Source organism: Chelon labrosus, assembly GCF_963514085.1.
Source record: "Chelon labrosus genome assembly, chromosome: 15".
NCBI lineage: Eukaryota > Metazoa > Chordata > Actinopteri > Mugiliformes > Mugilidae > Chelon > Chelon labrosus.
The window spans coordinates 7,697,409-7,810,242 of NC_140348.1; the positions used below are offsets into that span (position 1 = coordinate 7,697,409).

General features: G+C 41.5%; 2 protein-coding genes across 2 annotated transcripts; one reads left to right on the forward strand and one right to left on the reverse strand.

The window, feature by feature from the left end:
- Positions 1-2,822: 2,822 nt before the first annotated feature.
- Positions 2,823-8,680, reverse strand: cnrip1b (cannabinoid receptor interacting protein 1b; the record flags this gene model as incomplete). Its single annotated transcript, XM_084561511.1, has 3 exons — positions 2,823-3,272; positions 7,239-7,383; positions 8,502-8,680. 3 exons carry the CDS (start codon positions 8,678-8,680, stop codon positions 3,108-3,110), a joined length of 489 nt encoding a protein of 162 aa, XP_084417637.1. The 3' UTR covers positions 2,823-3,107.
- A 2,304-nt stretch (positions 8,681-10,984) lies between these two features.
- On the forward strand, positions 10,985-110,785 carry kcnq5a (potassium voltage-gated channel, KQT-like subfamily, member 5a; the record flags this gene model as incomplete). The annotated part of the gene is made up of 17 exons (XM_084561743.1): positions 10,985-11,337; positions 81,590-81,680; positions 84,147-84,273; positions 84,904-85,079; positions 86,922-87,047; positions 88,558-88,668; positions 88,804-88,899; positions 93,153-93,247; positions 94,845-94,871; positions 97,070-97,123; positions 99,242-99,483; positions 101,942-102,050; positions 106,099-106,230; positions 106,578-106,694; positions 108,086-108,199; positions 109,297-109,423; positions 109,703-110,785. The coding sequence occupies 17 exons, from the start codon at positions 10,985-10,987 to the stop codon at positions 110,783-110,785; spliced, it is 3,180 nt and encodes a 1,059-aa protein (XP_084417869.1).
- Positions 110,786-112,834: the final 2,049 nt, after the last annotated feature.

A 112,834-nucleotide genomic window follows, 5' to 3' on the forward strand; every position in this document is an offset into this window, starting at 1 on the left:
ACAGCATGCACAGAAGTAGTAATTAGTCGTTGCAAAGAAAAACTTGTAGTTGCAGATTTATTATATATACATTGTTTTAAATAGTAGACATAATAGTATATATTAAAATATACACCAGGTCTAGCAACCTCTGAATTGGCATTTGTCTGTAGATCTGTAGCTCAAACGCATCAAGGCGTTCAAGTGTGCAAATAAAGATTCCTTAACCCCACCTTAGTTTTGCTTTCCACTGGAACAATCACATTCTGCAGCATGAAGCGTGAACAGGATACAAATCTCCACCATGTTTGTTCCTGCTTCTTTCTGATCTTCGTTTGCAGTCAAACAGGTCACAGTGTGAAACAGCAGATTGGTGAGCAGCAGGTTTCTGTTAGGAGTGTCAACTCAAATCCTCATTTTTTGTAAACAGCAGCCTGGAGTCTTGTTCCTAAGATGCCGTGTTTAGTGTTTTGTCAACGACTTCCTCTCTACACCATCATGTATTCATGAATTATTGAATTGGAAACTCATCGGTGAAATGGTGATTGCTCGCACTCTCATAGGCTCATAATTTGAGTATGAACTTTAATCTACATTATTTCATTTTAAAGCTGATATAATGACGACTTTGCTGAAGCTGTCACAAAAAACTAATAAATAATAGTTAATAGTTTACAGTATGTTTGGAATACTTGCATTAAATGAAGGCATTTGACACACAAAACTTTTTTTTTCATTTTAATATTAATAACATTGTAAACAACACATTCACAAAAAGTTGTAAATATAATGTAAATTTCACCACTGTATTGCACCATTTCCTTTTCCGTTTCGTTGCTCTGGTTTCTTGCATAGGTAACCTTTATTTTTAGCTTTTCTTCCATTGAAATACACACAGGGATATGAAAACATTTCAAATGGTACACTGTACAAAAATACTATTTATTTTTAAATATTAAGATTTACCACAAGAAATAGAAAAAAAAAATCATTTTAAGATATACGTCATGAAGATTTGATGTTCTGCATATTCCAAATGATCATTGTTCAACACAAATATCCATGGCTAAGTCCTTTGGAAGAGGTAGAGAGATCGAACACACAGTAGACAGGGGCACAACTTCACCCAGATACGAAAGTTTCTACTTCCAAAACTGCATTACACTTCACACCAAAAAATATTATAAACATCCACACAGCTACACACGGAAGGTTTCATTCCAAAATCATGGCTATTTTGTTTTAATTTATCAAGGTGTAGACAGTGGCACAAGTTAATTTAAGTGTCAGTTTCAGGTAATGTTATGAAACACTGATGCGGCTGAAATACTGAGTGGCGCAGTGGTTAGCACTGACGCCTCACAGCAAGAAGACTCTCCTGTGTACACTGTCCTTAAACTGTATGCTGCTGCAACGCTGAAAATATCCCCACTGTGGGATAAATAAAGGATTATCTTATCTTCTGGCTTCTAACCTGCTGGCTGGCTGGTCCGCATGTTCTCCCTGTGCCTCTGTGACTTTTCTCCACGTTCTCTGACAATCCTAACACATGCTCGTGAGATTACCTGGCCATAGATGTGAGTGTTTTTGTGTGTGGGTGTCTGTCTCTGTGTGTTAGCCCTGTGACTGTGACTGGCCTGTCCAGGGTGTACCCCGCCTCTCGCCCAGTGACAGCTGGGATAGGCTCCAGCCCCCTGCTGCAGGATAAGCGGTTACAGATAATTAATGAAAGAAGCATTCTTTCTCGGATACTAAAAGAAATTTGAAGATGACCTGACCGTACTGCACTAGTTAGTGGCTGAATTAGTTACTGGCTCTCTACTTAAGAGCCAGTAACTAACTCAGGGTGCAGTGCACAATTTGGTTCATTAAATTTAATAAAAGTCCAAATTAAAGAATAAATTAATCAATCTATGCATTTTCCATAACTGTCAACCTGCACCGGGGCTGGGGCGATCACATGGCTAAAAAGAAGGCTTTAACCATTCACTAACATACAAAACTAAGGCCAATTTAGAATCATTAATTGACCTAACATGCATGTTATTGGACTGTGGGAGGAATCTGAACCACCCAGAGAAAACCCACACAAGCACAGGGAGAACATGCAAACTCTGCACAGAAAGAATGCCCTCAGCAGCTTCAAACCCAGGACGATGAGGTGACAGTGCTAACCACTGCACCTCCATGTCACCAATTGAAGAGCGATGGTTTTTAGATCTCCTCAGTGATGCAGTTGAATGTTTCTCACAACTTAAGGGGGTAGCAAATCAGACTGAAAATAGCACTGTTGACGTAGCCGATAGAAAATACCTGCAAATATTTACTGTAGAAGAAAAGATTGTCTTTGGCCGCCGCGCCGTGCTCCGTTGCCTAAACCATACCACACATTTTTACAATTAGACACTGCACATGTCATGGAAAGTTCCCATACAACGACAGATGGAAAATATTTTGCTCGGAGCCAATGAAAGCAAAAATGTCACTAATGCAAGGACACGCGGCTCGGCTGAGATGGACGTGCTCAATTCTGAAAGGTAATAACATTTATTTTTTGGTAAATGTCAACATTTGCCGGCAACAGTTTTTAAAGGAATGGACATGGTATTTCTGGAAAGGTTGGATTTTGGAAGGAAAAGTACACAAACACAGATAAACACATCTGTACGAGCACCATCTGGAAAACAAAACGCGCGCACGCTGCGGCTACACACTCACACGTTCACAGCACTGTACGCACACACAGAAATCTTCTCACACATGACAGATACCAGATGCCACAGCCGTGAAAAAATATTTATCTCAAAACGTCATATCCTATCTTAATACATTATTAAAATACAAATAACAAGTTAACCTTGATAAATATGCCACGCGTATTTTAACACATTTGTATTGTCACTATAAACAAACCACTGTGAAAAGACACATTTTATACTGTACGTCCTGCCATGGGAAGCGAGATGGAGGGAGATCAGATGCATAAAGGAGAGAAAAGGTTTTCTTTTCAAACTGCTTCACATTTGCTGATACTGGCAGGTGGTGGAGAGAGTGAAAAAAAGCCACAGATATGGCTTCTTTTGATCATGACGTAGTGTTATCTTACACACCAAATCATCATCAGGCCGTCAGAGAAACATCTCCTTGTTGACCCACATGAGCGTGCGCGTGTCGTTGGGCTTGCATTCGTACTCGATGCTGTTGAAGCTGTTGCCCCACTGGCAGTGGTCCCTCTTGTTGTAGTTGTAGTACTTGACCTGCCACACCGTCTCAAACGATCCCGCCTCTGTGAACTGAAGCAGAAGACACGTGCACACGACAGCGGTTTCAGCATCTTTGTAGGCGTGCGTTGAACTGACGGCGATGAAAAAGCACGGTGCGGACAGATGAACACACGCACACACTTCTCTGAGAAGACACGAAACTCATGTCCTCACATGTGAAGTCACGTGAAGGTGAAGAGGGAGGCGTACTGACTGGACAGATGGATCCATGCACACATGCAAATACATACACATCACATCAGACGCCCCAGGGTGAGAACTGAACAGATGGGTCACACACACACACACAAACAATCTTTTTAAGATTTTAACATGCATGCATGTTGTTGTTTTCTTTTGTGAAGATTTTAGCTCAGGTTCCAAGTAAAAAAAAAGAAGACATTTACATCAGATGTTGATGTTTTCCTTTCCACATGAGGAACTATATCAGCTGCTTCTTCCAAGAAAATATGCAGATTTTGCCTCTGTACCTCTGGGAACTCATTTGTGTAGGAAATGCTAACAGTCTACAGCGATTAGTTAGGTTGGGTTAATAACCAAATATATTAACCACATAATGCTAACTTGGCTCCAGCCTGTCAAATGTTTATGTCATAGTACATATAGATATATTTGGTTTTATGAACTTTTGGTCATACAAAAAGTTAGGAGGACAAGTTTTAGAAGACCCTAATTTTTCCAATTATTTATTGCAATTCAAGTCGTGCAAGTCCAATGAATAGCTTGAAATGGTACAAAGGTAAGTACTGAACAGCCAGAGGTTAAAAAAAAAGGTTTGGTTACCCAAAACTGAAAAATAATGTACATTTCAAAATTATACAAAAAGGCCTCTTTCAGGGAACACGAAGTGGGTTAACAATTTAAAGCTGTTCTGCAGCAATAAAGGTTGAATCAGCCTTGAAAGCTGGTGCTTCTAATTCCTACAGGTGTTCCAACTTTTCGTGGTTACTTACAACCCCCTCTGTCTGGATAAAAGCAGTGTTGGAACACACTATGGTACCAGACCCTCATGAGCATCAGGTGAACAGTATTGTACTGCAGAAAGTACTGTGTTGTTACAAAAATGGCGAGAAAAAGGCAATTAACAATGGAAGAGAGACAGACCATCATAACACTTAAAAATGCAGGTCTTTCCTACAGGGGAAACTGCAAAGAAAGTCAAGGTGTCAGTGAGTACAGTTTTCTTCACCATCAAAAGGCACTCAGAAACTAGGGGAAACTCTGACAGGAAGAGGTCTAGCAGACCCAAAGCCACAACTGAATCAGAGGACAAGTTTCTGAGAATTAACAGCTTGCGTGATAGGCCGCTCACAGGACAGCAGCTTCAAGCACAACTTAATAGTGGTCGTAGTAAGCAAGTCTCAGTTTCAACTGTGAAGAGAAGACTTCGTGCTGCAGGTTTGACAGGACGAGTTGCAGCAAGAAAGCCATTGCTAAGATGTCAGACTAAGACAAAGAGGCTCGCCTGGGTCATGAAACACCGCCATTGGACTACTGAAGACTGGAAGAAGGTATTACGGACTGATGAATCAAAATTTCAAATCTTCAGTTCATCACGCAGGATCTTTGTACGCCGTCGAGTAGGCGAGAGGATGGTTCCACAGTGTGTGACATCAACTGTCAGACATGGAGCTGCTGACCATCTTCTACACAGCTATAGTCCAGTCTGTCCTGACCACATCCATCACTGTCTGGTTTGGATCCGCCACCAGGCAAGACAGGGACAGACTGCAGAGAACAGTCAGGTCTGCAGAGAGGATCATTGGTACTGATCTTCCCTCCATTCAGGACCTGTACCGGTCCAGGGTCAGGAAGCGGGCCAGAAAAATCACCACAGACCCCTCACACCCTGGCCACAATCTGTTCAGACTCCTCCCCTCAGGTCGGCGTTGCAGAGCGGTGTACGCCAAAACCACCCGACACAAGGACAGTTTCTTCCCCTGGGCTGTCGCTCTGTTGAACTCTGAGTAGTCACAGAGTGTGAGTCCATACACATGATCAATAAACTATTTTTGTATATACTCACTGTACAATAACCCCAGTTTGGTGTATATATTATCCTGTTTTTATGTGTACAATTTGAAGATTTATTTTATTTTTATCTTATTTTTTAATTTTTTTTTATTTTTATCTTATTTATGATGCTTGAGTACTAGAGAGGAAGGTGCCGGAGTCAAATTCCTTGTATGTGTCATACTTGGCCAATAAAGCTGATTCTGATTCTGATTCTGATTCTGGAGGAGGAAGTGTGATGGTCTGGGGCTGTTTTGCTGGATCCAGGGTCGGTGACTTGTACAGAGTGAGAGGCACCCTGAACCAAAACGGCTACCATAGCATTCTGCAGCGCCATGCAGTACCCTCTGGTATGCACCTAGTTGGTCAGAGGTTCATCCTACAGCAAGATAATGACCCAAAACACAAGTCCAAGCTATGCCAGAACTACCTCAGGAAAAAAGAACAAGATGGTAAGCTTGAAAACATGGAGTGGCCAGCACAGTCTCCAGGCTTAAACCCCATCGAGCTGGTTTGGGATGAACTGGACAGAAGACTGAAAGCAAAGCAACCTACAAGTGCCACACATTTATGGGAACTTCTGCAACAGACTTGGGAGAACTGTCTGAAGAATATTTGATATCTATTGTAGAAAGAATGCCACGAGTCTGATCAGCTGTTATATCTGCCAAAGGTGGCTACTTTGATGAGTCAAAAGTTTAGAATACATTTCGGTGGTGTTCTAAAACTTTTGACCGGTAGTATATTTACAAGCTTTGTCTCACCTGATGCTGTACATCCATCATCTACCTACTTTAGCAAAACGGTAACCTTGGAAACACAGGCAGAACCATAGCAACATGTAAACAGACCGTCATTCGGCCTTTAAGCCTTCTCTTATCTGAGCATGATGAGAAACAGTGGAAGGAGAGGCGGAGGATTTGGAGACGGACACGGTCGACTGGATCAAAAAGACAAGATACTTTTTGTACACTGTCGTCAGCAAAGTAAAGGAACGAAGTTATAACAGGATATTCTGTCCAAAACTTTTACACTTCCTCGTCCTCTTTGTGCCCCGTGTGCTCCCACTAAATGTCTAAATCTGTAAAAATGTAAAGGGCTAAATCAATTTCCTAAACATTGCAGTTTTTCATAGAAAAACAAAAACTGAAATGATCACATTCTCCGCATGTTGAATTGTGGGAGATATATAGTAACTGTATGTTGTGCCATTGATTAAAGTTGGTAATCTGAAGTATTTCCTCATGCCAGTGTTGATGGGGTGAAAAGGGAAATGCAAAGAACTTCCAATCCCAGTTGGGAATGATCAGAATAAGGAAAAGGCCACACAGTTAACTGCACAAGAAACAAGCAAGGTTTCTTCACCAACTAAGCTGGTATCAAAACAGATCCAGGACACCTCCTGGCTTCAAAACCATTTCTAAATATCGGACCTCTGCTCTGTGCACAGTGAATTCAGGTATATTGGGACATGAGGTAAATTAGGGCACCATTGTACTTAGGCCCTGGAAAGTGATGTTTGTGGATCCTACAGGATCCTTTATCACTCTGTTTAATCCATAGTTTAGGTCCTATCCATGACATTTATAAGGCCTGTTACAGAATGACACCCAGGAAACAGTAACACAGATCGAGGGCGAGAGTAGAAAAACAGTTAAGAGTGTTGACCTTATAATCTCCTGGGCCATCATAACCCCTCCTAATGGGCTTACACATAATATTAAATAAATGTAAACATTCATGGAATGCTCAGAAAGACAAGAAATCTGTTTAAAATACTGTGAAATGTTTTATCAATCACACTAACAAGACTGTGGCCCAAATTACCAAAAATATCAGTGAAAGAGTATCATACACTCTTATTTTTTCACATTAAGAAAGTAGACATCTGGAGGAGTTCAGAAATGTATCATACTGTGTGTTGGGTTATTGTTTTTAACTGATGAAAAGAGTGCACACTACCTGTATGTTGATTTGAACCGGCTGCCTCTCTCCACTCTTGGTGTGTGCCACCCCCTCTGTGTCATACAGGCCAGTGTAGACCACTGACTGTGGATCTTTAGACTGCTGCTCCAGGGGGAATGTCACCCCACCCAAAGTCATTGACCTGCAGCCAGAAACACAACGAAACAGATTCATCACAAAACAATGAACGGGTCAGGCTGACATTTGGATTCATTTTTATTTTGGCTAAAAACACTTGACGAGTCCATATGTGTTTTGATGTATCAACTGGCTTGATAGGTCTCATGTGCTCCATGCGCATGCCCCAAACTCAACACCTCCTGCGCGTCACGGCATGTGCGACCTATTTTTTTTTTTACGGAGCTCGTTCACAGCCTGATAGTGAAGATATCCAACACTAATCCCTATTTGGAGATTGAAGTACAACGACACTCATTGCATAAACATGAATTGTAGGCGAATCACAAGAGGGCGGCGACACAAAACCCAAACGCCGGACTCCTAATCTGTGCTGGATTTGACGTTCTGCCAATTGGGGTTTATGCTGCCTTCGCGTGCTTTACGTGAAATCCTACATCCGAGCGTTAAGCTTGGAAATAGTGTTCTTGACCTCGTACAGGACCTCGGGGAGAAACAATAACACGACATTTCTTACTTGCTAATGACATATAACAAAATATGTAAAAGCGTGGCTGGATTTAAGAGATGTCATGTTTTCCTCTCCCGACTGTACCCGAATGCAGCCTTAAAATCTGTGCTCGCCTGCTCCTCAGTAAACCTGTTAAAATGCGAGTAATCAGCCTCATCTTTGGTCCTTTAATTAACCGTCAGGACGTTGATCTTTCTTGTTAATGCAGAGAAACTCCTCCCAATTCATTTTGCAGGGGCATTTTGCCAAATCAACCACAACTAAACTAGTATCTTACAATTACGGTACATGAATAACATAACCACGATCCCAATATATTAATATACAATATATTAATATACAATATATTAATATTTAGTAAAGGGACATTGAATCTGGTTGGCTGCCACATTTAAATAACAGATATTTGGCTCCTACCATGTCTCCTTTTGTTTTAGAGTCATGTCCAAGTCATAATGAACGTGTGTCTTTGTCCTCATCAGTTTGGGAATATTGATTGAATTGGAATAAAGTTGTATGAATATGATGACCTGCTCCTGATATTTGCCTCCCAGAGTGAATACCACAGCAGTTTGTTAATGCCCAGGTCAGGATGGAGAGGAGCTACCTACGTGGCCTCGACTGCTCCAGGCTTAACGACCACCTCGATCTTATATTTAGACCCGGTCAGCAGCTTGATGGTCCGCGTCTGTCCGAACCGTGCTCCGTCGGACTTGAAGTACACCGCGCTGTTGTTGGGAAGCATCTTCAGTGAAATCCCAATTTTGACGACCTGGGGAACGTCGGCCATGTTTCCATATAGATACTATGTCTCCAGAACCAGCGGGGGACGTGCCTCAGGTGTCGATCTGTGCAGGCAGGCGGTAAAATGCCGTGCGGAGAAGACCAGAGAATAACGCACAGCACAGAGAGCTGCGCTTCGCTGCGTAATCCCGAGCAGCCTGCACTACAGGCCTAATCCCATCCAATGCTATCTCTCTTTGAAAATCTGTCACTCCCTCACACCACACTCCACCCACCCTCTCTGTCACACACCTTCCACTTCATTCAGTCTCTTGGGTTCTTGCTCTACAGTCAATTGTAAAATATGTTTCTGGCTTTAATGTACTTCTGTCAATCCTCCAAGGACCAATCGAAGATCTACATTCAGACTGGAAAACGGTGACAAATAGCCAAAGGAGTACAAAACTTATCACAGGAAGTATAAAAACGTGAATGGAGACATTATTTCCAGGGTGTAGCAAATATTAAATCTCAACAGCCAGACGGAGTATGAAGTTAAATTAGTTAAATCAACGAAAATCAAATAATAGAATACACTATTGCACAGTCAACCCTCATGGCATTGCGGCCCCAATAAAATACAAACTCACTACATTTAGGAAATAAACTAATCCAAGATTAAATAGAGGTATTTCAAAACTATCATGTTATCTGGATTATTTTTGTAATTCCAGCGTTTGGCCACTAGATGTCAGGATTGGATCACAACACGAAAAAAACACTCGAAAAACGACAAGGACGTATAAAAAAATGTGATGATGTCACTACTACTAGTGCTTCTACTTGTAAATATAATAATTATAAAAATTATAAAAGTACAATGCTATAATAATAGGCCTACTATACATCCGACATTGTTTAAGTGCGATCAGACACAAAAGCAGAAAATAACTTTTCAGACTGAACAAGACTCACTGTGGCTAACAGTCAGCCTGTTTCTGCATCTGTCTTTCTTTGTGTCTGTTGTTTATTTCCCCAGAAAGAAAGAAAGAAAGAAAGAAAGAAAGAAAGAAAGAAACAAAGAAATAAAGAAATAAATAAAATCGTGCTTGAAGTTCAGCAACGTTATATTATTTTATTTTATTTTGGCTAATGACTAAACCGTTATTTTATTTCATTTTATTTTGGCTAATGGCTAAAACGTTATTTTATTTTATTTTATTTTGGCTAATGGCTAAAACGTTATTTTATTTTATTTTGTGTAAATACTAAACAATTAACACAATTAACCTTTGGTTAAAGTCTAATAAAAAAATAAAAATAAATATGTGTCACGTGGTTGGTCAGTAGGGAGGCGAGTGACGCAGCTGTTAACCAACATAACCAGAAAACGTGTTCGGTTCCGGGCAGAAATAGTTTGAGACTGAGACGGAACTGAGTCTCTGCTGCTTACCGCAAACTCTGCTTTTCTGAAAATGATTTAAAACCATAGCACATAAGCGCTGTTCAGTCTTCAGCCATCTGAGTGATCAGGTTTAAGTCTGGCAGATGTGAGGGGATACTAAAATATTGGCTAATTATATTAGGCTACTGTGTTTACTTTTCAGTCACGCTCCGTGTCCCTACTAAAGTCTGACTTTAAACACAAGAAGAGACTTTCCTTCTGTTCTAGGCATTTTTTTTTTTTTTTTTTTCAGAGCGGATAAAAGGGGGGTCAGATCCATTTGGCCATTTGATTTATTTTCTCAAATAAACAGAGCAAAACGATCACGCTGGCTGTTGGGACATTGGGTGATTTCCTCGCCTGCGTAAAACCTGCGTCATCGGTGCATTGGTGTCTTTTGACGCTACTACAGTTAACATTCATCAGTCAAATTGAAAATCGTAGATAAAACCAAAGATGAGTTTGCCCATTTTGAGATAGCCTACTAATCAAGGGGTGCTGCGCCCTTCTCTGTCCGCTGCGTAAAAAAAGTGGACCACGGGCTGGAGGAGCACCCGCAGGCTCCACACACTTTGACAGAAAGAAGCAAGGCGGCGAGTGAGAGTGAGTTGGGGAAGAAGGAGAGTGTGGGAGGGTGGGAGAGCCCTCCCCCTGCCAAATGTCTCGATGGATCCTCTCCCTTCATAACCCAACTCTTCTCCAGCCTTGCTCAGATGGCCAAACTGTCCAAACTGGACTGTGTATCTGCTCAAACGGCCACAGAATGACGAGATGAGAGTAGATATCTGATTCTTAACCCTCTGCTTTGTTGTATTTAGTTAAAAGTGAAAGTCAAACTAGCCAAACACCCTCGGGCACAAGAGTACTTGGCTACATGTGAATGTCTGCCGGTCTCCCAGCGCACTCCACGCTTGCGCTGGTGATGCCATGCCGCGAAGTCACACCGGCGACGAGAGCGGCGGCGGCGGCGGCGGCACCGGGCTCTGGCTGAAGACCTCAACGGGACGCCGGGCGCAGGACTACCCACTGAAAGATGTGGAGTCTGGACGGAGGACAATGAATAACGCGGTGCGGGTCGGGGACGGTCTCCTGTCTCCTACAGCGGCAGGTGCGGTGGGAGCGGAGAGGAAGCAGGGCGCCCGCCTCAGTCTGCTGGGGAAGCCGCTGACCTACAGCGCACAGAGCGGCCGCAGGAACGCGCGGTACCGGCGCCTCCAGAATTACCTCTACAACGTGTTGGAGAGACCAAGGGAATGGGCTTTCGTCTACCACGCTTTTGTGTGAGTACTTGCACTTCTGTTGCAGACACCAAGACAGAACAAGTCACTTCGAATCTTATTAGATGGCGACTCTTCTCAAATGAATAACAGTTCCCCCACTTTTGAAAGAAGTTAAATAATTGCAAGCAGTAAAAATATAAATATTTAATTTATGCAAGAATAAAGTGAAAACAACTGATTATCAATTATCTGACATATTTTTGTTGATCTTGTCTGATCACCTGATGATTCTGACCAGCTGGGGTCATGGTGCACACACACAGGCTGCACTACCAGCTGATATGATGATGTGGATTCATCTTCTCTCATATATGTTGATCATTTGATCAGCCTGCATCCACCATGCACTCATCAACACACCACGCACAGGCGGAATTACAATTTATAAATTGCTTTCTCCTTCTCTTTTCCAAAATGTGTTCTGTCCACGTCGAGATGTTGCAGCTTTTACTGGCCTGATTACATTTCGACTGATTTATCGCCTCATCACTGTACACTATGTCCTTCAAATGCAGTCACCTGTTGCTTGAGAAAACGCCGGGGACACAGAACCCGAAGCAGTGAAACTTACACTGCCCACTTACACTGTACACAACATTGTAATCGCAAAGCCTGCGCGTGCAGCCATAATATTTCACTGTCCCTCTCCCCCTCATCTTTGCGTAACACTGGAAGCTCCAACAGATTTGGGGCTCTTAAAGAAGGTAAGCGCGCTGTCAGCTGAAAAAAGGGGGAATGTTATATCAGCTACTGCTCCCTTGCGTGACCGTGAGTCTTTCATCACTGGCTTGGATGGAGAGTGGCTCTGGGGGAAAAAAGAAAAAAAAAAAAAGTACTGGAGGGACAGTTTCAAAGCTTAAATTCAAACCAGCCGTCCACTGACCACAGTTTTTTTCCTTTGGCTTTTTCATACGCAAAATTTAAGAAAAAAAAAACAAAACAAACAAACAGACAAGAAAAACTTTCCTTTCTCTTCATGCAGTTTCGATGAACCATTTTGCAAAATATTAGTAATATTCAGGTTTGTCAAAATCTAGTTAGGATGTGTTGTTTTATTGCTTGATGCTGTTTGTGATCCAAGGATGCCTGTCAGCCTGACTCTAACTTAATGTGAGCCGTGTTCATCCACAATAAAGAGCTTTATAGATAGTTGCTTGATCATAGGTTTACACTTGCAACCTGAAATACCCTTTTCTCTGCATCCAAGAATATGTGGTGCTTAGAGTTGACTAAGATTCTATTAGTGGTGCTCTTTTCTCTCTTTGCATGCACCATATTTAGTGTGGCTGAGTATAATGCAGACGCAAAAGCTTACTTTTTTTTGCATTAATTACCTTTTACTCATACGAACGTCTGTCAATTTATCACTCAGGCACTTGGTGTTGCACAGAGAAGCAGTCTCTGCTTTAACACAGCTGCGGTCAATGGAAAAAAAAACCTATGTATTCAGCTGTGTATATACAAAGCAGGCTTTATATTACATATACATGAATCTATGCACCTCTTTCACGCTCTGTCCGCCGATGTATGGTTACGGCACATCCCTCCTGTCTCCAGCCGCGTCCCGCTGGAAGAGGAGTGCTGTGAGAAGGAAGTGGAGCTGTCAGAGGAGGGGCTGCAGAGCCGGATGCTGACGTTTTATTTGCTCAGGCGGGACAGCTGAGGTCGCACGGGTTAAGTCGTTACATCTGCTCACGACCGCGGCCTCCCACACTTGGTAGTTAGGATCAGCTTTGCGTACGAAATGATATAAAAGACTCAAATGATTTGCTTAAATGAGATAAAGATAGTTATGGAAAAACAGGCTGTGGGGAAGCTGACAGACGGAACGCATGAATGAAGAGTTAAATGCAACTCAAACGGGTCCAAAAAGGAATGCAGAGAGAATCTTTCGATTGTTTTCCCACACACAATGAATGTATAGAATCTTGATTATAAGTGTTAGGACAGTTTGTTTTGTTGCAGCCATCTTGACCCCGACTCAGTGATTTGGAGATAATGGAGGCACTTTTATACGAGTGCAAAATTGCGGTGCTGATCACGGAACAGTTTGCATACTTTCCAGTGATTTACTAATTTTTCTTGGAGGCTTTTATGTGTATTCCTGTGCGTTTGCAACAAACTATTGGACAACGGTGCTATTTCAGTCTGAAGTGGGCGGTTGCAATAGTGTACGAGTAGTTTACATTAATGTTCATAGTGTACATTTAGCAGAAAAGGTTTGACCTCGGTTAAAAACAAGGAGGTGCTCTGTGCTTCAAGAGCAAAATTCAATTTGATGAAAGTTTAACTTCAGCTCCTCTTTGGATTTTATTGTACAGTAGCTCACATCAGAATACTGTATTCGTTTGCCTGAAGTCATTAACTTGTTGCTGCATTTGGCAGCTCATCTCTAAGTTTAAGCCACTGATAATAATAGTAATAGATTCAGCTGAATCACTTCAACAATTGTCATGCAAAACTCAAAAACTTGAAGTTTGATTGTAAGTGAATATACACATCTGATTCCAGTAACTTTGAAATCTGGATTTAAAGCAAAATCTATCTGTAAATGCAGCATTTGCCTGCTGCCTCTCCACAGTGAATGTACTGTATAACTTACGTTTGCCATTATATCAGCTGTTGCGCCAGTGAATGGACTGATGCAAACCTCATGTTTTGTATTCATCTACAGTTATTTCAGTGTGTCAGATGACATTTGACTAAATTGATTTCTTCAGCGGTTACTCCCCCAGCCGGGGAGACATTACGCAGACATGCAGCATGCACAAATGTAGATGCTTTTACGATCACGTGCAAAAAAAAAGAAAAGAAACGCTGTTTAGGCACGCATTAAAAAGACATACTGCGTACACCGGCAAACCAAATACACAAACATAATTTTTCTTGTACACATACGCACATATACACAACTTAACCATGCACACACTTTATTAATACATGGCCTGACACGTGTTACCCACAAACACATTCACAAGTGGAGAGCGATGAACAAACACAAACAGCACAAAGCACATGATTTATAAAAGCCAACTTCTCTTTGATCGTTTAATTAGACAGCAGTTGTGTTGAAGCAGATGCTGCATGTGTTTAGTAAATCCACACTGTACAAACATGTCAGAAAGCAGTTTGAAGGTGTGCGTAGGTATTTGATTTCTATGTAAGTGCGCAGCACTCTCCATAGGAATCCCCCGGTGTGCCGTGGATATCTGCACAGATAAGCATCTGGGCTTGCTCCTTGCCAAATAATGCTCCCATACTGAAACACTGCTGGCATTAAGAATCAATCTCTTAATGAGATGGCGTGTGTTGGGCTAATCACATTTGCTGAAATGGGTTCCAGGAGAGGCAGCAGAATGCACTGTGTGCTACACTGACAAGAGGAGGACCTCTCAGTATCTGTGTGTGTGTGGGATTCATTTTTGCTTGTGTGTAAATTTGATATGTGTAACTTCGTCTCTGTGTCATAAAAAAAAAAAGTGCATTCACCGCTAACGCTGCTGTCTGCACAAGCTTATGAATCCACCTGTTTGTTTTTGTGTCTGTGAATAAGTTACTGAGATGCTTCGGTGTTCTTGTGCGTTTACGTGAGATTGATCGGGTCACACGCCGGCTGAGGACACCAGGCATCGGTCCCAGGGCCATTCTGTTCCACTGATGTAACACATCAACCAAGTCTGATGGTTTGTCACGAGCTGGATACACACCTAGTTGTAATGATCAACCTCAGTTCATCTTATCTGTTAACCACTAAGACTTGTGCAGCATCTGTTATGCATTAACTGTCAGATACTTTAAAGGGTCTTTAAAGGATATTTTTAATCCCACAATGATGCACATGCTTTCTATCCTGGGAGCTGTGGACAGGTGATCAAATAAGTAGACTCAAATGCCTTTTAGATTTTTAATTATTGCAGAAATACCCATTAAAAAAGCTAGGGTTAGGGTTAGGGTTAGGGTTAGTGAAGGCGCATCACATGAAAACGTAACATCCTTGCAGTGACCTATAAGAGGTTTGGTGATCAGAATTGGCCAGTAAGCTGTTTAGTACATTGGAAATAAAGCATACTCTGCTTGGGGTACTTTCTAATGTGAGTGATAGGTTACAAATACAGTGGGCTTATAGGTTCCACAGTTACCTAAGAACATTAGGCTATATCTCGGTGATAATAGGTCCTACATTGTTTAAATGTGATCATGTCAGTTTTTGTTTGTGGCATAGTGGGCTGTACCTCCTCTTCCTCTCTCATCTCCATCATCATCTTTCGTTTTTGTTGTCTCCTCATTTCTTCCCTATCCTTTAAGTTTGTGCTTTGATAGACGTAGTTATTTTATTTTCCTTTGTGGCAGTAACAAAAGTAGCCTGACGTAGCCTGGCAACACGCCATTTGGATTTCACTATGGGGTGTGTTTCATCCGATACGAAGAAAAAAAAGATCTCTGCTCGTAATTGGGTAGTCTTACAATAAATCAAAGCCATTTTGTTGTAAACAAAACAGTGTATGACTACGTCGCTGTTACTCTTCTGTCCGTCTCTGTCTAAACTGATTGACTGGGCCAGCAAATCTTTGCTAGAACAGTGGTGGGGTTGCAGACCAACCAGGGGGAAGGTCGTTGGGCTTCCAGGCTATAAAGAAAGTAACCAAAGGGTTAATTGATATTTATATAAAAACGTTACTGGCTTCTGCTGAGATAATTTTTTAATGAAAATAAAAATATATGGGTTAACATGTGTAAGCGTCACGATGAACGATGAAGTCAGTGTTTAACAAGACCGCACATGCAGGAGCTACTTGTTAGATGTTGTTCAGGGATGAATAACATTAAACCAGAAGCAGAAGTAAAATTCTTTAGTTACTTGTATCTCTCTCTGGATTCAGCTGCATGTCCAGTCAAGAAACACAGTGCTGAGATTTTGTCACAACGTGATCATTCACTATGCATACCGAGATAAAAATTCTGTCTTGGCTTTATATAATATGTTTGTGGCCTCAAATTAAAGCTTTTGACTCATTATATACAGCTCAGATAAAATACAGAGGTCCAGACCTCCGCGACCTCCTGAGGCCTGTTCTATCCAGAAGTTATTCCATCTTAGAGTGTGTAAAGTGCACTCAACATCAAAGGCGTACTGAAGAGACTGCACTTTGTTTCCTGAGAACGCGGCGACATTTGAGACACCTGAGCACATAAAAGAGTCTGTGTTTAGGTTCGGAGTTACTTCCAGGTAGCAAGACTTGTTGTTGGCTGGCACCCAATGGAAAATGCTGGAAAACGCTAAGGACCCACTAGATTGGATGAATAGTAAAAGGGATGTGGGTGCGTATAAATACTGTCATGTCGTGTTCCGGTGTTTGCATGAATGGGTACAGAGTTGGTACCTTATTAAAAATAGCACACACGTCTGCGTGTGTATTTTATGTTTCTCACTGGACACTGTAACACAGCACAGACACAGTGGGGATTTGTGTGTCCATGTCGTCAGTTGGCACCCGCCATCCATGGCACAACAGAAAGGAAAATGAAGAGGAAGCAAGAGAAGATGAAAACAAGACAGATTGAACAAAGAGATAAAGAGGAGAACGCAGAGACTCAAGGTTTTCTATGCAGGAACATGCTGAGTTTGCTGTTCAGTGTGTTCTGGAAGAAAAATAACATCTGGTTGAGTATTCATTTGAAATGCGGAAATAAACGTTGTGTCCAGACAGAAGTAGATGACAGACAGGTCTGCAAAAAATAAATAACATGTTGAGCTGCAAATCCTCACCTGTAGAAATTACTGTCCCATCTACATCTGTATCTCTTAAATTGAGATTCTAACTTGCCTCTTGTGTGTCTCCGTTATATTACAAATAGATAACACACCACCTCTGGCACTTTTGTGTAACCTGGAAATGGATTTAAGCTTTTTTAAATAACATGTGACATAGGGTTAGAGTTGGGGCTAAGCACAGGGGTAGGCGGTCTTGCATTGAGAGTTTACACACCATGAAAACGTTCCAAAATCACAAAAAGTGTACCGATAGCATGTGTCATAATTAGACGATACCAGGCTGAAACAATGCACATTTTCTGCTCTGTTTGTCCCCCTTACAGAAAAGCAGTGCTTCACTGCTCAGAAGGTCAGAGCTTCATCGCTTTTCAGTAACGTTTGGAAATGTTAAACATTTTAAAGGCTGTGCAAAACTCAACACCTTGGCCAAATAGGGCCTGACAGTGAGCTGGTTCACAATGTTGTACAGTGTAAAAGCACAAATCTTTATCTAGAATTTGTGCTATAAAGAAACGATTACCAAGAACAGTATTTAAACATCATGGATATTTTGATACAGGCAATTTCAACTTTGCATCTGTCATTTCTGATATTTGAAGGTATGCTGAATAACAGACACCTTACTATATACGACAAAGTACATTCTCCTATATACCGTTTAACTGAACAATCCCCACAAAACTTAAAACCTTCATAAAGATTGGATATATTTTCTATTACTTTTACCTAGGCGTACTGGCAACTATTATTTGGAGTCTATTCAGATCATGTTACCAGGGCTAACTCCCATCTCAGTGTTGGACTCTGGAGTCTACCTTTACACATGGACAAATAATCCTGTGTCACTTTCTGTATATTTAGGCAACTCTTATCAAAAGTATTGCACATGATATTGATTGTAATCCTTTTCAGTCAAAATAAAATTTTCCTATAGTACTGAGAATCTACCCCTAAAGCCAGATGAACTTCCCTGCCTACAATTTGTTTTGTAGTGAAAGGTTGGTCTGGGGTTAGTCTGTTGGGAACCGATTGTGCATCTCAGCATCTCAGTTCTTTTTCTTGCAGTCCAATTGTTTGTCTGTCTCTGAAGTGATGGACAAAAGATGAACAGCGGCATAGTCATACACATCCTCTGAACACTGTTGAGTTGAATTTGCTTACAACAAAATGGCTTTGGCTGGTTGCAGGACTGTCCCATTGCATGCGGAGGTGCAGATCGATCAGAGAATACATTTAGTTGTATTATTATGTGGTCATTAAGTTTAAGCAGGAACTTCTATGTTGCTTTCAAGGACATTTCTGTAGTAGTCATTTGGCAGACTCAGCTTCCAAACTTTCAAAGAACAATTTCCCAACTACACAACTAATAGCTGAATAGTTAATGTCGTACTATCTGATTTTTCAATAGCACCCGGAAGTCCTATTACTAAATTCCTACTTCTAATACTTGAATATCAGCCTATCAGTAGTGAGCAGCAAGAACATTCATCATTTATCATTCAAATGGATGATTAATATATGAAGCATTACTCTTAAGGCACAGTGGATCATTAGAAAAATACCCTTTCTCCCCCTGAACTAAACAGAATTTGTCTGAAGTTGTAACCCTCAGCATCTCAGTTCTTTCCGTTGCAATGCTTATGCAATGGTGCCCCATAAGCATTCGGTTTCATCACATATTCTCCTCAGTCTTCCAGCGTTAAGTACACTTGCGAATGTGCAAAGTGAGCTAATTAGCCTGCGTCAGAGTGGTGAAATATGAAGAGCGATCAGACTTTGATGCTGGCTCTAATGGGGAACAAGTCGTCTAGAGTGGGTGCAAGATCGGATGGGACTGCAGCGACAAATATACTGTGACAGGTCACACAGGAAGTGTGTAGGCTGTAGGTGTGTGTGGACATGTATTGAACTGGTCGAGGGGAAAAGAGCAAGTGTGAGGAAGAGATTGTGTTTCTATAAGAGCTCGTGCTTGCATTTCTATGAGTGTGTGCCTGAGAAACTGAAAAGAATATAAGTGATAGGGGGAATCGATGAGTGTGCTTAGGTCTAGTCTATTTCTCTCTCTCTCTCTCAAATACACAAATTGACATATTGCAGTCCCTTACACTTACCTTTTCAATTCAGTGCCTAACCCTAACCTAACTTTGACTTTGACCCCACAACAAGGTCTTAACAGGTTTTATTACTCCAAAAATTATGGGGCCAACATGGCCCCATGATGTTGCTTTTTACATGGGTCCTCAGAAAGATAGCCAAACAAGAACACACACACTGTAAGTACTATTGCACAGGTTTTCCTGCCAGTATACAATGGTAAGACAATGCAGGATTACACAAGGTATCTGTTGCTCTGTCTCACTGTGTGTGTGTCTGTGTGTGTGTGTCCACAACAGTGTGTATCTGCTTGTTAGTCACCCGGCAGCCCTCTCATACATCAGTGGAAGTGCCACTTTGCTGAGCAGACTGCAGCTCTGATGGATGGAGACAGGCTGAGCTCGTCGGTCCTCCTGCCCACACAGAGTCCACTGTGACTGGGTGCGCAATCACACCAGCCTTCCTGCCCCACCTCGGACGTTGCCCTGTCAGCTCCCTTAACGAGAACTTGCCTCAAATGCTCTCTCGCAGATGAGCAGATACACACCCACGCATATCAACACACACACACAACTTGCACTTGTTTTACTCGGTTGTACACCATCACTCAAAATTCATAGTATTCATAGTATTTTCAGCAAAATGTATATGCAAGTCGCGTTCCACATGTGTAGGAGTAAAAACTAACAGTGCAATGCATACAGAATGTTTGAGTAACAGAAGAGCAACACTGGCTACATTTACATATTTCTCCAGTCTTATTAAAATCTCTAAGATTCCAACTTAACTGTTTACATGGACACTAAAAAAAAAAGATCGGCGTTAACATGCCCTAAACTTTAATCACAATAGAACCTTTTGCACAGAGTGGCTCTCTGTGGAATGTCAAGTTCGCTGGAAATATAACGATGATTTATTCCACCCCATATTTTATCGATTTTATATAATTAATGCAGTATCGTGCCTCTCTGTTCTAAAAGATGTGGGAATTGTTATTCTGACTGGGCAATCGTGTATTAGCGCCCAAGAAAATAACTAGGCCATGCACACAATGAACTCTTGCCCAAGTTATTTTTGTAGTGACTTTTTTGACACATTCTGTTTAATACCCCCAAAAGAAACGACGTCTCTTCATTTGTTGGCTACTGAGGCGCTGGTAGGAGGATATTTGAACTGTTGGAGGAAGCCAGCCTGGCTGTTTCTCCCTGCTTCCTGTCTGAACTAAGTTAATTGCCTCCTGACTTGCTCCATATTCACAGACATGACAGTGGTGTCAACTTCAAGATAGTTTATTAATCCTTTAGATAGGAAATTTTAGTGTTACAGCAGCAGTACTTCACATCATCACCACAGTAAAAACAACACGCAGTCCATACAACATTTCATACATAAGAATAAATTAATAAGTAGAAGTAAATAAACATATAAATACATCATTAGGGATAAAAACAATTGCACACCTGGGGTAAAACCTACTGATCGTTAAAAAGCCTTATGGCTGCAGGTAAAAAAGACTTGCACTTTGGAGGGATGAGCCTCTTCATCTGCGAGTTCTTCCTGAAAACCTCTAAGGTGTGGAGTGGGTGACTTTCATTACTTGTGATGGCCTTCATTTTCCTTAGCATCCTTACTCCTGTCACCTGCTCCACTCCTTCCTGGGTGACACCAATGATGCTGCCAGCTTTTTTAAACAGCTTATTCAGCCTGTTCCTGTCAGTTACCCGAGCACCCTCCCCCTGACACACCACACCAAAAAACACAGCACTGGCCACAACAGAGTTAAAAAAGGAGCACAGTCATGGATCGCAGATGTTAAAAGAACGTAGCCGTCTTAAAAAGTAGAGTCTGCTGTGGCCCTTTTTGGAAACAGCCTACATATGTTTACTCTTTCTGAAGTCCAAGACCATTTCCTTGGTCTTGGTAACATTCTGCAGGAGATGGTTATGTTGACTCCAGTCCACGAATTCACTGATTGTGTGCCTGTTTTCCTCATCACCTCTGCCTCTAATACAGCCCACAACAGCCGAGTTGTCCGCAAATTTCTGCAGGAGTCTGAGTTGTGTTGGATGTCTGATGTATAGAGAAAACCAAAATGGTGATAGGACAGTACCTTGAGGGGTTCCAGTACTGCTAAAAACAGTCTTAGAGACACAATTACTGAACTGCACATACTGTGGTCAGGCAGTTAAGTAGTCTGTGATCCATGAAACAAGCTCTGACTCCACCTGCATCCTTCCCAACTTCCAACTCCCAACTAGAAAAGTCAAAAAACTTAATCCTTACAGCTGCATCAGAGGTGTCAAGATGGACATAGAGTCTTTGTAGCATGTAGGCAATAGCATCACCTACACCAATTTTGGGCTGATATTTGGGAATTGGAATCAGGCAATATGTCTTCCACAAGTTTGGATTTTCTGCAGCCACAGGCTCAGAGTAAACAGGTGAGTAAAGATTTCACACAGTTGGCCTGAGCAGAGTTTAGGGCTGATTCCATCAGGCCCAGCTGCCTTGCTGGGCTTTAGCCTGTCAGGTTCCCTTCTGACCTGGAATGAGTGGAGCATTAAGGGTGAAGCCGATGGAGTGATAGGAGAGGGGATGGTAGCAGGGCAAGGCGAGGCATTATGAGAGTCGAATCTGTTAAAAAAAAAAAAAAAACAGATTCAAATCATCCGCAAAGCCCTGGTCACCATCTAGCCGTGGCCTTCCTTTCCTCTCCAAACCAGTAATCTTTCGCATACCGGACCACGCCTGTCTTGCCCTGTCATGCTGCAGTTCATGTTCCAGCTTCTGCCTGTATGTGTACTTTCCCCTCCTTAATTTTGATTTTCAGCTCCCGTTGTATTTCTGTTACTTTGAACTTGTCACCAAACAAAACTCTGAACAAAACTTTATATAGTCAGTGGTGCATTCAGTGAGACCGTTGATGTCGTCACCCTAGGACTCACAGAAGACATTCCAGTCAGTTTGTCTGAGGCAACTTTGCAGAGATACAATAGATTCCACATATTCACAGTCTTGGTGGTGGCAGGAAACCTCTTAACAGCAGGGATGTAAGTAGGGGAGAGGTGAACAAGACAGTGGTCAGATCTCCCCAGGGGTGGCAGAGCAGAGCATTTATAGGCAGCTTTCACATTTGAATCGAAAAGATCAAGTCACCTGTCTTCCCACGTATTGCAACTCACAAATTGTTTAAAGGTAGGCAGTGTTCTGGAAAGAGGGACATGGTTAAAATCACCAGAGATAAAGATGAGTCCTTGCAGTCTCGCGACAGTAGAGTGCACCACGTCACAGGCAGTCTCCGCATGGGCAGTTGGAGGAATGTAAACAACAATGGCGACTACGACAGAGAACTCCCTGGGTAGATAATACGGTCTTAAACTAACCGCTAGGAGTTCGACGTCCTTGTTGCATGCTTGTTCCTTTATGGTAACATGTTGAGGGTTACACCATTGTTTATAAACATGGCGATCCCACTGCCTTTTCATTTACCAGTTGCTGCGGTGCTCCTATCCGCCCGGACAGTCCAAAAGCGTCAGGCATACAGTCCTTACGCCACGTCTCACAGGGGCACATCAGGCTGCTTTCCCAGTACTCTCTCTGGGTGCTGCTCAGACACTCCAGTTCCTCCACCTTACTGTTTAAGGAGCATACATTACCCATCACAATGGACGGGAGGGCTGGTCAGAAAGCTTCCCTCCATGTTTTCTCTCTCCGTGGTCTGCTTCTTTTAGTCCCAGCTCTGGTACCACGGCGTCTCCTCCTCAGTATTTCTGTCGGAATACTGTGCTTAGATCCGGTCAGTCTGGAAAACGGCATAAGAGGCAGCACTTCTTGTCAAGAGTAAGTAGTTACTGGCTGTTTAACGTTGCTCTGCGGCTCCGCCAGGAGTTGTCCCAAGAGTAAAAAAAAAGTCCAAAGCCGTCCCAATATTGTCCACCTCATGATTCCGAAGTTTTAAAAACAACACGTTCAACCAACCGAACACACTGTGCTGCCTGTAACCGACAGCTGCACCCCCACCGTCACTGGACCACTCCAATGACAATATTCTTTTAACTCTTAGCAATGTACAGCAACTATAGAGGAGTTCTAACATTTCCATACACACACAAGGTAACATTATACTGTTCTCTCACCCTAAACACAGTGTTCACTTTCTCCCATCACACAAAAACAGCAGTGCCCTGAGTCACTGTGCTCTCTCTGCTCCTGAAATCCTCAGATACAACAAGAATTATGAGGTGTTGTGCGTGTGTGTGTACTCAGTATGTACGTACATGGTGGTGTAGCTTAACCTCTGGGCTTGGGGGTGTGAATGTTTCAGGAGGTGGTGTATACGGGTCTGTCAGCTCAGTCTGCTCTTTATGAATTCAAACATATGGCAGAAAACAGACAAACGGGCTCAACCCAGCACATGCTGTGAATAATTTATCTGGGTAGTCATGAACATTTCCCCTGGTGACACACTGATTCACGCAGCAGCTCACCCACGCCCGCGAGTTTTTTGGACGGAGCGAAAGAGAATGCTGTACGGTACAGGTGCTCGCTTCATTTGGCATGTTCGCCGTCGCGAAAGGATCTGGTGAGAACATTTGTCACGCCAGTCGTGTAATTGGAATTGTGGTAGTGCTGGGGATAGCTGGAGATGGAGGTATGCAGGTGAAAAGAAATAGAACGAGGAGATGCGTGACAGAGGTTAATTGCTTGAGATTCACTCCCCTTTATACATTCGTTCTTTGTACATACACACTTATTTTTCTTGGATGTTTTTGGGGTATGGTACTGCTGGCCAAACAAAACAAATTGATGGTGCTTGCATTTTACTTGACTGAAAGGATGATTAATGGAACACAAAACTTAAATGTAAATCGTGGTCACACATGTAGTCCACAAATAAAGTTATTTTAATGAGGATTGGGAAATCGTTGACTAATCCAATCTAACTCCTCCATTTGGTTTCATGTATTCTAACACGTATATATACGTTTACATGCCCCAAGACATCAATCATGATAGAACTTTTCTGGTTTGGAGAGTTGAATCTGCTGGAAATATAACAGAAGAAAAAGCTTTTTTTTTTTTTTTTTTTTTTTACCCAGCTTGATTGACAACGTTTAATTCATTCAATAGAAGAAGATGACCAAGACTGACTCACGTTTTCATTGGTGCTGTCCACATCCATTCCAGCTTTGTTGATCTTTTCACCCACTGTTTCAACAACTCGTTGCTTTTGAGGTGTTCAATAATCAGTCATTTAAAATCTCCAGCAACAAAAAAAGCTGTATTGCCGCTTACCAGTTCTGTATTAGATTAAAAAATCCCTCCTTGTCAGGCCAGTCTGTTGTGATTGGACTAGTATTCTAATTATAGTTGAAGACAGGAAAATACACTCTTGTTCTCGTCCGTACTTGTAACCTTCTGAACAGATTTGGTGCAAAAATGCTAACATCGGAAGCTGCTTAAATGGTATGCAGCCCCTTTCAATATGCTGCCAGAGATTCCTGTTATACCTGATATGAATTTTTGTCCTTATTCTACACATCTTGTAACATCAGGATTTCATCAGTCTGCCAACATTGATGATTTAGTCACATCATGTAACAGCAAATGTGTTGACATTTTGACAGAAATAGCATGACATTTCACAGCGAGGACAAGCACAAGCCCATTTTAATATGTATGACATTCATTCTCAAGATTCCAGTAAGTACCACCATCCTTAACAGTGCCTCGGGCATCAAAAGTATAAATGCATTCTAAAGCTTTTATGCAAATTAGACCAATTTAGTGTGCTCTGGCCTCGGCATCAATATCCAACCTGCCAGAGACGACAGAGAAGAAGATAAAGGGAAGAGAAAATAGGGTTCAGAAGACAAGAGGCTTGTAACTGAATAGCAGTCATAAAATAAACTAATGCGGGTAGGCGGGTGTGTTGGCTGCGCTTGCGGTGTGAACTCATTACAAATCCTCCGATGGAGATGGAAACAGCCAGAGCTTCCCTCTGAAGACAGAAGTCAGACTTGCGCAATCTGTCGGCTCTTATCGGCAGTCATATCACACATTTGTCGGCCTGCGCTACATGCTGATATCGGAGTTAATTCGGACGTTGACGCAGAGGAAATGCTTTCAAAGCAGCTTGTTGAATTTAACGAACCATGTTCCCACAACATTTTGACTTATCCTTTTGACATTTTTATTTAAAGATTCCAACTGTTCTCCCTTTCCCACTCTGAATCTGTTGTGAATCAATGTCCTTTATTGCCCTTTAAAGATGTTTTTTTTTTTTTTTTTTTGTTTCGTTGTGGAGGCGTCAGTCCATGCCTTATCCTTTGAAGTGCTCTGAGTGACAAATCTTAGGGACATGAGCGAATGACTGGCTTTTAATTATTAGTATTATTTGTTTTAAAGCTATCATGAGCCAGAACGTTTTGAATACTGTTCCCCTGAGAAGCATGAGTGCAGTCCATCATCTGTTTCTCTTTGTTTACTAATTCGGGGAATCTTTGTTGTCATTTGTTTGGTTGGACTGCTGGGTTCTTGATTAAACCCGGTAGAATGATGCACACCATCTTTGCACCGCTGCATCCTTAAAGGGACATCAGATAGCCATAGAGGGGTGCTGTAGTGGAGTGTACACTGTTAGTGTACTTTGAAGATTCTCAGCCATCCAAATGCAGCTGAACTTGTTTGAGTTTTCATGTGGTCATTTCACCACTCATCCAAGTGGCCTCTTCAGTTCTGAAACAGTCCGGTTGCCTTTGTCTGAGCTTTGTTGAGATATTTCTACTGAAGTGCTGCTGATAAAGTTTAAAGTTTATTTTTTGGGAGATATGACGCTCCGCAGCTGGCAGAATCCCTTTGCAAATGTCAAAAAAAGTTCTCTGATTGATGTTTTTGGGCATGTAAACGCGAATGTGGAAGCCAGACTAACTTCCCCGCCCACAGATATTTTTGTGGCAGAAAGCTGGTGCGGAGTCACTCTGTTGGGACCCGACTATGATCTGGCAAATATCTGCTGAGCCAGTCAGATCGTTTGGGCTGGGTTTGGCTTTATGTGGTGATGGATAGAAGAGTAACGGCGATGTAGTCATGCATGTCATATGAGCGCAGTAGAGTAGAGGTTGTAGAACAATTCAGTTGCATGCGGAGATATTCTCTGTACCAGTTGAAACACATCTCATAATGAAATCTCAACGGCGTGTTACCAGACTCATACTCTGATAAGGATTTTGTCTGTGCACTGTAAACACTGAACTTTATAGAATTTGTATAGAAAATGGACACTGCCAGCATAGCTACCTGTGGACAGTATATGTTTTTTATTACATACTTTTGCACACCTGCCCTATTCCATGGTCCTTGAGCACAAGTTGGTTTTCCCCCATTGCTTAGTTCATCAACCCCTCCAAAAATCAATGTGGAATTGATCATTAAGTGAAGGATGCTGAATATATGCATGAGATGATATTTGGCCTCGAGGCTCTCCCCTCGTCACCCTCCTTATGAATACACAAATGTCAGCTCAGCAGGGATTGCGTGACAATAATGATTTCCAACATGTGGAACATAAATGAACACTAAGACTTTTTCAGAAGTGGTTATCGGGCGGTTGGAGCTTTGGAAACCCTCCTCTTCTGAGTCCTTTATGAAAATGTCAGTCACACAGCCCATGCATTGACTGGCCAGGTACTGTTTGTGCCAAGCAAGACTGAATGTTTGTGTCCCTTCTGATGTGTACAGCCGAGTGCAGCAGTATGAATGTCTTCCTGGATGTCTCCATGACTGCAAGACTTTCACCTCGCCTTTGAGCGGGACTGTTTTGAATGGCTTTACACACTTTTGACCTTCATTGTGATGGGTTAATACTACCTAACCCTGCTGTTAGCACCTACAGTTAGAAGCAGCGTGCAGAGGAATGGCATCAACTATGGCAGCCGTGGTAGCCGGTGACTGCAGCAGTCGTAGGTGGAGACTTTGCAAAACAAAAGGGTGAGCAGAGCACTGCTGGCATGTTGAAGTCAGGGTTCTTGCGCCTGAGCTAGCTCACAATTTGTCCTATATATATATATATATATATATATATATATATATATATATATATATATATATATATATATAACTATAAAGGATTGTTCCTGTGTGCCCGTCAGTGATTAGTTTAATTATTTTAACAAATGCTGCAGAGCAACGTGGCACTCTTGAGTCGGCAATCGTAAGCAGTTAATGTATGAAAACTCAAGTCACGTCAAAGAAACAAAAATATAAATGTCATCCAGTGATTATTGTTTCCTTCCCAGACCTATCTGTCCACGACTGTGTTGAGTCAAAACTCAGTGATTAAACCATCAGTCGTGGTGATTGCGACCTCATGTGGTTCATTCCCCACATGAAAACATCCACTCAAATTTGGGAAAGCCCAAACGGACTAGTATTGGACAGGTGCTTACTTGTAAAGCTAAGTCCTTGACGTACGATGTAGTTAACTTGCTTAAAACCATAAACCGATGCTTTTAGTTTATGATTAAAACCCTTGAATTGGGATCACTCTTTCAAGGCCATTTATTAAGTGAGCCCTTAGATTTACCTGCTTTCAGTTAGAGATGTGAATCACTTTTTTTTTTTTTTTAATATTTCAGTCATATTTTATTCATATTTTTTCTCTTTCTTTCTTAGCTCTTCTCTCACATTAACAGTGTGCTCCACGTATGCCTTGTGATTGAGTCTAACCAGCTAACTACTGTCACTATTATTGATCACTGACCATTTCTGTGTGTGTGTGTGTGTGTGTGTGTGAGAGAGAGGGAGAGACAGAGAGAGAGAGAGAGAGAATGATAATGATCATTAAAAATAAAACTGAGCTGCACCATACTTCAGAGAATAAACATCTGTAATAAAAAGATATGTAAAATATAATAAGTCATAACAAAAGAAGTTCAAATACAAATAAACTGAATTTTTTTATAATAAGATCATTTTACAGTGTGCGCTCCACTAATGGTCTGTGAAAGATTCCTTCCTGACACAGCTAACCTGATTTCCTCTGGCAGGCCCTTCCAGAGCCTCAAGCCCCTTTGGTTTTCCGCAGGGCCTCTGGATAGATAAAAGACCAGCCTGAGGATCTCAAACTCCACACTGGCTCTACTACAAAATACGACCCCCAACCCATGAGCCTTGTTGCCCCTAGCAACTAGATCTTAGACAAGAGTCGGGGGACTCATGTTACACGGCGTGAAAAATCCTCGATGTGCGTGCGGTTTATTTGTGTGTGCAAGGTTTTGAGCCAAGATGAGAGAGACTGTCCCCGTGAATGCATGTGTGCGCGAAATATCTCTGCTGTGTCCAGCAGTGTGCGTGTCTTTCTGAGCGTGTTTGGATGAAGCCGAGTATGAAACCGCAGTAGTGAGGACATTTCAAACAGCTCTCCAGCTTCAGATTCCCATTTGAGGTTTTAAGACTTGGTTTAAGTTTGGAATTGGCTGTAGGTTAGGGCAATAGTTGGAGATGAGCATTTCGTTGTGGTCGTTGGGATTGGGATGAGGGGCTTGGCTAATGTATTATGTTAATGGCTGTCCTCACAGCTATAGCAAGGCTAACTGTGTGTGTGTGCAGGCGTTGGGCCCAGTCCATTGACGGGAGTCAGTCTAATGTAGAGTGAGTCTCTGTTTTCTCTAAGTAAGCCTTCTCCCAGGCCTGCAGCCAACAGAGCAACCAGCCTGACACAACAAGACAGCTGGCTGTTTGGATAACATCACACCTTTTCACTGTGTGTGTGTGTGCGTGTGTGTATGTGTGTGTGTGAGAGAGAGAAAGAAGGAAAGAGAAAAAGAAAGACAGGGCCTTTTAACATTTGATTAAACTGAAGTAGACCTAGCTGAGTGTTTAGTGTGGTTGTGTGTAGATGTGTTCAAGTGTTTATTGTTGAGGTGATTGAGGTTGGCTATCATCCCCTTTCTTTTCCCTCTCTCCCTTTCTGTACTTTCTCAATCACATCGCATAAACCTCCCAAAGCCACATTAGGGCGTCATTTAGCCAAAAAAAGCTGGTTTCCACAAGGCTGACCATGGCGGGCCTCATTTGCCTCATGCAGGAGACAAAGGCAGGCCTGCATGCAACCGAAAAACCCTTACTAAGCTTGAAGTGACACTTACAGCCTGATTACAAGGAAACGCCGCCAAAATCAAACAAAAGGAACCAAAAACATACTCAAGATCCCATCATGCTTTTCCCACCTTACTCCAAGGTGCAAAATCAAACTCTTCTCTCCCATTTGTCGGGACCCAGCTTACTGAACCAGCTGTAGTATTGCCATCATAAGTAGTACCTACATAACATCAAAGGTCATGAAATCTCATTTTAGCTGGATGAGCAGTGATTATTGTCTGTCTGTTGAGCTGAACACATGACGTGCCCAGTGCTCCCACTCTTTTCCTAAAGAAGTGAACAAGCAGGATTACTCCATTTCTGTCTGTTTCAGTCAACTCCTCTGCTTCTAAATCTGCTCCTAACTAAGATCAGCAGCGCTCCATTCCTGCTGTTCTGTTCTTTTTCATCAGTGGATGTGTGTTAGATATTGCAGGGCATAAGTGAACAAGAAGAAGAAGAAGCCACGGTGAGCTGAAGAAAAAATCCAAAATTCAAATTTCTGTTCATTATAAACAACCAAAAAACGTGCACTAGCGCATAACCAGGCACACGTCCTTTTGGAAAGAGAGAGAAGGGAGACTGGAGATGTTTCTGAGCCTGTGTTGTACACTTGCTAAATGTCAGCTCCATACAACTCTCCACGAGGCTGTTTATGAGGAGACCAAAGGCTAAAGATGACACCCTCCACTTCCCAACTCAAATCAGTGTGAATCCATTTCTCTCTGTTCCTTTCTCTCATAGCCGTTCAGAACATAACTCCTACATAGCCTCCTGCACCGTAATGTAATGTGGACCTTAATGTCATCAATTTGTGTATCCAAAAACATTAAAGAGTCAGTCTGTGTAGGTTGGAAGACAAATATAATCATTAGAGAGGTGTCCTGTGTGATCCTGCATTTGTCTGTGCAGGTGTTTCCTGTTGCGTACCATAAGTGCTGTTGATGCACATCAACTGTTGGGTCGAATTGATTTTCTGAGGCACGGTTGCTGGAGCACAGCGGTGCTTGAAACAACTGCCTCGTGGTCAAGAATAAACTGTTCTGGCACTCAGATATAGTCTGCTTAAAGATCTTTTTTTTACCCAAACGAACACTTTTTGTTTCACCTACCTCCCATGCTTCCATTTGAGAAAGAGTTGCGATATCTCTATCTTCCAGTTACACAAGATAAGCTGCAAACTATTCCACGAAGGAATCGTCTCTACAGCAACCATTTACAGTGAGGTGTCAATGGATGGCCACGATTAAAATGCCAACACTTTGTGACAAGATCAGTTAATTTCAGTGGAACTGTATGGCTGTAAATCTGTGCAGACCATTTCTGTTGAGCTCTGTGCACTTAAACCACACACTGACCAGTCCAAAAATGGAAGATACTGTTGTAGCTGTGTTGCACCATCCCCATCTGTAAACTGCTCCACAAAAGGGGACTGGTTTGCAGACATTTACCATGAGACTGGAGACGATGGTGCATGTGAATTTATTACCACGTTGTCAACCGAGCTAACAAGTTTGCTAATTGACAGGCAGCACACTAGTCTTAATGGAGTGAAATTATGTAGCACAAAATGCCAGAGGCACCAACGTAGAAGCCTGGAGAGCTTTTGTGACTGACTTGCACTGCCATGTGTTGGCAGTTAGTTTGCCAGCTACAGCTGTTCACCATAACCCTGTGAACAGTCTCTACTGTATGTCACATTGTGCTTCAAGCAGCGGCTAGATGTCGACGGGATTCGTTGTTCTACTTTGCGGCGTGACTGGGTCTTGTTAGTGTCTTCAGTGACACATCGTAATGTTAAGGCTGCAAGCAGCATTAATTGAAAACCCATTCACACTGATTTATGTGGGGTGGAGGCTGAAGTCTCTTGCATGTCTAGACACCCAGAAATTAAAATTTTAACTTAAATCAGATAAATCTTTAAAATCAGATGGAAATTCATTGTGTCAACCCTAATTTTGTTTCTCTTATGGTTGCCATTTATTTCTCTGTAACCATTAAATGTGTTTTGTTTGTATTTTTAGTGAATGCCCATGCTGGATTCAGATTTCATTGCATGTGCATGAGGCATTCAAGAACCTAAACGTGTACGGGATGATGCCCGGAAGACGAGACCTAAACTGTTGGACTGTTGAAACAAATTTGATATTGTCTTGGTAAAAATGGAAAGCAGTAGCTACTTGAAGGAGATTTTCTATCCCCAAACAGTTGAATAAATGTTTGCTCCACCACAAGAAACCAGAGGTGACTCTGCTTACTAATCACAACTGAAACCTTAAGGATCTATTCATGCGTATGAAAAATTTGAAGCCTTACAAAACACCACACAAATGTCAGGAGCCTTACCAAAATGTGAATTAACCACTACAGTTAAACCGTTTACCAGCAAGCACAGCAGTTTGCCAGTTACCAACTGTGGGAGCAAAAGTTAAAGCACATTTTGAGGTAAAAACAAAGTCTTTATTTTCCAATACACAATGGCATAAGATTTCCCGAAAAGGTCCTACTGTTGTGGTATCAAATTTGCTACCACAACAGTTGGAAAATTTAACAAAAAACAGTAGATTACATCAGCTACCATAACTGTGTAACTAAATTGCTGCATGAACAGCAACAGAAGGACAGAACTGTGGAAACTGGGCTAATATACTTGGATCATTTATGTTTGTTTGGGCTCCTTTCTGTTTTTTGAAGAGGAGTTACAGTTCCCGGCACTAAGCTGCCGATGCAGAACCCTCCGTTGTCAAGTGTTTTTTTTACAAAGTTAGGGCTTTTCATTTGGTGCAATGTTGTATAGAGAGTTCATTCAGCCGCTCTTAACAGCTATGAAGCGTTCATATCTAATGTATTAAGGCTGTCTCTGACCCTAGGTCTGCAGAGATGCTGCAAAAAGCTAATATTGCGCTTGGGGATGCTCACATCTCATTCACTGTGAATACATGAAATAAAAAGTGCGCATGCATGCAGCAAGAACACCCACAGGTGATTCACTCTGCCTCAAAAAGACCATCACGTGTAATCATACACATGTTGAACTTTGCACACACATGCAGACACACAATGATCCCTGGTCCAAAATGAGCTCATCATTAGCTCCCAACCACAATAGATTTTCCATACTTGAAAAACCAGATACACACCAACACAAAGACATGCAATGCGTGACAGATTGTGCAGCTTCTCCACCACGACAAGGCAAGTGACAAATGTCTTCTCCGCCGACTGTCTCCTGACCTTGTTAAGTAAAGAGAGGAGGAGTGGAGGAGGGAACGACGACATGTTTCGGAGAGGCCGGCGGATGAATTATAGTCGGGGGTTTCTGAGGTAAATGGTGCATTGAAAGCAGACTCAGCCACATTAAAGATATTAGGACAGACACTAAACACAAGACCTGCTCCAGACCTGGCTCGGCTCCAGTCAGCAGAGATATGCACGATCCAAGTCCTAACGACAGACTCTGAACTCATCGGTTTGTTGTACCATAAAATCAGCAGGGGCCACTACAGATTATTTGGTGCTTTTACTGCCGTCAGCGTCTTTTCTGTTCCTTTAGTCCCATGATTTATCACTCCTTTCCTTTCTTCTGCTCTGATATCAATCTCTGCTCAACTCACTTTGCTTCTGTTTCTCTTCATTTTGTGTTCATTCAGGTGAGCCAGCGGCATTAGAGATGACTTTTTAATCGAGTCTTCTCTGGTTTCATCTTTTCTAAAAACCCAGACAGATAAAGGAGTTTGACGTTAACCACAGTTTGAGTGTTATAAATAATCATCGCCAAAATGGAGTCATCCACTCATGTCTAATGCATATTAGCTGGGTGCTAGAAACATGTTATAAGTACACTTAAACTTCTCTACACTCAAACCTCACTCAAGTCCTTCTCCTCTTTCAGTGCTGTCCAATAAGGAAAAACCACACCACCCATAATCCACATTAGCCCTTGTTGTTCATGACATTCTTTTTTAGACTTCTTGTCAATACAGAATTTTTTTATCTGGACAACCTAAAACCTTTCATGAACATTTTCAGGTTTCCTGACCAACCAGAGACTGTGAATTCTGGGAAACTTTCTCTCATTTGTAATCCTAATTCCTCTCTTTTTTTAAAGTTATATTTGGGGTGTTTGTACCTTTACTTGATAGATGGCAGGGGAGAGAGAGAGACGATGTGGTAAGAGAGATAAGGCACAACACACGGTAGAGGGTGCAGACAGGAATCGAACCGACACCTCCGCAGGAAGGCCTTGGTTCAGCCTTCACTCTCCTAGCCAGGTCTGAGCAGCCGATGCTTTTCTTTACGGAGAACACACACATTCCTGAGTTCATTAAATATCAACTAGAGGAGACATGTATACTGGTGCAGCAATGTGACATAGATGTTAGTTAGTCTGGCAAGATGGACAAACCCTCTGTGATGTTACCCAAAAGTTTTCTGAAGAGATGTTTTAAAGCTCTGACAGTTGCCTAGCTCATCACTAATTCAAAAATTAGCAAAGTGGTGGAGTGTGAGTGGAGTTAAGGCATGCAGGTGACTCATCCGTAGACAGCTAACGACCTTTCTTCCAAATTGGCCTGGACCTAAATGTTGTATAACTTAAAGCCTTAATATAATTTAAACAAGTCCTGTCATAAATGAGAAAATGGCTTTATATATGTATTTTTTTATATAACGCTGTAAACATTTTAATGTTGACTTGCTTTTAGAGCCTCCCTCAAGTGGCCATTCGAGGAACTGCAGTTTCCGACCCTTCTGTGCTGGCTTTGGAAGTTTGCATACAACTAAATATAACACTCTGACATAGTGCCAATAGCGCGTTTAGGTAAAGCTCAAGGACATATCGGGTTTGATGAACAGAATAATATAGAATCCAGTTCATGGAACTGTTTCTGGTTGACAAACACAATGTTCACATAATTTATACTGACAACACTCTGCATATCGGAGTTCATACTCATTTTATTTACGAGAGGTCGGAAACAATTGGAAGATGATATAAGTTTCTCCATAGCTGTTACCACAACAGTGACACAGATGTTCTCCCCATGCAATGACAAGGCTGAGTGCAGCCTTTAGACAAATTGCAAATGTGTGTGTGTTTGTGACACAGTGGGAGACAGCGTGTGTCTTTTTTTGTTATGGATTTCTCGGCGTCCGCGTGCCACACAGGCTGAGGACCAGAACAATGACAAAAGTGTTGGGAAGCATCAACAGAAATAAGAAAAACACTTTTATTTCATCTATCTTGAAATAATTGGTGCAAAACAGCATCCGCTGGCCAAGAAATGTCCTTTTAACTCGGCGTCTCTGGCAGCCACCGTGTGTGTGTGACTGAGTCAGTTTCTGTGTGCGTGTGAAGTTGTAATGCTTTTTCCATTATGAATCACTTTTATTATTCATAATTAAGAAAAGCAGTGAGTTTACTACTACAAAGCCAAACAAAAACACTCCCATTCGGTAATACAGCTGGCCCGTAATCCTATTCTCTAATTGGAAGTGGATGACTGGAGGCGATCAAAAGATCCATATTGATGGGGTGAAAGAGAGGAGAGGAAGTTGAGGGGTTTTAGGCAGTTTCTTGTAATTGCTTCTCACTTTTCATATAAAGATGACTCATCAGTTGCAACACATCCATGTTAAACCCTGGCACTTAAAAAATCATTTTAATATACAACTAATTTGCATTAGCTGAAACATTTTGCAGGAAATGTAATGCTGTCCAATCTGTCACTATTGATTCATATATTTTTTTCTCCAACAGTGTCTCCATCTGGCAGCTAAAACGCAATTAACAATTGTATTGTTGTGTATGGGAAACACAAATGGGCTGTTTATGGTTTAGGAAAAACTGTGGTCTTGGCTAAATAGTTTAAAAGTCTATGCTGACTTTTGCAGGGCGTGATGACTGGTCTGCAGTGTCAAGGATTTTTTATTTTATTTTTTATTTTTTTTGTTGGGAAAATGTGTTTTAACTTTTAAATTGTAATTAACTTTTGCCACAAAGCCCCGAGCATGAACACTAAAAACACACGCTCGTCTTAGCCATTGACTACAAATAACGACTGACGACTGTTAGGGTTTTTTTTTTTCGACCACATCATTTGAAATGCTTCACATCTATTCAAAACAGTTTCTCTAATTTTGTACTACGGAGAGACACACATTGATCAGCCACTACATTATGACCACTGACGGGAGAAGTAAATAGCATATCCCATGTCCATTCTCTGATGAGTCACAACTGTTTTGGAGGCACAAGGGAGACCTACACAATATTAGGAAGGTAGTCATAATGTTATGCCTGATCGGTGTATTTTCATGCTGGCAGCCTTTTGGAAAAAAAAAAAAAAAAAACGATTTTAACTTCCGCTGACTCACCTCAAAAGAAACTGAAGAAACGGAAACCCCTCCACAAGATATAGAAATATATAGATAATCATTTTTGGAATGAGGATTGAAATCACTCAGAAATACTTGGTGTTTGATCACAGATTGAAATACTTATTTAAGTGGTCTTTTGGTCTTGGTGTGTTAAAACTCTTTGATACTGTCATATTGTTTAGGTTTCATCCGCTTTGTCATTTTGTTGTGTGTGAAAGATTTGGAATATCTGTACTTTTGCAACATGCACGTCTAAAATTGCTGCACAGGAAACAACTTCGAATTGAATTGTCAACCCAACTATGCTCTTTGGTGAATTTTATTATTTGTTTTAAGAGTTAAGAGGTTTATATTGTAAAAATAGATTCCAAGCAATGCTCAAGTAGGCCTGCTGTCGTCTGCTCTTTATGTCTTCATGCACTATTAATCATAATGATGTTGAGAAGGTCTCAATCATGATGGGTTCTGTGGATAATTACAGCAGCCATGCGGGGTTGATTAATGCCTGGTCTATTCAGATACTCAACATCTGAGCAGGTTCATTGTAAATGACTCACTCAGGTGTCTAGTGCACTCAAAGATGAATACTCCCTCCTCTTGTCTGTCTCTCTCACTCCCATCTTGATGCGTCTCCTCTCCCTGCCTGGGCCATTTCCATGGTGATGCCCAGCCCTTTGAAAACATTCAAGCCAATGGATTATTGCTTGGTCCACAGAGGAGGCAAACAATAGATCAATGTGCTTGCTAGGAATAAGACGATGACATTTTTATTTAGAAATTTAGAAAAACGCACTGTTTTCTATGTATTATACTGTCACAGTACTGCTGGTTAACTGAATATATTAACTGGTTATATAAAACGTCACTGGCTCAAGATCTAAGAACATTTCCAAAGCCAACATTCCTTGTAGACCGTTCTCCATGAATATTTCCTTCATAATTTAAACAGCTGATCCACATTTAAAGATAGAACATCCAGAGCATCACCAGTGCCGATGACACCAGCACATCCATCTTTGTTTTTGTCTTCTATATTCACGCCCTACGTTTTTGCTCATTGCGCCGATAACAGCGCAACCTCCAGGTCTGAGCTGTTGAGTCAATAAAAGCAATTAGATATGAAATCTCTTCTAAGAGAAGATGATTTCTTACTGGAAAATCTGCTGATCTGTGGCCCAGCTGAGCCGTCTGGCCAGACACAACCACAGGCTGTGAACAACTTGATTGATGGCAGGGAAACGGTGGCAAGACAAAAGCAATTACATGACCGTAATCAGGGGCCAGCAGGTTTATTAACAACGGAGGAGGAAATACTTGACTCAAGAGAGATCATACTTCATTCTTTTAGATGAAAAATAAACTGTGTTTCATTATAAAGGTTATAGCCAGAGCCCGGTCCAGACAACTTATTTATATAGGTTTATATACACCGGCTTAACTTGGTGTTTAGAAGGTATTTGTCACCCTCCAAAACAGCCTGCTTTAGAGCTGGGGCTGTGACGTCCTGGCATTACTTTTGACTTCTTCGGCAATATGCTTGTTTGGTTTCTAGCTGAGAGTCTTTAGTGGTTGCCAAGCAACATCACAGTGACTTCAAGCATCCAGGAAGTCACTGCACACTGGCCAAGAGATAGTCAAGTGTGCAACCCAACATAGAGCCATTAATTGTAATATTTGCTCTTCTACTTTGGTAAACAAATTGAGATATGATGTGTTTATTGAGAAGCCTTTATTCTACTGCTCTGCTGCTCTGGCTATAGCTTCATTTTTAGTCCAAACTAATGGGATCAGTATAAACTTTCAACCCATTCTCCGCAAGGAAGCAATTAGCACATTCTCCAAAATACCCATTCATTCATCAAACATTTATGAAATGAGCATTTTGTCACTTACAGGTTTTGGCAAGACTTGTTTAAGGGTGTGAAATTTCCAATTATTTCAGTTAATTGCTGGAGGAACCGTAACACTGAAGGCTCTGCCACTTTCTGCTTCGTCTCCACTATATGAAAGACTTCATATTGTATCGTTTATGCCGCTACACTTCTTTTGACAGCGTTAGATCTGGCTTTGCAGATTCAGGTTAAATGAACAAAATAAAATAAAACTGGGATAAGATGTATTGATCTGTTCCTTGTATTGATTTCACAAACAGCATCGTGGCTGATCGGTGTATCTCGAAAAGAGGTACTCATCTTACATTTTACTTTTTTGTGTCCTTATATAAAACACCACCTTTTCTTCAGGCACAGAACACATTTCGAGTACAAAATTCATTTTCTTTCTCATGCTCCTCTCCCTTTTTGATTTCTCCTTTATCTTTATTTTCTTTTTCTGTCAGTAAACTGGTCATAAATAGAGTTCAGGACAAGGTAACCTGTACGTTTTATCGCCATCTGTTGTGTTTATACATCATTTATATGTATATATGCAAATGTTACGATATAATTGTTTATCTGATCTAACTAATCATTTATAGTGGGATTTTAATCAATGAAAAAGAATGAGAATGAAAGGACAGATACCTCCCACGTTCTGATCTTGAGCCCACAGCTCTGTGTGGTTTATGTCGGTGGAGTTTTTTCCGTGGCTCACCTGATAAATCCCTGTAGTATCAGTAAAGGGATTTATTCCGTATATGTATGTAAATGAATTTCTGCACAGTCTGATCCCTGCTGCTCCCACGCAGCTGTGCCCTGACATACTGTATATACAATAATGACTCGGCTGCAGTGTCAATGAAAGCCCTGCGGGCCGCATAATGACGTGCATTAAGACCTGCCTCTTATTGTTTCTTGCAGAGAAGGATTCCTTCAATACATCAGTATCAATTACAGCAAACTGAATCTCTGATTTATTCCACAAAATGATTTCACATCACATCTCACAGAAATGGAAGCATAGCAAACACAAACTGTTGCTGGCAATAGTCTCTAAAAACCATCTATTATATTAAACAGCTCAGCGTTTTCAGAACGTAGACTTACATACAGAATGTGGCTCATTAGAGGACCCACTCATTTTTCACTGAACGCCTGACAAGAACAATCCTGTGCAGACGGGGTAAACAACAAAGCGTAGCCATGTCTTATTGGTTGGTATACTTGTTCCTCTTGTGTATACTGGCAATTAAATAGACTCTATATCGAAAAGATCCCTTTCTAAAGTGGATTCAAGGTTGTGGGACTGAATCTGTGAAGCTTCTTTTATTCTCGCAGACCCTTGCTTGCTGGGCAGCAGTGAAGGGACAGTCAGTGTGATGTTTGAAGATAACACTCTAATCTGTTCGACTCAGACGGCTAAAGCCACATGTTAGGCACTTCAGAAAGGGATCGGTTTTCTTCCAATATGGACGGGAGTAATCATCCAGTAGCAGAAAAATGACGGAATTGGTCTTCTAACTACAGTGTGAGGGTGTGTGTCTACGTCCGCTTCTCTTACCATCCATTCTGTAAGTGCAGTGTCTTGAAGTTGTTTGGAAGAGTGGTGGCCATATTCTAGCTAAAAGTTCCGCTTTTGCAAAAGTGTGCTTTAGAAAATATGTCCTCAGCAGCCTGTCGTCATCAGGGGCACTGAGAGTGTGATGTACCATTAGCGGAAAACAGTTCACCGACTCCAGCTTGTTCAGTCTTTTGCTAGTCATCTGAATGAACAGTTGCAATCAGCCCGTTCCTGTTTTTTAAGATGGCTTTGAATTGACATTTTCAATCATCCCCAGGAGCTATGATTAGGTTAAGGCAACTAAAACTACATGTAAGAGCATGATTGTGGTGGAAATGCTCACGCGAGTCGTTTTAGTTCAGGTTATTGCACTGGGCTATTTTCATGTGGATTATGTGAACTTGTTAGTCTGACAGTGAAGCGCTTGTGTGTGTGGACACTAAGGCAGAACAAACCACTGAAGTGTGCTCCTTATTTCCCAGTTCATAACACTGGATTTCCTCCTATGAGCCCCCAGCGGGAAGGAGAATCTTGTTACCTCAACACTTTCATCTCTGCTGTTTTAATACATGACACATTAAATATAGATGGGAAACTGAGGATTCTTAGCAGCACGTACACCGCCAACATATTAAGAGGAATACGTGTTTGAAGCAGGCAGTCACAGGGTTGACTGTATTTTACATTGAGGTGATTTCCTGCTAAAATGCTTTGCTTATTGGGCTACACTTCCTGCCCTCCTGTGGTTTTAAGAAACACTTTGCAATTCTTGAGTCTCAGGAAGTTCCTCTTTCATGCACACAGTTATATCTATCTTCATTGTTTTTGCTCATGGCCCCCGAGAGAAAAGTGTGTGGCCATTTGAGGCACAAACAACGTCATAATTTTGTTCTATACGGGTGTGGGCTCTTAAAATTCACAATAATGGGAAATAGACATGGTGATATAGCAACCTTGAGTGGCTTGTACATGCTGTCACTTGTGGTCCCTTCAATACAAACGGAAAAGGAGAATCTGAATCATTTAAAGAAAAGGTGAGGCAGTTGGGTAAAACACTGTCCTCACCCCGATCACATCTGCAGCGGCTTTGTTGATGTCCAGTTTTGAGTTTAACCTCGGCATGTCTGAGGTCGTGTCTGTGATCTGTTTATTTTATTTAATGAAGAAGTTATCCATGAGATCACCAGTGGACTGTGCGTCTCTGTCTCTGGTGTCCAGGTCTTTAGGTTGGATGTTTCTGCTCAGAGTGGTTACTGGTGAGTCAATCGGTGTGGGATGTTTCCTCTGATTTTCCTGGTGATGATTGTTATTGAAAGTTTAGTTTTTTTGCTGTTTATTAACCCGTAGTCAAAACTCAAATGTCATATAATGGATATAGGCTTAAAGTTCAGAGATTCATCTTTAAGATGAGGGTATGCACAACCAAATCAGTGGAAAGGTGCTGGTATAACAATCATTATTGGACACAGACCCCTATTTTCAGGGAGCTTATAATTATATAGTGTACAATCCTGTGTGAGCGTGCTCAGTGGGTCCAGCCACACTCAAATGGTGTCCAGACCTAATATCATCTGCTGAGTTTCTCTCTGACCTTCGCAGGGTCTTGTTTAAATGTTAATTACATATTCCACATCTGCTACACTGTTCCACCTTGTAGCATCGCAGCCTGCGCAGAATTAACCGCATACCCTCCCAGGTGTTAGAAGGTAGCCTCACGCTTCCTGAATTTGTAATCATGGGTTACCCGCACACGGAGATAACAGATTTTGGCAAATCAGTCACAAACGCACGCAGAGACAATCTCCTCTTCTCAGTGTGTGTGCGCTGTAATGAAGCAATCTCAGCCACGGAGAAGACATTTGCACGAGTCCCAGGGTGTTTCCTCTTCTCACCGTGGTCATATTTTTTACCTGGAGCAGCAGGCCATTAGCTGCTGTGAAGCACACCAGCACAAGGTCCATAAACTGTGAGATTCAAGTCTGAAGCCTTTTTATTAGGACGCTGTGGCTTCATAACATAAAGGCAAGTCATTTTTGCATCCTCGTACAGCGGCAGGCTTAGAACCAGTCCAGTATCCGACGGAATTAAATCCATACTGGACAATTCGGCACCTCATGATTAATGACTGCTGCTGAGGTTCAGTACCAACGCAAGCAGAAGCAGCGTGCATATTATGTAGCTAGGCACCAAGTATGGGGAGGGTGTCTGCAGAATTTCTGACAAGAACTCCTTCTGCTCCCAGACAAATTACACCTGCATCTGCCGGGCGGCCGCTTCAAAAATGGGTTTGTTTTCCTTTGCTTAGGGCACTTTCACAGCGGGTTTCTTTGCTCTGGAGCAAATAAATAAATGATACCTGCATTATAGATGTAGTTTGTCTGGGTCATAATGTTTTGTTTTTACTACTAAAGAGGAAGTCATTCAGTCCATTATTTTATGTTTATTCGTCTACTTGAAGTTTGTGAATAGCTTGTATGAATATTTAATATAACTGGTCCTTGCATGTTTGTTTATCAGTCTTTATGATTTACAGACTGAAAGCAGGCGGAGTACCTTTTATATATGATGTTAGAACACTTCCTGCTTTTTCTGTTTCGCTTACTTTTTTGGAGTAATTGATAAAATGTTCAACTTGCTACTCGCTTTCAGATCTATCGAGGAAAACCCCACATGAGGATGCATGCGTTATCCTGGAAGCAAAATCGCCTTTAATAAATACTGACGTCAGTGTTTATTCACGTCGGGGGCCTCGCTTTCATAGCGCTTCAAAATCGTCGGATGTTCTTTAACAGCAGTTTTCATATCTGTTGTCTGGCAGTCCAGTTGTCTGTCTTTGCTCTAACAAATCACACCGAGACTCTCATTTTCAAGTGTTTAGTCCACGTCAGGGTTTAATTGCTTCCACGCCAGTCCAAACAAACTGCAGTAAAATGGATTTCACGGCAGTCGTATTATGCTTCCCGGGCAGTGTGTTACATCACTGAATCTAAATGAATGCTGTGCTGTGTCCTTCAGCTCTAAATGTCATCATAACCTTTTAAATAGATGTTTGTGGTAAGCACAGTGTATTTACTGCCTGCCGTCTTGTTGGAAACAGGTAGAAGCACCTGCACCATCATAATAATCACAAATTACTGATGAGGCCTGTTTGGACGTGCCAGTCCGAGGGCAGCCAAATCCTTTAGACATGTTAGATAAACAACCACACAGATACATAATCAGGATTTTGTGGATTTATTTAATTGCGCGCCGCTCGCAGTGAATCAGCATTAACAACACAGCCCAATCTATTCACCGTATCGATGCAGCAGACATTTAAAGCCCGCCGTCGTATTTTGTCCGGCCATTTGTGTCGGTGAATTTAGTGTCTTCACATGCAGTTTATCTGCCTGATAATACAGCTGACCAGTACTGTGTGTGCTTTTACAAATGTCAATGCAGCCTGCACTTTGTCACTGTGACAGCTTGTGTTCTTGCTGAGCAGCTTTGTGGCTGGTCATTTCTGCTGCAAGCTAAAGTGTGGTTGGTGGTGGAGGGAGTGTGGTGGGAAAAGGACAAATTGTTACATTAAAAATAAATAAATAAATAATCCTGAATGATTTCTGGTATTTAAAACGGAGGCATAATTGATAATTTTTGTTTAACAGGGTTTGGCTTAGTTGGCTGACTGCTACAGAACTGTAAGACTTTGTATGCTAAGAGCAATGTTGAATGTTGAATGAGTTGTGCACACACTCAAGCAGACTGGCAAAGTCAGAATTATTGAGGCATTTTGGTTTAACAGGAATTGGTATTGAGAAGAATCGCAGCAAAAAGTCCTGGCAATGTCCTTCCATGCATACATACAATATGTCACAAATTTACTAGAAGGGTCAGAAAACCATACATGTTTCTTTCTTTCTCCTTTTGTTTAGACATCTCCTGAAACTAAAAACCAGATATTAAGAGCGGGCTATTCAGTAACGTTTTGACCCTTAGTTCGGAAAATTGTAGGGTTTTATGTTTTATACTCCGTTGGGAGCAGATTATGCACTAGCGCGGATCTGCCAAGCCGATCGCATTGTTTTGGGCGGGCTTTACGCAATGTAGTCATGCAAGGCATCTGAGCACTGTGGAGTTGAAGTTGTTTACAACAAAACAGCCCAGATTGGCTGCAGGAGTATCCAATCACATGCAGAAGTATTATTTTTTTTTCTCTGTACTGGTCTAAACAGCCCCCATAATGAAATCTCAATTGCATGTTACCAAACTCATATACTAGTAAGAGTTAAGTCTAACTATACCAGAATACTGTAGCCTGTTTATAAAAAACTCTGAAGCCTGGAATGTGGCTATTCCTTTTTATGCTTTAGATAATGCTAACCAATTCAGTTCTAGTATGCTTAAAATAAGAACAACTTTACTTGGGGTCTGTGACTACATCTACATCAGTCTGATGCACTGCACATTTGACACAGACTGCTTTGATACTGACTGGTGCCATTAAAAATGTTGAAGTGCAGAATTGTCTGATATAAACGTAACTTCTCTGGAGCTGCTTCATGTGAAACGTTTTCTACCTCTGAACCGGCGGGAATCTCGTATTTCAAGACAGCCAGAACAAACAGAAAATATGTTTGATTTTTGTGTATGACACAAAAGTGGTCTTCACAATAAAATAGCATTTGATGTACCAGCCACGCGTGGCCGTGATTAGCAGAGGGGAAAAAGAATGGATGGGAAACCAAAAAGAAAAGAAGGTGTTTGCTAAGTGCCAAAACATTGAGGAAGGAGAAACCAGTTGACAAGAACGGAACAAGGGCTTCAGGATTTTTTTTTTTTTATTTTTTTATTTGGGGAAGTTGACCACGTTTCATGCTGTCTGGAGAGGAAGACAAACATTGCAGTGATCCTAATGCATGCAACAAAGACTAATGCATGCTGGCTCAGCTCTTGGCCTAAAATGTGATAAAATACGATACTTCAAATGTGTATGTGCCTCACATACACATTTGAACTTGCATACCTCCGGCACTTCTTCGAGTTAGACAAAGGATTTTAACTGCTTTTCTGTTTCTCATTGTTTGTACTGCACTGGAGCTTTAAGGCAAAATTGTGTTTTTGGTTTTTTTTAATTGCGATTGCAAGAAGAAATACGCAGGATTCACCCTTTCCAACATATTGCACCTCTGGCTGCACTCACTGTACAAATGGATCCAAGTATAAATGGACAGAAGACAGTGGTAATACCTGAGAGTGCCGCAGGATGAGATGGTGTGTAAAGATTCGGTTGTAACCCTCTTATCGCCCTCTCCTCTCGCTGTGGACTCATTGGTCATTCCTAATGATGCTGTACATAATTCATGCTACCAGTCGTCTGCCTCCCTTTAATATTGCAGTCGCCAGGGAGAGAGAGAGCGCACTAATATGGAGTCCAGAAATAGTCGTCCTGTCTCCATGGGATTCTCTCCTCCAGCCCTTTCCATCTCGACCGTACTGTATGAGGCAGCTGTGATCGATACACTGCTAGTTAAGTGCAAGTGTGTTGTCATGCACAAGAAATCATTAATGTATGCTGTTCTATACCTGTGGATATCATTATATGCGTGGTAGTGGCAGAGAAAACAGACTGTATTTGTCTCCTCTGTCATGTTTTCCCGGCAGACAGAGGATGCTCCAGGCAACAGCCCGGTAGCACACATGGATGCAGCTATGCTTTCATCTGGCCAGATACATTTCATACATTTGTTAAAGTTTGAGGGTGACGCATGTGTGTCGTAGTGTGGGTTCGCAGAATACCAGTGCTCCGGTTTACGTCTGCCTTTGCGTCATCTCTCTCTGCTTGATGAAGAACTGTTTTTAAACAAATGTTATGCTGCTCTTCTTCCTACTTTGTTCATTTTCATTCAATTTACATCTCCTTGTTGTGTCTTCTCTCCTCACTTTTCTTCTCTTTTAACAAGTGGAAAGAAAGTCTGGGCCGAAGTGTGTAAAAATTCTCAGGGTCTTGTAAACTTCTTTTACCAGAGTTTTACGGCTTTTCAGACTAACCAAAGAGTCTTGTTCTTGCTGAGTTTCGCAGTAGCCTGGAATTGTGGGAATTGTAGGATTGTTTATCAGTATGATGGGAAACAGGGTCCTCTCAGTATTTGATGATTTGAACTCTTTCTCACTCTCTTCCTCGCCGTATGTGTGTGTATTGTATAGGTGCTTTCGGACCAGAGGAAATTTAGTTGTTGCTCCTGGAGGAAGTACAATCATAGTTCTCAGAGCTGGTGCAAAACTAACAGAAATCAACCAACCGTAAAGACTTTTCTTAATTGACCCTAAATACGACATTGTTGCACAAATAGATGAAAAGCACTTCGAGGTGTGTAGGAGGAGAGGTGGTCCCCACTGGTTTGCCCATGGAGAGTTTTCAGAACTGTGTGGTTCCTTGTGTTGGCTGACGACCAAAATAAAAATAGCATAGTAGTTTGACTGCTTTAGCCAGCACAAATAGACAGACTAAAATGGACTTAATGAAGATAAAAAAAAGTAAAAGGTCCAAAAATGTGTGAAAGTAAATGCCACAATATGATTATGATATATGCTGACCAGGAATAACAAAAAAACTACTGACAGGAGAAGTAAATAACATTGACCATCTTGTGACAATCCAATGTTCTGCTGGGAAACTTTTGGACCTGGCATTCATGTGGATGTTACTTAGACATGTACCACCCACCTAGACCAGACCAGGCACCACAGGGCACCCTCAGAAGGCCCATGTCCATTCTCCGATCCATTAAGTATCTTCAGAAAGTATATTATGTAATTTAATCATTGTCTTAAGCTCTATTTTTATGGGAACAGTATTACCTAGGGACCTCTAGTAATTTGTAATCATTGTGGAGTTTGTCTGTGATCTTAATCTAAACCATAATCTCAACCATATTTCTCCAAACACAGAGACCCTGTGATAGTAGTGGTCCCAAGTGAGTCAGCTTCTCTGTGACTTAGGGTGCGGTTTTGTTTCCTCTGTCTTTTTTTTTTTATAGCTTCTTTCCTGCTCAAGAATTTTGCCAGAATGTTGGCAATTATAACTGGAAGTTTGCTCAGCAGTTTGGGTGCAAGTTCAGAAGGCTGTCGCTGCAGAGCATGGAGACCCATTCACAGAATGAATAAAACAAGCTCATCACAAGAGTGGAATCTGGAAGTGTGAGGAGATGGATGATGTGCACGGCATGGAACATGTACAGTATGGTATGGGATTGGATTTTATTTATTAATGTGTTCATCACATCTGTAAATGTGGAGCTGATTTATATACTGTCAGGTCACTTGTGAATGCGTTATGCAGAGCCTCGACATCATCACAGAAACTCATGCAGTAGAAATTTCCATAAGAAACGGCTATATTAATATGATTGTTGCATTTTGTAGCCATGCAAACATCTCTGCCTATTAGCATGGAATAGTTCAGGACATTTTTTTCCAGTTATTTTTTTTTTGTTTGTGGTTTGGAAAAGGCTGTTACTGAATGCTAATGAATGCCATAATCATAATTGTTTTGCAGTGTTACACAATTTGAAAGTAAAAACAAAATGTCCAGCGTCGAAACGACAACTGCATTGGCAAATGGCTTGTTCATTCATTCCTTTTCTGTAACTGCTTGTCCTCTGGAGGGTCTCGGTGAGGGTCGGGGGTGCTGGAGAGGCAGGGTACACCCTGGACAGGTCTCCAGTCTATCACAGGGCTAACACAGAGAAAGACAGACGACCATTCACACTCACACTTACGGCCAATTTAGAATCACCAGTTAACCTAACGAGCATGTCTGTGTACAGTGGGAGGAAGGGACAAGCAAACTCCACACAGAAAAGCTCCAATCAGTCGATGGTTTCAAACCCAGAACCTTCTTGCTGTGAGACATCAGTGCTAACCACCACACCACTGTGCCGCCCCAGATGGCTTAACTGTTGTCAAATATCTGTCAACAGACAGACACAAAATGGCTCACAGGTAGGATTAATGGGTGTGAATGGGCTGGGTTCACTGGTCTAAGTGGTGTAGTTGCCGGCCTGGGATAGCAGGGGGATGAGAAGGGCTAATCCTTTGGTAGCCATGGGACATATCCTGTCACAGATCATTACACACACAAATACACATTATACTGTGTATATGTATATCACACAGTGGAGGGTAGAGGTACGTGTATGAGCTGGTACAAACCTCAAAAAGAACCAGGGACCTGGTTCAAATTATCAGTGATGTTCAGGATCAACTACAGTTTTCAACAAAACACTGTCAGTTTTAGCTTCTGCACATGACTGGTTTGTTTTAATTCTAGAATTGAAGACCTGTGCAAAATAATCCTGCGTGAACAGGCAAATCTCTGTAGAATTCTGTCAACCAAAACCAGATTAATCAATATTGACAAGCATTTTCTTTTTTCAAAGTGGCATGTGTTCTATGTCAAACTCATACTTTACATACACGTTTTACTCTGAAGCTGAAGTAGCTGTTCTTGAGCTGCTCATACCTTAATCACTAGATTTGAGTTCTGCTTGCTTCGGTAATGTGATTATTTCAGACCAAGTACGGGACTGTTAGTAAATATTGTTGGTGCTTAGTGATCTGATAAATTACTGTATGGTGTGGCTGACAGTAGCAGTGTTAATTGCATTGTAAAGGGGCGTGTTAAAATACCCCAAGTGGATTTGCTGGCAGCAGCAAAGAAAATGGGTGCAAACCTTTTTCATTAAATTCCACAAATGTACACTTTGAGGCACAAAACATTCACCAATAGAGAGCTATCTTTAGAGTGCTGACGTTTAGAGGAAACGAACGCCAGAGAGCCAGAAGAAGCTGCAGTAGTTTGTTCCTGTGGCTTTATTGCAGAATTCATGCCCATTTAGCTACGTCTGTTGGGGAATAAACTGTGTAAGAGCCATTGATTTCAGTGGGTTCTGTGTGAACTGTCCCGTCAGAGGGTGACATTTAGCAAGTTCATTAGCTCTGACGGCTTTGTTTCCTCCTCCTGTGATTCTATGAATGGAATGACGCACAGTCCCGAGCAAAGACTAGATGGAGTACACTGCAGAGAAAATTGAACGAAGCAACTAGAACCGCAAGATATGTAACTAATCTACAAGGACAGGTGCTCTGAGTGAGCCCTGAACATGGATAGTTTTGCTGGGGTATATGAATAATGTAATAATACATTTTTATGTTTTGCAATTTGTCTGGAGTGACTCCATCATTGTCATAGACTATTTGTCAGTTCATATCACAAGAATAATACCTGGAAGAACTTATTCACACGTCCCCTCTGTTTTCCATCTTTGTAACATTAACAGTACTGGACGTTTAATAGTGCTGTTTATGCAGTGGGCAATATTTCAAGTGGAGGGAAATTCACTTGTACAGCAAGTTATTAGATTACGTGTCAGAAAAATAATCAGCAACTACACAAAGTTAGCACGAAGTACGTTGAATTGTTTCTCCGACATGTTAAGTTTCCATCTTTGGCCCTGACATTCTGCGCTGAAGGGTGAATAAAGCAGCTGAGGGAAGCGGAGAGATGGATGGTGGGTGATGAGAGGAAAGAAACGAGGGATCTTACGTAGTGGAGCTTGATGTCTCTGTTTTGCCTCACTGAGCCGATCCTAATCCCAGCTGGATTATGGATGTTTCAGACATGAACAAGCGATGCCGGAGCTCAGCTAGGACCTTTGGCCGATGCCATTAAATTGTGTTTGGACTCAGCAGGCACTTCATAATTTCTTATCCTGCAGTTAAACAGCGCTTATTTTATTTATTTATTTATTTTTTAACTTCATGTGCAGTGTGTGAGGATGTTCTTCAGCATGGTCTTTTATTTTTATCTGACTTGCTTGCGGGTGTCCTTATTAGTGTGTGTAGTGTGTCTGCATCCACACTGTTGGGCCCCCTGCTGACTATACACAGTCAAGCCAGAGAAACCGTCAGTATTTCAGAAAATACAGAAAACATACGAGAGCATTTATATATAGGTTAACACTTATAGTTTAGTTTTACCGTTACAGTGAAGGATTTAAACAGCAGTGTAAATCCAAGGCAAAAATCTATGTAATGATGTAACAATTGCAGAAAACCTGCCCGGTACAAACATACATTTGGCAGATTTCTGCTCAAGTTTGAAAAGACCGTCCTCCAGTTGGTGATTTCTGGAGGCGGCTTATTCAGCCCATGAGCCAGCAGTTGTTTGGGACAGCACCACTTGTTTAAACAAATGCCACCAAAGTGATAAACATTTAGGTTCAACTGATAAAATATGATGAAGAAAAGGAGGAAGACAGCTTGATGTTGTCACAAAGATGAGTCCGGGGTGGATAGGTGGGTTGACAAAGCATTTGATTTTAAGACTTCAGACAGTTTATTTATTAGTTTAATCATGATCTGAGCCATGTGTAAGCCCTTTAACTTTATTCAAGTCACATAAAGCACAATGTCTCATCTACCTGAGCCATTTATGTGGCTAAAACTAACCAAACCCAAACTCATGGCCACATCATTACAGGTTTTTTTTTTTTTTTTTGCTGTGTTATTTAACAGGTTGTCTGTGGCAGATCGTCTGCCGCCTCCAGACTCCTGCTTGGGCCGTATCAGGTGTTAGGGACGAACAACCTGTGTGCTCATTTAGGTTCAAGCACTTATTCGCTTTGAAAGCTGATTCCAGAAACATGTCGGTACGCACGTGTAACTCGATCACGACCACTACGACTGTCACATCCAGACAGCTCGACTCTGACAGGGGACCAGGACAGGCTATAAATACATGCAGGCAGGAAAACCCTCATTAGGATGGAGAGAGAGAGAAATGAGAAAAACACTTCCCCTTTGAGCACATGTTTAAATATGTTAGCCAAGGTTTGATCCAAAGTCTATCAGCGGCAATGGAGACAGATTAACCAATATTGGTTCACTTCCCTGAAGTTCTAATAAAAAAAGCAATGATGCTGCCTCCTCTTTGCCCATTAACAGAGGATAACTATGGTTCAGTATTTTCTTGTATTGTATCATGTTTATTTTTGTTATCAATAACCGAGTGACCCTATGGAAATTATTTAAAGACGTTAGGTCAAGGGCGTTGTTTGTCATGATACAGAAGTTGGTATACATTTTTGGGTTACGGGACACCAGGGGGTTTCGTTCCATTTTGATTGTTTATGTTGATGAACTATTATTTAGCACGCTGATGAATGAGTGTGCGCTCTGCTGAGACAGGAGGGAGCCCAGCTCTTTAATCAGTTTCTCATTCAGTCTTTTTTTGTATCATGCTGCGGATTGTGCTCGGTGCATGAAGAATAAGTCTTGATTTAACTGAATATGTAAATATGTCGGCAGCAATCTGTGCATTTCCATGCGTGCAGGTTCATTCACTTGAATGTACTGTATATGTGCTTCTCTTATCAGTGTGTATTCTAATTTAATTGAAATATTCAATGGGATTCATGGATGAGAAAGCGCTTCTTCATCTCACAAAGCAGTTGCCAGAGGAAAAAAAAAGAGCCTTTACAGGTTATTATGCAAATTAATTTACTGAGAATTCATTCTTTACATTGTGTGTATACGTCTGCTCACCCAGACTTACGTCCATCCCCTTAGAGTGTGCATTCAAGGTCTCTGTGTGTGTTTACATGTAGTGTTTCCAGTATGTGCGCGTGTCTTAAATTGACGGCTGAAGCCTTCGAGCAGCTGCTGCCATGAATCCTACACTGCCAGTGAGGAGTTGCTCATAGAAGACATAACTACCAGCTCATGGCAGGGAAATAACAGGCTACAAATTATGACCCACCACCCGTTCTGGCCAGAACTAATTTCAGTATATTAGTTTGTGATTCGATAATGTTTGTATATCTGTGAAGCAATGCGTTCCGCTCGCAGCATGTCCAGCTACACCTCTAAAGATAGCTGCAGGGGGAAATAACACATTATGGCTACAGAAACAGAACTACTGTACGCCCTTATCAGATTTTGGCTCTACATTACATCTCGCAGAGGAATGGATTTCAATTGATTTTGGCCGCTCATTTGTAAATACACTTACATGAGTCACTGCTGAGTCACTGCTTCTGTACCTTTCTTTCATAGCGAAAGTATCAAAACGGTCAAAATGTCATAGGACTCATTTTGTGCACCCAAATATGCATTCTGGCCAAGTTTTATTCATTTATTTATTTATTTTTGTATTTATTTAACACACACCATGATAGGAACCAGGGTAAATTATTACGTATTGTTTCTGTGTAGATCTTTTGCACCACATATCTGCTTTTTCCTTAAAGTCTAACAAGGTTAGAGTTGCCGCTTACAGGTGAATAGTTTTCCATATAGGGCAGCCTTCGACAGTCTACTGGAGCTTCTACAGTCTTACTTTCCATATTTTATAAGAAAAAGATTTTACACTGCATCTCATCTCTTTGGTGAGAGTTCATATTATTTATTTAATTTATGTTTAGCTTAGGGCGGCACAGTGTCGAGGTGGTTAGCACTGATGCCTCACAGCGAGAAGGTCCCGGGTTCGAATCCATGGGCCGACTGGGCCTTTCTGTGTGGAGTTTGCATGTTCTCCCTGTGTCTGCGTGGGTTCTCTCCGGGTACTCCAGCTTCCTCCTGGCGACCTGTCCAGGGTGTACCCCCGCCTCTCGCCCGATGACAGCTGGGATAGGCTCCAGCAGACCCCCGCGACCCTTAACAGGAATAAGCGGGTACAGAAGGTGAATGAATGAATGTTCAGCTTATGTCTAATGGATATTAAATGACACAGACTACTACCGCGGCATTGAGATGAACTGTTTGCATTATACACACATGAACTTCCTGAACCAGGTACAAAGCTTTAAGCCCGAGACACACCAAACCCATAAAATAACTACCGGCAATGACGTGACATCCCCTCACACTGTCATTGTCTTGACTAAAAAGTTGGATTTAAACACACCACAAAGACTTCAACGTACTGTAACATACGTTCTGCGCGAGCATGAAAGGGAATATCTCTTCGTACCAGCAGTAGCCAGTAGTCTGTGTTCATCATTCAAAAGAGGAAATCACAGGAGCTACTGGCAACTGGGAGACTAGAAGACTAGAAAGACCTGGAAACCATTGTACGGGACCGCCCTCTCCTGAATCATGCTGATCAGTTGGTCTGCACTTTATTCATTCTAGGTGATCGTGTTGTGTATTTTCATTTTTTACATGAGATGAAGTTGAAAAATGAGAAGAGCCTTCCGTTTGAACTTTGTTACTTCTGTCACTTCCGTTCTCTTCTCGTGTACTGTTTTAGTGGGCAGACCAGCAAATCTGAGTCAACTCATTCCACTCCTGATCCCACATGCTGAATGCTTTGAAAAGCCAGCAAGAGGGGCCATACTAGTGCCAATAGTACGCGACACACCATAAATACTTGGCTGACTCATGTCTTGGTGTGCCACAGCCCTCGGGGGATAGGGTTGGAAGCATGACTTGAGGGCCAGGGACTTTATATTCCAGCTGGAACTTTATAGCATTGCAGCACATGTTTTTAGGTTTTGTTTTCTCTTTAATTGGCAGATGAGCAGCTTCATCCCAGCTATATGACAACAGCCAGTCTGGCTAGCTAGGATGGTCTCCACACCTTCAAACAGTATAGTGGCCTGCTTCTTACACCCTTCGGGTTCTCTGTTGTTGTGCCACCATGGTGGGCCAGTTTTTCTCATTGATTATTTGTCACGCAGTCATTGTCTTGTCATCAGTCCATTTAAAGTCTTCCCACACAACTAAGGTCTTTACCACAGCTCACCACCACTGAGGTCATTACCGCAGCTTACCTCGATGCAAAGGCTGTTTCCTTTGCATTGTGGTAAGCCTGTGTGTGTTCTTGTGTCAGGCTGCATCCTGCTGGGGATGGCTGCTGTCATCAAGGAGTGTCATTGCTATGGGGTGGGGGTGCCTGGTCTGGTCTAAGAGGGTGGTACATGTCTAAGTAACATCCACATGAATGCCAAGTCCAAAAGCTTTCCAGTAGAAAACATCCATTGTTACTTACTTCTCCTGTCAGTGGTCATAATGTTATGCCTGATAGGTTACTATAGATTACTGCCTTCAAATGGAACCAATGAACTCGACATGAGGGACATTCGTACGGCTTTACTCGTGAATGTGGTAATCATGAGACCATCTGAAGGCATCATCTGATTTACATCAGCAGCAAAGAGATCTACACAGTAGCTGCTTTACACTGAGCCAGAAATTATACACAGAAACGTTAAAATTACAGTAAATACTTACTAATATTACAGAAAGAAAGTCTTCTTGTTAAGGACTCACAACCTTTTTTAAAAGAGTATCCTCTTCTGGTACTCCTCAATTAATCACAGTTTCACATTTTTGGAACCCATACGTGGATGAGGGATTTCCTCCTCCGGCACCGTTCTGATGAGCCATGGCACCTCAGAGCAGAAAAGACAGAGGCTTTTTTTCTGTGTTGGATAACCCGCTCCAGGATCTGTCTGTCCAAGAAACGCATGATGTTCGCAGCCTCATAAAATGAGTCACACTTTCAAAGATACCATCCGTGACTCATGCTGCGCTGACTTTTTCGAAAAGCTGCTCCTGCCAAGATAACAATTTAAGCCTGGCCTTATATCATATACCTGTCATACATGACATGTGACAATGAACTCCAGGCCAGGTCAAATACTTGATATCGTTATCTCAGACAATGCTGGTGGTCAATACAACGTTGTGTTCTATAAAACATTTAATAATACAAAATGAATATATTTTTATTTAAACTGAGACATATACTGGGGTTTAAACATCTCTGCTTCTGCTTCTCTTGCATCTTCTGCAAGAGACTGTAGTTTAAGATAGAACATTGCATCACATTGTGTGATCCCTTGTTATTTCCATTATGCGTGCAGAAAAACAGGTGTCCATGAGTCAATATTCAAAAACCTTACCATAAAAATGCAAAGGTCAGAACAGTCTGTGACAGAGTGTGAGGAAGACACTTTAGTCAGTTCCCATCCATGTAAATAATTGACTGCAGCACAGTTTGCAGACACGACCCAGCTTCCTCTCACTGCCCTTCCCTGGCAGACTTGCTGGTTCTCCTCACTGCGAGCGTTAAAGTTTAATGAGCCCAATCTGCAGATCTGTCCAAACAAACAGCCTTGTTGACAAGACAAAGCTTTGCATTTAGTGCTTCACTCGCTGGAGGGGGTAACCTCAAGTTCAGTGGCGACCACGACTAGAAATGGAATCGGTAACACGCTGAAAATAGAGAGAAGACAAGACCTCAAAAGTCAGCACTTTGCCCTCGATACAGGTTGTTTGGAAACAGAGTGGGAGCAGGACATTTTAACCTGTTTAGCTGCGTTTTACAAAAAGCCACAGTCACACCCAGAGACTCTGGGTGGCTGCTGTTTTTAGACTTTTGAGAAAAACTGCATATATTTAGAGCAGAGTTGTTTTCCTAATTCACACTGTCTGCTGTTGACATGTTCATCCATCTATTCTTTCTCTAAACCACCACCATGGAGCACACCGGAGACGGGATTCACAGCACTTGTCGACATATAATGCATTTACCGTTATTACAATGAATCTGATTTTATTCTCTTTTCTGTTTAAATGCGCTTATTGATATTTGCTTTGAACAAACACATCTGACAAATAATAGGGAGCGCACCACTGTAATTATAGTACAGCATGTTCGACAAATGAGACACTTTCTCATTTTCTCGTTTCCTAATGCCAAACCTGAGCCCTGGCTCTGAGCCATGCAAACAGATACTGCAGATGATCACAGGATAAAAGACCAGAATGGGATAAAACTACAAGCTGCTACTGCTGTGATACAATTTTTCACAAGCCAATTATTATGTTTTTTTGGGAAAAAAAATATCTCACTAGTTGTAACTGTGAATCAAACTGCAGAACTAAACAAATGCAAAGTTTCAGGGCAGTTCATGAAATGGTCATGAAATCCACTGATGTTCATGGACATAGACCGTCCACTGTTTGGGATACAGAACACAGCAAATGGTGTACATCAGCTGACAGTATTTTAGTGAGTGAGAGATGTGTTTTAAAGACAGCACAGTCTCATATGGACATGAGTGTCCACAGTGGTATACGGTGCAGAGCCGGTAGTTTTCATTGAAGTCAGATGGAATTGTGGAGACGATTACAATCACACAAAGAAAATTACACACAAAGAAAACCCGGGTGTGAGTCCAGTGTGGGTTTGGGAATAGGTCAGGGTTTGGGTTAAAACGCACGTAGCCATCGCAGCCATTAGACTGAGCTGTATTTGGTGGTAGCATAAATCACAGGCATGCTAATTTTATTCCAAGTAACAGCTGCGGAAGAATGACTGATATTTGTAGGGAAAACTGATACTACCTTATACTATTAGTCCTAGATATAAAAATAGTCAAACTACTTTGCTAATCCCAGAGTGGAAAATTCCTTTAGCAACAAAATTGCCAACAAGATGTGCAAACCGCAAAAGCGAGTCAGGACACACAGACAGAATAAATCAGCAACATGCTCAAATGTACCATAAGCACCGTTATGTGTAATTACACGCAATATTACTCAGCTCTGACGCTTGCTGTTTAACTAAACACACTGATTTAGAGCCTCCGTGTCTACTCTCCAGCCTGTTCCAGTATGTCATGTCCCTCCTGTACTTTTTAATTTTCCCATGGCAACAATTACCAAAGACTTATGATGTTTACGCTGCTTTACAAGTGCCTTAAAAGTGCTTCACTGTGTTCTAACAAGTATTTTGACATGACTACAAACAAGCTTTGTGGCTTTTCCGGGTGCATGTAGTTTCACTTTATATCCATTTACTTGGCGTATTTGTGCAGCACAGCGAGGCCTCATTAGCAAAGCTAAGTGTCTGCTGTGGCATTACAGTGTTTGATACCAAACAATACAGAAATAGAGATAAGTAAGGGGGAGGACAAGAGTTCATCATCTCACTTACACACAGACTTTGCCAAGCTCTTTTTACATCAGACTCTTAACACCTGCCCTGAGAAAAGCTCCTTCATGCCCTGTGTTCGCCCTTTCTAGCCATTAAGGCTGGTAAATAGGGCCATGACCCCAGCTAGGAAGCCCATTAATGGGTGCATGTGTGGGGGCACAGCTTGGCCGCCTGGTTCCCCCCGAGCAGGGCCTCTCTTTTGGGGGCTCTTAAACGCAGAGGGCTGGGGGGCCGGGAGCTCCATAGATGTCCATGCATCCTGCTGGTGATGGCTCTACCATAAACGGTAGTGAAGTGGGAATATGTTCCAGATGCTGCGGGAGAAACGAGCACCTCCGCACACACACTTACACACTGTAGCCTCTACCAGCGTGGGCCCCGGGGAAGAGGAGCTCAGAGTCGGCATGGAAACGAAAGTTCACAGGTCAGAGACCCCACGAGATTGTCCGGTCATTACTCATATAAAGAGAGCATTGTGGGTGGGTGTTTGTGCGTGCGTATGTGGACGGAGGGAATGTAGGGCAGTTAAAAAAGGAAGGTGTATCCTTTACACCGCCACACCCTGTCTGTTACATGCACTGAGTGAGGGGAGACTGATACTCTGCAGCCGTGCTGATACCTCCAAAGCAGCTGTTGAGATGCTGCTTTAGAAGCAACACAGCCCGGAGACGGTTATACAAGCAGGTGGTTTTGACATTTTCATAACAGGATGCGGACATAAGAGCCCCGAAAGCCATACACACGGCTACCAGGAGTGTTTTTTTTTAATGTAATTTGACATTTGCGAGCACTGATAAAGAGACCCTTCAAACCAAATGAGGCTTTACCATTTTCTGTCTAGATGGACTGACGGATAAATAACCCCCAATCACCTATTTCATGCACAGCCTCTCTTTCATTCTATCTCTGTCTCTCAATATCGCTTTCTCCCACTATGGCTCAGCTGGACTCACAACAGATACTTGTCCGGCCTGGTTCTGCTGTTTGTCGTCCTGTGGTTACTAACCACCGCTATCTATAGACCTCACTACATACTGCCTGCCTCGCTGTTAAATAATACTTTTTTATTTATATATGCGACAATTACATTCTCCTTTTACCTCAGCGTGGTCAAAAACGTCAACAACCACACGGATGGAACTGGCACAAGCAGGTGTAACACACAAATATTTATCTTACGCATCTCCTGCGTGGTCCTGAGAGGCTAATGGAGGATGGCTTTTTTCCAAAACGTAATCCGATAGTACTTGTTTACGTTTCCTGACAGGGTTCCCGCTGTAACGTAAGACTAACCAATCTACAGCTGCAATATGCTTCCGACATTTCAGATTAATTTCATCAGACCTGACGCCTGAAGATAAAGTAGACTCAAGACATCAGGTGCTGACACATTTGAGAGGTGCGAGAGGACTTTGAGAGATTATTTTCATGCGCTTTCATGCACACGGGGTATGAGTGGGTTGGCCTTAAAGTGAATTAAAGTCACAAAACAGCCTGCAACACAAACATCGTCAGCATTATAATACATAACCCTACATTTAAGCAGGTCATTTAAATCTTTAAAAGGAATTTAAATCTCAGAATCTATTCACAGGCCAGATTTTGCAGCAGGTTTAGTGTCACAGCTCAGGTTGCAGACTCCTACATGACTATATTTGTGTTTTAGGTCTATAGTTGTCTTTAAATGTTAAATGTTATAACTGTGCGTGCACAGATTGTATCTTTGCAATCGTGTGGTTGCATCAGTGTCTCTTTTAATGTTGCCAAATGGAGTGCAGAAATCAGCACTTATATCATCCTGGCTTGCATTTACTTATTCTCAAAGTTCCCAAACTTTTTATTAAAAATCTTCTATCCCTTCTTTTTAATTAAAGTTTTTAATTAAATTTGAATCCCTTGTACTATGATTCAGACACATTTACCCAAATACCCAAATCTGCCTATATATTTGCTCTTCTGCAGATTTAAGGTTGTGGTGCGGTTCCTAACGATACAGAAGGGCCATGTGCACCGAGTCCCACTAATGCCATGATTTTACTACTGCTTGTAAAATCATCTTGAATCTGTCTGCTACTCTGTGAGGTAGATTTGTGATTTTGGGCCCCATAAATTAAACTGACTTTTTACTTGCCACTGCAAGATTGTAAAACACACTTGAACTCTGTTACACGGCAGCAGTCTCCACTTGGTGTGTGTGTGTTTGTGTGTGTTTGTGTGTGTTTGTAGACAAGTGTAAATTGTGTATAACCCAGACACTGCAGTGTTGACCGCAGCCTGTGATGCTGTCCAGACCACATGACACCACTACTGTGTTTGTGTATGCATGTGTGTGTGTGTGTGTGTGTGTGTGTGTTTCAGCGAGAGATGAAACGCAGCTACAGTAGTAATCCAGACACGAGACCCGCTAATATTCCATTACGTAGTGCTCTTTTCCGCAACAAGGCTGCAGGCTGCTCGCAGTCACATCATACAGCCATGATTAAACATTTACTGTGTAGATTAGTCGCCTCCGGGGAAACGGTGATTACATTTACTTTACATTTTAGGAATTTTTCCTGGCATTCTGTTCCACAAAGTCTTGCAATAAAATAAGCTCCAGTTTATGCATTATGCATTCGAGATGTGGAGCTGAAGTTCCGAGGAAGATTTGTCTCTAATAGATGTTGAACAACAGTAACTTTTACTGTAATCACTGCAGTCCCGACTGAAGAAGTCAGTAGATGTTCTCCAACCACTGAGAGACAAAGAAATGCGTTGTGACCGATCTAATGGAAATTTTTCACACAATACACATCATTTAGATGCTGCTTTAAAGTCTGTTGAGGTATACGTCATATGTTCCACCACACCAATCAGAGCGGTTGTGATCTACACTGTTGCAATGTGTTACATTGTTGGGCAGGGGCACAACAGTGCATGGCAATGGAGGGTGCGGAGCTACATCGTACATAAGTCGTACCTAAGTTGTACCTATGTCATAGATCTCATGCAAAACCATAAATCTGGCTTAATGCTGCTTGAAGTTCTTTGGCTTCATTAGGCCTGATTTTTGGCAACCATGGCTTATTTGTTTCACAAAGCTGGTCATAAACTGCATCTGTTCACCCTGATCCAGCTGTGACGAAAGAGACGGAGTCTAAAATTCTTATAAAATGAAAGTATTAAGAAACGAGGCATAGTGTATTTGATGACATGAAATACATGGGTCATGGGAGATGAGAAGAAGTGTTATTTTAATGGAATTTAATTGAGGCTCTACTTAATTCATGCAAAAGTCATGACTAAAAGTGCAACAGGGCTTCACAAGCTTCAACTGGTGGCTGGTACTTGACAAGACGTCAGTAGTGAGTGTGGTTTGTAAAGTGAGACTGGCCTGAGTCAAAGTGTAATCAATTAACCCATGTCGATGATTGATTAATCTGATTTTTATATATATATATAAAACTTATGCAATATTTTGCATCAGTCTGTTAAACTCTTCTGTGGCTCTGAAACTCATTAACTCAGCTCATGATGCAAGGACTAACAGTGTGTGACAGTTAAGCAACAGAGTTACATATTTTGGGTCTGCGAATGGTTCTAATTGGTGGAGTAGGGCAGACTGGCAGTTAGAGAAGTGGAGAAGTTAACCAGATCCAGATAGTTTGCTTTTTGCATTAGGTCAAATTTATGGAAACATATTAAACTGATTTAAAATATGGCAAGAGGAGAGATTAGCAGCAGGCATGCGGCCATCAATTCAAGTCCCTAAACGTGACTCACAGTGGTGCCCGTTTACTTCTAATGTCACCTTTACAATGCACCTAAGCCGAGCACTGAACCTGTGTGAGTCTGTGCCTCTTAAAGTAGCAGGAAACAGAAATGTGAACAAAGTTTTTGTTGCACTAATTCTTTTCTGTTTTCTTCTTCTCTCTCTGTTGCCGTTTGGCCTCTATGTGTGTCCCGTCTGCCTGATGAGTAGGTGAGTACCTTTCACTGTTTTTTTAATTTTTTATTTATTGTCGTTTCATATGCATGCTCGTACAAAGACAGCCATCCAAAATGTGATCCATCAAACCAAGGATTATACAATTATACATTTATTAACTTGAGATGTAAGTTATTGGATCTCAGACTGATTTTCCTTGCACCTTCAAGAGTGTGTGTGTGTGTGTGTGTGTGTGTGCGTGCGTGCGTGCGTGCGTGTGTCTGGGAGTGCGGCCACCCTAATGGATGGAAAATCTCTTTACACACTCCAACATCAAACCAACCCTTACTCACACTTGCATACATAAACACGCACACCACAAGTTAGTCTGCACACACGCACAAATGCACAGGCCGCATGGAAACACACAATGTGCAGCTCTCGCAGCCTTTTCTGCGACTTTCCCTCACTCTAACTCTGATTAGTTCGACATACACACACCAGTGCGCTCTCCTCGCTTCGCCGTCTCGTCCTTTTTTTGGCACTCTCAAACAACACCGTCATGCTCCAAGTCCTCCTATTAATAAGGTTATTTCAGCCAAAACGTGTCTTATATTAAAAATTCAGCATTGGTTTTCTCTCAGGCGGTGTGGTGGGGCTGGTGTGGAGGATGATTAGCTTTTAAATTGCTGGCAAAGTTCTTAGACAGTTAGGTAATGTAATACCTTTATGTTTCCTTTAAATATAACTGAAGGTCTGGTCAAGAGTTTATGTCCGATCCTATCAATTCTGATGAATAATATCTGTCACATCAGAGATTTTCTAGCTGATGTGTTTTTATTTACAAAACTGATATAATGCTCTTATATACAATAGTAGTTTCTTAACCAAAAGGTTTGCCCCAAAGCCTACAAATCTATACTTGCACAAAAGTTAGAGAAGATGATCTCAGCCTGGAGCATTTCATTTTCAGTGTGAATACCCACGGACTAATATGACTACCCCACATTGACTGTATAACCAAGCAGTTTACATGATGTGTCTTTGGAAGAGAAAGCGACGTGTGCGTAGGCTGTTGTATGCCTTCAGAGTAGTCTTCTCTTTCTGAGGTGTCTGAACGCCAGTGCCCACACTCGCTGCCGATTCTCTGAAATACATGTTTCCTGCAAAATTATGACCAGTCGCGAAAACGCACGTCAGGACAGAGCTGTCTTGATTGTTTCGTCTCGATTGTCCTGTGAACTCAACCCGAATCAAGATCAAACTCAACATTGTAACACACTGTATCAAGACTCAACAGAGGATCTGCGTTCTCAAATGACCAAGAAGGCCAGATGAACTGTGACTGGTTGTGTGTCTTTGCAAGTCCGTCCACAGTCATTACGGTCTGTGCTCATGAATGAACCAAATGAATTTAGGTTCTCCAGACTAATTGGCATTCGTGCGGCGGCACCAGGAAAGATCTGCTGCCAGTTAAACCGAAAGTTGCTACTCTGTAGAAAACTTTACGGCCGGCGTCGTATTGTATGGAATCCAGTGGACGCCTGGAAGATGGAAAATCAATTACAAAACTTTTAGGATTTCAGTGTCACTCTAAAAAGCGTTAATGACTCAATTTTTGTCAGTAGATCGATGTTAAATTGAATTTGTGTGGTGTTTCCCTCCAGCAGTACTACATTACTTGTAAGATAATATAAATGAGATAATAAGGGAAAAGCAGCAAACCAGTGTTCACCAGCGATGGCTGCACTCATAGACGATCATATCACAGCGACGTAACTGTAGCTTAAAAATGCAAATTAGAGCAACACATAATCCCTTATTGCCCCGGTGCAAAGCTAAACAAGCACGCTCGTGTGTACAAAGAAGAGGAATTACTCCTCCTTCCACGCAGGAGTGGCTATTTAAATATCAGTCATTTCTGTTAGATGGAAGCACAGAGAAAAGCAGCTGCACTTGCTATCACAACAGACAGCTCAGGAAATAGCTAGCAGTTCTGGACACACACACAAACACGCGCGAATTGTTGGCTGTAGTCTTGTCAATGTGCAACAGCTGGGCACAGTTGAAGTCAGAGACGAAGGTTTAAAGGCATGTGGCCACAATGCTCATCTGTCTGTGTTAGCTCCGGCAACAGCGAAGACTTTCAGTCTGCAGCTATCCAATACATGTTGGTTGATTATCTTTTAATAGTCAGGGAATGGTCTCAGAAAAGTGTAAATATTCAAAATTGTCACCTAATTGTCGCATGCATGTGCCATCTGGCCTCAATGCGTCTATGTCGTGACTTTGAGTGAATGAATTTAATGAAAAACATGAGAAAGTTCATTTCCTGTATCGACTAAATGGCATTTGACAGGATAAGTCGTTTCAGTGTGACATGTTCGGTGCTTCCCTCCATTGAGAGGATGTGCTCAACAGAGTTCAGGCTACACCTTCAAGGATAAAGACCTGCAGCTAAAATCCTCACAATACAAATGTTTGATCATAATATCTGCAGGACATGTGTCTGTCTGACACTTGATTTATAGACACAACATTCACTTTTATTTAAAAAAAATACTTGGGTAGAGGACAATCCAGGGTGGCTGAACTGATTGTAATTGCCATTCTTCAGACTATCATTACGGCCTGTCTTTCTCTTTGCTGTTTGTATTTGATATAAAAAAGTACTAGGAAATCATCTTCGGTCTGTAGATGTTGTGTCTGTTTTCTTTAAAATGTGGGTGGTCGCAAGCCAGTGGAAATTGTTGGCAAGACCGAGCAAAATAAAAAGCAAAACAACAGAAAGGAGTAAAGACAACAGGGAAAGACACTTGAGAGAAGTGCTGAGTGAAAGCAGATAGAGGACAAGGTAGTGGAGCAAACCGGAGACAACTGTAAGGCAAAGAGCGGATGGAAAAAGACATACTGAAGACATTGCAGTGCATGGTGGTTAGTGTTAATCAGGGCGGAGAAGAGCCTCGCAGGCTGCTCTTGATGGGAATTGGCGTGTAATCAGCTGGAATAATGTTTGGGCTGTGACAGAGGGCGGTGGAACAGGGTGGGAGGTGTGTGCGTGTATTTGTGTGTGTGTGTGCGTGTGTGTGGCAAGAGACTGGGGGCTAGACACCAGCCAGAACAAAGCAGCACAGTCAGCATCCTTGGAAAAAACTGTTTCATCAAGACCTTGCTCCCTCTATGTCCTGTGGTCCTACATTATAATTTCAGTTCCTTCATCATCAGTGTCGCAAGCAACAACAAGTATAGATGAACCAGAAGTCAGAGGCACAAACAGCATCCATGTAATCTAAAACAAGAGATGTGAGATATATTATTAATATACTAACAGTCTACGTGCTGTTACCCTTCTTACCCCGACAGAAATGAACGAATTACAATGTTTAGTGCAAATCCATTTTTTTGTATCTATAAACGCGTGCATGTACGCATTTGTTCAAGTTGCTTTAAAGGGCATCCCAGTTCAGACATTCTTTATGTTTCTGCAAGATGTTTTGGGAAAGAAATTACAGTTATTTTTCTTATTCTCCTCTTCTTTAGTGCATCCAACTGAAGTGAGTTGGCGTGTGTGCTTGAGTTGTATTGCGTGAAACACAGCCAGAGCCTTTGCTAAACAATTACACCCCAGAGCAATAAAGCTAGAGGGCTCTCCATCCTTTAAACTGCTCCAGACAGTCAAAAGAAAATTTTATTTTCTTTCTTTTTTTTTTTTTTTAAAAAAAGTGGCAATTTCAAGCATTTAATTTCCAGTTGATTTTGCAACACCTGTAGTTACTGGCGGCAACAACAAACATGGTTGAATACTGCAGCCCACAGAATAATGTGAGCAGCGGTGATCTGATTTTATGCTGCACACAACGTAAGTCTGTGAACGGCAGGACACAGTGAAGTCAGTCGGTTACTTTGTGGAGAAGTGGGAAGGATGCAGCTTAAGAAAAAAGCCTGCAGCTCTTCATCTATTCAGCATCTACATCTATTTTCAACACGCAATATTTCAATATTTCAGACTGATCGGACTAACTTTGAGCTGTTATAAAATGATCAACAATGCCTTGTTTTGTCGATACACCTTACATTTCCTGTGACTGCTTTTTCCAGTGAAATGCTTTCAACATGAAGCTGCAGCAGTAGGAAATGTTCAGTTTGCATTAGCAGCAGCCTTTGAACCTATCAGCAATCATCTGTTGAAGATTTAGAATCCTGCATTCATAAGCAAATATCTGAGATTCTATGCAAGGTAATGCAACATTTATTTTAACAAAGCAAATATATAAATATTACCTCGCTTTCTTCAGTGGGGCAGGACTCATTACCATTGTGTTGCCATATTTGATTACACACACATAAGAGGCATTTAAATAACATGTTTCAGCTTTACAGTAGGTTGTTTAGGAAATATACACCACCAGTCAAAAGTTTTAAAACACCCTAATTTTTCCAGTTATTTATTGCAATTCAAGTCGTGCAAGTCTAATGAATAGTTTGAAATGGTACTGAACAGCCAGAGGTTAAAAAAAGGTTTGGTTACCCAAAACTGAAAAATAATGTACATTTCAGAATTATACAAAAAGGCCTCTTTCAGGGAACACGAAGTGGGTTAACAATTTAAAGCTGTTCTGCAGCAATAAAGGTTGAATCAGCCTTGAAAGCTGGTGCTTCTAATTCCTACAGGTGTTCCAACTTTTCATGGTTACTTACAACCCCCTCTGTCTGGATAAAAGCAGTTTTGGAACACACTGTGGTACCAGACCCTCATGAGCATCAGGTGAACAGTATTGTACTGCAGAAAGTAGTGTGCTGCTACAAAAATGACGAGAAAAAGGCAATTAACAATGGAAGAGAGACAGACCATCATAACACTTAAAAATGTAGGTCTTTCCTACAGGGAAACCGCAAAGAAAGTCAAGGTGTCAGTGAGTACAGTTTTCTTCACCATCAAAAGGCACTCAGAAACTAGGGGAAACTCTGACAGGAAGAGGTCTGGCAGACCCAAAGCCACAACTGAATCAGAGGACAAGTTTCTGAACTTAACAGCTTGCGTGATAGGCGGCTCACAGGACAACAGCCAGAACTACCTCAGGAAAAAAGAACAAGATGGTAAGCTTGAAAACATGGAGTGGTCAGCACAGTCTCCAGACTTAAACCCCATCGAGCTGGTTTGGGATGAACTGGACAGAAGACTGAAAGCCAAGCAACCTACAAGTGCCACACATTTATGGGAACTTCTGCAACAGACTTGGGAAGAACTTTCTGAAGAATATTTGATTTCTATTGTAGAAAGAATGCCACGAGTGTGTTCAGCTGTTATATCTGCCAAAGGTGGCTACTTTGATGAGTCAAAAGTTTAGAATACATTTTGGTCTATAAATTGATTCCATGATTTCTTTTTCAACTCAAATTGCTTATTTGTTCTATGCTTTCATTTCAGAGTGCAATGAGACACTAAACTGAATAATTTTCAGTAAAAAAATGGAAAAAGTGTGTTGTTCTAAAACTTTTGACTGGTAGTATATTTAGGAATATTAGAAACCAAGTGGCGTTAATAGACTCAGCTGATAATTCAAAATATATAAATCATAATTGATAGTATAGAATTTATACATATATCAAGGGAAGACGTGAACTGTCCGTGTGCACATGAGGCAGCAGGCTTCGAGGCCTCCCACACACTGAGACGGGATAGGAACAGATGCCGCGCGTTATGCAGCGCATGCACATGCCTGACACATATGCACACGCGAAAAACACAGACACATTGTGCACATCTCACTGACACCCGCCTTCAATCGTAAACAAATATGTTACACACATTATACACCAACTGACGCACACATTAGATTGCCCACAATTTCCCCACCAATCAGACATCAAACAACAGCTTGAGGGTTCCTGGCCACAGCTTTTGATCTGGATAAATGGGTGTCATTCGGGCACACGTTTCTCCCATCTCTCTCCATCAGCGAGCTGCCATTTGTCCCTATCACTGATTATCCGTCTTTATCTGGAGGCCATCAGCTTGGCTGATTAGGACATTCCCAGGATTCCATCTTTCCTTTGCAGTTGGAATGTCTGCATTTCTGCTGCTTGTTAAGATGTTGGCTGATACTGCTCACATTTGACCATAATTCTTTTGTTTTCTGCTTAATGTGTCATATATTTTGTATCAATTAAACATTAACCACAGCGACTGTAAACATTCCGCACCTACATAGTTACATTTTTACAACAAATAAAAATGTGTGATAATGCCATAATGATAAATAATGTTGAACTTTCTGACTTTTGATTTTTATGGCTTCACAGTTTTGGGTCCCATTCACCAGGATACAATGTGCCTTGTGCGTTTTTATCTTCTATCTATCTTTCTGCTTTCTGTAACTCTGCGTTGTCACAGCCAGTTTCCAGCTAAGAGGTAAAACGTCCGTATTTTACCAGCAGCAGTGACCCAGTCCAGACCGGAGTCACGCACTCAGCACAACCTGCCAGCCTGTATTTCACTGGTCGGCCAGCAGCAGCGTAGATATATGGCGCCCTAAGAGAGTCGAGCATGCACAGTCAGGAGCTCTTGCACATCATCCCTCTTTTGTCTCTTACTCATGTCGCTGATGGTCAGCAAGGCAGTGTTTCAGCCACCTCTCTTCCCCATTAGTTCTTGTAAATGACGTCCTCTGTGCAGCCTGCTGGTAAATGTTAATTTAAGTAAAATTCTCTTCTTTGCATATAACAGAAAACAAAAGAGGAATTTCACACTTTATGAATTGTTTGCACACGGCGACATGCTTAAATTCTTCCTGTTTCTGCTTCACAGTTTCCATCTAGTGACTGCAGTTGTTGTTGATTTTTTTCCATACATGCATTTATTGTTTTACAAGACTATTATTTAGTGATGCCGTGTCATATAATGTCATATTTCATGCCATTATTTAGTCTATAAAAACTCAAACTGACCAAAAAGTCCGTTTACATAAACTGCATCCATGTGGCCATATGTTTGGTCTATTGGTTTAAGAATCTGACTTCCAACTGAATCAGGACAGAAGCAGGATTACATTTTCTCTGCTGCAGGAAAGGAGAGCGCTGATTTAATTAAATCCAAGAATGGTGATCTATAAAAACAGCCTCTATGAGAATTTAAACGTGTATAGAGATGTGATTGCTGCATGTGACGTAAAACTGTGCGCGCTTCCTTTCCTCCCAGAGGGAGAACAAGTAATTGTGTTTATTGTTTCTGCAGCTCTCAAACACATTCAGCTCTCCTGGTGTCTTTTGGTTTGTTTAGGAGACAAACGAGAATAAAATAGACAGAAGAAGAAATAACAGCAGGTATACAGTAGATGATTCTGTTTTTTGCCTGCAGGCTGACGGTGTCCCATTTCCACCAGACTGGAAATGCGCAAAAATATCCATCTTCCTCTTAGATTCTTTCTTTTATCTGTCTGGCTTACATTCTTTCATAGTCTCTCTTGCTCTCTCTCTGTCTCTATCTTTACAAGTGCTTTGAAGCGTTATATAAGGTACGAGATCTCTAAAATACCTCCACTTCATCATCTGTAAAATATTCACATTTTGTTAAAATCCCATTTATGCTCGTTACTAAAACACTCGTGTATACTGATCAAGCGTAACATTAAGACCGCTGACAGGGGAAGTAAATAACATAGACCATCTTGTGGCAATCCAGTGTTCTGCTGGGAAACTTTTGGACCTGGCTTTCATTCATATGTATGTTACTTAGATATGTAGCACCCACCTAGACCAGACCAGGCACCCCCACCCCATAGCAATGACACTCCTTGATGGCAGCAGCCATCCCCAGCAGGATGCAGCCTGACACAGACACACACAAAAACGCTTTAGGAACAACTTAAAAAAAAACATGAAGAACAGCACAAGGTGTTGACCTGGCCTCCAAATTCACTAGATCCCAAACTGATCAAGTATCTGTGGGATGATCCACAGAGGCCCCTCCCCTCAACCCATAGGACCCAAAGGCCCCCACTAACAACATTGTGTTGCCAGACACCACAGGACACCCTCAGAAGGCCCATGTCCATTCTCTGATGAGTCACAACTGTTTTGGAGGCATAAGGGAGACCTACACAATATTAGGAAGGTGGTCATAATGTTATGTCTGATCTGTGTATTTCATATGATCAGAATCGGCATAGATACGGCATGTAACGTTGCAACTACTATTTTGGTGGATTTTTGATTTTGAAATGTTGCATTGCCCCTAGGAGTTTCTAATTTAAGGCCAAATTAAATTAAAAACCCACTGATGCAATTATGCTGGTTAAGATCCTCCGGAGCATGTGTGCTATGCACCGCCAGCAGCAGCAACAGCAGGTAATGAATCGTTCTCAAACTTCATTAGTGGGAAATTAGAGGGAAAAGACGTCATCATCCAGGTCACACTGTTCAACTAATGAGTGAAGCTTTCTGCAAAAACAGCAGCGAGGACGAAAGAATGTTTAAAGACTCTTATCAGTCATTCGTGTAGATTTGTCTTTAGTTTTTTTGTGTGTATGTACTGTACGTGCGAAAAAAGAACACAAAGACACAAAATCAAAGGGGCAGATGATTAAATTCACCCTGTTTCATGTATTATGTTCAAAACTTTCAACTCAAATAGACAGAGGAAACAGCTGAGCAGATGGAGCTGTGTGGGTTGACACATGCGTTGACGCACTCGATAGCTGCTTTGACCGAGTGTGCAGTCGCAGCAAACATGCATATTTATGCACCCGCACGCAAAGACGCGGACACATTCAACACTCAAAATGTAATAAGCTGCACATATACATTATGCTAATAAGGCCTAATGAGCAGACTCCACTATAGCAACTCAACAGCCCAGCTTCACCCATTGAATTCCCTTATCCACATGTCCATAGTTTCAGAGGACCTTTTGCACACATTTCTTGGCACGTTTTTGGTTTGATTTGTTATGTTCTCTGTTAACGTAAGGGAATTTGGCCATGCTACACTGGCTAATTATCCACTCTTGTCTTGAAATGCACAAAATACTGATGTGATATCGAGGACACCGTCTGTTTCACTTCACTTTCAAGGCTTAAGAGGAGTATTGAGTGAAGTTGTGCCTTTCAGTGAATATACTGAGACCATTTATTTGTTTTGCTGACCAGCTGAGTCCCCCTTTCTTTACCTTTATAGCCTGGCCTTTCGCTGCAGTTAGAACTCTTGATAAAATCATTATTTCTCCAAAGATTACTGCCGTGTAGACCATGCAGGCTCTGCTTGGCTGTAATGTCCAAGATTCTCTGCTTTACGCACAGTTGTTTACTCCAATCATTCGGCTTGAGCCGCTAGCCGCAGAAGAGTTTGTGCAACTTTTTGAGTTCCTCACAAATTGCATATAAATAATAGCCTGGAAGCAAGCCCGACTTCTCCCACCCACGATTTTTTTGCGGACAGAAGTTGGTCTGGGGTCCTTTCTGTTGGGAACTGATTACGCCGTCGAGTAGGCGAGAGGCAAAGATCGTCTGAGTCAATCATCGTTTGGGCGGACTATTTGTGGTGATGGACAGAAGAACAAGAGCGACGTAATCATACACACGCCATTTGAGTACTGTGGAGTTGAATGTGTTTACAGAATAATGGCTGATTGCTTTTGGGATTATCCAATTATGCGCTGAGGTATTTTATTTTCAGTAACATTTGATACACGCCCCATAATGAAGTCCAAATGGCGTTTTGCAGACATTTCATGTCCATCAACTGGACATTTTCACTTACAGCCGACAGCTACAAGAACAGTATTTAGCAGTCAGATTCAATTCAATTCAGTTCTTTCTTGTTGAACCCAGAGCCTGAAACCCCCAGAGCAATCCCTAAGGCCACAATGGCAAGAAAAAAAAAATCATTTTAAAATGTTCAGAAACCTCGAACAGAATCCTGTATCATCTTTAAAATGTAACCGTAAAGAGTAAAATCACAGACGTCTCAGGAAGATCTCTGGAAGATCACAGCTGTTGCAAATAAAAAAAAAGTGTTTTTAAATGCTTAACAAGAAGGAATTCACATGCACTTAATTGAATTAAACATATGTTTCATTTTTCTCTCATCTGTGAAATAAATGAACATTCAACACATTCAGCTTCTTTTCAGGTAAGACATTTCAGTAACGCTACCTCTTTTAAAAAGAAAGCAAGTAAAAAGTGCTGTCCAGATTAGCTTGAGAAAATGCCAAGCTTGACAAAATACAAACACGAAGCAAGAATAGACTTCTGACAAGTCACATTTTGCTCTTTGCCTTTCTGAGCTCAGTTAAGCTGTGCAGGCATTGTTGCTGTTCAGTCATAGCTCTCTTTGGACTGTGCTGGCTACGCCTGAGTAATGAGCCTTCACGCACATGCTGCTAGCTCCTAGTTAAGTGGCATTAATCAAGGCTGCCCACTAAGCCCAGTGGATTTCCTAACACACAAAAGGTGTAACACTTGCTGTCATAATGTGCACAATATTGCTGGCAAAGCTAAGTGGAAAATGGTAGTGTTTACGCCACAGCAAGAAGAAAGAGGAAAGTGTATCTGCTGAATTTATACAGCCAGCGGAGAGTTTATTGTAAAATTGATAACTTCAGGTCCTTTAACTGCGCATCGACTGCAGAGTCGTGTTTCTAATTCCCTTGGCTCGGAGGTTAGATTGGATGAGACCGTGTTTATGTGTTCTTTGATTTCTCAGAAATCAAATGATATAACGCGTTTGAGTTGGAGTTCAAGGAAAAAGAGACACGGCAGCTGAACTTCTTCCCCTCATCAGTTTGTCAGAAGGACACAGAACACTGACAGTCGTCTTCTGCCGATTTTAGCATTTGATGTTTTGTTTTTGACTCAGTGTGTTCAAGGCCAACTGATTAGTTAGATGAATATGTATTGAGTTTACAATACATTTCTCTCCCTCTCTTGCTCGCTCACTCATTCTCCATCTGTCCTCTGACATCTGCTGCACAGAACTCTAAACAGGAGTCTTGGAGTGGTATTAGTGCGGAGATGGGTGCTGATAGGAATCTGATGTATGGTGTGCGCGTGTGTGGGTGTGTGTGTGTGTGTGTGTGTGTGCAAGCCAGTATTTTTATGAACCCTGTTAGCTGTTGGCTTTCTTCAGCAGTATGTCAGTCTGTGTCTAGTTAACGCGAACACACATGCCCACGCACACACACACTGAAAGCTTTCCGACTCTTCTCGCACCCGTCACCCATCTTCAGTGCATCGCACATCATGGAAAATTGGCTCCTGTCCGGGTCTTTCTTTCTCACTGTGCCCCTCTTTCAAACCTTACTCTCTCTCTCTCTGTCTCTCTCTGTCTCTCTCTGTCTCTCTTCATTGCAATCACATGGCTTCGAGATGTGGGAAAACAAACAGCTGCTTCTTAAGCCGGTAAATGACTGCTGAGGAGTCAATAGCTCAGACATGTGATTTAGTGTTGTAGGTTTATGATGTGCGTTGCAATATTAAATGTGGTATATTTTTGGGGGGGAGTTACTTTTAATGAATTCAATTACAGTATAGCTATAAACTCAAATGAACCAAAATGAACCAAAAATCTAAACAGAAAGCTCTACTGTATGAAATCAGGAAAATCTCGTTGTATTTCATCACATAGTAAATATACTGTATGTACTAAATATACATGTTTTTTATGTTAAATTTAAAAAGGGAATGTTTAACGGTACATTCACAGCCTGATTTGTTCCCTACAAGCTGACACGTACCATAAAGCAGGTATCAAAGCATCTGTTGCACCCACTGCTTTCAAAATAACCATGACATATTCTCTTTGAAATTGCACATTTTGAGCATCGTATTGTTGATTTCCGTATTTAATCACTGACTGAGTTGAATGAAGAGGCCACCACAGAGCAGAGCAAGCATTCACAAAAATCACCGTTCTCTTGCTATTTCTGAAAAACTAGGAAAAGTTGAAAATAAGATGGGTCATCAGGCATTTAAAAGAGACGTTTTTGGTCTGTGTTCTCCTGACTGTATATAAAAATGGACAATGCTTTACCAGTTCTTTCCATGTGTGGCCTCAATATCTTGAGAATGTTGCTGCCACACTGCACTGGTGACATTATCTAAAAACCACGCTATAAACAGAAGTCTGTATATGGATATTAATCATTTGTAGGCAAACAACAGGATTTTGGTACCAGAAGCTTTCATGTTTTTGTTTGTAATAATGGTTCAGTGGTTTTTGGTTCCATGCAACTGTCTGTGTAGACAATAAAAGAGGGGGAAAGCCTTGTCACACTTTGTATCAAGCAAGCTAACACAACACACTGATGTAGCAGATACAATACAGCTCAAAAACAATCCTGTCATAGACGTGAACTCTGACTCCATTCTGGCATCTCAAGTTGCCAGTCAAGCTATAAACTATGACCAGCACATAGAAGAGGAAGTCTTGGTCTGAAAGTCTGCTGGCTACACCGGAAGCACCAGAACTTTGGTTATTGCTCCCATAAGCCACCATCCGATAGCTGGGTTCTCAGATAGGTGAAGTAGTGACAGAGAGGTGGAGATGTAGAGTTTTTATCAATACCATAGTTAGACTCACTGACACACTTGAACACACTTTATAAGAAAGGCCAGAGCAAACTCTACCTGCTAAGGTCACTGCTAAGGGAGTGCAGGGAGCACTTCTGAGGACTTTGTATGAGTCTGTGGTGGCATCAACCATCTATTATGGAGTGGTCCACTGGAGCAGCAGCATCTCAGTGGCAGCCAAGAATAGACTAAACAGACTGGTGAAGAAGGCCGGCTCTCATCTCTCTCATATCTCATTACGGGGATGCAGTACAGTCATTCAGTTATTTGAAACAACGCCTGCAAAAAGCATTCTGGGATCGCTAGCTCCCCCGTGTCCACACAAGTTGTCTTCTGATGCGTCCTCGCTAAAACAGGTGGACAGGAACTCATCTGGGCATCTGAACCACTCTTGGACAGATGGTACTTTGAATTGGAACAGTCCTTGGGCAGTGAATGATGCTGTGTATCAAGAGCACATATACAGGCGACAACGCAGATTGATAAATGCCGGGGGTATCAAGTTCAGGCCTCCTGCCTAAGGACTGGAAGGGGCTGGGGGTATATTGCAACCAGCCAGTGATATCTATGGCTGGCAAGGATGTGGGAACTCGAAACCATGCCTCCATCCCCCTTTTTTTCACTGGTTGCAAATCACATCACAAGCCCAAGATGGCAGTGCCCATTTCTGCATTATTCTGGCTTCACCTCGGGGGAAGCTGTCATGTCATCCATCTTTAACTTTTTTTGTTTTGTTTATAATCACTCACTGAGCTGGACAGGACTGATCAAAGCGAACATGGTGACCACAGAACAGGGAAGGGATTTTGTATTTTGGCAGAATTATAGGAAGCCAAGACGGATCATATACTGCGGCCAGTTTGTACACTCCAAAGCCGATAGGATGCCAGTATGATGCAGTTTCTGCTTAGCTCCATTAAAATGTGTGATTTGCAAATTGATGAGCTGAGGATAAAAACGTACATCCAGCACTGTGGCTTCAAGGGAAAGGGGTTAACATGCTGAAAAGAGCCGTGACACTTCCACCCTGGCTCAAGACCTTACATTAGAACAGATATGTCTTTCTCACTCTTGCTCCTTCCACTTTTAGCTGACCTTTGAACAATCTGAGCTTCTCCTTTATTTTTTTTTTTTGCTTTTAATGAAGAAAACCTTTCAGAAGCACGCAAAGAAAACTGGCCTGTGCAGAGCTGTGTCCTTGGCCCGTCTCTGTTTGGTCAAGTAGTTGCTTAGAAATAAAACCGTATGTTTTATCGCTGCCATCATCAGGTAAGATACTGCACTCGACTGGATAAACACAGGGATTAACTAATAGACTGCTGGCAAGGAATCAGCTTGGCTCCTTCTCTTTCTCACTCCTTTCCTCCTTTACCTCCTGCTTTCTCTCATCTTGCTTTCCCCCCTCTCCTCCTCTCTCCCCAATCACCTCATCTGGCTCTTTATGTACCAGGGTTTGCTTTTATTCAGCCGGCCTTCTTGCGTCTTATGAGCTTGTGGCACAATGAGCTGCACGCACACACACACACAAAAAAACACACAAGTATTGATAAAAACTTGATCGATGAAATGATATAGATCCAGAGAGGAAAGGAAAGAGGAGTCAGTGAAAAGGAAGACTTGCCGTGCTCAGTCTGCTCTCCCAGCTTGTCATCTCTTTCTTTATCTTTCTACATCTTTCTGCGTTTTATATCTGATGTGCCGATCTACAAGGCCTTTTCCTAGAAGGAGAAATGTTATTTATAGCTAAGCTCGATCTTTATCTACCCATCACAGCCTCTGCTCTCATCCAGAACAACCTGCTGATCTCACTTTTACGGGGTTCAGTATATCTGCTTCACGTGATTCAGCGTATCCTCTTCTCTTTTTGTTTTTGCGTGATCCTCTCATATTAATCTGAGTTTTCTGTTGTTTCTCTTGTTCTGTTACCTTGCCATTTACAGGGCATTTATTCATACTTCTCCGAAGTGACTCGCACCTCAGACTCGCTCTGTTTTTCTCTTTTTTTTTCTCAATCTTTCTCTCTCTGTTTCCGTTCCCTCCCTCTGTCTTGATTGAAAGGGTATGCATGGTTGGCACTCAAAGAAAGAAGGAAATAGATAATGATACCAGACTGGATTGTGTGGAAAACCTTGACCTCTCACAAACCCAATCTGTCACGCACCCCACACTTAGATCACACACTTGATCTCCTTTTAATTTTAAGTGTAAAAACATCACGTGCGTCCTTTTTCACACGCTTAGTGTACTGAAGGGTTTTCGTGGTTACAGCCCGCGCGCTACATGCGCATAAATATGACCTTTGTGATCCCTCTGAAAGATTTACAGTTGCACACAGAGTCACACATTCTGCTGCAAGTCTGTTTGATGACTTTAAATCTTCTTCCACTTAGATGCGTCCTCTGAGAAGCAATTTATTACCCACATGAAGAAGCAAAGTCAGATATTCTCCCTCTGATATTTATTTACAGTGTGAGTGTGCAGAGGGCTGCACGTGTGTGTTTCATTATTGTTCATATCGTTGTAAACAAGACTCTTTGACGGGACGCTGCTAACAGACTGTACGGCGTTTGAATTATCTGTTATCTCCGTTATTCCTCTCTAAAAGATATTTGAAGAGGGAGGAGTTTCTGCGTACCCCAGGTTCTGGAAGGTTAAATTTTCCCAGTGACTCCCACTGTATAATCAAGAATAAAAATGCATCACGTAACCATCTCAATTGGAAGAGAATGGCCCGATCTGAGATTTTAATGGGATTGAGAGGGGCGGTGTAAACCTTTGATAACCTGTTGAGTAGAAAAGTATTTTTTTTATTATTTTTATTGAATGAAAACAGTGTTGTCAATAAAGTTCTTCTGTCATACTTCCTGTACATTGAACGCCCACAGCAGGCTGAGCCACTTTCATGTCAAAAAGGCCCTATTCTGATTGTTTTGGAGCATGTTAACACATAGATCCTTCTAATTCTCTGCTGAAGCGTGTACATTTGTGGGAGAAATATCCAATCACATAGTTTAAAATTGTCACCACTAACGATGCTTGGAAATACAAAAACTCAGATAACATTTCAAGTTAAAATCATACTTTCAATTGGAAGCTCATTTATCAGTGTGCCGCTCAGCTGCTGTTTGCTTGTAGTCCTTCTTCCCATTTTAATGGAGCCCATGCTGCAAATCCCCGGTGACCTGATTACTCAGACGCTCACCTCTCGAGCCTCAGGCATTTTGGGCGCCTTTGTCAGCTTGCGGAGGAGCCGTTCGGGTTTTCGGGTCTGTCGGCAGGTCCTCATGTCGTTCATCAGCATTAAGTCAGACGTAGTGGCCGCTGTCTCACACCTGCAATTTGTTCATGGTCCACTGTGGGTGTCACGCTCCAGCTTTGCCACATGTTGGACTGACAGCGTGATGTCAGAGTGGGCCAACATGCAGCTGAGATATTTACCAAACAGAGTTGGCTTGCATTTAAAGTGGAATATCCAAAGCAAATGTTCGAAATGGAGTGATACTGCCACTGTGCAATTACATGACAGCTGTTTACATGTACTTTAGATCACTAAACATCTGTCATAGTATTAATATCTGTTAAGCTTTGATGTCAATCCTCTTTTTTAGTCTTTAATGACTTGACGCATTTAAGGAGCCTATTTTACGCATTTAACCTTCAAAATGACAAATATGTTTATTACATTCCTCTTTAAATTTCTCCACGCCTTTGCTTGCTTTTAACACCTGGCCATTTCACTTCATCCTTGGTTTTTAGAGACCAGTTTGACATTACCTTGTATGTATGTGATGGATTTAGAGATGTTACAGTTTATATAGCTTAGCACAAAGACGAGAAGCAGGTGGAAACAGCCAGCATCTGGACAATCTTCCAGCAAAACGTCCTCTCTGCTCTCTGTCTTTAGGCTAAGCTGAGATAACCTCTTTCTGGTTTCGTCTTTGTATTGACAAACTAACCAGTTACATGCTATCACTATGCATTCCTATCAATATACATGTTACTTCATGCAGTTTTTAGTCATGGTCTAGGCTTTAACCTTCAGCCTAAACATCCTGTGTGTCATTTAACCCTGTAAAACAACACGCACAACATGTGTCTGAAGTGGCCCTATGTATATTTAACATTTATTACCTTCCTAGATTTGCTGCTCTGTACCATTGTAGTGAAATCTCAGGTTTTAATATAGTTTCACTTATTCTAGCCTGACCCATTGCCTGTGTCCAAAGATAGAGAGGGAGGGAGAGTGTTGCCATTGTAACTTTTTCTGAAACAGGCCTGTATTTTTTGTCTCAGAACATCACAGCACACTGCACCAGGTTAGCTGCAAACTGTGTAACCGCTTTCTGGCATTTAAAAACATGACCCTGTAGACGCACGGTACACGAGCAGTGACTGTGGTCGTGCTGTCTGTACTCACACTCTCCCCAGGAGACTACTTCTCATCAGACAAGCTTTCTAGCCTGTATTACACACACGTTACTCACAAGACCACTTCACGAAAAGACCTGTGACTCTTGGCCAAAAAAATTTCACAAACCCTAACCCAAGACACTTGCATGGAATTGTAGCTTCAAACTTGGGTAACCTTGTTCGGTTAGAAAGTTGTGACATCTTTGTTTTTTTTTTTTTCAGTCAAACGCCAAATTGCATTACATTCATTAGGTGTCATCCTAGAAAGTCAGAATCATGAGTCAGGGGGATTGTAAGTAAACACATGTGTTGAGGAAATGATCATTTTTGAGGTTTCTTGAGTAACTGACTCAGTTTGACTCACTGTAAGCTGATCCCAATATCCTTTGGCGGAGAAGACAAAAAGCAGATTTGAAAGTGTTGCACTTAATAGGCTAAAACACTCAAAACAATCGTGCTTCGTTTTATTCAGGCCGCGTACTCTAAATCATTGGTAATCTAGGCGATCAGAAAACATATATGTGAGAGATAACCTTGCCACACACTTGTCACAACATGCTCATATTTTTGAAGCGGCTGCGTGCGCATCAGGATCAGCAGTTAATCTTTGTAAGTGACTGATAAAGTGGCTAATACACCTAGGGGCCGATCAATCTAACAGCGGTATTGATTGTATGTGTCATCCGGCTCCCGTCGTTCAATAGCAGCTTCCCATTCATTGCGCCGGTCTGCAAACACTGAATAACATCATCGTCAACTAATGTACAGCAAGAGGTGGCACTAAGATGGAAGACACTCAGTGTGCCTGAATCCATCCAGGAATAATTACGGCAATTTTGTCGACTCAAATGACAAAATCAACAACAGAGAGCGAAGCAGTTGTCCCACTCTGTCTTCCATTAGCACGTTTAAACAATAATCACCTGATCATACAGAAAAAAGACAAAATCGCCAGCCTACTCGTCAGAATGGTCAAGGGTCACCTGATCCCATTTGACAGGTGAGGTCTGTATCTGTCACCTTAAAAAAACTGCAAATGCTGTTATGCTGCTTTAGTATTTTTTTAGTATTTTTTTTTCTCTCTCTATGGTATCTCTCTATATAACATGAACTGCCAGCTATAAAGAAAAACTAACGTTGCCTCTAAATGTAAAATGCAGAAGCTATTCAATTTCAGTTGTTGGACTGATTTTGCCAAGGCTGGGATCAAGGTCTGTGAACACAGAAATAAAGCTTTTTTTTTTTCCTTGTAGCATATGAGTATTCAGTTTGGCTTGTATTGTTTCACTGAAAGCTTGCCTCTGAAATGTGAATAGAGAGACACGAGTTCTTTTATTTGACGCTTAGACCTTGATCAAAAACCTTTAGAACTGTACGTACAAACGGTGATTTCATCTGCACGTATTCAAGTGAGCTTTTTTTTTTTTCCACTTTATTAAAGTCTGTCGTTTGTGGGGTGAAATGAATATTCGCTTTCCTACTAAGTTTACTTTCACGGCTAACTATGAGCTAAATTGCTACTCCTAAAATTACATGTTCTGACAAATACACAACTTGTTTGTCTTATGATTGCTCTGCTGACCACCAACGAGAGGGCTCCTATCCTTTCTATGTTACTGTTGCTAGGTTAGACAAACAATGGCAATGCGGGGATCCATTCCCATAGAAAAACCTTGAAAACCTGTAATATAGAGACTAGAGGGAACATAGAGTAACTGTTCTAACATTGGCAGACTTATGAAGAATTGCTACTCTTTTCTGTAGTTTTTATGTATGGTTATTTCCTCCGCTGTGCCCATACATGTCGACTGTATTTTTTCAACCCGACATTGTTGTTCTTTGTCTAACTTAAAAATAGTAACATAGGAACTCAGGACTTGATAAAAGGTAGGAGCCCTCTGCTTAATGGACCAACCAGAAGGCTACGAAAGCTCAATTCACAGAACCTTTTCAGCGTCAGCTTTTCTTTTTCTTTTTTCCAAAAATAATGCCGGCGTGTCAGTACATTCTTGTGCTATACTACGTGGACGTCACTTCAGAGATTGTATTTTCTCCCTTTGGTTGACACCCGACAATTTGTCAGCAGAAAAGTGCAGCATGCTGTCTGGAAGGTTTCAGATTGAATGAAAGGTCAACCAGATCAGCCGGTGCAGAGCGTCACTGCACCGCTACACTGCTCAAATCTGCACATCGGTCAACAAGCTTCATGAACTCTGATTTGTTCTTGAATAATCACAGCCTTTATTTTCTGGTCAAGAAGCAAGTCATACTGTGCTTCTTAACGTTGAGTCTGAATCTTTCTAATGCATTGTGCAGACACTCTGTTCGCTGTCTGTTCACAGTGGCAGTTTAGTTATAATCCAGGAGCATTTTTTTTTTTTTTTCATAGATGTGCAAACGCCATGAGCACTTTTAAGAACCAACATATACCCCAGAAACTCCACCACATGTAGGTAGTCTATGTTTTATTTGAATGCTTCTGCTATCAGAACACCAGCAACACTTTATTCCTGATCCAAAGGGCCACATTTGAACAAGATCGGGTGCTAACTTTGAAGGCAGGATATACCGAACATGAATAAAACTTTTCATGCCTTTATCACGTTTGATAGATTTTCATTGGCAGTGGTACTGAAGACAACCAACATCATACCATGCTGCTGTACTTGCTGTACACCATCAAACTGCAACTTTTGCTATTGTTTTGATTGAGAAACCACTTGCAGCAGAGTGTACGTACTCCTAATATTTGCTCAAAAAATTCAAGTCTGATCTGATTCATTCTTGATCTTGGAAAACTCACGGAAGAAAACAATGTCAACACAAATTCCACTCACTCACTTGCCCCGGGGCTTTGGGCCATAAGTGCACATGGCTATGTTACTTAAATGTATGTGAACAGGATGCATTTTATATCAGTAACCTCAACTGGGTGGTGTTTGTAAATGTGCTCTTCACGCTGCTGGCAGTAAAGAGCTATTAGTGCAGGAGCCAGTATCAGATGCAGATGTGGGCTGGAAGTTAGGAACCATCAGTCCTCCTCTGCTGTAACTCAGCCACCGGTGCACGCACTGTTAACACACACACATGCACGCATGCATCACCACCGTTTTCATATTTCTTATGAATCCCATGGAAAATAAATGGTGGCATCAATCATACCACAGAGCCAGGAGAGAGACGCATACAAAGTGATGGTTAGGGGGTCCAGACAGAGAGAATGCTGAATTGAAGCAGAGACACGAAGAGATGGGAGATGGAGATGTGGAGGAAAGCGCAGTAGGAAGGGTAAATAAAGCACATAAAAGATTAAAGGCAGCAGGAAAGTAACGCAGAGAGGGGAACAAAACTGGATCACGGCAAACAAACTCTCAAAGATCTGTAGAGATGAAGCCATAAATATCACAAAGACAGATGGCATCTTTAAAAAAAAAAACTGTTCAGAGATACTCTGAAGAACGACAGGCTGGGGCTGCTTCCCAGTGCATATGTTGCCTGGAAGCTTCCTTATGAATCTTAATTTGTATTTGCTCATTAACCACGGTACCATATGACTTACAAGGGACGGAGTGGTTTCCTGGCGGGCAGCAGTCAGACAATGAGGAGGGCTCTGATTGTACTTGGCAAAATGCGGCGTGTGTTTATGTTGTAATTAGACATAGTGTTTTATGGAGACTAATTCTGTGTCAGTGAGTGTGTCAGTGTTGTTACGGCTTCACACTTCCTCAGCTTTATTATTACTGTCACTTATAAAACAATTACACCCCATGACTGTAATCCATATTGCCGATGAGTTCGGTAAGAGGTTCAGGAAGTTAAGTTCCAGAATTTTTCTCAAGTTACCTACGCTGGTGTCTGACAATCATAATTTTGGTTTAGTAGGATATGAGATGGGACGGGCTCTTATGTGACTTCACGCTGATTCAGTGGAGGTTAATGGGATTTTGATTGAGGGGCTTAAGTTGCATTTTAAAATGTCAACAGTATCCAATAGCAGGGATGTTTGTGAGCTCCTTTGACCTGCGCTGATTGTGTTTATTGGTATGTGAAATCCATGACACATAAACCAAACCTGTCTACTTAAACAGAGAAAAGTGAATATGGAAATAAACAGTTAGAAGTGACAGCAGACAGACTAGTCTACAACAGAGTACACTGCATCAAATGCACACACATCTCCACCACCATCAGATCACGCAGCACCGTGTCTACTGCTTGTTCAGCTACAGTCCCTGTGATAAGATTTACTTTGCCTCTCCTCGTCTACACAGTGTTTGAATAAACTCACAGAGCAAGAGAAGTAAAATAAAGCTTGGTGAAGCTGTAAATAGTGTTCAGTCTGGCCCTAATAGCGCTCATAACTGCTTAAATGCTGCTTAATGTGGCCTGGCTGAGGACAAATGATCATTTTGACATATTCTGTGTGTGTGTGTCGCTGTAGATGTGTGCATTACTTGAGCATGAACCTGATTTTTTATTTTTTTTTGGTGTTATCTGCTACACATAAATGATTTGTCTGTCCGTCTCTGTGTTTGTGTACGTGTGTTTTGTCTCCACAGGTTCATCCTGGTGTTTGGATGTCTGGTTCTCTCTGTGTTTTCCACCATCCCCGCTCACCAGGAATTCTCCTCACACTGCCTCCTCATCCTGGTAGGAATCTAAAATCGTAACCCTCAGACAGCTGTCGGAGTCTCTTAACTTTCCATAGATGTCGTAAAAAGTCTAAACCTCCAGCGGGTCTGTGAAAAGATATGCGTTAAAGTACACACACGTGTTAGACATTGTTGGGTTGGAATGAACGGCATTTTGTTCTGAAAGGATTTACTAATAATGACTCGAAGAGCACACACACACACACACATATGCAATACAGTTAATTTAACCACACGACTCAGAGATCGCTAAGCACTCTCTGTGAGACACATGCTGATTGAACACACTCATTTGTTTGAACGTGTGTGCAGGTGGGTGTGTGTTTGTGTGTGTGTGTGGTCGAGTGATGCTCATGTCTACAATTTGAAATGCCGACTGCGCGTTCCCATTGCAGTAATGAGCTGTGATGATTGGTCTCCTGACAGTGAAGATCAGCATTACACCGTTACAATTTGGTTTACCGGTCTGTGCCTCAGACGTGATTAAATAGAAATTCATCAGTCAGACCAGGTCGGGGCAGAAAACAGAGTCGCACACATAAACTGGAAGCATTAGTGTCAAGTAGATGGTAGAGAAAAAAAATGTAATTTCCTCTTGCTGACAGTTTTGGTTTAACTTGTCGAGGTTTTGAGATATCTATAAGGTCCTCGGAGTGAAAAAAAAAATAAAATAGATTTTTATCAGTGCACATTTTTCATACACAGTAAAGTTTACCACAGCATGTTCTGTGTTTTTTCCACAAAACATGGTCATTGTTTCATTTTTCTTTTTAAATGTGTATGCCAATCATTTAAGGGAATAGTGTCTTTACAGTAATTCCTGCCTTCAAATGAGGTCGTGTTCACCATGTTCAACAGAAAAGCCCATATTTGCCCCATCTTTTGATATTAAGAGGAAATTTTAATTCAGTTATACAGAGTTTTCTTTGCAGTTCCATAAACTGTCTTAGGAAAATGTTAACAATCCCAACTGCCTCTTCCTTTCATTAGGCCTTTGTATGACCTACATTAAGTTACCCTGTTGTTAGCCTGCTAAACTGGCTCTTAAGAGATCCCTAGCAGCAGTGTTCTCATAACTTAAGGCTGATGTTACGACTTGAACGCCAAACATTTTGTGTACACGACTTCTCATGCCATGACCACAAGCTCACGAGTTCCATTTGAAGGCAGCGTAACATTTTGTCACCCACTTGTGGAGACTTGAATACCACTTTCAGATTTATCCTACAAATATGAGGCAAATAGCCCTCTGGCCTTCTGTTGTCTTTCTGTAACTAAACTGTTACACATTTGCTGGTTTTATCTGTCACAGGGGGATATTAACTATTAACCAAAAAACAAGGTTAAGTCAGGGCCGCAGGACTTGTAGGGTTGCTTGAAGATATTTCGCCACTAATCCTAGTGGCATCTTCGGTTGTAAAAGACTAGCGGGAAGTCTGGGTTTTAAATAGCAGTATCTGTGGGTGTTGCCCACCTGAAACTCACATGACTAGGGTCTAGACTTTTCAGAAGTGAATAAGCTACTCGAATGAGTGGCGAAACATCTTCAAACCCTTGTCTCAGTTTGTTTTTTGGATGCACCATGACCTGGATGACCGAGCACCTTCACAGATATTAACTATTAACACTTTTTACTGAACTGAGCCCAGAGACATTTAACCTTTGGACAGAACCAGGCTCACAGTTTCCCCATACTTCCTTTCTCAGCTTCATCTAGCATCATATTTAACGTATGAGAGCTGTATTGATGTTCGCATGTAACTCTCAGTGAGAAAATATTAAGCCCCCATAACATATATTTGGGGATTTTGCATGGGGTGTAAGCACACTTGCGACTATTTTTTTAATGATAGATATTTTGGCATTTCATAAGAATAAATATACAAGTAACTAATTAAATAACTAATTCAATTAAAATGATTGCTTGGTGGAAATGAGCCATTGTTAACAAAATGTATTTAACCTGTGCCTTTCCTGCTATGTCTAATGTAACAAAAAGGTCCAAGCCATCTTAACAAATGGTGATATTGATGGCTGGGTTCCACTGAATAGTCACACTAAGTCAACCCAGCATGCGTAATAAGAGAGCACTCGAACTGGCACACCTAAATGGAACACAGCCATTGTTAATGTTATCAATTACACGTTTTGCTTTTTCCTGCCAGGACAGGTCAAAATGTTTAGTTTGGTGACAGTGAAACACACTCCTAAAGATGTACTCAGGCACAATAATGCTGCAAGAAGTAATGCTTTATTCATTTTGAGCTTTTAAAATACTTTTTAATTTTAATTAGTGGGCTTGACGGGGCTTGACGGAGTACATGTGTTTCCTTTAACGCAATGGTCTCAGTGTTAAATTAACAAGCTACGCTTAATCTTTTCATATGACTGTCAGGTACTGTCAGGTATGACGCTATGCTTTTGTTGTATTTAAAATATGTGGATTTACGTGTGCGCCCTGCAGGAGTTTGTGATGATTGTAGTGTTCGGCCTGGAGTACATCATCAGGATATGGAGTGCAGGCTGCTGCTGCCGCTACCGGGGCTGGCAAGGACGCCTCCGCTTTGCCAGGAAGCCCTTCTGTGTTATAGGTAGGTCTGCGGGAAGCCTCGAATCCATAAAAGAATAAGATGTAGAATTAATAAATCACTCTCTTTATGTCAATCATGCATCATTCCACCAAGATTTGTTGGCTGTCTTAATATTTCCCTGGTGATTTAAGTTCAGATTGGCAATTGATCAAGAAACTGTACAATTATTTGCCACCATGCTGGTGGGAACACGTATTTCTTGTGCTATATTCCGAGTCATCGGTTTTACAGCAGATTGCAGAGAGATTTTAAAGATTATCCCCAAATAACGGTCCTCTACAATGCTCAGTCAGTGTAAGTGCTATCAAATGCACATGAAAGCACACCAATTCAGACAATTCTGGTTCTTTATCCTTCCTTTGTTACTTGAGCAAGGAAGGTGACAGTCTGCTGGGAAATACAACACAAGCAAAGAAGAAGTGTGACATTTGAGGGTTACATAGAGAATGACAGAATAAGACTAATAGACAGAAAGGAGAGCAAACAGCTTGTAATGAATCAATAGTTGTTTTAAAGGTGATGGATGGATGGGTGGATGGATGGATTTAGAAAGTAGGTGACTCAACCACAGTTCCTGTTGCTAATATTGTGAAACCTGTGACCTTTAATTTTCACTCTTTTGCTCCCCAGACATCATCGTGCTTATTGCCTCGGTTGCTGTGGTTTCAGCCGGTAGCCAGGGTAACATCTTTGCCACCTCTGCGCTGCGTAGCCTTCGCTTCCTTCAGATCCTGCGCATGGTGCGCATGGACCGCAGAGGAGGGACCTGGAAACTGCTTGGATCTGTAGTTTATGCACATAGCAAGGTAGGGTAATTTTGTTGTCCCAGCCGCGCCTCTTCTTTTGATCTTTAAATTTGTTGAGGTATTTTGAGAAATAATCGGTGCTGGGGTGTATCAATTAAAATTCAACTCGTACTGGTCACTAGCTGCCTCTCAAGTATGTAGGTCGCCTGTTTTTCTCTGTTCAGTCAAACTGGATATTATTATTATAACAGCTATAACAGATACAAACTAGTGTGTATTAAGGAGATTTACCAGTAATACTAACTGGGGAAGTTAACTGATACTAACGGATAAGTTGTTCGTGAAGAACTTAGTCAACAGTAGTTGATTAATCCTTCCACCATTATCTTTCAACTTTTTATTCACACATTTTAACATAAAACTGATAAATAAAGGAACCTTTGCAAACTTTTATTCATTGCAAATTTAAGATGTTTGCAGTGTAAGTCAAGAAATAGAGTATAATTATTAGCTTCAATTGTGTTGGTTGTAATTGGGAATGCTCCTGTATTATTTTGGTTGCTTCCACTTACCTAGAGTGTAACGTTACAATCCTCTCTATTGCCAGTTCAGTACAATTACAGGCCTGAAACCACGTGACAATACGCCCAACACACATTTTCATGTGTCTCCTGGCTGGTATATGTACCGTATGTATGTGGATGTATGTGATTGGTTGGTCTGGTGCCCCATGACCGAGCCCACTTTTCAGGTGCCCCATTAGCTCATATACAGTACGCATGTATATGATTGGTTGTTTTCTTTAAATTGAAAATGTTTTACTTCATTCATTATATAAAATGTTGTCCAACGGGTCCACGATCCAATACACGTCGGCCTAATGGATTAGTCCAATCCTTTTTATAGCGTAACTGGAAATATGTTGTTTAGCTTTACAGGTCTGTATTAGCCTAAACAAACAGGTTACAGCCTGAAAACGAGTCTCCATCGAGTTCTTGTCTGATGTACAACAGATAACGAAGCAACAATGACTTCCAGGCACTGGCGACCAACCAACAATCAGACACAGCTCGCTGTAATAGTCCAAATAGTTCACATGCAGCTGTCTCATTGATTTGAGGTCGGAAAGTCGGCGCATTGTTTCTGTCGAGGTGCTCACACATAACAGTTGTGCTGCTGCGCTCTCTTTGGGTTTAGGTTTTTTTTGGATGAAGCTACGTTTTCAACATTTGTGACAGCGGAAAACGTCATAATTGAGAATCGTTGTAAACACGGCAACACTGTCAGCGTATTCAGTGCTAATTTAAGTATTTATGTACGTTGTAATTGATTTCAACACACTTCTTTGAAATCGTAACAATTTTAATGCAATGTTAGTGGATTATTAATAGTTTTCAGTATATGGTGCATGCAGGCTAAAAAAAATAAAATAATACACTGCTAGTTCCGTCACCGCTCTCGTCAGTGCATAATGTTCTTTCATGTGCTCTATAAATGCTAACATAATGTGCTGCTTGCTTTATTACTAGTATGATGGCCTTTTGTCTTGGCGGTCTATTCATAATAACCATGTGTGCTTTATGGTTTTGTCGGCCCACTGAATACTAGGAGAGCCAGTGAAAAGTGCTCATTACGTTCAATTTGTCACATATTACAGAAAATAATAAGGTGGTTTTTAAGGTTTTTCTTCTGTTACAATAAGCAAAGTTTAAAAAAAATCAGTGCTTTTCAATAACTAACACTGGATAGTGAAATACAGCAAATCTCCCCAAAGGGACCGATTATATTCGAAAGCATCCTGTTGTTACATTTCAAATAGTGAAGCTCTGCGTAAAGCTTTATCTTCCACAAATATAATGTTTTTCTTTTTTTTCTTTTTTATTGCTTTGTCTTGTCTCACAGGAGCTGGTGACTGCCTGGTATATTGGGTTCCTGGTGCTGATCTTCTCCTCCTTCTTGGTCTATCTGGTGGAAAAAGAATTTAACAAGGAGTTTGCCACCTATGCTGATGCTCTGTGGTGGGGCACGGTGAGCGCACGCATTAAAGGACGCACGAAACATCCTAAAACAAATGCAATCATAAGCCCTTTCCTTACAATTCAGACAGTGTTGCTCGTGACTTCTCAGATTTTTAGAATTTAAACAACCATAACATATTTATTTGACTGCCACATAGTTTTAAAATCACAAACCATGTTTTTGAAGATTGAAGAACATGTATTATTTATCCCTTCAATGCCAAGCAAGATGGGAAGCATCCAAATTGTAGCTATCCGGCTTTAATCTGACATCAGTGATATATTTCCATTAGTTTCTCTGTAACCTTAATGACGCCTGCAATACAAAAAACAACAGGGATGTTCTCTCAGGTCACACTCGGCTGGCCGTCGTGCACTGTTTCCTCCGACATCCTCTCCTGAAAATGTGGAAGCAGACAGAAACAAGAAATGGCCCAATCAATAAATTCAATCTTCCCCTGCTGCCAGGTGACACTGGCCTGTTACACTTGTGGGAATGGCGCTCAGACTCGTTGTCTTTCCACATTTTGTTTCCTTGCAGCATTTTTCTTTCTGGTAGACACTAAAATCTGTTATATATCTGTAAAAAGCTGAAGTATAGCCACATCAACTTTTAAGACGTATGAGTCAACACAAGAGCTGTCAATGAGAAAGCTAAGAGCCGGACGGGGTTTTAGAAATAACATTTCGTATCCCTACTACTACTACGCACATGTAGTACACACAATTTTATATGTGATTATATTCCATTTGAGCATCTTTTATGCTTTTATTCTTGTTTTAAGACATCTCTTGAATGATACACGTGGAAGCATCTGTGATAGCAAATTATTTTTACAGAAATTAATTGAAAGGTCAGCACAAAAATGTTTTTGAGGCTTTTTTATGAATTTGAGAACAAAGAACGAGGCAAATAGTCTTTTACTCCTGGGTCTGAAATTGCTCCCTATTTGCCATACAGAGTGCTTTACCTATCTCCATCATTTGATTGGAGTGTCCAGAGTCATTCATAACTCATAGTTTTTGCATACTATAGAATAAATTATCAAGCATAAATTATAGGCTAGCAGCAACCATCAGGGCTAAAAAAAATGGACTACGAAAAAAGTTCCAAGAGCTGCAGTTCCTTGAATGTCCACTTGAGGCTGGCTGCAAAACAAGTCAGTTCCTATAGACGTCCACTTTAAAATGTGCAACTTTACATCAGAAACAAGTGTTTTTAGAACCAAAGAGAAAAAAAGAGTTTGGTTTCTGTTGCTAATTTCTCCATTCCAAACTGTACAGGAGGTTAATTTTTATATAACTCACCTCACCGGTTGCTACCTGTTTACTATAGCCTCAACCTCTTTGTCCATTTGTTATATACACGGCAAGGTCACGCTACAAGATGGTGACAACCAGAGCCACCCATACTGAGCTTCCAAAATGCTCCTCAGGAAAGCTTTGAATCAAATCAGGGAGGGTTTGTTAATGTTTGTATGCAGTCAGTCATTAGAGTATGGTTACCTCTGACCCTTCAGATCACCCTTACGACCATTGGCTACGGTGACAAGACACCCCAGACGTGGACAGGACGATTATTGTCAGCTGGTTTTGCTCTGCTGGGAATCTCATTCTTTGCTCTTCCAGCTGTAAGTTAAACACACACACACAATTACATTAATTTATTCATAATAGTCCACAAAGATTACGCCAACAAGATTAGGGAACACATTTCTGTCTCTGGGGAATTTCAGGAGTTGTGTATGTGTGTTTTCTGCATGCAGGGCATCCTCGGGTCAGGCTTTGCCCTGAAGGTGCAGGAGCAGCATCGTCAGAAGCACTTTGAAAAAAGAAGGAACCCAGCTGCCAGCCTCATCCAGGTAGACACGCACACGTGCAGAGAACAAACACCTCACATCTTCTGATTTTTTTTGCAGCAGCTGAGGATCAGTATTAACCGAGAACTTTCCTTTCCTTTCTGTGCAACTGTTCACGTCTTTGTGTGTTAATGTCTACTTTGACTGCTCATTGTGTCTAAATAAAAGCGTGTGTGTCCGCTCTTTAACCTTTGATGAGTGCGTTAGCAATATGTTGAAGTGTAGGTGTGCATCGCCCCTATCAGACTTAATATGAGTGTGTGTGTGTGTTTGTGTAGTTTGCCCTTCTCTGGGCCGTCAGCGTGTGTAGCTGCTGATGACTAACGGTGTGCGAGGCACGCTGTCGTCTCGCAGGTCCAACAGCAACACACACTACTGGGATTTATTAGCCGTTTCCATGGCAATCATTCCCTGGGCAGACGCTCCTCCAAATCGTCACTCATTATAATAGACAAGACCAGCTGCATCGCTTTCTAATGAACAATAAATATCTTTTGTGGAGTGTGCGTATACCCTGAAGTGCACAGCTGTATATGTGTGTGTGTGGGTTTGCATGTATGTGTGTCTCTGTCTTTTGTGTCTACCTTCCCCTACCTTATGAACTACTTTGACCTACTTTTCATATTTTTCCATCTAAAACAATACAGTCCAAGACTTCTAAGCCTTACAGTACTGTTTCAGATGCTGTCATCATCCGTATCGACTATGATGCTACTGAAATTTACACTCATCAGGCAAAACATTATGACCACTGACAGGTAAAGTGAATAACATTGACCATCTTGTGACAATCCAATGTTCTGCCGGTAAACTTTTTGACCAGGTATTCATGTCGATGTTACTTAGACATGAGTGTAGCAATGACTCTCCTTGATGGCAGCAGCCATCCCCAGCACGATGCAGCCTGACACAGGAACACACACAAAAACGGTTTAGGAACAACTAAAAAAAAAAAATAAACAGCACAAGGTGTTGACCTGGCCTCCAAATTCACTAGATCCCAAACTGATCAAGTATCTGTGGGATGATCCACAGAGGCTCCTCCCCTCAACCCATAGCACCCAAAGGCCCCCACTAACAACATTCTGTTACCAGACACCACAGGACACCCTCAGAAGGCCCATGTCCATTTTCTGATGAGTCACAACTGTTTAGGAGGCACAAGGGAGACCTATACAATATTAGGAAGGTGGTCATAATGTTATGCCTGATCGATGTATAGCATGTGGTTTCTCAGAATTTAAGTTTACCCTGATTTCAGAACTGCATATTTGGAAGTGGAAAACCTGGAAGTCGACATTGTTGTCCAAACTGTCCATTGTAAAAGATAACATTTGTCTTAATGAAGGGGTCTCTTTCCAAACACACCTACAAATGTGGCCAAAAAAATGTCTGTCCTCAGTATCCCACAGTGTGTCAACTGTTTGCGGATGCAGCCCAACAGTAACTAAATAACTGTCATATAATCATGTAAATACTGTCAGTTGAGTCAAACCAATGAAAATCCACAGCACGGTGTAAATAATGGAAACCGCAGTGGTTGTTAATGGCTCTGACTTCATTTGTAACCTGTAGACAACTTGTTAACTTTCTCATTTGTTTGATGGCTGTTGTGTAGTGTAAGTTTAGAGTAATGACCATCGTTTACTTGCCTGCATGTTTCAGTTTGCAAGGAAATAAGCAAACCGGCTAACACTTGCACCTGACACTCTTCATTTTAATACTGAAATATTATCACTAGATTAAAACACATTTCTCACATATTAACTGCAAGTAATGTATATTTTAAACTAACTCCACTGAGTAACAAACTCCACATTATTCCGCAACTTCCTGACGATAAACATTATATCTGACAACTTCTTCCTTCTTTACCTTTATTGTTCACACACAGTGTGGCTGCATTCACCTTTGTTTCCCTTCCAAATAAGTGGTTTGGAATAAATGGGAGTCTTTAAGAACCATGGTTGTCTGGCTATGTGTCACTGCATTGCCAGATCTCACTTTGTGAACTTTTTTAAAAAGTATTCATGTGAATTATTAATAAAATATAAGCACTCTTCTATTTTTGCTTCTTTTTATCAGTACATATCTGTTCTTCTTAGCCTTGACAAAGACCAGTTGGAGCCCGACTGATCCTAAATAACCCACTAAGTGAGCAATTAATCCTGTGCGTGTTGATCTTGTTTCTGTTTTATTGGCTCTGTATGAAGCACCTGGTCACTGTCTGTTATCTGCCAAGTTCATAACATTTTCCTCAACAGGTAAAAGGAAACTTGGAAGCGGCTTTGATACGTTAAATATGCGGATAACATTACTATTCTGTCTATCACTTCACTCCCCCATCTCACACAGCTCTTCCTGCTTTGGATCACTGTTTGTTCCATGTGCGTCTGTCTGTGTGCAGGGCAGAATATTACCACCGTCTACAAGCCCCGGCAGCTGCTCCGGCCAAATATCGCTTGCATGCAGAGCAAAACCAAATCTCTGACTTTAAAGTTGTCTCTGGAGTAGCGTAACAATCAACAGCCAAAATTGACTTGCATTTGGCAGGTGGCCGGTGTTAATTTTCCAACCTGTCTGTGGAAAGTGTTTAGATATGGGCCTCACAGTCATGTCAGAAATCTTGCAACCACGCCTGGCACCGTTGGGGAGCTTCAGTCGGCTTCAAGTGACTTATAGTAAAAGATATAAATAAAGCAATTTCTTAAAGTAATTCTGGGCGTCATACATCACGTAGATAATACAGAATGGCCTAATCGGTTACTGCTGGGTCATTGTTACAAAATTATACATCCTGAGTACGTGTTGCTATGAGGGTTGCCCAAATCCCCAAAATATATGACCGCACAAACTGTACTGACACATGTGGGATCGCTGAAGACCGTTACACACCAAGCCAACGTCAAAGAACTAGTGAAAAGGAGACTGACTGTAAAAAAATGTTGCACTTGAACACATTGCAAAGACTAAAGCCAACAGCCAGCTAGCACATACATGTGAAAGGAAATAACTCTTCACACAAGTAGGTGGCGGTAGTCTGCATTCATCGGTCAAAAGGGGGAATCGGAAGAGCTGCTATTAGCTGGGGGGCTAGGAAGCTAGGAAGAGCTATGAAACCATCACACAAAGCTGGTCTGTCCTGAATCATGCTGATCAGCTGTTTAGTCATTTTAGATCGTCACGTTGTGAAGATATTTGTGTATTTGGATGTTCAGATCAGATGTCAAATGAGACAAGTCTTTGTGTGCCCTTTGAACATGGCTGTCTGCTTTAATTACTCTGAACCAGCCTTAGAGATCTCTCTGACTAACTCCTTCTGGTGCTGAATTAACATGCTAAATCGTCTGAAAAGCCACTGACAGTGGTCCGACTAGTGGCAACGGTGCAGGACACACTACAGAAACTAAGGGCATGGACGCTCACCAATGACCCTACACTGATGGATGGCCAACTGTTGGCTTGGTGTGTCACGGCCATGGCATTTCCTTATCTTTAGCCAGGGTCAAGACCTAAAAACAAAGTGGTGTACATCTGTCACACTTAGATGTCTATGCTGAATGTCTATGTCCCGAGGTGTGCCATTTGCTAACCTATTGATTAATTCACAAACAGTCATTGAAACTCTTGGTGGACTCAAAATCTTGGCACAAAATTATTACCTCATGTCAGATCAACAAAGCTGCTGATTTGAATCCACTCTTCATATTTGTACTGAGGACCTCTGAAATGGCTGCCAGCTGGTTTCAACCCCCCAAAACACCCTGTGTACGTAACATGTTCACACAAATCACAGTCCCTTTTTCCTCACCATGTCTGTGCCATTGCCCATCTGTGTCACGTGTGCGTGTGGATGCTTGTCTGTGTACATGTGAACGTGTGCGCGTCCTATCCATCTCTACTCCCTCCCCCACCCAGGCGGCTTGGCGTCTGTACTCCACCGACGGCGCTCGTCCCTACCTCAGAGCCACCTGGCACCACTACCAAAGCGCCCTTCCCCCACACAGGCATGTATCCCCTCCACCAGCACCACCATCACCACCCCACCTCGCTCCAACAACCCCCAACCGCAATGCATCAACACTACCCAAAAAAAACTAATCAGGTTTTTCTTTTTTTCCTCCTCACCTTCCTTCTCTTACGTCCTACCCAACTTATACGATCCTCCCTCGCCCCTCTTTTTTCCTCCCACACTTTACTCCGTTAATTGTTCAATTTATCATTACTTTTATTTATCCTGTCGACTCTGCACGTAGTGTGTCTGGCGTAGTTATGCTGCTGATGAGAACTCGGTTTCCATTGCTACCTGGAAGCCTCATTTGAAGGCGTTGCATACCTGCAGCCCCGCCAAGTAGGTAACAACTTACAGACTCACAAACATGGCCGCTGCTGCTCAGCCGTCCTCCTCATCTTTTCGCCCTCAGCTGGTGTCTGTTCGTCTCCATTGGTGTGGCTCCAACTCTTTTTCCACTGTGTAACTCATTGATATGAAGCCTTGTACCTTGCATAACACAGGGATGTTTTGCATAGCATGCATAACCTTTAACATCCGTTTCACATTTAGTCTGTTTCTCACATTCAAGCATAAGAGTAATAAGAAAAAACACTGGTCCACTACTGAGCAAGAGCAATATATTTGGAAATTGCAAAAAGGCCACAATGCAATCCTGCAGGGCAGCTGTTTGTAGCGGTACCAAAACTGCTTAATTTTGCTGCTGATTGTGATGAGAATGATGCCTACAGAGACCTTATTTCTAGCATAAAATACGATCGTTTACCCACCCATATAATGTTTGTGTTATTTGCACCCACGACAGTCGGCTTGTTTACCTCTAATTTGCTACTGCAATGGTTCGACCACAACCTCAGAATCGGAAAAAAAAACTAGCACCGTATTTTATGCTAGAAATAAGGTCCAGGTTGTAAAAAACAGTAGTTCCCCTTTAAGATTTCACCCACTGCCTTACGCTGGCAGATGCTGAATTTTCGGCGAGTTGCGCTACAAATGGATGAAAACACTCTTGATCACACTTCGCCTTGCAGACAGTCATATTTGCAGTAACCATTTTGACCATGATGCCTACTATCAGCCTTATAGGAGAAGAAATCCTGCAGCAAAGTGCTTTTCCTTAAAGAAAATTGATTTTCTCCTAAGAGCAAAGCGACATTGTCAAGGAAACATTAAAGTTACTGTGCTGGCCTAGCATCAGTACACACTACAGCAGGACCGTAACATCAAAAACTCTAAGTCAGAAGAGAGTACTGTGTGTAAGTATCAGCTGAGCCAGTCTTTTGCAAACACAGGCAGTTTCCTGCTGGATTCCTTTGGTGCAGTTTTGTGGGTTTTGGAGTATAGCGTTCTTCCTCATTAGTGGACTAAAAACTTTTATCGATCATTTTCACTCAAACACATAAGGTCCAGGTAAAAAAAGATCCTGATATTATCCTGCAATGTTGTGCTGAATTGCTCATTAGTAGTCTCTGTGGTCAGTGTGCACAGTTCATTTGGTGATGGCGTTTTTCAAAATGCTCACAACTGAGGGTGCACATGGCTACTCTTGGTCCTCCATTGCTATTTGACACCCACATGGTACGTTACTCATTTAGACTTTATTTGACTTTTTGTCAGTGTCAAACACAGTTATTAATTCATACAAAACAAAACAGTTACTTTTTGTCAGGTGACGTCTAAACACACACAGGCAAACCAGATTTATATCCTTGCCTTTCTGATTTCTGTGTGTCTCTGAGCTACTGCTTATGTAACCTTACTGTGCATGGCTATAGCTTGCATGTGCTTGATAACAAGTAACCCTACTGAATTGTAGTTTCTTCCTTTGCCTCCCATACCCATTAGTTGTAACGTCTTTGTAATGCTAATGTTAATCTGCTGGAAAACTGATTTCTCTCCCTTTGTCTCCCCCTCTTTGTCCCACTAACCCTTGAAGGAAAGAGCAGGGCGAGACTACTTACAGGTTTGTACGACGATATACGCACTGACACACACGTACGCTCACCCTTCACGCGTGCTGCAATTATTGGATTATGTGCTTGAAGTTTTGTCGTAGCATTTTATCAGGTTTGCTGGGTTGTTTAGTCTATTTCTCTAAGGTTTATGGATTTACTGTCAAATGGTTTAGTTAGTTCCTTGGTTTATTTATTGATTTATGGAATGATGTGTGCATTTAAAGGCCACCATTACTGGAGATAATGTCAGCAGTCACTGTGTTGTTTTGACATAATCATGTTTTTTTGTTTTTTTTAACCAATATGACTTGACAAGGCTTTATTGATGCTTTTACCCAGAAAAGGTAAAGGGTTAGAAACGGAGGGAAGCGGCACTGCAGCGCTAGGAGACACAAAATGAAAAGGGTAATTTAGTGGTGCAATAGCAGGATTTGTTGTGATAAAAGGAAGCAAGGTCAGAAAATTGCTACACATTCCCCTGATTGCTCTGCTGCAGTAAATGGATTTTAAATGCATGGAACTGAGAAAAACAGGCAGCAAGAGATGCAGTGATGGAGACAATTTTAATTTTTAAAATCGCGCTCAGCTATTCAGCATAAAGTGCAACAAGATGACCTCTTGCCCTTTCCAGGGATCTTCTTCTTCTCTCTGCTTTCTTTCACATCTCCATCTCTGATTCGCTCTCTTCCTCCTTTCGCTAGTGCTTCTCTCTCTGCACTTGACTCTTCTTCATTCTCTCCAGAGAATGGTGATGGGCGTCTTAGTCTTTGCTCTGTGTGTGTGCATGTGTGTGTATATTCATGCACACACGCCTTCAAAGACAGGAGTCTGTACCATGTCTGTACCATGACGCACTTTTTCCATTGGGATGGTATTTATATAACTCATCAAACACAAGTCTAGGAGAGACAGACCCAAGTTGAAAAAAGAGGGGGGAGGAGATGGGAGATTTGGGATTTCAGAGAGGGGAAGAAGACAGAAAGAGATTTGCGAGTTTAATTATGCTAGTATAGTTTTTACAGTGCGGCGCTCCTTTGGTAACATTTGGGGCCCTTATGTTGAGCCAGCAGCTTCTTGGGCATTTAAAGTTAAGACAGCCACACACATACATATATAAAAAAATAAGTTAATGCTCTCAGCCAAACGCACAAACAAATGCACTTCTCATCCGTAAACAAAAGAGCTTTTAAGGAGCCCTTAATTAGGCTTTGTTGCTTCCACAGCAGCGCTCATCCACCAGTAATCCTCCACCAGTTTAAAAGGCTGCGTTTAATTTTCCTTTCTTAGAAACTTTTGTTGCAGCCAAGTCCAATTTGCACTTGTTAAATCATAATTATGCACGCTTTTATGACACTGTTTCTTCTCTGCGTGCTCCCTTCCACAAGAGAACACACAGCGCTCTGTGTTATTAGTGGTTTTACAGACTGTCGATCCTCGGCTGCTCGGCGGCGGTAGGTACCGCGGTAAAGGGCTGGTGGTTTCTATTTAAGCAGACTTGTAAACACCAGCAGTAGTAAACACTGGGCACACCACAAAGTGCTACAGCGGACACCATGCTGAGCACAAGCGTGCTGGATATCGGCAGTGAGAGGCAACACGATATAAAGGATATTATGGGGTTTAAATCTGGTGTGCTTGGTTATGTGTGTTTGCGCCTCCTGGTACAGTGAAGTTGAATATGGAAAAAACGAATTATTCATAAATTTTGTGTCACCTTGTCTACATTCAATCCGGACACTATTTATCATCATTTATGTGTCTGTGGCTTGCTTCCTTGATTCCTTATCGGAAAATCAATGTGTCTGTGGGCACTGATTATTCCACAACATGACTCGCATTTGCACCAAACTAAGTGCACCAAGCCTATCAGATTTCACTTAAATCATGATAAACTAAGCATTAATCATTTCAGTTTTTTGTTTTGCAAGCACACAGATTGTCGAACTAGCGAGTAAATTTAGTAGCTTCGCATTGAGTCGCCCCGGAATTGTTGTAGAAAATAGAGTCCAGGTTGCAGGTGTAGCTTCAAAACGGTGCCGTGCATTCACATTATAAGTACAATGGAAAATTAGGGAGTTCAGGTGGGTAAAGTGTTTACTGTGCATCACTACTGGAGAATGTCTCCATCCCCTGCTGAACTCTTCTTCTAATCTCCTTCCTCCTTTATCCCTTTCTTTCCCAACCATCTCTCCCTCCTTTGCTCTAGTAAGAGTCTAAGTAATGGGAGGCTCTTCAGAAGGTATTCTCGGAAATATAGGAGGTACCTACAGTACTACAGCATCCTCTCTGCCCTGCCCTTAGCCCAGTGACCTGTGGGAATGACTGACTAATAGCATGAAGGAGAAAACCAACTTCCTTCTTACCTCCTTCCTCAGTTCTTTTTACCCCATGAAGGACTTTGTCTGAGAGGACTACTGCTGCCTGCTGCCTGTCGAATGCAAACAAGACTTGTTACAAATTAAAGGGGAATTCCACCAACAGTAGACACCGTTTTATTATAATTTTTTTTATAATTTTTTTTAAAGAAAGAATCTCCAGGTCATCATTTATAACAGACGACAAATTGCATGTTGATCCCCTGTCATTCTGAAAAAAATGAACTAGCCGGACACCATGTAACACTGCTTGTCATGACCCTTTTATACTTAACGCTGTTATGAACATATGAAAAGAAAAGGAAAACGTGAACAAATGTCAAAACACTGGGTAAAAGGAAGAAATCCCAGCAAATTCCCCTTTATTTTACATTTTTGTGCCGACCCTAGCCCACCTAAACGCCCTTATCTTTCCTAAGAACTGCTCTACTGACAAGTCAAGCCACATGAATATCTTTTATGTCATCCGCCTCTGTTTGTAAGCATCTGTCAATTTTTAGACTAGTGCGATAAGAGTAGTTTATTTAATGTGGTCAAAAATGAAAATAAAACTCTTGTGACAATTTAGTAGGACGGAATGGAAATTAAATAAAATCACTTCATGTGGCTGGACTCTTTAGCTTAAATTGTTCTCCAACAGCATCTGCCACAACTATATTTCAGTATATAGAGATGGGTGCTGTAGCTTTTCCTATTCTACTGCATGCTTCCTGCTTCCTGCACTCCTCTTTTCAATCAGTTTTAGCCACCGAAGATGATCTATTTGGCTCCATCCACTGTATTTCAGATTTAAGGATACGTTGTTGTTTCAGTTTTGCTCCAAAGTGTGCGTGATGCAGCAGATTGAGAACAGAAAACAGTAACAGTCATCATAACTGGAGAGCAGCAGCAATAAAAGATCGCATCTCATCTGCTCTAACTGATTAAAACACTGAAATTATGGTGACTCAGTGGGGTGGAAATTTTTCTTTTGGCATGGACAATATGTTGGAACCCTGCATCTCTCTCTCTCTCTCATTGGTCTGCTGCATTGCATGCTGGTCTATTTGCTCTAGCTACATAATGGTTGTACTGCAGTGAGTCTCATTGATTTCTGCACTCCCACCAGCCTCTTTAAGGTTACCAAACTCCTGCGAAATGAGTGCGTTTTTCTGTTTCATTTTTATAAAGTCGCAGGCATTATGAAGTTGGTTTCCGCTGCAGTGCGTAGATGCATACTGTGTGTGCACAGATTGTGCAGGTAGCATGAATGACTACAGTGTTCAGAGCAAATCAGAAGCTGTGTTTTCCAAAATGAAAAGCACATGTATGTTAACAGGCTGGAGGTGGTTTGCCCTCGCAGTCACAGACAGAACAGCGTAAAGACCTCCAAGATCTCTCAAAAAAATAAATGGAAGTATGGAGAACACCATGCAGGGGCTGTTAGTGGCTTCTCTCAATAATGCTGTCATTTGTTTAATGTAGCCTCAAAATTAATGTGGTGATGATGTATTAATGTTGCCATGCTTCACATATCGCCTTTAAAAATCTCATTAGTTCTGTTTTGAAGGAGGAATACATGAATAGAATATCAGCTGATCGGGTGAGAATTGCAGCACCTCGGGACCCGACACCAAGGGTTTGTTTTGGTGGCTTGGCGGGCAGTCTGGCTCTGTTCTGGTGTTTTGGGCATGTCAGATGGATGGATGATGTTTGGTCTAAAGGAAAAGACAGAACATTGCGCTCTGAACTCTTCTCACTCTCTGAGGGGAAATAGGTGTTGACAGCTTTTCTTTTTTCTCTCCTTGTGTCTCTGTGAACCCCAACCTCTGTCACACACATTCTTTGTCTGTCGCCTTCATCTTCAACTCACTTCCCTGAATTTCCCTCACGTTTGGCTCTTGACCTCCCCTTCTAACCTCCTCTGATCATCACTTTTATCACAAACCTTTCTGTTCGCTTCCTCAACCATCCTTCGGTCATCTTCTTCCATCCTTTCTCTTTTCTTTCCTCCCTCCCCTCAGTCAGAAGTTGAGTTTTAAGGAGCGGGTCCGGATGGCGAGTCCTCGCGGCCAGAGCATGAAGAGCAGGCAGACGTCTATCAACGACCGCCAACGCTGCTCCCCTGGCAACGAGGTGGTCGGCAGCTCCGAGCTGATGGGCGGGAGTCCCGCAAAAGTGCAGAAGAGCTGGAGCTTCAACGATCGGACCCGGTTTAGGCCATCACTGAGGCTGAAGAGCCAGACCCGTACTGCTGTTCCAGATGGTGAGCCTGTAATCTTACTGTAACCAACCGACACGGCATCTGACAAATGACCCTTTTCAGCACAATACGCCATTTATGTACAATACGTATTGCAAATTTATTTAGTCTTTCATTGAACCATGTACTCCAGTTGGGCAGATATTGACAATGCATGTTATGCAGCCAATCTTTGCTCAGTCACAGAAATTCAATTTATATTCCAGTGGTCATTCCAAGGTTTCCAAAAATCCCATGCGTCAAACTGTCTGAATTGTGGGACGATGATGCCCAGGACATTTAGCATTTTTTCATTTGAGGTAATGGGATGTCAAATGGAAAAACATTAAACATGTATTTGGTTTAAATATGTCACCCTTTGTAAATATACATTCAACACAAGCACATACAGAGTCAGCTTCACAGGTCACTCCTGGGCAATAGCAAAAAATGTTGAGCCCTTCTTCTAACAATGAAGGTTTTTAGACTTTATTTAAAGAAACCCCCCAATTTCTAATGGATTTTGACATATGCTTCTGTAGAAGCCAGCCTCTTTTCATTTTTTCGACTGAAATCATTACATTAGCGTCCAGAAGTTGCCAATTAAAATGGGTTTAGTGGAATCTATTCTTCCCTATATCGATGTTTCCTGTGCCGAGATGTCGGCAAGGTGTTCTTTTCATCCAATGCTTCAACATTTTCAACAAACATACCTTTGCAGACAAAGAGCTCACTTGTGGACTGTGTCCACTGCACTTACGACCCTGCCTTATCCAGATGTTACATGGCATGTCAGATGGCAAATTTTGTAGTGAGCATGGAAGTGATCTCTTGAGGACTCGTCCATGTAGACCCTTACTGCTTTGCAGTCATGCAGAGAGTTTGCTCTTTCTATCTGCCTAGTGGATGTGTGGCTTTATCTGAATAATGTTTTCTTGTCTTCACTTCCACAGTTCTTTAACTTCCTATGAACTGCCAATTCAGATAGTGGAAATTTCCAGCTGGGAATACTTTATTTTCTTTTTATAGCCCTTCCCTTCTTTCTGAGCCTCAGTTATCTTCATTTTCAGATCCTTTGTGAGTTTAAAGAAGCCTGTGGTTGTGTTACCATTTTTTTTTTTTTTTAAGGTTTATGAAATAACTATAACATGTAAAGAAAGGCAAAAGGAGACAAAACACTGTTAATGGGTCACATGCTGTTGTTCAAATCAAGAAAAATCACCCAACCAGTGTACAGGAGTAAAGTTAATCAGACTGCCTCAAGTCAGACAACCAACAGAAATTTATAAAGTAATTATGAGGTTTAAAACCCTAAAAAACAGTCTTAAGAGTTTCTGTAAATCTTATTGGTAAAATGGGCCCTACACTGTTCAAACCACTGAGCCAATAAACTGGAGAGAAAATCTAGTGGATTTGTCAGATACAGCTCATTGTTGGACTATCACCGTTACTCAGAAGCTCACTGGCTTTTAAAATTTTTTGGAACAGGTTTATTTTTTTGACCGTGATTGACTGTGTTTTTGGTTTTAGCCACTGGCTAATGGCAAAAGAACAGCCCGCGATGCTTGATTGACCATAATGTCAGAATTTAACTGTCCTTAGTATTTTATTGGTAATATATTTGAAAGCAGGCTCCTATATTTTCTCATTTCAGTCTTCTATCTCAGTATATAATCATTTGACATAAAGTTGGTTGTCTTGTGTTGAGATTGGCTGGACTCCTGGCATGCGTTAGAAAATGGTCATCAATAATCTAAAGTGTACATTTTGATGTGATTTTTATACTTTTATATAATTTTCTGCAAATTTCTTAGCAGTCATGCTGTGCCCTTTCTTGAAATCCCTCTAACATTCTTGCTTCTTTCACTTTCAAGGAAGCATGAATTTATTATGACCTGAATTATGTGTGCAGCATGTTGTGCACCAGGATTTTTCCTTAGAGCTCCTTGGTTAACTCCTACCCCACAGTAATAGATGTAATTACTTTCTGTTTCAACAGCACCCATGTTCGCCCCCTTTTATTCTTTTGTATAATTTCTTTGAACTGGTTTCATAACATTTTATGTGCACTCTATCATTAATTCTGTCTCCTTTCATCTTTTCGTTACACGTTTATCTTGTTCTTTCTCCTTTTTTCTGTCTGTCTCTCAGCTCATATCTTCTACTCTTGTAATTATTGGCAGTATTATATCATATATATATGTATATATATATATATATATATACATATATATATATGGATATACCCTCTCCTCTCAGCTTACATAGCTGAGCTGGCAAATCACTGCCCATTCCTACATATCCCATCCAAAGAGGAACATAAATTTTCACCTCCTAGAAGCCAAAATAGTATCAGTTTGATACATTCTTGGAGGCTCCTGTCAAGGCTGCCTATGCAGAAAGAGTTTTATGATTTTTAAGACTGGAAACGATTTTCCACGGGGCTGCATTTATTGATGAAACAACGGTCTGTCTCTCTCAGTGGACACAGGCATGACCACCGAGGATTCCTTGGACGAGAGAGGCTGCCATTGCGATGTCACGGTGGAGGATCTGTCGGCTCCCCTCAAGGCTGTCATCAGAGCTGTCAGGTGAGCTCCCGCCGCTGTTGCTGATGCTCTTGTGTGTCTGTAATTGAACAGAGCACTTTAAACCTTTGAGGGCCTATAATTTACTTGGGGAGAATTAACCGTATATCAAGTGAGAAAATTAAGAGGGTTTTATGGTTTTTGTCATAAAGTACAAATTAGGGAGACTTGTACATAAGATTTCACAGAACGGGGAGTCACTATAACAGTTTGTTCTTCAAAATCCAAAAGCTAGTGGATTTTTTTCTGTAGCTGCATGAGGAAAAGCCTCAGCTTGCACTTTCATTGTTTTATACACCATTTTGGGAAAGAGTTGGTTGATAAGTTTGTTATCTGCACCCTCTGCCTCTTTGGAAAATACAAAACTACTGCTGGCAGAAACTGGTTAGCTTAGCACAGCATAATGAGTGAAAACAGAGGGGACCATACCAGACAGAGCAGTGACTTCCTGAAGTCTGTGGTTGGACTATAAGATTCCAGGAAGCTATTGTACCTGGTGCCAAGTCAAGTTCATCTATACAGTGCATTTCAAACAACAGACAAAAACGATGTGCTTCAAATTAAAAGGATATATGACAAAATAGGTTATTATAGTTATAAAAACGGGAAGTGGATAAGGGTGTAGCGGCATTAGTAGTTGTTCTAAAATCAAAGTCTAACTCATTAACTGAACGCTAGCCCTTAGCTCACTTGGTAGAGAATTCCAGACAGTGGGACCAAAATTACTGTAGGCACCGTGTCTGATATAGAATTTATTCTAGGTATAGTGAGAAGACCTTTACTTACAATTTAAGACATCTGTCTGCAGTGTCTCAAACCATGAATTTGAATATGACCAGAGCAGTGATATTTACTGAACACGCAGAATAATAGCGTTAATCTTTCCATGTAATTCTCAGCAAGACAGCAAATAAGTATATTTGCAAAATGTTGAACTATTAGTTTAGCTGTGACTCATATCTCATTTTCCATTCTCCCTTTTGTGAATGGCTGAATCAAGAACGAGGTGGCTGTTCATCTGTAATGCCACTGAAGCCAGTCTTCTTTTTCTGACTGGTTGTGTTCTGCATTTCTATGTATTTTCTGGCTTGCTGGAGCAGATAAAGGGCATCTTATTGATCACATATTATCTTCTCTCTTAGGCCTTTTTTTTTTTTTTTTTCATTTACCTATGTCTATTGATTTTTTTGGAACCACAATGACTGGTCACTGTAGTCAAGAGTTATCGGTCAATTGGTGACTGAACTGTGTCTTTTTAATGATTGGTTATTGATCATCTACTCCGATCAGGCATAACATTATGACCACTGACAGGAGAAGTGAATAAAATTGACCATCTTGTGACAATTCAATGTTCTGCTGGGAAACTTTTGGACCTGGCATTCATGTGGATGTTACTTAGACGTGTACCACCATGCACCCCCTCCCCATAGCAGTGACACTCCTTGATGGAAGCAGCCAGGTGCTGACCTGATCTCCAGATTCACTAGATCCCAAACTGATCAAGCATCTGTGGGATGATCCACAGAACACAGGACACCCTCAGAAGACCCAAGTCCAATCTCTGATGAGTCAGAACTGTTTTGAAGGCACAGGGGAGACCTACACAATATTAGGAAGGTGGTCCGTGGAGGTTAGACAATCTTGTGAGATCTTTGGAAGTTAAGCCATTGATGTCAGGTCAGGCACTCTACTGATCAATCAGCCCCTCATCTTTCTCCCTGGACTGTTTATGATTTGTGTCTATTGATCAGAAAGATCATGAATGATCCAGGTTTACAGTTTGTCACAAATGATGGCTGTTGAAGGAATTGACAAAGAGCTTGAAGATGCAATCCATAATATACCACAACAATATAGGCTCATATTTTTCCTCACTATACATGTATTTCTGGATGGGAAAAACCTACATTCATTCATCAGTGCTGGCGTTTCACATTTGTATCCCCCAAGCAATGTTTTTTTCATCCATGTATATATATACTTATACAAATATGTCTTTATTTGTCTTCTCTTTTTGCTACATCTGTCTTTCTTTATGACTATATGACCTACTGCTGGGTTTGAATCTTCGCCCGAGGGGGTTTTGAGCGGTCCTGCTCTGTTTTGTGCGTGCGTGACTCTATGTGTGGATGCATTTCAGCAGACCCTGCTCTCTTACCGGCACCCCATGAGCAAGTGTTTATCCAACTGGCGCCGGATGATTCTCTCACTCCACCGCTTCTTCTCACCCTCTCCATATTTTTCATAGTAAAAACGTCTATTTTCAACCCTCAGTGAAGTAGGATTTGCATTAAAGAAAAAATGACAAGCTGGTGAGAAAATATGAATAATATGAATATATGCGGGTTAGTAAAAATCCTAATTTTATATATTCTAATTGGACCGATCCCATGCTGTGTTTAGACAGATATCAGATTATCGGGCAGGTTTCTTGTGTTCTTATTTTTTATTTTTTTTAAATCTTTATTCCAGACACAATAAGCGGTCCATAGCAACGACAACAAACAAGATAAAAACATTATTGAGTGGAAAAGCCATTAAATTAACATTTTACAAGTAATTTGTAATTTGTGTTTACATTTATCAGCTTTTCATGGCACAATAACAGCACTGCGTTGTAACTCTTCAATAATAAATAAAAAATAGTAATTAATTCAAAAGCCTTATGCTAATTGGATGTTTTCCTCACAAATAATAGATCTGAAAGTACAAGCAAGGGTTAGGAATTGTAGATTGGCATCTATTTATTATCCCTGATTAATGTTATTAGTTTAATTAGTTTTCTCCATGTATTACTCACTCCGATCGCGCTTTACATCTTTCTTCCTCCTCTACTCTCACATTGCCACTCCATTAATAATTTATCCGGCTATGAGAATATGTACTCTACAGAGGCTGTTGAAGAGAATAAAAGGAATGGAATATGTATTTAAAATTTTAATAACGTTATCAGCTCAGGCGCAGATCTGGCCCATGTGGACCAAACAATCTCTCATGTAAACAAGCGGCTGCACATTTAGAGTGAATAGCTTGCGGTGTCGCTTATTTTCTCATTAAGTCTTTGTGTATTTATTGTTGTAGTGTCATGCACTGTGATTAACTTTAATAGTGTTTCATTCAGTGTTTTCCTCTCTTGATACATTTTGGTATATCAGCATAACCGTGTTTTATCATTTTAATGGAGAGTGGTTGGAAGCTATGTGACAGTCTCGAGTAGAATATTTTTGGAATCCACTTTTGAAACAAATAAAACCAGCTTATTTTTTTTGTTCCCCCCAAAATGGTAATAGCTTGTTCTTGATTCTCTCAAATTTTAGGTTTGGCGCACACACACTTTGCCCTCGAGCTTTTGTTTTCTGAAACCCCCTCCATCACCATTCAGTCTGTTCTCTATAAGACATACAGTAGATGCATACACACATTCACACAGCACTCCACTACTACCCAACCCTGGCCGGCCTGCCCACCCAGCTGGCTACCTCCATGGGCAGCCAGAGCCCAGGGCTTTCCCAGGGTGTCGGGTTGACGGTTGGACACCCCCTGCCCTGTTGGGACTGTTGTTACAGAGGGTCATCTGTTACCGTTGTTTCCATCTAGACAGTGAGAAAAACAGGCAACTGGAAACGAGCAGGAGCCACCGGGGAATCTAAATGACCCAAGAACATAGATCTCCTTACCTGTACCAATATTATTCACTCAGCAGTGCCTCTGTTTGCCAAACAGAGGGAGATAGAAAACTACACTCATGTTTCGAAGTCATTCATTTTGTTTTTTATGGATTTGACAAGAGAACCAGGAAACATTTTCCATTAGATACTTTTGACAGTGGAACCTTTATGTTATCTTTATCACAATTTAAAAAAAAAGATCAACAAGTGAAGCGCATCAAAGAGCCTTCTGTGGGTTTTGGCAAAGTCAGTGCTGCCATCTAATGGTCAGTTGCTGCAAATACACCTTAGTGCTTGAACGTACAGATATTTCTCTTCTGTCTTCCTCTGTCATACTGTCATGGGTTTTATGTGTTTTTATTTGTTCTCTCTGTGTGTAGGATCATGAAATTCCACGTAGCAAAGAAGAAGTTTAAGGAGACACTGCGTCCATATGATGTGAAGGATGTCATTGAGCAGTACTCTGCAGGACATCTGGACATGCTCTGTCGCATCAAGAGTCTCCAGACCAGGTCAGAACACACTGGACATGCACACTTACATAATATTTAAACAAATCTTACTGTTCCTGTTTTAAAAAGCATTATTTTCTGCATATTTAAATGTTCTATTATCTGTTTTTTCCCAGTGCTTTTATCTTTATCGTAACCATTTTTACTTGGGTGTTAATTGTTCGAGTTTATATATGTACCAGAAACCTGTGAAGTTGGGTGTTCCTGCAAATGTTGCCGCAATTCCTGCTAGTTTTATAGATTCAATGCATCTTTTCAAGTAAAAATTGTTCAACTTTCACCTTAATTCCAACTAAGTCCAGAGACTGTTTGTGTATGTGTACATATGTGTCCCCTCTGTTTCCCAGACTAGACACTGTAGTGGGTCCCCCTCCAAGGCCTTTCAGCAGCCGTGTCAAGACCTTTTCTTCTCCCTCCCTGCATTTATATTACAGCCAAGCCCGGAGGAAGCAGTCTTCACAGGGGTTAGGCATACCCCGTTCTGATCTTCCCGCCGATTGCTCCCCAACTAACTATAATACCTAGGTCAAACAGCATGTATTGTAAATGGAGATTTCCCATGTAATTTAAGCAAAATATGTCCAATTAATATTGACCATTTGCCTGTAGGCTACATGTAGTCTCAGACAGAGGGGCCTTACTGAAACTGAGATCGTACTGCATGTGGTATGTCATCCTCGTAATGCATATTAAAATGGCTTCCACATGAGTACTAGTTGGCCCAGGTCAAGCCCAGGTGACAGTTTCATCTTCGATGAACTGTTCATTCATCAAAACATCAGAACACAACTATAGAGGTCCCAGAGGAGCTCAAATATTGGATTCTAATCGTAGTTTAGTTTGTGATCCAGATGTAGCTTAACATTACATCTAGATCACGTATACTTGTCTCCACCTGGCCGGCCTCAAGCTGACGGATCCCTCCATGTGAGCTGGGTTCTGCTCAAGGTTTCTTCCTGTTCAAAGGGAGTTTTTCCATGCCACCGTTGCCTTGAGGCAATTTGTGTTGATGCTATATAAATAAAACAAATTTGAATTAAAAACACTGATTTGATTTTTTTTTTTTCAAATTTTTATTAAGGGAAAGGCAATTTAAATACACAATATTTAGTATTTGTGTCAAACTAAAATACGTTTGATAATCCTCATTTGAGCAACTTGGTGACCTCGTCTAGTTGGATATGTGCCTGCTGACATAACAAGCCCTAACTGAATGGCTTAAGTCTCTGTATCAAGAAAAGTTCCAAGCAAAGCTGGAACATTGTCACACCAGGGGGCACTACAGTACCATTATGGATTGGGATGTCTACACTACTGTCTATTTTGTAAAAGGAAGTTTGTTTTTAGCTCTTGGTATGAATGACAGGCTGAATACCAGTGCAGTAGGTGATGCCAGTGTTGTCAGTCGTACTCCTGGGGAATAACATAGGGCTTGTTTTCTGTAGTTGGTTGCTGGTATGAATGTGTACTGGCTTAAGCTGCAGATACACACAGAGTTCTTCAGACGTCCTGTGTCTCATTAGGAGCGCTAATACGTTTTTGTCACATTAGTCATCTTTACGAGGGATGTTTTCACAGTTTCGCAGCAGCTTGGTTAAGATCACAACTAGCATGCGAAAGCCCAAAACGGGTGCTTTAGATTCATGTGATTTTTTTGAATGATTGAATTGGCAAACATGGACATTTTAGCTTGCTCATCCTTTCTCTGTGTCTATCTACATGCTGTGTCAATGAGTGGATGACTGGTTCGATCATTTGTGCACCTGTCTTCACACTTCAGTGTGTGCGTGTGTGTGTACGTGTGCGTGACTGAGTGAGAGAGACGTATCTGACCCAGACTTTCTCCTCTCTCCAGAGTGGCCAGTGCAGCGGGCTCTGGTCCCAGCCTAAGTAGCCGACCCAGGAACATGTCCTCTCCTGCCCTGCACTATTATTACAGCAACAACAGGAAGAAGCTCTCTGGCTCAGGGTTACTTTTATTTCACTTCATTTAAGTTTAGAGTAGAGTAGAATCCCGTTAGTGGCGGTCCCTAAACGTGTCTGACTGCAAACAAATGCAAACGATGTGATTTAAATTAACTTTTTTCAGAACCAGATGGTTGGAGTTTACGTGCTTATTTTAAAGTTTGACAATCACATAAAACTGAGTTTAAAAGTGTAAGGCATATTACATTACATTGCAATTCAGTTCCTACGTCTTACCCAAAACTTAATTATTTGTATGTGTTAAACTCCACCCACATGGTAAGGTTTAATTAACCCCGTCTGACACACACAAACGTTTGGTCTTTTGTATACACACGGACATGCACACAAACACACCAGCCCGGTGCCATTTTTAGTCTCATCTGTAGTTCCGTACTTCATCCCTTTTCCCTTTGTCAGAGAGGGGAAACTTTATTGAGTGTGAATGCTGCTAACTGGTGTGCAGTTGTGGGTGTTTGAGAGGGTATTTGCAGTTCATTTATGTTGAGTGAAGTCAGAGAGAGCAGAGGTGTAATATTCACACGGATTAACTTCACTAATTCAACATTATTATAGCGTGGAAGAATAAAGAAGTTTAATTTGATAATACTTGGATATTCTGCATGAGCTGCATTTGGTCCTGAAATGTCTCAAACATTATGAAATGTGTTCTCTTCTATTTCTGTGAAATTACTGGTATGAATAAGCAGTGATGGATGCCCCTGTTAATGTCTGTGTTGGTATTCTTCAAGCACAAGGATGATCTTGTGTGTTGTAATGTCATTTCTTCTGGTGCATGTTGGATTTCACGTGTGAAATGTTTCATGTTTACATATTTTCAATGCGAACTGCATTGCATTTAATCCAATCCTAAAATTTAGTTTTCCTTTACATACGTGTTTGGAGATTTAGTGTTTTTATATAACACTCAATGCCAATGCGTGTTTTACTAACTCTTATCTTAACATTCTACTGTTGCTTTAGGTTTGTTGTCTGACTTCGGATAACCTGAAATGAAGCTCCAATGCCTACTTATATTACAACGTCATTGTTTTCTAATGTAATAACACCGGTATGTGTGTCTGTGTGTGTGTGTATCAGGGTGGATCAGATTCTGGGAAAAGGCCAGATTCCTGTGGATAAGAAAGTGAGGGACAAACTGCACCCCGATGGAGACTCTCTGGAGGGCATGAGCATGCTGGGACGTGTGTGTAAGGTGGAGAGGCAGGTATGTCTGGAAAAAAATCAGAAAAGGGCAAAATTGTATCAGAACAGTTCATGTAAAAATGCATTTGGAAAGTTTTACCGTTAATACTCTGCGACTTTAAAAAGTTGACATCTGCGTCGAAATCTTTCAGTATTACAAGAAAATACCTTGGTTAAAGATACATGCGGAGGTTAATTAAAATCCTTAACTTCTTCACAGCTCATCAAAGCCTTACTTTCTTTATTGTTCCATTTTTTTCCTCTCTCCATGTTCTCACTCTGTCACTCTTTGCTCGTCCAGGTAACTTCCATCGAGTCAAAGTTGGACTCTTTGCTGGACGTTTACCGCCAAGTCTTGCAAAAAGGCCCCTCAGCACTCACCCTCTCCTCCCTGCCCCTGTTTGAGCTGGAGAATCACCAGCACCACCACTCTGACTTCTCTGCCTCCATCATTGGCAGGGATCTCCCCTCCCCCCAGGGAGGTGATCCCGTTGGAGGAGACAGCAACAGTGGCATGCACCGTTCGCTTGGCGCCAACCCGAGAGGCTTGCGGCTCATTCTGGCACCAGCCGATGATGATGTCCCTCCAGACTCAGCCCCCCCATCCTACCCCCCATCCACAGCCTCCCTGTCTCCATCGCCTTTGCTGCCCCCCGATAGCCCCTACCCAACCCTGGTTACCCCTAATGGCACCTCCAAAAAAGCACACTTCCCCGATCTGCCACCCCCACCTCCCTCAGCAGGGAGTTTCACTCTCCAGCTGCCTCCCATGGTGCACCCCTCTCACCTCCGATGCCCCTCTGACCCTGTCTCAGATGATATGACAGATGTAGTGGCAGCAGACGAGGGGAGCCTGGGCCCCTCTGTTGTAGTGGGATGCAGTGTGGATGTTGACCAAGAGGTTGACAGTGAGCCAGGCTCTGTCCAGGGAAAGGTGCAGCTGCGGGAGAAGTCTGGCTTGACATCTGAAGGGGTCTGGAGGAGGCACATGAGCCTGGAGGTTAACCCCCTCCTGCTTCTCTCATCTAGCCCAGAAGGGAGACCTTCAGACTGGGGAGGCGGTCTTGGGAAATCGCTCTCTGCGCATGATCTTAGCCAGCTGTCGACCAACCGTGCCACCGGTGTCTCCTCCACACTCAGCAACAGCATCGGCAGCAACGGAAGCAAACGTGGCAACGCCCACGCTGACCTTAGCAACTGGGACGGAACAGAACTATTCATTAGCGAGTGCAAGCTAGAGCCAGGAGAAGAACATTTCAACTTCCTGTCCCAGGGACCTGACAGCAGCTCCTCAGCCGTTTTACAGACTGTGGGAGAGGCTGCACCTCACCCAGGAGGAAACTCAGATTTTCTCAGTCAGTCCTCACACATACCGCTTACATAACCACACATACACACACCGACTAACACACATTTACATACTGTATGGACACAACATTGTGGGCAAAGCCACTTTTTAAAGTATTTTTACAGGGCACTACAAACATTATGTTGCAAACTGCAGAATTAAATACTTTATATATGGACAAACAATGTTTTAATATTTTGTCTAACATGATTATGTCCAGTTGCATACAGATTTTATTATACTATACACTCTTTTGGGGTACTAAAATTACAATAGCCTATACAGTGAAAGAATGTATAAATGTATGTGAGTGGTCATATTCACATAAGACAAAATATGCAAACATATGAGAAAAAATAAATACCTAGCATACAACATCTTCAGTGTCATAAATTGGAAAAAAAATGATGTTGGTAAAAGAACACTGAGCTTGATCTGAAAGGAAGAACAATGAAGGAATGCTGATTTGAGCCTGAAGAATGTGTCTGGACATAAACCTCAAAACCCAAAACTAATTTATAACATCACCAAAAGAGGCAGGAGACTAACTTTTCACTGTAGAAATTAAACAAAAACTAGTTGCAAGTTAAAAGTTGAAAGTGTGTCTGAACCTCAAACAAGCCATTGCAAATTATAGCTCAAATTCTTCACATGTAGGGAAACCAGTGAACACGGGTACATACACATACATATAACTCCCTCATGCAAAATGAAGCAGACACAACCATAAACTCCAACCATGAACGACTGAAAGAACAGTCAACTTGACAAAGAGCTGAGACTGACTTATTTTTTAATACAAGTGCTTGTATTCAGTGACTTTCTTGGAAGAAGACAATTGTCACTCACTCTATGTATTCAGTGTCTAAAATGTCATCTTTTTTTACTTATGCTTTCATACATATCACTGCATGGACGGTTTCCAAAAACAAATGTATTATAGGAGAATTACGAGTGAGGCCTGGAGTGATAGAAATTGCTGAAAAAGAGGTAAAGGTAAACCCTTTAGCATGCATTTAGACCATGGGCATCTCCCTCTATTCATTTTCTGCACTGCAGAAATATAAGTTAAAGTTGATATGGTTGCTTATCTGTCAGCAAATTGTCAGTAAATTTGGATATAGCAAACCTAATGTAAAAAATGGCTTCTCAGCAATCACTTAAGACAAGTTTTGGACCACCTCCCATTTGGTTTGGACAGTTGCCCGGTGAGCTGGTTGCTAATGGTGTGAATGCTGAATTGCAGTCAACTTATCAAGTGGGCTTCCTCGGCCAAGCACGAGATGCTGCATGTCTAAATTGTTGTGAAACACACTTGTTGACGGCCTGGAGGTCCCTGTGCATGTTATAATAAAACATATAATGTTTCCTTCAAAGCTTTAACAAAGGGGTACGACCAAAGTCTGCCTATATCAACATTATTATAGTCTAATTTGAACTAATTTGACAGTAGTTAAAATCTTTAATGCCACTTGTATGGATAATCAACATTTAAAGGCCATTTAATATTTTTTTTTAATTTTTAATTGAAATTAGTTTTGACAAACCCTTCGTTTCTACTGGGTGCAGATTGCACCATGTGCATCACTAATGATTAAAGTCTGTTGGACTGACCTTATTCCCTCTGCTAAGGCTGGAATAACACAAAGTGTAGTGTGGTGTTACGAGACAGAATGTACATCTAACACAGCAAGTTAGTTTGGATTGCTGATCCAGTATGAAGATTGTTACTGTATCCACTTGTGCTGAAAAGACCCAAAACTTTACACAGTTATTCACATAATTAAAAATAGAGGGGGGAGAGTAATCACAACACTAAATTGATATTTTCTGTGACTTTCACATTTTCAGCATTCAGTTAAACGTTCTAACCCAGAGTAGTCCTTTCTAGGAAACTTTGAACCAAAACAATGTAAAATCTCATCCAACACTGAGATTAACTGAGGTTTATGTATGACTTCTGTGACCTCTTCCAGTACCCTGAAATGATTGTTTATTCCTGTTCTTTTAGTCCATACTCTGATAGAGAGATAATGTGTTGAGTTCACTGACAGGCCTTTTGAAAACTGTGTTGCAAGCGTCTTA